We start from the raw sequence: 138,175 nt of genomic DNA, 5'->3' as shown, positions 1-138,175 counted from the left end.
AATGGATAGGGAAGTGTTTTTCTATTGTGTGTATTTCTTGCCCGCCGGGTGCAAGCTAAAATTAAAGGTAATGGCCCACCAGTTCTTGACTCTGTTGTTTCATTACCATCTGTTGGAATCAAATGCTAACCTGCATGGGCCAGACGGCTGTGATAGTGGCCGTGGCTACTGGCCTTTAAAGGGGCCAATGCTATTTTTAGCTCCTGAGGCCCATGCTTGGACAAACTGAGCTATCCTCAGCGTCCAGGGTCACCACTGGAACCAGTAGAGCCACTGGCTGTAGGAGGGGAGTAGTGTATAGCCAGTAGCCATTACCTTTAATCCTAGTTTGCACCTGGTGGGTGAGAAATACACACAGTGGGAAAACACTTCCCTTTCCATTCAGGGCTCCCAAAGCCACTGATTCATCCAAGTTTCCTAGAATCAAAGGTTTCTACCTCACCAGCCTTATTCACCTCTGTTCCCCATCTCCTTCTCTCTGCACAAACTGGCTTCTCCTTCAGCACTCTGCCATCTTGGCTGCCTCTCCTCTCCAATATTAATTTCAGGAACCCAGTGAGCAAGTCCCTGGTCTGTCTCGTTTTATAGTGTAGAAATCCAAACCTTTAATCCAATATACAAATAAGGAAGTCTCTGATACAAAGTCACTTATCTGAGGCATGATGGGATTCCTCATGAGAGTGCACCACTCCCTATCATGCAACAGTCAATCAAGGGTGTGGGGAGAAGCTTAGTTTTGAAAAGATCTTAGTATTAAAAGGGTGAGAAAGGCTTAGTCTTAAAACTAAGCCTTAGGCTACAAGGACCCTGCCTGCTTACAGCCTGTCCCCCACACCCAAAGCAAACTATAAGCGAGCAAACATATACATCATATTTGCAAACTTATTTGACCCACAAGTAGGGAAGGTGAGCAGATGGTCGTTTCTTCTGCGTGCCCTGACAGGGAATCAAACCTGGGACATCCATACGCCAGGCGGACACTTTATCCCAGGGGTCTCAAACTCGCGGCCCGCGGGCTGCATGCGGCCCGCCGAACAATTTTGTGCGGCCTGCAGACTAACCCACAAAGTTCAAAATATTTTGGATAAAATTAAGTAAGCCTAGGGGCCTACTTGTATTTTTCATTTCTCTAGCATCCTAGCTAGATATTAGCTTAGTTAACAGCAGTTGTGATGCGATCTACAGTTTCTGGTCGTTTTGTGACACAGAGTAAACTGCATGTACGATTGTGCTTGTTGTACTGATTTTTTTTTGTTTTCAACTGCAGTGAGAAAAGTGTTGTGTAACAGTTGTCTTTTGTAGACCTAGTGCGGCCCGCCAAACGGTTGTGATCTTGCTCTGCGGCCCACATGCTGAGTTGAGTTTGAGACCCCTGCTTTATCCACTGAGTCCCCGGCCAGGGACAGTTGTTTTCATTTTTAACCAGTTCTGCAACAACATCTTTTTGAAATTCTGCCTTTGCATGTTTTGTAAATAGACTCTAAGGTTTTTTTTGTTTTTTTTTAAAGGAATTAATTTTTTGCCTCATCAATTTGCACAAGTAATTGCACAAGAATGGGAGAGGGGTGAGAATGGATTTAGAAAAGTATCTGTAAAAGAAAAATACTTTATTTTGTCCTGTTCCTCAAACACTATTCAACATTTTTTAATAAACATGTCTGTACCCACATTTCAACATGAACACCTCTTGTATGGCCAGTGGCCGCGGCCAGGGCCACCATCACAGCTGCCGCCTGGCCCATGCAGGTTCGCGTTGAATTCGGACAGTCGGTAAAGAAACAACGGAGCCAAGAACTGGTGGGCCATTAGCTTTAATCCTAGCTTGCACCCGGCGGGCAAGTAAAAACACACACTGGGCTCCAAAACCCACTTAAAAAAATACACTTTTTTTTACACTCCCATTCCTGCCACCCACCTAGCCCCTACTAAACTCCAAGCCCTAGGTGTTGGACAGATAAAATATATTATGCTCACTTTGTTAAAGATAGCACTGCCCACATGGAAGCTGTTGCCCAGGTGATATTAATGTGTGTCTCTGTGGGCAGGCAGGATCATTGTAGTCTGGGGCTTGGTTTTAGGACTAAGCCTTTCCCACCCTTTTTGATGTGGGGTGGTACAATCCCATCATGCCTCAGAGAAGTGACTTTGTGTCAGAGACTTTCCTATTTTGTATATTGGATTAAGGGTTTTGATTTCTACACTATAAAATGGGGGCAGAACGGGAGCTTGCGCTCTTGGTTCCTGAGATTATCATTAGAGAGGAGAGCAGAGAAAGGCCATGTGGAGGAGGCCAGGAGAAGCAGCCAAGATGGTGGAGTATTGAGTGAGAAGCCAGTTTGTGCAGAGTTTGTGCAGAGAGAAAGAAGGAGATGGGGAACAGAGGTGAGTAGTCTGGTAAGCTAGAAACCTTTGATTCTAGGTAACTCGGATAAGGCTCTGTGAGCACTGAATGTGAGTGGGTTTTGGAGCCCAGTGTGTGTTTTTACTTGCCCGCTGGGTGCAAGCTAGGATTAAAGATAATGGCCCATCAGGTTTTGGTTCCGTTGTTTCTTTTTTTTTTTTTTTTTTTTTAAATAATTTTATTTTTTTAATGGGGTGACATCAATAAATCAGGATACATATATTCAAAGATAACAAGCCCAGGTTATCTTGTCGTTCAATTATGTTGCATACCCACCACCCAAAGTCAGATTGTCCTCTGTCACCTTCTATCTAGTTTTCTTTGTGCCCCTCCCCCTCCCCCTCCCCCTTTCCCTCTCCCTTTCCCCCCTCCCCCCCCATAACCACCACACTCTTATCAATGTCTCTTAGTTTCACTTTTATGTCCCACCTACGTATGGAATAATGCAGTTCCTAGTTTTTTCTGATTTACTTATTTCGCTTCGTATCATATTATCAAGATCCCACCATTTTGCTGTAAATGATCCGATGTCATCATTTCTTATGGCTGAGTAGTATTCCATAGTGTATATGTGCCACATCTTCTTTATCCAGTCATCTATTGACGGGCTTTTTGGTTGTTTCCATGTCCTGGCCACTTTGAACAATGCTGCAATAAACATGGGGCTGCATGTGTCTTTACGTATCAATGTTTCTGAGTTTTTGGGATATATACCCAGTAGAGGGATTGCTGGGTCATAAGGTAGTTCTATTTTCAGTTTTTTGAGGAACCACCATACTTTCTTCCATAATGGTTGTACTACTTTACATTCCCACCGACAGTGGATGAGGGTTCCTTTTTTTCCACAGCCTCTCCAACATTTGCTATTACCTGTCTTGCTAATAATAGCTAATCGAACAGGTGTGAGGTGGTATCTCATTGCCGTTTTGATTTGCATTTCTCTAATAGCTAAAGAAGATGAGCATCTTTTCATATATCTGTTGGCCATTTGTATTTCTTCCTGGGAGAAGTGTCTATTCATATCCTCTTCCCATTTTTTATTGGATTGTTTGTTTGTTTGTTGTTGAGTTTTATGAGTTCTTTGTATATTTTGGATATTAGGCCCTTATCTGAGCTGTTGTTTGAAAATATCATTTCCCATTTAGTTGGCTTTCTGTTTATTTTGTTATCAGTTTCTCTTGCTGAGCAAAAACTTCTTAGTCTGATGTAGTCCCATTCATTAATTTTTGCCTTCACTTCTCTTGCCTGTGAAGTCAAATTCATAAAATGCTCTTTAAAACCCAGGTCCATGAGTTGAGTACCTATGTCTTCTTCTATGTACTTAATTGTTTCAGGTCTTATGTTTAGATCTTTGATCCATTTTGAGTTAATTTTTGTACAGGGAGAGAGACTGTAGTCCAGTTTCATTCTTTTGCATGTGGCTTTCCAGTTTTCCCAGCACCATTTATTGAAGAGGCTTTCTTTTCTCCATTGTGTGTTGTTGGCCCCTTTATCAAAAATTATTTGACTATATATATGTGGTTTTATTTCTGGACTTTCTATTCTGTTCCATTGTTCGGAGTGTCTATTTTTCTGCCAATACCATGCTGTTTTGATTGTCGTGGCCCTATAATATAGTTTGAAGTCAGGTATTGTAATGCCCCCAGCTTCATTCTTTTTCTTTAGGATTGCTTTGGCTATTCGGGGTTTTTTATAGTTCCATATAAATCTGATGATTTTTTGCTCTATTTCTTTAAAAAACGTCATTGGAAGTTTGATGGGAATTGCATTAAATTTGTATATTGCTTTGGGTAATATAGCCATCTTGATTATATTTATTCTTCCTAGCCAAGAACAAGGTATATTCTTCCATCTCATTATATCTTTTTCGATTTCCCTTAACAATGGTTTATAGTTTTCATTATATAAGTCCTTTACATTCTTTGTTATGTTTATTCCTAAGTATTTTATTTTTTTTGTTGCAATCGTGAAGGGGATTATTCTTTTGAGTTCGTTCTCAATTGTTTCATTGTTGGCATATAGAAAGGCTATTGACCTCTGTCTGTTAATTTTGTATCCTGCGACCTTACTGTATTGGCTTATTGTTTCTAGTAGTCTTTTTGTGGATTCTTTGGGGTTTTCAATGTATAGGATCATATCATCTGCAAAAAGTGATACCTTTACTTCTTCTTTTCCGATATGGATGCCTTTTATTTCTTTGTCTTGTCTGATTGCTCTAGCTAGAACCTCTAGTACCACATTAAATAAGAGTGGAGAGAGTGGACAACCCTGTCTTGTTCCTGATTTAAGGGGGAAAGCCTTCAGTTTAGTGCCATTTAATATGATGTTAGCTGATGGTTTATCATATATGGCCTTTATCATGTTGAGATATTTTCCTTCTATACCCATTTTGTTGAGAGTCTTAAACATAAAATTGTGTTGTATTTTATCGAAAGCCTTTTCTGCGTCTATTGATAAGATCATGTGGTTTTTGTTCTTTGTTTTGTTGATATGGTGTATTACGTTAACCGTTTTACGTATGTTGAACCATCCTTGAGATTCTGGGATGAATCGCACTTGATCATGATGTATTATTTTTTTAATATGTTGTTGTATTCTATTTGCTAGTATTTTGTTTAGTATTTTAGCATCTGTATTCATTAGAGATATTGGTCTGTAGTTTTCTTTTTTTGTGCCATCCTTGCCTGGTTTTGGTATGAGGGTTATGTTGGCCTCATAAAATGTGTTTGGAAGTATTGCTTCTTCTTCAATTTTTTGGAAGACTTTGAGTAGAATAGGAACCAAGTCTTCTTTGAATGTTTGATAAAATTCGCTGGTATAGCCGTCAGGGCCTGGACTTTTATTTTGGGGGGAGGTTTTTAATGGTTTTTTCTATTTCTTCTCTACTGATAGGTCTGTTTAAGCTTTCTGCTTCTTCTTGACTCAGTCTAGGAAGGTTGTATTGTTATAGGAATTTATCCATTTCTTCTAGGTTGTTGAATTTAGTGGCATATAGTTTTTCATAGTATTCTACAATAATTCTTTGTATATCTACGGTGTCCGTAGTGATTTCTCCTCTTTCATTTTGGATTTTGTTTATATGAGTTCTTTCTCTTTTTTCCTTGGTGAGTCTTGCCAAGGGTTTGTCAATTTTGTTGATCTTTTCAAAGAACCAGCTCCTTGTTCTATTAATTTTTTCTATAGTTTTTCTGTTCTCTAATTCATTTATTTCTGCTCTGATTTTTATTATCTCCTTTCTTCGGCTGGTTTTGGGTTTTCTTTGTTCTTCTTTTTCTAGTTCCTTAAGGTGGGAAGTTAAGTGGTTCACTTGGGCTCTCTCTTGTTTGTTCATATATGCCTGAAGTGATATGAACTTCCCTCTTTTTTTTTTTTTTTTTTTTAATTTTATTTATTTATTTATTTATTTTTTACAGAGACAGAGAGTGAGTGAGAGAGAGGGATAGACAGGGACAGACAGACAGGAACGGAGAGAGATGAGAAGCATCAATCATTAGTTTTTTGTTGTGCATTGCGACACCTTAGTTGTTCATTGATTGCTTTCTCATATGTGCCTTGACTGTGGGCCTTCAGCAGACCGAGTAACCCCTTGCTGGAGCCAGCAACCTTGGGTTCAAGCTGGTGGGCTTTTCCTCAAACCAGATGAGCCCGCACTCAAGCTGGCGACCTCGGGGTCTCGAACCCGGGTCCTCTGCATCCCAGTCTGACGCTCTATCCACTGCGCCACCGCCTGGTCAGGCTGAACTTCCCTCTTTTCACTGCTTTTGCTGCATCCCATAGATTCTGATATGTTGTATTGTCATTTTCATTATCTGTATATATCTTTTGATCTCTGCACTTATTTCTTCTTTGACCCATTCATTTTTTAAAAGTATGTTGTTTAGTTTCCACATTTTTGTGTGATTTTTTTCCTCTTTTTTGCAGTTGAATTCTAGTTTCAAGGCTTTATGATCAGAAAATATGCTTGGTACAACTTCAATTTTTCTGAATTTGCTGATGTTGTTTTTGGGGCCCAACATATGGTCAATTCTTGAGAATAATCCATGTACACTGGAGAAAAATGTATACTCAGTCACTTTGGGGTGAAATGTCCTGTAGATGTCTATCATATCCAGGTGCTCTAGTGTTTTGTTTAAGGCCACTATGTCTTTGTTGATTCTCTGTTTGGATGACCAATCTAGAGCCGTCAGCGGTGTATTGAGGTCTCCAAGTATGATTGTATTTTTGTCAGTTTTTGTTTTAAGATCAATAAGTAGCTGTCTTATATATTTTGGTGCTCCTTGGTTTGGTGCATATATATTAAGAATTGTTATGTCTTCTTGATTCAGTGTCCCCTTGGCCATTATGAAATGGCCATTTTTGTCTCTGAGTACTTTTCCTGTCTTGTAGTCAGTATTATCCAATATGAGTATTGCTATACCTGCTTTTTTTTGGATGTTATTTGCTTGGAGTATTGTTTTCCAGCCTTTCACTTTGAATTTGTTTTTATCCTTGTTACTTAGATGAGTTTCCTGTAGGCAGCATACCGTTGGATTTTCTTTTTTAATCCATTCTGCTACTCTGTGCCTTTTTATTGGTGAGTTTAATCCGTTTACATTTAGTGTAATTATTGATACTTGTGAGTTCTCTATTGCCATTTTATATCTTGCTTTCTGTTAGTTTTGTGTCTTGTTTGATCCTTCTCTTTCGTTTTTCTATCTTTTGTTTTTATTTGGTTGTATTCCATATATCTTTCCTCTGTTGCTATCTTTTTTATCTCATGTGCTTCTGTGGTGGTTTTTTCAATGGTGGTTACCTTTGAGTAATGAAAAGGGTCCCTACCCTGTTCATTGTAGCAAACTATTTTGTGAGTACTTTTGCACTCCATCGTCCTTTGCTACTGTTAATCTCCATCTTCTCCCCCTCTTTCTTTTTGTTGTTGTCACAGTTTAAATTTGGTTTTATTGTGTTCTTCTTGGAGCTTTTACTTGTGGCTCTGTTTTTTTTTGTTCTTTGTATCTGATTGGAGAACCCCCTTTAGTAATTCCTGGAGTGGGGGTTTTCTGATGATAAATTACCTCATCTTTTCTGTATCTGTGAATGTTTTTATTTCTCCTTCATATTTGAAGGATAGCTTTGATGGGTATAGTATTCGTGGCTGAAAGTTCCTCTCTTTCAGGACTTTAAATATTGGGGTCCACTCTCTTCTAGCTTGTAGAGTTTCTGCTGAGAAATCTGATGATAATCTAATAGGCCTTCCTTTATATGTTGTATTCTTCTTTTCCCTGGCTGCCTTGAGAATTTTTTCTTTGCTGTTGGTTTGTGTCAATTTCATTATGATATGCCTTGGAGTAGGTTTGTTGGGGTTAAGAAAACTCGGAGTTCTGTTTGCTTCTTGAACTTGAGGCTTTAGTTCTTTCCACAGGCTTGTGAAGTTCTCATCTATTATTTGTTTGAGTATGTTATCCATTCCATTTTCTCTCTCTTCTCCCTCTGATATACCTATTATTCTTATGTTATTCTTTTTGATGGAGTCAGATAATTCTTGTAGGGCTATCTCATTTTTTTTTCATTTTTGAGTCTCTTTCGTCTTCTCTCTGTTGTGCCACAAGTTGCTTTTCTTCTATTTCACTAATCCTCTCTTCTATCTGACCTGTTCTATTAGCTAAGCTTGTTACTTCATTTTTCAGCTCGTGAATTGAGTTTTTCATCTCTGTTTGATTTGTTTTTATAGTTTCAATTTCCTTGGACATATATTCTTTGTGTTCATTGAGTTGTTTTCTGAGCTCCCTAAATTGCCTTTCTGTGTTTTCTTGTATATCTCAGAGGATTTTTAGGATTTCTATCTTGAATTCTCTGTCATTTAGCTCCAAGGTTTCCAATATATTAAATTTTTTCTCCATAGATTTTTCCTCATCTAGCTGTGTTACCTCTCTTTCTTTTGTATCCATGATATTTGATTTTCTCTTCCTTAATGGCATCTGAGGGTGGTTTTGTTGATAGTATTAATGAGATTTAATAAAGACTAAAAAGTTAAAAAAAATAAAAAAGATAATAAAAAAATCAAAAAGAGTTGTTTTTTTTAAAAAAAATTAATAATGAAATAAAGAAAAATAAAATAAAATAAAAATTTTAAAAAAAGGAAATTATTCCCCCCCTCCTTTTTTCCTCTCCTCTCCTCTCCCCTCTTTCTTGAGAAAATCTTGTGGTGAACTGTGAATTATTACAAACAATGCCTGTGATGGAGGGCCTGAATTGGGTAAAAGTAATAAAGGGGCAAAAAAAAAGAAAAAAAAAAGAAAAAAGAAAAAAAAAAGAGGGTATGGACCCACAAAAAGCAAATAAGGAAAAAATTTGGGTCAAGAATAAAATGATTTGCTTTTAGGTGTTGGTTGTCTAAGAGTTATGATGAGAGGAATAAGAGGAAAACAGAAAAATGGGGGGACAAATTAAAAAATTACTATTGTATTTAGTGGAACAAGAACTAGATAAAATGGAGAGCCAGGGATGGGAGCACTGCTAGTGAGTTAAAAAGGTGAAGTAAAAACCCCCCAAAATTCCACAAACATAAGTTTGAGTCCCAGATAAGATACTTTGTTATTGAGGTTTGAATGAGAGGAGATGTAAAGGAGAAAGGAAGAAACTAATATAGAGGGAGAAAAGAAAGAGAGAGAGAGAGAAAGAAAGAGGGAACCACTAAAAGAAGAAAAAAGAAAGGAGAGAGAGAGAGAGAGTTAAGGGTTTTGGAGTGCAACCCTCATAGAGAGAAAGGAAGAGGAGAGAAAAGATAATGGGAGATGTAACACTTATGGGTAGTGTAGTTCAAGGAGAGGAGAGAGTAAGACCGGCAGAGAGTTAATCGGCCGAATTGGAGGAGGAAAAAAAGTATCAAGAATGAAGATAAGAGAAACAAATGAACAAATATAATAAAATGGGATAGGTTATAAAGTCTGCAGATTATTCTTGATTTTGAGAGGTTATCTTCTTGCTTTTTCTTTTCTCTCCCTCTTCCTGGTCGGTGACTCTGTACCCCGGGTTCTGCCCCTTTGGCACTCTCAGGTAGAGGTTTGCAGTTGATAAGTCTCTATGGCAATGTCATGTATTGTGCTTTAGTCTCGTTGGTAGTCGAGGCTCATTAGCATTTATAGGCTCCGACAGTGAGAGAGTTCGTGTTCCTGGAGCCTTTCTCCTAGTCTTTCCTTCCTCAATTAGTAGCCTGATAATCCAGCTATGGGGTTGCTGCTGCCTCTGCCTGGATAGTAAGGCTCAAAGAGCTGGCAACTCCCCACTCTATTTCCACTCAGCACAGGGCTCTGGGTAAGGCTCAGTCAGTCAGAGCTGCTAGCATAATCAGGCGGGCTTTCCGCCCACTCAAAGACCTCTGGCTCTGACACTCTGTCTGGTAACCCAGGCGGGTGCCCACTTCCGGGGTGGTTGGAGGAAACGCTCATTCACTATCTGCATGCGCAGACCAGGATATCCGGCCAGCAGTCTCACGCTCTGAGTGAAACCCCCAACCGCAGGGAAAAGTTGCAGCGTTGGAATTGAGTCTCGCTCCGTCCCCATGCGCGGCTTTTGCAAGGCGCTGGGGCGGCCCAAGATTCCGCTTTGGCCCACACAAAGTCCCCTGACTCTGCCCCTCTTTGTGATAACACAGGCGCGCACTGCCGAGGCACTCGGAGGAATCTCTCATTCACTATCTGCGCGCGCAGACCAGGATATGAGGCCGGCCGCGTTTCCCTCTGAGTGAAACCCCCACCAGCACGGAAAATTTCCACCATTGGAATTAGTTCTCGCTCCCTCCCGTGCGCAGCTTTCCCAGGGCGCTGGGGCTGCCCAGAGATTCTGCTTTCGGCCCACAGAAAGGCTTCTGACTCTGCCTCTCTGTGGGGTAACATGGGCACCCACTTCCGGGGCTTAGGAAGAAATTTCACGCCCACTAACTGCGCACAGACCAGGAGAACGGGTAAAATGGCTGCCCCGCTTGTCTTTCTTTGTTTGGGTTTGGCGCGAGTGTTAGCTTGTATTGCCCGGGTTGCCACAGGATCAGTTTTACCTCGGCTTGGATATCCGTGCCACAGCCTGGTTCGGCCATTTGTGCCACGGCCTGGATCTATTCACCCCCTTTGCCCACCTCAGTTTCTATATTCACAGTTACCAGAGAAAGCCGCCCTGTTTAGGTTAGTGAGCTAGGTGGAGCATTTCTTACTCCCTATTTCCTTTGGGGTTTGGTTATATATTTAGCCAATTTTTCACTCGACCATACCTTTGGGTGTATTGCGAAGCATCTGGAGGCTCCAAGTATAGGTTTTTCTGTTTCTGGTTGAAGATCTTGTTGAGTTTTGGGGGAGATTTATCGGTATCGCTTCCTATCCCGCCATTACTCTGACGTCATCCTTCCCATTGTTTCTTTACCGACTGTCCGAATCCAATGCGAACCTGCATGGGCCAGGCGGCTGTGATGGCCGTGGCTACTGGCTTTACACTAGGCAACGACTACTTTATTTTGTGTTCCTACAGATTTGTATTTACTAGACTGTCAAAGTAAGAAACGTCCAAATCTGTATGAATTTTTATGAGTTTATTTGAGCCAAACTGATGATAGTTGTTGGGAATCAAACTCTCGATAAAGAAAACTCTGTGGAAAACGACAATTTACCACTTATTTTTAAAGAATATATCTTATTTTTATTTTATTTATTCATTTTAGAAAGGAGAGAGAGAGAGGGAGAGAGAGAGAGAGAGAGAGAGAGAGAGGAGAGAGAGACAGAGAGAGAGAAGGGGGAGGAGCAGAAAGCATCAACTCCCATATGTGCCTTGACCAGGCAAGCCCAGGGTTTCGAACGGCGACCTCAGCATTTCCAGGTCGACGCTTTATCCACTGCGCCACCACAGGTCAGGCTACCACTTATTTTTATGCATCAGAATCAGAGGAGAAGTTTTAAGGGTTTACGTGAAATTCATTGGTGATAGACAAAGGAGGCAGGAGAAAGCAAAGGGAGGACCTGCAGGACTGGATAAAAAGTAAAACAAGTGGACACAGACTTCTTTTGCATGGGCAGGTGCAGGGTTGTTAGCAGTTAAGAATTAACATGATAACAGCCAGGAGGAGATTTGTGGTCTCTGCTCTAGTGCAGTGGCTGTACCCTGAGGGTTCTGGAAGAGATTACTACCACATTTCAAAGGCATGTTACTCTTACATTTTAAAGGTATGTTATCAGATATGTTATGGTAGATGCAAAAAGACAAACAGACAGGGTCAGTTAAGGTAGGCGTTGACCTTTGCTATGGTGAAAAAAATATTGCTCTAGGACATGACTACCTGCCATGAACTGCTTTTAGTTACAAAGTTTTAATTTCAGGCCATCTTATGTGGTTACTTTAGGTCTCTGAGTTTGTAAGGCCACCATGTAGGCCTCCCCTGAACTTGTCAAGTTCAGCATGCAGCCCCTTTTTCGTCCACAGAAGCTTTTGTATAAATGTTATCATAGTAATTCTTCCTCTTCTTCTTCTTTTTTTTTTTTTGCATAGCCTCTTCTGACACCGAGTAGGTGCTTAAGAAATATTTGTTCAGAACATGAATGAATGGATGCAAGATTAAAAAGTTACACAGAAGGGTGGAACAGGGCAAAGAATACTGGACTGAAGCCAGAAAACCTGTCCTTCTGGCTCAGATTCTGTCATTTAGTTATGTGACTAGGAAAAAGTATTGAACTTTTCTGATACACAAGGCAATAATGTCTGTCCTCCCTATCTCAAAAGGTTATGTTGCATAAATATCAAGTGAGAAAACTCCCTTGGGAGTATTTTGTAATATCTGAGCATGCTGTACAGATAGATGTAAGAATAACTTGTGTTTGGCTTTACTTTCATCCTTCGACATGCCTGTTAAAAGAGAACAGGAAACGGCAGCATGCAAGTCCAAGGGGCCAGCCAACGATACCACCTCGCATCTCCGCTCCGGAGATAGTGGCGCTGATACAGGGGAGGGTTGACAAATGCCCAGGGCCCCCCGTCTATTACTACAAGAGCTTCCCAGCCAAACAGGAAGATAAAAATCTCTTTTTAGAGTAAAGATCAAAGTCAAATGGCTTGGAGAAATTGATGATGTCACTTTTTATTTCTTGGCTCTCAGGAAATCCTAATTAATATGCTCATCACTTCTCTCCTTCATGGCATTTCCATCAACCAGAAAGGGGAGGCATTCCAATGTAAGGGAGGCATTCCAATGTAAGAGTGAGCTCTTGATTCTTCCCCCAGAAGTGGCAAAGGACCCTTTTCCATCTGGGTTATCCCCTTTTCTCTATACCTTTAGGGGAATTTGTAGGGGATGTGGGTGGGAGCAGATTTAGTTCTCAAATGTAAAATTCCAGCTCTGTGGATAGATCCACATGACAGGTGGCATGAGATTATCAGAATAAAAGCCAAATCTGCCTGATCAGGCAGTGGTGCAGTGGATAAAGCATCAGACTGGGACGCAGAGGACCCAGGTTCAAAATCCTGAGGTCACTGGCTTGAGCAAGGGGTCACTCACTCTGCTGCAGCCTCCCAGTCAAGGCACATATGAGAAAGCAATCAGTGAACAACTAAGGAGCCACAAGAAAGAATTGATGCTTCTTATCTCTCCCTTCCTGTCTGTCTGTCCCTCTCTTTGTCTTTCTCTCTGTCTCTGTCACACACACACACATACACACACACACACACACACACACACACACACACAAAAGGAAGGAAGGAAGGAAGGAAGAAAGAAAGAATGAAAGAAAGAAAGAAAGAAAGAAAGAAAGAAAGAAAGAAAGAAAGAAAGAAAGAAAGAAAGAAAGAATAAAAGCCAAATCTAAGATCTAATAAGAGACCTTTTGGAAAAGAAAGTAGCCCTGTAAATAAAATATTATCCTCAGAGCTCCTTTCACTCATGCAATACTTTTTAAAGGAACATTTCCAAGTTCCGGAAAGCACAAAGATTGTAGAGATGAGAAGAGCTTCAGGTTTTATAGTCTGACCCAAGATGAAGTTTGGATAAAAACAGATGGATCTGGACAAAAAGGCCAGCGCCTCTCAAAGTCTGGACACAGAGGTTCCCTGGGGGTGAGCCGGGGCCAGGCCTCACCCATCCAGCCCCACTCAGGAATGTTTGAGCGCTGGCTTCCAAGTTGCCATCTTGTTTCTCCACTCCCCTGGCCATCTCATCAACCCACTGCTCATTTCCTTTCCTGATACAGTTCCCTTCTTACTCTTCTCTGTTCCTGTTCCAGCTCTTTCCCCTACAGCCACGACTTTCTTCTAGTCCAGGACCTCTTAGCCTCAACACTACTGACATCTGGGGCCACATAATTCTTGGTGGTGAGGAGCTGTCCTGTGTACTACGGGATCTTCAGCAGCATTTTTGGCCCATTCTACTACAGGTCTGTAGCATCTTCAGCCTTCCACACCACTTCCCAGGTATGACACCCAAAAATATTTCTAGACATTGTCAGAAGTCCCCTGGGAATGCACCATTTAGAGTCACCACTGTAGTCCTGATAGGGGGACCTCAAGAGTTAAAATTTTAGCTTGAGTAATGGTGGCTTTGGTTATGGTCAGTGGGCTTAACGGTTAATGCAGGTAGAGGCTTTGTTCCAGGAACTGGGGTACCTGATCGGGCCTACATGACTTAATAATGATGTCTATAAGTAGTTCACTTTTGTGTCCCAGGGGTCTGCCAGCAAAGCCTGCTATAATCCAATTCACTTTGATTATGATCTGATTAACTTTCCCTTGAAATTCCAAAACCCTTATTTTTTTCTTTCCCTTATAAAAAGATTGGCATGGGCCTGACCTGTGGTGGCGCAGTGAATGAAGTGTCAACCTGAAAACACTGAGGTCGCCGGTTTGAAACCCTGGGCTTGCCTGGTCAAGGCACATATGGGAGTTGATACTTTCTGCTCCTCTCCTCTTCTTTCTCTCTCTCTCCCCTTTCCCTTCTCTAAAATGAATAAATAAAAAATATTAAAAAAAAAAAAAAAAAAAAAGGTTGGTGTGGGATAGGGGGTTGAGATGGCTTTGGAACATAAACCCTGACTCCTCAGATCACTGGCCATCTGAATAAAGCCCCACAAAAAATCTAATCCCTGTCTTTACTTATTTGTCTGAAATGGTGCCAGGCAACACAAACTCTGATATTTCTGCTTTCAATCTTTTCCCCTTTCACCTGAAGCCCTCATTTATTAAACATTTATCGTGTGGAAGGCAGTAGGTTAAATCCTCCATTTGTTTTATGTAGATGTTTCTCAAATTTTGAGTTTTTTATTTTTTAATATATTTTTTAATATATTTTAGATGATGCTGAACTGACTGAACTAACTGGCCTGGGCCTCAAATTTTATTTTATTTTATTTTTTGTATTTTTCAGAAGCTGGAAACGGGGAGGCAGTCAGATAGACTCCCGCATGCGCCCGACCGGGATCCACCCGGCATGCCCACCAGGGGGCGATGCTCTGCCCATCTGGGGTGTTGCTCTGTTGCAACCAGAGCCATTCTAGTGCCTGAGGCAGAGGCCATGGAGCCATCCTCAGCACCCGGGCCAACTTTTGCTCCAATGGAGCCTTGGCTGCAGGAGGGGAAGAGAGAGACAGAGAGGAAGGAGAGGGGGAAGGGTGGAGAAGCAGATGGGCACTTCTCCTGTGTGCCCTGGCCAGGAATCGAACCCGGGACTCCTGCACACCAGGCCGACACTCTACCACTGAACCAACCGGCCAGGGCTTTGGGCCTCAAATTTTAATGTACATAAGAATCACCTGGGCTCTGGCCGGTTGGTTCAGTGTAAGAGCGTCAGCCTGGTGTATGAACATCCCAGGTTTGATTCCTGCTCTAGGCACACAAGAGAAGTAATTATCTGCTTCTTTCCCCCTCCCACTCCCCCTTCTCTCCCTCTTTCCTTCCCTCAGCCAATGGCTCAATTGTTTCAAGTGTTGACCCCAGGTTCTGAGGATAGCTCAGTTGGTCCAAGCGTGTCAGCCTCAAGAGCTAAAAATAGATCAATTGATTGGAGCATCAGCCCTAGACAGGTATTGCCAAGTAGATCTTGGTTGGGCACATGTGGGAGTCTGTCTCACTACCTCCCCTCCTCGCACTTAAAGAAAAAAAGAAAAAGAATCACCTGATTCAATAATAGTTTTAGGGAAGGATCTGAGATTCTGTGTTTCTCACAAGCTCCCAGGTAGAGCTGTTGCTGCTGATCCCTGGACCACACTGAGCAGCAAGGCTCTATGCCAGGGGTCCTTACCATCTGATGTGGACTTGATTTTTACAGATGAGAAGCTGAGGCTTGGAGAGCTTGCAGGGGCTCAGTCACACGCTGAACCCAGATCTGCCAGCACTCAGAGCTCGTCCTCATAACCGGCAGTCACAGTTGATGTTGGGCCAAGGTACTTGAGTTCTCTCCTTTCCCAAGAAACTATGTTTCCGTAAGCTCGGTGGAGACTGAGACTCAGGCACGGGTTTGCCTGGAATGTTCGTATTATGGTAATCCTTTCTTAGACAGAATGAGCTACTCATGATACCAGGTGGGTATCCTTGAGCCTAATGAGCTATATCTATGACCTCATGCCTCTGTTCTAACCTGCCCTGCTAGTAGCTCATTCCTCCTGCCTATCAGTAGACAGTTATCTAGGATTGCAGCTGCCCCAGGGGCTCGAATCCCTGTCAGCTTCCTGCCTTCACTGTCTAGTCTCTCCACCCTCTCCTGCCTCCCCCTCATCTATTGAAAAGAAGACTGTCTTCTTTTCTGTCTGTTCACTCCCTTTTGCCATCTTCTTCCTATAATAGTTGGGGATTTTTAGTAAAGCCTCAATCCTGAAGGGGAAAAAGAGGGTGTGATGTAGGGCCCCGCCTACAACTAGAGGACAAGACTCCCGTCCGCCTGGAGCAAAGGACTCAGGTGTAGGTGGTCCTTGTGGAGGCAGCGGCAGCAGGCCAGGCTACTGGCTGGGATTGCAGTTGCCTGCTTAGGGCATGAGCAACATTACGTGTGTGATGGAGGGAAGGATTGCTGGTGCTGGACAGACTGGGAAGGGTCTGCCTATTGGAGAGATTGAGAAAGGCTGTTCCTCCCTGTAAAGCCAGTAGCCGCGGCCATCATCACAGCCGCCATCATGGCCATTCACATGCAGGTTCGCATTGGATTCGGACAGTCGGTAAAGAAACAACGGAGCCACAAACTGGTGGGCCATAGTCTTTAATCCTAGCTTGCACCCGGCGGGCAAGTAAAAACACACACTGGGCTCCAAAACCCAGTCACATTCAGTGCTCACAAAGCCACTGACTTATCCAAGTTTCCTAGAATCAAAGGTTTCTAGCTCACCAGCCTTATTCTCCTCAGTTCCCCATCTCCTTCCTTATCCCAGATACAAACTCTGTACAAACTGGCGTCTCACTCAGCACTCCGCCATCTTGGCTGCTTTTCCTGGCCTCCTCCACGTGGCCTCCTTCTGCTGCTGGCTCTACTCTCTCCGCTCTCTCATGCTAACCTCAGGAACCAAGAGCCCAAGCTCCCGTTTTGTCCCCATTTTATAGTGTAGAAATCCAAACCCTTAATCCAATATACAAAATAGGGAAGTCTCTAATACAAAGTCACTTTCTGAGGCATGATTGGATTGTACCGCCCCACATCAAAAAGGGTGGGAAAGGCTTAATCCCAAAACCAAGCTCCAGGCTACAACGATCCCCAACACACATAATATCACCTGGGCGACGGCCTCCATCTTTAACAAAGTGAGCGTAATACATTTTATCTGCCCAACACTCCCAGTGTCTGCCTTCTGCTCTGCGCTGGACAAAGTTCTCCTGCTCCTCATAGCACATCCCTATTCCTGGACCCCGCTTGAAGGAGACTCAGAATGTTTGTGCAGGAAGGTAATTTAGAGCAGAGCTCAGCAACCTCTCCCTGTAAAGGGCCAGACAGTAGATATTTTAGGCGTTGTGGGCCACACAGTCTCAGCCACAACGACTCGTCTTTGTCATCGAAGCACAAAGCAGCACAGACAATATGTGAACAATGGGTAACTGTAACTGTTTCCCCACTCACTTTATTTATGGACACTGAAATTTGAATTTCACAAACTTTTCACATTTCACAGAATATTGTTCTTTTGAGTTTTAAAAAAATTATTTTCAAATGTAAAAACCATTCTTAGGTCATAGGGCTCTAATGTTTCCCCAAATGTCTCAGAGTGGTATGGTCGAACACTCATGGGAAATGCTGGGTTAAACAAAGCTAAACACACGTCCCTCCCCGGGCCTCACAGGACTTCTCCGTCTTCAGTATTCTCAGGAGTAGTGTGTGCCTCCCAGAGGGGCTGGCACAGGCCAGGCCAGGCTTCTCTAATTTACTGACAATGGATCTCTCGTTTTGTGGTGTGTCTTGCAGACAAGTATTCCTCAGGACTAGGTTCTGTGGAATATGCTTTGGGAAGCCTGCTGCAGTCTATCGCTCATTTACCCATGTGGAAGCTGAAGCCCCAGTGCCTTGCTAGCTGACATTCGGTCAGGCCCTCACAAGCCATGCTGCTGCATCCCCTGGGTGTGCCCAGGCAGAGCAGCACAGTCTGAGGCTAGCCCACAGGACACTGGTCCTCCAGCTTTCTAGATCTGGCCAAGCATATTTTGGTTTAGTATTTATAACCTTGCATGGCTGTATGTCAGGAAACATTCCTATTCCTGTCCCTAACCAATTATAAAAATACTATACTTAGCCTCTGGATTACTATCCCATCATTAAAGGGCATAATTATACTACAGAGCTACAGTAATCAAAACAGCATGGTAGGCCCTGGCTGGTTGGCTCAGTGGTAGAGCTTTGGCCTGGTGTGCAGGAGTCCCAGGTTCGATTCCCAACCAGGGCACACAGGAGAAGTGCCCATCTGCTTCTCCACCCCTCCCCCTCTCCTTCCTCTCTGTCCCCCCCCGTCCCCCCCCCCCCGCAGCCGAGGCTCCATTGGAGCAGAGTTGGCCCGGGCGCTGAGGATGGCTCTGTGGCCTCTGCCTCAGGTGCTAGGATGGCTCTGGATGCAACAGAGTGAAGCCCCAGAGGGGCAGAGCATCGCCCCCTGGTGGGTCCCAGTTGGGTGCATGCGGGAGTCTGTCTGACTGCCTCCCCGTTTCCAGCTTCGGAAAAATGCAAAAAGTGCAAAACAACAACAACAACAAAAAAAAACAACAAAAAAACCCAGCATGGTATTGGCAGAAAAACAGACATACAGACCAATGGAACAGAAGTGAGAGCCCAGAAATGAAATCACACGTATAATAATTTTTGACAAAGGAGCCAAAAATACACAGTGGGGAAATAAAAAAGCCTCTTTAATAAATGATGCTGGGAAAATTGGAAAACCATAGGCAAAAGAATGAAACTAGATTACAGTTTTTTCCCATGTACAAAAATTAATTCAAAATGGATCAAAGATCTAAATTGCATAGAAAAAAAGAACAGGTATTGAACTTATGGACCTTAGTCAAAGAAAATGTTTTATGAATTTGACCCCAAAGGCAAGGTAAGTAAAAGCAAAAATAAATGAATGGGAATATATCAATCTAAAACGCTTTCACACAGCAAAAGAAACTAACAACAAAACAAAAAAGGCAACCAACTGAATGAGAGATGATATTTGCAAATAATAGCTCCAACAAGATGTTAATATCCAAAATATAAAGGACTCATATAGCTCAACACCAAACAATCCAATTAAAAAATGGGCAGAGGACTCGAACAGACACCTCTCCCAAGCAGACATATAAATGGCCAACAGATTTTTAACATGTTCAACTTCACTAGTTATTAAGAAAATGCAGCCTGACCAGGCGGTGGCACAGTGGATAGAGCGTCTGACTGGGATGCGGAGGACCCAGGTTCGAGACCCCAAGGTCGCCAGCTTGAGCATGGGCTCATCTGGCTTGAGCAAAAGCTCACCAGGTTCAATCCAAGGTCTCTGGCTAGAGCAAGGGGTTACTCGGTCTGCTGAAGGCCCACGGTCAAGGCACATATGAGAAAGCAATCAATGAACAACTAAGGTGTCGCAACAAAAAACTAATGATTGATGCTTCTCATCTCTCTGTTCCTGTCTGTCCCTTTCTATCCCTCTCTCTGACTCTTTCTCTGTCTCTATAAAAAACAAAATAAAATAAAATAAGAATAAAACTGGAATTCTAGAAAGTAATTAATTAATATTAAAGTGTGTGGGGAAGGAGGAACTGGTAAAATAATAGACTGGATGAACATAAAATAAAATAAATTTTAAAAAAAAGAAAAAAAGAAAATGCAAATCCAAACTATAATGAGCTACTACCTCACACCTGTTAGATTGGCTATTATTAACAAGACAGGTAATAACAAGTGTTGGAGAGGCTGTGGAGATAAATGAACCCTCACTCACTTCTTGTGGGAATGTAAACTGGTACAATCACTATGAAAAATAATATGGTGGTTTCCCCCAAAATTAAGAATAAAGTTACCACGTTACCCAGCAATCTCTTTTCTGGGTATCTATTCAAAAAACTCAAAAACATTTATTCATAAAGATATGCACCCTTATGTTCATTGCAGCACTATTCATAGTGGCCAAGACATGAAGGCAACCAAAGTATTGGATAGAAAAGACATGGTACATATATACAACAGAATGCTACTCAGCCATAAAAAAGATGAAATACTGCCATTTGTGACAAGATGGATGGACCTTGAGAATGTTATGCTAAGTGAAATAAATCAGAAAGAGCTAAAAACCATATGATCTCACTCATAAGTGAGATATAAAGCTTAAACTCACAGACACAGACAACAGTATGGTGGTTACCAGAGGGAAAAGGGTGGGGTTAGTAAAGGGTGAAGGGGGCCAAATAGACGGTGATGGAAGTTGACTAACTTTGGGTCGTGGACACATGGTACAATGCATAGATCATGTGTTATAGAGAGGTACACTTGAAACCTATATGAGCTTATTAACCAATGTCACCAAAAAAATAATAAATGCTTATAAACTAAAAAAAAAAAAGGCATAAATATGGAATGATTTGGGCAGTGAGGAGGCTGGTGCACTCGGCACAGCAAAAATGTATTTACATGTTGTCTAGACTTTACAAAGCACCTCTGTGTTGTTTGCTCCTTACACCTGCCTCTGGGGGAGGTAGGACAGTTTCTTTTTCTTCTTCTTTTCTTTCTTTGTTTGTATCAATATTATAAATTCAAAAATTGAGGCTCAGATTACCTAGGAGACTTGCCTCCGGTCACACTGGCAGTGGCAAAGGCAGAACTCAGACCCAGGTCTCTTCTCACCTCAGGGGCGGCTTTCTCCATTGCCCATTGTCTGAAAGTGAAGGGTGACTAGGCAGTGAAGCAATTCTCTAGGAAAGCATGACCAATTTCCCTTCTCCACCCCCCTCTTCTTCCTTCGCCCCTCCCTCTGGCCCCCATATATATGGATCTCCACAGAGCCTTGCTGGCCTGCACACCTTTACTTTTGAAACCACTTTCACCACTGGGACAGGAACCTTCCACCCACAGTTATACCCTGATTGGTGAGTGGGGAGGGTGCCTGCCCAACTTCTCCCTCCACAGCAGAGCCGGCCACCTCCCCACAGCAAACCTCCAGCATCACTTCCTGGCTCTGAGGTGAGTGATGTGGGAATTCCTGAGCACTTGGCATCAAAGCATTAGACTGCTGCCTCATTGCAGATGGGGGTTGGGGATGGCAGACATCACCCTTCTCATTGTGTATGTAAGGATAAGATATAATGTGGGAGCAAGAGCAGGAGGATTACGAGTCTCAGAGATGAACTTTCAAGAGAGGCTTTGAAGCTGGTGGATTTTGCTAGAACAGAATGGAAAGACCTTGAGGGAGATGCTGAAGCTCAGACTTGCATGATGGAGGATACTGGGTTACTGGGTGCACCCCCCCCCATCTCTGTCTGTATGCTGGTGGTCATTCCAGAGACAGTCTTCTCCCATCTTCCTGCCCAGTCTCGGGGTGGAAGGCTGTGTCTTCGGTGTGAGACCAGTGCCTGGAATATGCAAGGTTCTTAGATGAGTGTAGAAGGATGTAAGAAAGAAAGGGAGAGAGGAAGAAAGAGAAGGGGGAAGAGGGGAAGGGAGGAAAGAGGAAGGGAGGAAAGAAAGCAGAAAAGCGAAGGGCAAAGAAGACAGGGAGAAAGGAAGGCTCGGCCTACAGTTATGATAAATAGATAATGGGTCACCTTCCTCTGGCCCGGGGCCTCTTTACACAGTCATTCCCAGTTGGCACACTTGTGGAAGTTTTTCAAGTGATTCATCCAGATATGTGATTCCTCCCTCTTGTTCAGTTATCAGAAAAGCTCATTCTTAGGGTTAAAAGTGAGTTATTGGTTGAGGTGGCAGAGTGAGCGTGTGCCCTGCACCTACTGTCTGTGCCCCTTCCTCTGGGCCAGGCCTGATCTCACAGATCCCTCGTGATGAGGAGTCAGAGATGGTCTAAAGACCTGCCCAGGTGTGCCTCGCGCCTTCAGGGCAGAACTCAGCCAAGCAGACGCCTAGTGAAGCTCTGTGCTCCCGAGTTTGGGCTCCCTGTACGTGTTCTTTGGCACATTGTAAACCCTTCTGCTCCCCCGTTGCTTCATTCTCCTTGGTCAAATTCTGACTAGCAGGTTGTTGGCTCGAGAGAGCTCTGTGGGGTAAGAAAGAAGGTGCCAAGTGTGTGCTGTGGAGTGGAGGGCCATGGTGGGGTGGCCAGATAGCGAGCTAGTGAGACCAGTGGACACGAGATGAGGGGCAGAAAGACCCTCGCCCCATGCACTGCACCACACATTTGCAGTAGTCTGTGAGAACCCGTCCTGGTCTCAGGTTTCCTGTCTGTGTGTCCAAGGCTGTCTGGGGCAAGGAGAATTAGTTCTGAATCCACTACTCCTGGGCCAGCGGACCTGCCTCAGTGGGCTCTTCCTTTCTTCCTGCAGGATCCTCCTGGGCCTTCCTTTGCTGCACATGGGCTCTCCAATGCAGAAGGCTGCCCTCCCCTGCCTGAGTCTCATCCTGTTTATCTGGAGCCAGGGTCCAGGGGTCCAAGGCCAAGAATTCCAGTTTGGGCCTTGCCGAGTGGAGGGGGTAGTTTTCCGGGAACTGTGGGAGGCCTTCCAGGCCGTGAAGGACATTGTGGTGAGTGAAATGCTGTTCTGGACCCAGCGGTGGGGCGTTACCGTGGGTGGAGGATAATATTTTATGATTATGGAGCCCTTTGTACCTTGCTAATCATTTCACTATAGAATAACTTTGTGAAGTTAGAGGCATCACAAGCCCACATTTCCTTTTGCACATGAGGAAACTGAGGCTCAGAAAGATGTGGTCAGTCTATAGGAAAATAAACACAGCCCAAGAGGCATAAAGAATGGAGCCTATTCATCTGGGCTTCAGCGGCATCCCAGGCGGACGATGGGGAGTCATGGGAGTCCTTTGAGTCCTGCCTACCGGAGTTTTCACCCACTGTTTAGCCAGCATCCTGCTAGTCTGTTATCACCTGCTCACACTTTGGCTACAGGTAGAAAGAATGGTTAATACTGAGGTGGATGGGGCAGCTTGTGTCCTGTGACTGGCTTTCTTCTGGGTCTGCAAGTGATCTCATATGTGCCCTCACAAATGCACTCAACTCCTTAGAGGACAATCTAGATCAGTGGCCCCCAACCATTTTTGGGCCAAGGACCAGTTTAATGTCAGATAATATTTTCACGGACCGGCCTTTAGGGTGGGATGGATAAATGCACAAAATAAAATTATGCAACCTGCGTAAAAACTGTGGTATTTTTAAATATAATTGTCGAATTTACAAGACAAGCATCAAAAGTGAGTCTTAGACGAATGTAACAGAGGGAATCTGGTCATTAAAAAAAAAATAAAACATCGTTCAGACTTAAATATAAATAAAATGGAAATAATGTAAGTTATTTATTCTTTCTCTGCGGACCGGTACCAAATGGCCCACGGACCGGTACCGGTCTGCGGCCTGGGAGTTGGGGACCACCGATCTAGATGCAAGGCAGGAAGCGGAGCTCCATGCGGCAGCCTAGGGAGGGAGAGTGCTGCCCTGGCTATAGCACATCTGTGTGTGATCTAGACATTGAAACCAACCCCTGCAGCATCCGCCCCCATCAGTTTCCTTATTTGCATAATGGGGAAGCAAGACAAAGGAACTGGAAAGCTCCTTCCTCTCAATGATTCTTTGACTCTAAATCCAAGAACTGAAATGAATGAGTGGCTGGGATGCCAAGGAAACTCCCTGGCTGAGAGAAGCAGCAGCCCCACCCTCAGGGAATAAGGAGGTGAAACCCTGCTGCTAGTGTTTCTTAAACCAAATAGGGTATTTCGCCCTGTGTCAAATAACCAAGGGAATCAAACATGTCCCTGATCAGAGGTGGATTTAAAAGCAGGCGCACTGGGTGCGCACCCTCACTTTTATCTAAAGACACTGTAAGGCCAGGGGCCACCACCATCGCGGCCATTCACATGCAGGTTCCAGTTAGATTCTGGCAGATGGTAAAGAAACAGTGGAGCCAAAAAATGGTGGGCCATTCCTTTATTCAAGTCTTATACCAGCTGACAAGCAAACACATAGGGAAAACACTTCCCTCTTCATTCATTCAGAGCTCATAAAGCTACTGACACATTATCTGGTTCCACAACCAGGAGAATTTTCTCTGGTTTTCCTAGAATCAAAGGCCCCACCAGTCTCAAAGCCCCTCACCTCTGGTTCCCCATCAGCCAACATGACTTCTTACTCAGCACCCTCTCTGCACAAAACTAGCTTCTTTCCCTTTTCCTGCCCTCTTGGCTTCTCTCCCTTTCTCTGCCATCCTGGCTTCCCACTCTTCAGCACTCTGTCTCCTCTCTCTTCTCACTCTGCAAAAATGGCTTCTCTCTGCTTCTCCTTCTTCTTCCTTTTAAAACTTTTCTGGAGCCAAAACCTCTCTTCTAGCACACATTAGCATAACACTGACTCTTCCCAAGCAGGAAGGTAATTAGCAATTTCACAGATCACATACCTGGTGCTGCCCAGTGCCATGTTTAGCAAAAAAAAAAAAAAAAAGTGAGCAAACTCAAAAAACACAAATTTTACAAACTCATTTGCCCAGCAGACATCAAGTTGGGTTTCATATGTGTTATTTTAACATTAATAGTACATAATATGTTTTATTTATTTAAAAATATGATTAACATATATTTTTATTTTCCCTGTCTCTCTCTTTTTTTAAGGGGCCCAATCTTTCCTTCTGTGCCTGGGACCTCAACGGACCTTAATCCGCCTCTGTCCCTGATCAAAGCTCTAAGAATTCTTAAGATTTCCATCTGTCCCTGGGGGCCAAGTTCAGTGATTTTCTGTGGTGGAAACCCGCACCTTCACCCCAAGGGCCAGCTCAGCCTAGCCCTCCTGGGTACCCCTCTGACCTCTGAGATCTCAGACTGGAGAGGTCTGGGGAAGCAGCATGTGTTTGCAAGGTTGCTTTCTATGCTGCCCCCCAACCTGAAGACATCTTTTCTTTCTGTTCCCCAAGCAAGCTCAGGATAACATCACGAGTGTCCAGCTGCTGCGGAGGGAGGTTCTGCAGAACGTCTCGGTAATCAGACCTCCTTGGGGAAGGATGATGGCTGGTCTTCTGTGGGTGGGGGTGAGGGCTCGTCTGGAGAGGCTGATGGCGACTTCACTTCTGTCCCGGGCTGGGCCCACACAGGACGGGGCTGAGCATGAACCAGAAAAGTTAATGCACGGGGCTCATCCAGGACCCGAGCTCTGTGGGCCTGTGTGTCGTGGCGTGGGGCGAGGCAGGGATTAAGGCTCGTAAACATCTGTCTCCATCTAGTCAGAGAGTTGCCATCAGTCTTTCTCTTTGGCATCTGCTTGGGTCTCTTCGCATTTCCATCCTTCTTTCTCCCCCATTTCTGCCTTCTCATTGCTCATCTAGTCAGTGAGCACACATCCTGCCCTGCTCCCTGGAGGCCCTGAGCTCTCCTCTGGGGCACCTGAGGAGCTGGCGTGCAATCCCTGTGCTCAAGGATGCTGTTCTTTTCCTCCTTAATCTTCTCCTTTCTGTCCTTTTCCTCGCCAACTCACACCAGGTTCCGGGTGCTTTGCTGGGTCTATTACTTCACAGGGCTATTAGGGAAGTCACAGGATGGAGAAGAAATATTAAGCAGGCCCGGGCCGGGGTGCTCAGTGGGTCAAGCATTGACCTGGCACGCCAGCAGTTGTGGGTTCGACCTTGGTCAGGGCATGTACAAGAAACAATCAATGAGTACACAACTGAATGAACAACTAAGTGAAACAACAAGTTTTTTTTTATTTTTTTTATATCAAATCACATTTTATTTATTTTTATTTATTCATTTTTAGAGAGGAGAGAGGGGGGGAGAGAGAGAAACAGAGAGAGAGAAGGGGGGAGGAGCTGGAAGCATCAACTCCCATATGTGCCTTGACCAGGCAGGCCCAGGGTTTCGAACCGGCAACCTCAGCATTTCCAGGTCAAAGCTTTATCCACTGCGCCACCACAGGTCAGGCGAGACAACAAGTTGATGCTTCTCTCTCTCATCTCTTTCTCAAATCAATAGAAAAATTAAAAAAAAAAGAGATAAGAATATTAAGCAGATGGGGAGTCCAGAGTCCTGGGAACTAGGCCTGTGTCTGCCACTGACTCACTGTGTGACCCTGGGCAAGTCCCTCTCTCCCTGGGACTGGCTTTGTGGTTCTTCCAGGAAACCAGAGGCACCACTCTCCTGGCCCCGAAGGCTCCTTCAGAGCTAATGTTTGTCAACACCTCCTAGAAGATCCTTGCCTCTTTTGTGTTTACCTTGCTTTGGCAACATGTGGGTTGTTTATCCAGGGCCGGGTGGGCAGAGACCTTGGCTCCGCCGTGACCCAGACCCTCCCCAGGACGCTGAAAGCTGTTACCTGGTCCGTGCCCTGCTGAACTTCTACTTGAATACTGTCTTCAAAAACTACTATCACCAGGCAGCCGAATTGAGGATCCTCAAGTCATACTCTACTCTGGCCAACAATTTTATTGTCATCCTGTCAAAACTGCAACCCAGGGTGAGTAGAACCAAGCTGGGACTGGGGCCCAGGGAAATGGTGTATTTTATGAGGATTCCCCTCCCTTTATCTGATTCTGGCTTTTAATCCACAACAGGGAGTCGTGGGAAAAGAGCACAGGCTTTGGACACCAGCAGTTCTGGGTTCAAGTCTAGCTCTGCTTCTAACCAGCTGGTTGACCCTTTGCAAGGTGCTCAACTTCTCTAGACTTTTGTTTTCTTACCTGTAAAGTGGGATGATCATCCTCACCTGGCAAGACTGCTGTGGGAATTAGTGGTGGCCCCGCCACATGGTGGTGTTCAGCACTGGCTCCTTGAATATGTGGATTTAATGCTACTATTCTCTTAGGCCTGGGGCGGGGAGGAGCTCTGGCTTAAGGAAGGAGTGGGAGGGGTCATGCCTCTGCTCCTACCTGGCCCTCACTCAACTCGAGGTTTTTTCTGTTATCCAGCAGGAAAACGAGATGTTTTCCACCAGGGAGAGTGCACGCAGGCGGTTTCTGGTGTTCAGGGGAGCGTTTAAACAGGTAATCAAGGCCAACCGCTCAGGGCGTGCCTATTGTCTCAGGAGGATGCCTTGGAGACCTAATGCAAAATGCAATACAGTAGTTAGCATTTCCTTTGCATAAGCACCTCAAATTACATACTACATTTTTCTGCCAGTTTTCAAATTAAAATGCTATCATATTTCCTACAAGATGATTTCAATACTGAGTTCTCTTCCTGTCAGAGAGCTTATGGGCACTTGAGCTGGGCAATTAGAGTCAGAAGTGAGGGAGAAAGAAGAAAGACTACCCCTGTAAACCCCCCCCCCCCAGAGTATTTCCATTAGGCTCAATGGTCTAGCTTGTGAGAAAAAAAAAATCATGGGAAACTATATTGCCTCTCCTAAATTAAAACAACAAATAAGACCCAAATCTCATCCCCAGCGCTTCCCCCCCTGTATAACATATATGATTTTGATCACTTTTTAATTTATTTTTATTTTATTTTATTGTTTTTAAATTTTTATTTATTTATTTTTTCAGAGACAGAGGGAGAGTCAGAGAGAGGGATAGATAGGGACAAACAGACAGGAACGAAGAGAGATGAGAAGCATCAATCATCAGTTTTTCGTTGCGACACCTTAGTTGTTCATTGATTGCTTTCTCATATGTGCCTTGACCACGGGCCTTCAGCAGACCGAGTAACCCCTTGCTTGAGCCAGCAACCTTGGGTCCAAGCTGGTGAGCTTTTTGCTCACACCAGATGAGCCCGCGCTCAAGCTGGCAACCTTGGGGTCTCGAACCTGGGTCTTCGGCATCCCAGTTTGATGCTCTATCCACTGCGCCACCGCCTGGTCAGGCCTTGATCGCTTTTTTAAAGGAAACAGATACATCAGCCTAAAAATAAAGAGCGAAACACACAAAGGAAAGGGGCCACGGGGCCTCAGCACCCCCATCCACACAGGGGGCTCAAGAGGTGGACCAGATCCACCCGCACTGGGGTTCTGTGGTTCTTGCGGTCACAGGCTCCAGATGCTTTTTCTTTGCTCCTGACCCGCTGCTACCCACTGGCCCATTGTCCTTCACCCTGAAGCAGGGGGACAAGTTCATCACAGGTCATTCCATGATGTGGGATCAGGCCAGCTCCGGGAGTGGTGGGTCGGAAGGAAGCCTACGCTTGTGGCTAACATGGCAGATCTTCAACTCTTCTTTCCCTTTAGTTGGACAGAGAAGCAGCTCAGACCAAAGCCTTTGGAGAAGTGGACATTCTATTGACCTGGATGCAGAAATTCTACCAGCTCTAAATGCCTAGACCAGAACACCCTCCTCGCTCTCCATTTCATTTCAAAAGTGTCCCTTCCTGTGATGTTCTCTGGGCACGTCACACCCTTGACCACGGGTCCCATTCTTGGCCCAAGTTTACCCTCAAAGACTTCATTCTTTAAATGGCCCCAACAACAGTCAGGGAAGTTTCCCTCAGATGCTGTGAACAATCTCTAAAGCCGATTCCTGTATTTATTACAACACTATTTAATTCTTGTCAGTGTTTTAACTGATGTCATATTTATTTGTGAGATTAAGTTCTGTGAAGACACCGGAGACAATGCCCCATGCTTCTCTTTTACCCTCCACGATCCTGGGAACCACGTGGGGCAGCGGACGGTGCTCAGTAAATGCCTAATAAACTGGATGTTTTGTCTGTCTTTGAATTGTTGGAGAACAATAAAGAATGCTGGGATATAAAGTTGATTGTTAGAGCGTGGAAATCACAATGTCATGACATTTTCAGGAACAGAGCAGTTTGGTGGGGAGGGGCAACAGCTTGAAATGTAACTGATAAAATATAATGTGTTAAATGCCCAACACAAAGCAGGCTTACTAAACATTTCATTTCTTGCCCTTTCTCCCCACCCTACTCCCCCCATCCCTTCCCCTTGGGTGCCCTCCTTTCTGATCCTGCTTGTTCTTCCCTTATCTGCCACTTGAGAGGGTGCCAGGGTCCAGCTGATGTTATTGGCTGCGCCAACATACCGGGATGAATTCTCCAACCTGCGATGACATTCCCTGCTAATGAAATGAAAGGCAGGGAGCTCAAGTCTGGCAGCCATTCCTTTCTATTTCTGGACAAGTGCCCCGCGAGGCTGAGTTGTGTGTCTGGGAAAGATCTTCTTCCTAACAGTGAGACTGGGCATTTTCTACTCTCAGGCTCTGGATGAGCTCTGTAGGTGACTTCAGTCTAAAGATACAACGTCTGCCTATGCCCTTGCTCAGAAAACTTAACTGTAAAAGTATAGGGAGGAGATGGGGCATCTTTTCCTCCATGACATAAGTGCCACTGCAGAGCAGTTGGCTTTCCGGGCATTCCAGGACACTTGGCTTCCCCACCTTGCTATAATTACTTGGAACTGGCAAAGAGGTAAGATTCATTTCTGAAAGTAGATAGATGTAATCGTTTGGATGGCTAAGATAGAGCAACATTAAGATAAGTGCTGGAGAATGGAAGAAGGATAAAGAGGTGACAAAAACAATTTCCAAATGAGGAGAAATGCTAGAGTTAGGGTCCTTATGTGCGTCAAGGAAGGGAGAGTTAAAGAGGATTTAGGGTCTTAGGGAGATATTGTGGTTCTGCAAATTTAGAATCCTTCGTCACATCAAAATAAATTGCTTTTACCATAGGACACAAGATGAGTAGAGCTCAGTAGTAAGTGCCACCCTTAAGATCAGGCGAAGATGTTGCCAGGGGCATTTCATATCAGACCCCGCCCTAACTCGCAGAGCTAAGGCATGCCCTCATGATGCAGTCCAGGGGCCTTCTATTGGTATGAGGCCCAGGACTGGGAAGGGTTCCAGAAACAATAGCTATGCCTATGCTCCAGCCCAATGTCAGATGGTCTAGAGTCAAGGCAGCAAAAACCCTGTGAGCAAAGAGAGACTGCAGAGCCCACAGCTTGTTGCATGGCTTGGAAAGGAAGGAGGTGGCATCGGGACAAATGCTCTGCATGGCCAGAGCCCACCTGAAAGTCACAGTGTTTGCAAAGGTGTGCAAGAAGAGCGGTGGGGAGTGAGCTATGCCCAGGGCAATCAGACAGGGACAAGACTCAGGATGGGATGTGGGAAGTAATGAGGACTCCAAAAACAGATGGAGCAGGTATCAGAAACCAGCAGACAAACAAGATTCGTTGGCATCAAGGTCTGGGCCCAGGGGGACAGTTGGGGGGAGCCAGGCAGGAGATATTGACGTAGTCATCTGAATCAGTGTCCTCCATCTTGGCAGCAGGCTGGTGGTAGATGCTCATGTATTCACAGCTGGTTTTCAGAGATGGCACATGGGGTAAGGGAGCTTCAGACACCTGGGAACAACCAAAGAAGCGTCACTGGATCCGGTTAGGGTGATTCTGGTATCTCTCCAGGCAGATTCGCACAGCGGGCAAGTGTATGGCTGCTGACTTCCGGAAGGCAAAGACACAGAGGTGGCCGAGCTCCACCAAGTGTCCCAGCCCCGGGGATTTTCAGGGTGGCATCTCATCTAAGATAACTGGAAAATACTTAGATCTATTAAGTATGGGCAGGAAATGCTTTAAATGGGGCTCAGACTAAAGTCAGGTGGCTAAGCGTCAGTCTGAAGGAGACCCAGCTGCCAGAGGATTTCCCCTCGGGGATTAGATGATGTGACTTGTAGAAGAAACAGATTCCTCCTTAGGGAGTTATTCCGAAGCAGCGTGAGTCAGCCCCTGCACCTCTGTAAGGGCTCGGAGAGGCAGTGACGTGGCCTGACAGTGTATTCCAGGAAGGGGCTGGGTGGTGACAGTGAGAAAGGCAGCAGGGGATGCGGGTACAGCAGCGCTCGCTGTACCTAGACAGAAACTTCAGAACCATCTACCTTCAGATGGGTCAGTTCTCGGGGACAGGGCTGAGTTGTGATCCCAACATGGCACGGTTATTGTAACTTCCACACAAGAAGCTGTGGTCATGATGGGTCACATGTTTAACCACAAGTGCCAAGAACTAGGAGTCCTGCCTCCTGAACACAGTAGCACTCAGTAAGTGCTCACAGAAAGGACGGACCTGTTACTTTTTGTAACTATCTCCCATTGCCTGTTACAGTTTGCCGTTTGAGATGAATTTATTTGGTTTAAAAAACTAAAATATTCCTTGTGAAGGCTAAAATATTCAGTCGTTAATCATATGTACCTTGTTGTGAACTTCTTTCATCAAGATTTTTGTCCTTATTAGTGAGAATGAGAGTTTCAAATATGAAGGAAGGGTAAATAAAATTTGAGCAAGCTACAGGCCCAGGTGAGGGCATGTGTGGGCACAACAGTTCAAGAGAAAAGGGTGTGTGTAAGGGTAGAGTGTGTAGAGTGAATGGCACAGCTGGACCTACCTAAGCTATAGTGAACCTTCTCTAGGGAGGGGGAGTGACAGCAGACTCAGGAAGCTGGAGGTGACTGTGGCAAGAGCTGTCTAGCCAAGGACTACACTTCTCAGCCAATGGATGCAAGAGGAAGTGATATGTGAAACTTCAGGATTATTCCTTAAAGAAGCAGCTTTTTTTTTTCCCTCTATGGGCTGGAATATGGCTATCGAGCATTGACCATGGACCAGGCAAGACTCCAGAGGATGGTGGAGCAAGACAGAAGGTATTTTAGTCCCTGGCCACCCAGCTCAGGCCACTTCTTTCTGGCCCCCTGCGATGACTTGGGAGGAAACAGGCTTCCACATTGTCAGCACTCTGGTTTTAGGGTCTGTTGCATTAGCTTAATAAGGGGACATTGGCTACACTTAGTTTTTCCTTGTTCCTACGAAAAGAGTGTTTTAGTTACTGTGGGCTACTTTAGAGAATAAAATATTTTTTCTTCTTCTTAATTTGGGAAAACAAAAATGAGTGGATAGTTTAAAAGCTTTTTACCCACGTGCCAATGGCCATGGATAGAAACATGATCTTCCTATGTCCATTCCTAGATTTCAAGAAGAACCCTCCTCACCTCAGGTGTTGAGTCCTCTCTCTACATCCTTACATCTGCCAGGTCTACTGCCTCCAGTGATGGGTAAACTAGCTCCTCTCAGAGAGTTACTGGAAAGTCCTCCCTCCCGTTAAGGTGAAAGTGTGTAGCTTCCACACCCTTAAAGCCTCTTAGAAATCGAATTTCTTCCACACCAAAGCCCTTCATGTATTGTAGAATTACCATCTATCAGCCTCTACTCAGCATCCATGAAAACGCTTGGTTAAAAGCTAGGTAAATAAGTCTACCACGTTGCTGAGGAGTCCGTCTGCTGACACTAAGAAAGGAGGAAACTAATACAACTTGTTCCCGGACTCCGCCCAGGAACTGCTGGGAAAGCCGGCGCCCTGGAGCGACGCGCGGCTGGAGGAACTGCGCTCCGGCCACGCCCGGCCCCGAGGCAGCCCGGGTTGGTCGCGGCGGCTGGTCAGGGACCGGGCGGAGCTTACCTGCTGCGGGGCGGGTGGCGCGGACGCTCCGGGGCTCGGGACTGGTGCTTCGCGGTGGCCTAGGGGAACCCGGGGCGGGGTGAGGGCGTGACAGAGTCCGTCCCCACCCCCGGCCGGGCACAGAGCCCTGGGCACGAGGAGCCGGCCCTGCGGCTCTGGCTTTCCTCCTTGCGCTGGGCGCTGGGCACCGAGCTTCGGGCTCTCCCTCGGCGTCGTGCTGCTTCTGCTGCTCCAGCTCGCCCGACTGACCGATTGGCCCTGCCACCCTCCACTGACCCGTTCCCACTCCCTCACCCTGTATCCACCCCCTGCTCCCCGGGACCGGCAGCCCTATCCTGCTCACCCGCACCCGTCCCTGCCCCTGCCCCTGCCCTTGTCCCTACCCCCGCTCACCCACTGGCTCACCCACCACCCCTGCTTACTCGCAGCGGGCGTCCCCCGATCGCGCCGAGGACAGACACTGTAGATGTTATTTTGGGAGCGTGGACGCTGTAACACCCGGGGCCGCTGCGACAAGGGCCGCTGGGAGGTCTCCAGCGCGCTCATCCTCACGGCCAGTCGACGGACCCGCCTGGAGAGAGCTTCTCCGCAGAAAGCCCCAGGGAAAGAGGAGAAAGGCTCGATGTGTCAGGCAGTCCTGCCCTCCACTGAACACCACCAAAGGGCTCAGACCGCTCTCCTTGTCGCCCACCCGCTCCCACCCTCCCCATTTCCAGACCATTTCTCCCAATCCCTCCTTACTCATACACCAGGCTGCACATCTAAAGCTCCTGCGCTTTCCCTGGGATCCACAGGGCTACAAATACTCTGCGCTCTTTGGGCGTCTCCCCCTAACCAGCCCCGAACTGCTCACCTTTCCTCCTTTGTATGACCCTTTTCAACACCAGCCCCAGAAATGTCAGCAGGATGAGGCCCAGGCCGGTGGGCAACAGGATGTGAAATCCGTGGTCTTCCATTCCGGACGCTGGGCCATGGTTGAAGGCCCTGAGAAGCAGGAGAGGAGAGAGTAGAAAAAGTTCAGCAAAGGAGGGAGGTTTAAGGAAGCACTCTTGAGTGTCGATTTTTTGGAGATGGAAGGAATTTGTCCCTTCGTTAACAAAATTTCGACCCCTCCCAACAAAAAGCCTTGTTTCTGGAGTCAGGAAAACTGGGTTCAAATGTTGATTCAGCTTTTTACTGGCTGTGGGATCTTGAGCCATTTTCCTAACTTCTCAGCCTCATTTCCATAAAGGTGAGTCTAGTAAAACCTATTTCACAGACCTATTTAAAGATGAACCAAATAGTGGATAAAAAAAACTTAATGTACCCAGATCCCCTTCTAGCTTTCTGCCCCTCAGTTTCCTCACAAGATTATTGCAAATATTAAGTGAGTTAGTTTCTTTTAATTGGAAAAGAGGAAGTTTTTCTCATGGTGACCTCTCTATCTAGAAGGTCTTCTCTCCATTCTCTCCACATATTCAAATCTTACTTTTCACCAAGGGGCAGTGAATAAGTCCTCTTTTCTTCCCTAATCATGGTAAACAAAAATCACTTTCCCCTCTCTATCCTCATTTCTTGTGTTCATAGCACTTACAACCCTTGTCACAGTCAGACTTTAGTTAATAAGATAAGACCTATATAGTGTATGTCTTTGTTTTCCTACATCTTTAGGACATAAACAATGCCTGGCCCATAGTAAGAAAATGTTGATTGAATTGACCTGAATTCCTCACTAGTAGGCTGTTGCAGTTTTCTGAACTAATAATCAGGAATCCTGGTTCTGTTTGAAATCACTTAGTTCTCATGGTCTCAGGTTCCTCATCTATAAAACTCAAATAATGTTGAAGGTTCCTTTTCTCACTAACATACTTATCTCTGTTTAGGTAAAAATAATTCCAATTATTGTAGTTTTTCTTCGGCGGTTTCTCTAATGCTGCCCCCTAGTGGTCCATTGCAGCACTTTCCTGGAGTGCATCCAGCCTTTACACTAAGTGCTGTCCAATAGAAATGAGTCACATATGTAATTTTAAATTTCCTAATAGCCACATTGGAAAAGTAAAAGGAAACACGTGAAAGTAATTATAATACTTAATAGTATAGTATTTAATTTTATTCTCATTTAGTTTTTCCCCATCAAAACAGATCTGAATGAATGCCAAGTGACGGAAAATTTTGGGGTCTGGCTTCTACTGTATCACCTGCTGGGGCATTGACAAGTATATTCATGTTAAGGGCACTAATGGGTTAATGTACTATAGTCACTGGTAGTTTATTTCATAGTGGCCTTCTAGAGACAAAGCCAAGAGGGTCTCGGTTGGTATACATTTCGGGAAGATTCAGCGGATCTCCTAACTCCAGATGATTTTGCCTGGTTTCTAGTCCATCCTGGGTGGTGAAGGCCTCTTACCTCTGCCTATGAAGCCTGGTTTGATGATTGTAGCTGGCTGTCTGGGGCCTGAGCAGCCCCTCGGGTGCTGAGGTCTTTGAGTCTGTGCTGGGTTGCACGAGGGGTGTGGGCTGGGCAGGTATTATTGAAGATGATCTGGAGACTCGAGGGCGGTGGGTGATTGGGGTGGTGGCAGAGGAGTGGTGGGCTGGAGGAGCCTCTGTCCTCGGAGTTGGCTCGATTACTGTAGGAGATGGCAGAAAAAAGGTGGCCTTCCATACATACCCTCTCATCTCCAGCAGATCTGGGCCATCATCTTTTTCCTGAACACGCTCCTGTCTTTCACCTAGACTACCTTTGTTTCTGCACTCCGCATGGCCTGAAATGCCTTCTTAGCATGCCATCTACACCTAGTAAATTCTACCCATATTGCTTCAAACACCGTGTTCTCCAGGAAGCCTTTCCCAACTTCCCAGGCAGAACAGCTTGCCCTCCTCTAAGCATGGAGAAAACCTTGTTTGTAGTTCAATTCCCCTCTGCCATCAGTTTGTCTATTATCCCCCATACCACACCTATCAGTCACAACCTGGGGTGCACGATGTGCCCAGTTACATTATCCCTCTTGGCACTCAGTAGGATCCTCTAGTGACACAATGTTCAATTAATATATCTACCTCACAGGGTATATGTGAGGATATAATGAGAATATTGCATGTCAAATTGTCTTTAAAACAGGAAAATGCTATAGAAATGTAAAGGTGTTGTTAGTATAATCATTATTTTTTTTTTTCACTGCAAAATGGAGTTGTTAAAATCACTGTATGCCAGCAAGTGGAAGACAGCCCTATGGACAGCAGGAATCATAATGAACTCCAGCTGGGAAACGTCTGCCCAATTTTGGTTTCCTCAGTCATTCATAAAAGAGTTAGATTTTATGAATGGAGCACAAATTTCATTACTTGTGGTGCCACCTAGTGGTGATGTAAGTTCCGCAACTAGCGCTGAGTGTCCAGGCTATGGGCTGGGCTTGAAGGACATACAAGAAATACACATCTGAGACTCAGCTCTGCTCTTCCAATCACTGTATGAACCGAACACAACCCCCCTCCATTTTCACAATGCCATATCACCCCCTCCGCCTCTCCTACCGTAGCTTTGGGGAACTGACCTTTGGATGTGAGTTCGAAGGAACTGGCATGAGCAAGGTTCTGGAACCAAGGGGGCATTTGCTTGTGTAGAAACCTCTGAAACCATGTTGGAAGCTCAGGTACTGGCTCCTCTTCCCAGAATGGCTCATACTCTACTGGAAGCAAGAGGAATACACTGGTGGGCTCGGGAGGAGATCGAGTCCTGGAGAAGGGACTGTGGCATGAGCTGAAGTTGACTCAGCCAGGGTGGATGGCAGTGAGGGGATGAGGAGAGGGTCCACTCAGAGAAGCAGAATGAGAACGGGGCTGAGGGCTTCCCTGAAACAAAAACTTGCCCTAAGCCAGTTCACAGGTCCTGTAAAGCCATCAGCGGCCACTAGGTTCCTAGGCTGTTAAATTAGTGCTGCATATGTGTGGGGAAGCTGGTGGAGGCAAGGAGAAAGGCTGGACTCCGCAGAAATACGGAAAGGGTCAGATCAGAAAGCAATAAGTTTGGCCTACAAATGTGGCTTGAGAAATGACTGTTTTTCCTTTATATTTATCCCTGCTATTTCTCATGGGACAATGAAGTCCCTTTGCTTCCAATTTTCTCCAGTCTCAGAACTTCTCCTTAATCTCACCCCTACCCCTCCTGCCCCCACACACCCCACCTGCCCTAGGTAGGATGGATACACTACAGCACAAGGAGAGCACCTAACCTCTTTGAATGGAAAATTCTGTGCATCATGAATTTAATTGACTCCAGTTATTATTGTTGAACAGGTTAGCATGGCAACAGCATAGGATTCTGGGGGACTGCCTTCCGGAGTGGAAATGTGTTCTGGGTGAGCTGAGCCTCACCAGGTTGGGTACCTACCACTGTGCACATCCAGGGTGACTTTCTGGGTCTTGCCGCGGTCTGTGTTCAGGCCTGTCCCACAGGCATAGACTCCGCGGTCACTCTCGGTCAGCTCTTTCACCTCCACTAGGAACAGATTCTGGTCTGGACACAGCTCCAAGGTGACTCGGCGCTTGTATTCATTCTTAATAAACTTCTTGTTGGACACCACGGTGATGCATGCTTCAGACCCGGCCATCTCCCGGCACAGATACACCCTCACGGACGTTTTAGGAAGTGGACACGCAATGGTAATAGATCCACCCAGCAGCCCCTCCAGCTTGACTTCTGGGAGCGTCCTCAGAGCTCCAGATACTGCAGGGAGAGGGGTTAATGTCTAGGAAGCCTGATCCCCTGCCATCCTCCCCTAACTCCAGCCCTCTTTCCAGTCCAGGCCCCAACGCAGCCGCATGCTCACCCCTCGAATACCCCACCCCCATTATCAGTCCAAGCCTGAGCCAGCCCCCAGCCTCAGTCCTATCCTGGTTTCTAGCCCTAGCCTCACCCCCAGCCTCTTCCCATGCCCACTCTTATTTCCATCCTCAGTCCAACCCTGTGTTCATTTCTGTGCCCAGACTGCATCTCAGCCACGCTTCTCCCTAGCCCCAGCCTGAGCATAACCCTCAGCCTCATCGGCAAACCCATACCCATGAGGGCCCAGATACCTTCCCTCCCCCCAAGAATATACTTAAAACTATTTTTCCCACTCCAAGGAGAGAGAATGTTCTGCGGTAACCCCGAAAAGCACATACCCTCTAGCTGACTTTAGTATGCTGTTGGAAGCTATGGTACAGTTTTGCTGCAATAGGGTGTTTTTTTTTTTTTAGTCTAGTTGTGTTTTGTTCAGATCCATTCAGCCAAAACAACCATTCACACCCAATTTTATTTGCTAAATCATTCAATAAGCATTTATTGAATGCCTTTCATGAGACAGTAAGATAGTTGGCATTCCTCCCCTCACAGAAGGAATCATTTAGTGGGTGAGGCAGATGGACAGCCACTACAGCACAGTGTCATAGATCCCTGGAAGAGACACAGAGACACACAGTATTCCTTGGAAGCTTCAGGCAGGGGCACCTAATCTAGGGGCACTTGTTGCAGAGGGATGGTGTAGTCTGCGGAAGGCTTTCTGGAAGAAGTGATATCTCAGGTTATGACCTGAAGGACTGGGTGTGGAGGAAACTGAGGAATAATGATTGCCTTCACTGCAGTAAGGACACAGAGGGAAAGCAAGGCTGTGTGTGTGCATGTGTGCACAGGTGTGTATTGTGTGTGCATTAGGGAAGTTGTGGAGCAGGGAGGGACAAAAGAAGTGGTTCGTGAATCTCTGACATCAAAAGCTGTGCTCTGGCCTGACCAGGCGGTGGTGCAGTAGATAGAGCTTCGGACTGGGAAGCGGAGGACCCAGGTTCGAGACCCTGAGGTCGCCAGCTGGAGCGCAGGCTCATCTGGTTTGAGCGAAAGCTCACCAGCTTGGACCCAAGGTCACTGGCTCAAGCAAGGGGTTACTCAGTCTGCTGAAGGCCCACGGTCAAGGCACATATGAGAAAGCAATCAATGAACAACTAAGGTGTCGCAACAAAAAACTAATGATTGATGCTTCTCATCTCTCCATTCCTGTCTGTCTGTCCCTGTCTATCCCTCTCTCTCTGTAAAAAAAGAAAAAAAAAAGCTGTGCTCTGGATGAAGAAAGCAGGCCCAACACGGTTGAGCCAGCTAGAGAGGAAGGCATGGCCAGGTGTGGTTAGTTGTCAACTAAGGGGGTACAATTAGTGCCTGCATATATTGGGACATGGGTCCCTAGGGTGACATGTGTGTGTTGAGGTGGGGCTGGAGACTTGAATAGAGGAGGAGAGATGCTTCAGCAATGAGAACAGCCCCCATAAAGGCTGGGATATGAGAGAAAACACATCATGTTCGTGGGGCTAAGAGAAGTTCACAAACTTCCTGAAAGCCATCCACAGACCACATGTTAAGAATAGCTCTTGGAAGTTTGGCAAAATGAGGAGACTCAAGGAAAGAAGTGGGGTGTGGGGCTTCTGGATGAGCAGAGAGACCCAAGGAGGACGTTCAAGGAGAGGGAAGGACACGGAAACGTGTAAAGAGGTAGAAACAGCCGTGGGGACGTGAGATGCGGGAGAGGAGCCTGGAGAGGGGCTGGAGGGGCACGTCCAAGAGCATGCCGCTGTCTAGAAGTACAGCCGTGGGGACGTGAGATGCGGGAGAGGAGCCTGGAGAGGGGCTGGAGGGGCACGTCCAAGAGCATGCCACTGTCTGAAGTACAGCTGTTGCAATGTGGCAAAGCCAGGCCGGACAGTCAGATCCATAAGCTCCGACCCTTACACAAGGAACCCAACACTACTACAAATCCCCTGGGAACTGAGACGTGTGCGGTAGTTCTGTGACTGGAATGTGGCAATGGAAGGGTGACCTATGCCAAGGACAAGGGGTGGGGACATCACCCTGTGTCCAGATGGCCTACATCCGCATGTAAATCTCAGAACCTGAGAGTAAGCATGTGAAAGTTTTTGGACCAACTCAGCCACAAATGGGTGTGAATATTGCTTTCTCAAGAGCAAGATGCTATAAAATGGTCAGGTGAGTGGCAGAGCAGGGAGGGCTCATCACCTAGGCAGACTCCCCCCGTCCCCATGGCCTCTCTCCACTCAGGGATGAGCTTCTGGTAAACCCCTGGCTTGTCCAGATCCTCTGCTACAGGCTACATGATTGTGTCCTTCCAAAACCCCCAACATGAGGCTGTTAGGTAGTGGGGCCTTTGGGAGGTGATTAGGATTAGATGACATCATGAAGGTGGAGCCCTCATAATGGGATTAGTATCCACATTCTTTCCATACATACAAAAAGAGGTCACATAAGCACGCAGGGAGATGGTAGCCGTGTGCCAGCCAGGAAGAGGGCGTCTGCTGGCACCTTGATCTTGGATACCTAGTTTCCTGAACTGTGAGAAAGAAACATCTGTTGTTTAAAGCGTGCATTCTATGGTATTTTATTATAGCAGCCTGAGCTGACAAAGACATCCTCATTGTGCAAATGCTGGATGGATAAAGCACAAGAAAAGCTGCTGGGTACACTGAACACTGGCCTCAAGGAAGCACTAGTTGGCAAGATGAAAATGACCGGGACCCAGCTCTCCTTAGAGTTCATAGTAGCTTCTAACGTACATCCCAGGCTTAGAAAAGCAGATTTCCCTAACAGAGGAAAGATAGGTATAACTTCCTGGTTTAGAACTTATGCCCAGCATGCTAAGATTCATGTGGGGGGAACTGGCTAGGATGCAGCTGACCTTGTCCTACCCTTAGGCATGGCGATTGCACTGGTCTGGGTTGGGGCCTCGGCGTCTGCATTGTAAATAAGCATTCCAGGTGCCCTTAAAATTTTGTAATTGTGGGCTATAACTACATTTTCAAATGATTCTGGGAAGAAAGGGAGGAATGAAAGAAGCGATATAAAGGAACCAAGGTGTTTAATGGTATTTTAGGGAAGGTTCTAGGTGACATTAATCTATCATTTGGTGAATTAATTTACAGTGGTGCTACAGGGGAGGAAGGGATATATGCAATTTCAAAAGTCACCAATAACATAATTAGCTATAAATAGATGTTTGAAACATAGAAAAAGTACAATTTCCACAATGCAAAATCAGGTAAAGAATCCCATGGCCTTGGCTGGTGACAGTTCTCGGGAGATAGGTTCTAGGTTCCATATGGCGATGATTTTCTAGGAGAGAGTGGTGATGACCCTCAACTCAAGTCATAGCAGAATCCCTGGAAGAAGGAGCTATTCTGAGACTTTTAATGTTTATCAGATGGAGCATGGATTTTTTTAAAAGGTGAGAAACATCCAACTTGAATTTCCTCTTCTGCATACACTAGCCTCTGTGTGTCCAGACCTATTGTCTGCCTTTTGTCTCTTTGTAACGAATTGAGGGTCCACGCCTTCCTCTCAGAAAGCCAGTGCCTTCACTGTATCCTGAGTTTGGCCTGCTCACCTTCTTTAGAAAATCTCTTCTGCAATGATCCCTTTCTTTCCTGCCTCATTGCTTTTTCCTCTCCCCTCACTGCCCTGGCTCACACGCATGTGCCACCGTGCCTGCAGGGAAAACCCCTTGGCTGGCTTCTGCCTCCCCTTCAGCCACCGCCCCTCTCTGTTCCCTTTCTCAAACGAGTCATCAAAATCACTGGATCTACTTCCATGCCTCCCATTTCCTCTTCTATGTTCACCTGTTAGAAGTTTGTCTACAACATTCCACTGAAACTGCGCTCATCGAGGCCACCCAGGTGTTCCTTGTTGCCATGTCACTTCTTGCCCTCATTTTGCTCACTCGCCCTCTTGGCAGCATGTGATGAAACAGCCCTTGAAACACTTTCTTCTCATGGCCTCCTGACATCACACACCCAGTGGATGTCCTCCTGACACCACACACCCAGTGGATGGCCTCCTGACACCACACACCCAGTGGATGGTCTCCTGACACCACACACCCAGTGGATGGCCTCCTGACACCACACACTCAGTGGATGGCCTCCTGACACCACACACCCAGTGGATGGCCTCCTGACACCACACACCCAGTGGATGGTCTCCTGACACCACACACCCAGTGGATGGCCTCCTGACACCACACACTCAGTGGATGGCCTCCTGACACCACACACTCAGTGGATGGCCTCCTGACACCACACACCCAGTGGATGGCCTCCTGACACCACACACTCAGTGGATGGTCTCCTGACACCACACACACACCCAGTGGATGTTCTCCTGACACCACACACCCAGTGGATGGCCTCCTGATATCACACACTCAGTGGATGGCCTCCTGACACCACACACTCAGTGGATGGCCTCCTGACACCACACACTCAGTGGATGGCCTCCTGACACCACACACTCAGTGGATGGCCTCCTGACACCACACACCCAGTGGATGTTCTCCTGACACCACACACTCAGTGGCTGTGCCTTGTCAGTCTCCTCGCTTGCTTCTCCTTCCCCATGTACCTCCCAGTGTTGGGCACCCGCAGGGCTTTGTGCTTGGGCCTGTTCCTCTCTGTCCCCCCTCACTCCCCCCACACTAGCTGATTTACTTCCATGGCTTTTAATGCGAACTCTATACAGAGTTTATCCAAACATGTAGCTCCAGCCTTGTCTTTACCTCTGAGCTCCAGACTTACTGATATCTACACCTGGACTCTATTTGAATATCTGATGTGTTTCAAACTTAAAATGGCAAAAAACAAAACAAAACGAAACAAAAACACCCCTTGGTTTCTCTTCTAAAACCCATTCCTTCACAAGCTCTTCCCATCCCCATCCCAGAAAATAGCACCAACATCCATCCAACTGCTGAAGCCCAAAACTCATTCCCATATGAAAGAATCAAGAACAAATTGTAGGCGTGTGTGTGTGTGTGTGTGTCTGTGTGTGTGTGTGTGGTCACAACATCTAGTTATGTAAGTATGTGTGTATTATTATTATTATGAGTCAAGGTAAAAAAGGTTTGACAGTCTACACCATATGAGACTGCCTTGTTCATTACACAGCACCACCTAAGGCTCCAGGCAGTGTGGGCTATAGCTTGGGTTTCACGCATTGGGCTCTGCGGACCAGAACCAGCCCAACATTTGCAGGAACTGGGGTGTGAATACAAATAAAGGCCCCGAAATCATATGTCTAACTATTTTAAAGCTATAGCTCAAGTTAATAAACTGTAAAATAAAGTATGTTCTATCCCCCATCTTAACAAATTCACATACTCCTTGGATGTTCATAGCTATGAAGGAGAGAAAGGCTCCGAGTTCCCTGCCCCAGCCTCTGGCTTTCCTCCCTTCTTTTCTCATTCCTGGCTCCTCCCAATGTCACAGGGTCCTGGTGTATACATGATGAATTCCCCAGCTTGCAGGTACAAGCTCCATCTATCTCCCTCCCAAACAGCCACCTGTGCTCAATAGGCCAATGGGTCGCCTTAGGATACAAGGCCCAGGGTAGAGGTTTACATAGTCATTGAAAGTGGGCCTGGAAACATTTGGCCAGAGACCTCAAGGTCTAGAAGAGGGGGTATGGGCATGGGCTGGGAGTGGCCACATCCCCTTGGGCCTGTGAGCTCCTCACCCTGTGAGCATAGGCACAGACTGAGAAGGACCAGGCTCAGAGCCTGGACTCCTGGCTTAGCTAGAATCATGGTACTGCTTAGGCCAGATGGCTGTGGTACCACTTAGGCACCCTTCACTTCTAGAGACTTCCACTGTCACCCACCCTTCTCCCCTCTGAGGCCTGAGTTTAATTGTACTCACGTTGTGCTCACATATGTCCTACTACCTCTCAACGAGCCTGCCACTTCAGTAAACTTTGTTCCCTTGGGCTTTTAGGGTTTTTTCATCTTTAATTTGACAAGCATTTGACTTTCTTCCATACTCAAGCCATCACAAAGAAAGCAAGTACAAATAAAAATCCACTTTGACCCTCAAGGCGATTACCACTTAATCAATAAAATGAGATAGACAACTCCCCAAATCAGAGTACAAGGCAGAATGGGACCAGCTATTGGGGTTCGGAAGAGGGGGCTCTGGAAAGTATATGAGAAGGAGATGATGGCCGAGATTAGCTTTGAAGGAGCCACAGAAAGGGGAGGTGAATGGAAGAATGTTCCTGGCAGAAGAAATGGCACGAGCAAGGGCTGGTGGCGGGAAGACTAGCGCATGTTCGAGGAGAAGCCCTGTTTAGCTGGAGGTTAGGGATGGGCAGGGGGATGTGATAAGCTCAGAGGTAAGAGAAGCACAGGGAGAGGTTTGTGTTTAATCACTAGGCAGTGGGAAGGCCCATTCTGTGATTAGGGTCAAGCTTTTTGAAAAATTAATCTGGAACTATAGGCAGGTCAAATTGGAGAAAGTGGGAAAGGTAGGTAAGGTATGACTATGAGGTTTTTTTCTTTTCCATTCCCTCTGTTTTCTCTCCAGTAGAGGCTGACATTGCTTCTCAGCCTGGAAAATGAAAATCAAGAAGTATATGAATTGGCCATTGATTAGATCAAAGTTATGGGGGGCATATGGTTCAGGTGGTGGCCAGTAGAAATTTGAAGTAAGGTGTTAGGCATGCTGTATTTCAGATCTGGGTGTGATATTGAAGTGTGCGTGCCCAGGGGACAGCTGTAAACTGGGACAGGGAGCCCGGGATGGACGAGAGCTACAGAAGGGATTGGGAGTCGTCATCTAGAGCTGAAAGTTGAAAATCAGGTGTGGAAAAGATCCAAAGAAAGAGAATGAAAAGGTAAGAAGAAAGAACTTTGGTGGCACTTGCTTTAAGAGACCCTATTAATAGGCTATATGTTTGGGAGAGGTGACACCTTCAGCCATTAGGGGTCAATCTGTGAGCCGAACAGGAGATGTGCTTGGAGTGGAGAGAGGGGCACTAGCAGGGAGTGGGGGGGGGGGTCTCCAGTGCCTCATGTGGCCTCTATCCATGTCCCATCCTAGGAACTAGTTGGCAACTAAATCTGTCCAGAAACATCAGAGCTGGAGATGCCAGCCATTCCCCTACCTGTGGCCAATTCAAACCGCATAAGACCTGTGAGCTCCTTCCCCACAGCACTTACCTGGCAGGAAGTAAAGTAGCCAAAGCCAGAGGTCCATGGCTCCTTCCAGAGCGAGGTCCCATCCAAGAGCCCCTGGAGAGGGGGACAGAGACCCACTGCTCACCCAGGAACCTGTCACAATCTGGAGTTTGAAAGAAATTTCCGGCCCATGTGAGGATCAAGGCTTGAAAATGAGGAAATGACAGCCCCTCATATGTGCTTGCTAGTTTTAGACCAAAAAAGAAAACCTCAGCAAACCACAGCGGAAGTCAGGAGTTGAGAAAACATGTTGTGTTGAACGAGGATGGAGCACTAGGGTACAGAGGGCTTCTAGGCAGATCCTACAGACTATTAGAAACTACCAGACGTGACATTTCTTTGTCCTGGGCACTTTTTCCTGGAGGGGCCGCCCATGCTTTATGTGTATTCATTGATGGCTTAGCCAGAGTCCTTTGACTTTTTTTCCTTGTCTTCAGGATAATAGAGCCTCATCACCATTTCTTTCTTTCTTTCTTTTTTTTTTTTTTTGCATCTGAGCAAGGCTGTGTGGACAGAAGCCTGGGCCTGAGTCAGAGTGCTCTTGAGTTCATTTAACAAATATATATATATATATGGAATTTGAGCCTGGATTTCTTGATCTAGGAATGAAGGTGGGACTAGGTGGTCCCTGGCATTCCCTCCTACAAAACATTGTTCCTACGACCTTCGCCTCAGATCAGCCTCCCTTCATCTCTCCTAACCACCTCCCTCAGGTGCTGCCCTCTGGCAGGGGCCAGCACCCCTGTGACCACAGGGACAATGCCAGGAGAGGGTGTGATAGGTCAGACAGAACTCTGCCTGAAGTCACAGCAGGTAGTACAGCTATCCCTTCAGGCCCTCAGGGGTCCAAGGGCACAGCTCAGTGACTGACGGAGAAGAGAGAGACTCTGTGGCAATCAGCCGTGAGGCTCATGGAAAGAGCTGTGGGTCCCATTCAGAAGTCCTGGGTTCAAGTTCCGTTTTGGCATGTTCTAGCTTTGAGCCTCAGTTTTCTCATCGATAAAATAGGGATGGTCCTGCCCTGACCACCTCACATGGCAGAAACCATGCTCATGGAAGAGCTTTAAGAGCCCTTTAGTATGGAGATGTGTGGGGCTGCCACTTATCAGAGAACCAGGGCTTCATTCCTGGATGTTACATCTTAGGTGTGTTCCCAGGGCCACACTCCCAAGCGTTGTTGCCTCCTGTGCCCACGGGGGACTCAGGCTTCTTCCCACCCCCTTCCGGGAGGATGTGGCTAACAGCCTGCAGGCTCCTCAGTGGTCCTGTGCACACCGCTCCCACTGGCCCCCAACACCAGATTTGTCACATGCTCTCCAGAACACAAAACAATGACATCCGCAGTGGAAGTCGAGTGTGAGGCTCAGCACAGGTGCAGAGGAAGCGCGCGGGGGCGGGCAGCCTGCCCTGCCCATCCTCTCCGTGTCTCCACTGACCCAGAGCAGCTGTCCGCATGACTCCCTCTGACCACGCTGGGCCAACGTGGCACTGAGCAGCCCCGGGCCCTGGGTAGAGTGAATGACTGCCAGAGGTCTTGGGTCCCCTCAGCCTCCACTCTTCCCGACTTCGAGGGCGCTGCCCCGTGCCCCCCAGCTGCCACACAGCTGGGCGCTAGGCCTGGGATTACCTTGGAGAGAGAAAACCAATGAATGAATGTATCCTGGGGGTGACTGTGGGCAAGGGAGCATGTGAGTGTGAATGCATAGTGTGTGACATGTGAGAGATGAGTGGTAAATAACAGGGATATGTGAGTGTGTGATATACGTCGTGTGTGACAGAGTGAAGAGTGGGGGGGAAATATGTTAGGTGTGAAAGGCTAGTGTGTAAACGTGTGATGTATGGCATAGTGATGTGTGTGCGTGGTGTGTGAGTATGTGACATGTGGCTGAGTGTGTGTGTGTGTTGTATGTCACATGAATGTGTGTTGTGTAATTTGTGAATATATGTTGTGTGGTTGTGAATGTGTGATGTGTGAACATGTGGTGTGTGAAAATGAGGGGTTGGCTTCGCGTGGCTAGGACTGGCCAGGAGGTGCTGGGGGTATGTGATCAGTGGGTGGAGGAAATGTTCACATCATGTGTGGTCCGAATAAAACCCTCAGAAACATCACACTGGGTTAGGGGCAAGAATTAGAGGACTGAGGGCTGCCGGGCAAGAAGTGAATGTTTGGAGTCTGAGTGTTCAAAACTGCCAGATGTTGGCCTGTCCACCCTCTGCCTCCAGATGCTGCCCCAGCGTCTCAGGGTCGGGTTCCCAAAGGAAGGCTGACCCCTGGCTAAATTGCAAAGTGGGAAAAGTTTACCGTTCTTATTCTCTCCCCTCTCTTATTTGTCCCCCATCTAAATTTCATTTCTCCTTCCCGACTCGAGGGCTGCTGTATTGCCCTGGTGCTGCTACTCTCAGGAGAAGTTCTGATAAGCTGAAGCTGATGGAAGGGGCTCAATGGCCAGACATCCTCTAAAAATGTTGCTTGTCAGAAGGGATGAACCCGATGGAACAATTCAGAGTCTGATGACAGGTAGGGGGAGGCAACAAATAATACCAAATACACTGGGAATTGTAATAAGGCCACTGGGCAGATTTAATCTTTGTAACAATTTGGGAGTTATAACCTCCCTGTGTTAAAGAAGGGATGAAGAGAATATTCCTCATAAGGTCATTGTGAAGATTGCATGAGGTCAGCATTGCAAAGGGCTTAGCACAGTGCCTAGAATATAGTCTGAGAGCAGTGGAGATTGGTCACGGTCATTAAGGTGGAGATCGTCACTATTGGTTCTGCTTGGCTACTGCACCACCTGACTTTGACCTTCCCTGTGGCCAGGGTCCCAAAGGCCATCTCCTGGGCCTTTCCAGATTGAGGGTGAGACCCTCAAGTGGTCCTCTCCATGACCCAACACTCCTCTCCCCAAAGACAGTCCATGAGAATCCCCCTGCCTACTAGAGCCCAGCCAGGTAGAGGCACCTGGCCCAGCAGCAGACAGCCCACTCCTTCCAAGAACTTGGATCATTGACCTGCCCATCCCAGAGCGAGCTGCTCCACTGGAACAGGGCTTTGGAAAGAGTAACTTTCACAGCAAGTGCACTATGGCTTTCCGCTACAACAAATGGTAGGATTTTGCTAAGTAAGATTTTCCTCCTGAATATGGTCATACTCCTGCTGGCATTCTAAGGTTAGAACCCAAATATGTGGAAATTTTGGATGATTTTTAATGTAATTTATCAACAAAACCCTGGATTTCAGAATATTCACCTTCACACATCTAAACAGACTTTTTGGCTCTAGTGAGGGTGGGTTGGCCATCCATTTCTTCATCAGCCTTAGGGTAGGCTTCTCAAGCTTCTGGTTCTAGACTCTTGCAGCTCGACATCCTTCCTTCCCTTCCTCAGTGACCGCCTCTGAGGCCAGCTGGGGACCACTAGCCTCAATCTTACATCTTCTGTCAGTGTGCCCCCTGTCTACTTAGCTATATCATCTTTCTGAGAAGTTTTCTTCTTATTTTTATTGTACAGTCTCCCTAATAGAGTTCACTGAGATTTCAGAGGACTCTTGGGGGTGAGAGGGTAGGGGGACCCCACTTTGTTTCTCTGCCTTGGGAACCAGCTTCACAGACTATCTCACCATAACCCACTCCTCTCTGCTGTCCACTGTTCTTAGGAGATGTTCTGTCCTGGGTCTTGGGAAAGTCTTGGACATGTGTATTTAGCTTTACAAACCACAATCAACTATTACTATAAAAAGATTCTCAACCACTGTTGGGCCTTAGTGATGCATAGTCATTATTACATAATGAAATTTTCAAATAAAAAAAAAATCAAGAACTTGAGGAAGGTTGTCTTGTCATTATAAATATTTAAGTAGTTCTCTGAATGGTTGCTCTACACTGATCATTACTGATTAGTTTATCATCATCAACCCCACAGATGATCTGTCACTGCCTTTTACTGGGCTAAATATTGTCCCTCCAATATTCATGTTCAGCTCAAATCTCAGCATATTGCCTTATTTAGAAACAAGAATTTTACAGATGAGGTCAGACTAGATGAGGGTGAGCCTTCAATCCAATGACTAGCATCCTTATAAGAAGGTCGTGTGAAGACAGAGGCGCAGAGGGAGAATGCCATATGGTGGTGAAGGTAGAGATTGGAGTGATGCATCTACAAGTCAAGGAATACCAAAGATTATTGGCAACCACCAAAAACTAGGAGAGAAACATGAACAGATGCTTCCTAAGAGCGTCCAGAAGGATCCAGCCCTGCTGACACCTTGATTTCAGACTTCTAGCCTCTAGAACAGTGAGACAACAAATCATTGCTGTTTTAAGCAACCCAGGGGTGACAGTAGCCTAGGATATTAGGACACTCCCCCAACTGGTGACTTTTTAACTTACTAGTATCCTGTGTTGGCTATAGACCAGCTTCCTTCTCCATAGGAGGGTTTCCCTGTCCAACATGCTGTGTAAGAAGCAGGTGGACTTTGGGCAGTACATCATTATACTTGCTATCACCTATTGACAATATCAGTCAAGAATAATATAAGATTGTCTGCAGCTCTAGTGATATTTCTTGGCCTTTGATTTTAAGGACTGAGATAGGCTGCAGGAGCTCAGCCTGGGCTTGCAAGTTATTGGCATTAACACAGAAGCTGCACCTTAATCCTCTGCCCCCGGTCAGAGAGCAGCTCCCAGGGTTAAAACTGCAATAGGCTAGGCTTTGTCACACCTTGTAGTTTTGGTGCTCCTGGAGTGATTTGTTCTAGTTCCAAAAGAAGCTAGATATTTATCCTCATTATAAAGAACAGAAAAATATTCCTGACTACCACTTCTCCTGGCCAGGGAGGAGCCTGAGGCTCAGGACTGGGCACTGCAGTTGGTGGCGCTGGTGGGGAGACTGAAGAGGACTGATGCTTGAGTCTGGTTGAGGGTAGCCTTAGGAAGCATGTGGCATTAGAAGCATTATGTTCAAGGCCTGGGTAGAAGCAATGGTTCTGCCCCACCTCAGGCAGGATAAAAGGCTGGGAAGAATTCTTTCCCAGAGAGAACTCTATGTATTGAGGCCCTGAGGAAGAGGCTGGGGTGGGGTGAGGGCTCATAGGACATGACAAGTTTCAGTGCCAGAACCTAAGAATGTCCTTAGTAGACAATGAGGTCCTTTACCTAATCACTGTCCCCCAAGAGACTTTGTAGCAACTATTCTAAAACCCAAGTTATACATATACTTAAATGATATTTCTATGGAGAAGGGATTTTATTCATTTGGTTAGTTGAGTTTTAATTAACAGCCTCTTGATCTTGGAAGATACCCTAGGAAGGTATGAAATTCAAGGTCAGTATTCTATGGATGGATATTTCATCAAGATTTTTTTTTAATGTTTAAGAGGAGCACTGGTTATACCTAATTTCAGTGTATTACATTACAAATAGTCTTAATTATGTTCTAAAACACAGAGTTTGGGGGTCTTGACCATTGATATAAACCCCAAACTATTTTTTCTTTTTCTTTTTTTGTGACAGAAACAGAGAGAGGGACAGATAGGGACAGACAGACAGGAAGGGAGAGAGATGAGAAGCATCAATTCTTCGTTGTGGCACCTTAGTTGTTCATTGATTGCTTTCTCATATGTGCCTTGACTGGGGCAGGGGCCTACAGCAGACCGAGTAACCCCTTGCTCAAGCCAGCAACCTTGGATTCAAGCTGATGAGCTGTACTCAAACCAGATGAGCCCGCGCTAAAGCTGGTGACCTTGGGGTTGCGAACCTGGATCCTTTGCACCCCAGTCTGACACTCTATCTACTGCACCACCTCCTGGTCAGGCTTCCCAAACTATTTTCTTATTGAAGATACTCTTGGTCCTACTTGCAGGGAGTTTCACAGCTCTGCTCAGCCCAGTGTTGGGGATGGAGGATACTTCGGTTTGGATACATGTCATGGGGTGCCTAAAGGCAGGACCCAAGCAAACTGCTCTGAAAGGGTTGTCTGGGAAACAGAAGGTATGGGGGACAAATGCAGTCTGAGCCTCCCTGGTGGCAATCATGGTCTTTAATTATTAAGTCACATTTTTGATTTGTTAGCAAGTGCCTGCTGATTGAGGTACAGCGCTCAGAGGAAAAAGACCTTAAACCTTACTTCTTTGGAGACCAGCCCTTCCTTTGCACCTTCAAATACCACCATATTTTCCCCTTCCACTCAGAACTCTTCAACTACGGGGGCTATGAGAGTTTGACCATTCCCTTATCCTCCTAGGTCCATGTGAGTGACAGATGGAAAACGGTTGTCTTCCCTGAGGTGGGGCCTGTGAAAGACTAGCCTCCATTTACTGTTTTCTCTTTCCCTTCCCCCTCCACCCCCTTGTTCTAGGACTCTGTTTTCACCAGGAGGGCAGAGGTTCTTGTAGAGACATCCCTGGCTAAGAAAACTAATTTTGACACTAGTGTATCTCACTTGGTGACCCTGAGCAATCCTTGTCACCTCTTAGGACTTCAGTTTTCTCACCTGTAAATTGTTAAGAATGTGCGTTTATGATGCATTGTATGTATACCCATGTTACATGATCCCTAATGCCTTAGGATTTCAGACATTTCTCCCACCATGGGCAAAGAGGTGAGTACACCTGATGAGGATTTCAGGTCGGAGTGAGCACAAACACGCTGTGAGGAGCTGTGGCTTCTAAGGACTTAGGGGTGTTTACAGGAAAGCTGCAGGCTCGGTGTGCAGCCTCTCTGGTCCTGTGTCGAGCAGAGTGCCTGGGTTCTAGTGAGGATTCATATATGCATGTTCAATGAAGGAAAGAAGAAGAGAGGATGGATGGAAGGGTGGGAATGAGAGATGGAGGGATGGAGTGAAGAGGAGAATCTGCTTGACATCCCATAATGAGGGTGCAGAGAAGCACTGAATGGCCCTCCTTTTGAAAAGTAGCTTCCCACCCACCCTGGGCTCTCCTTTTTTCAATGATGCCTCCCTAAAAATTCTATTCTCCTCCCACACCTTAGTTTTCCCATTAGAAGTCAGTTCCCTCAGGTGGGAACGCATCACGTCACCTCACCCCCACAGGAACAACGAGGCCAGGCTCAGTGGCCACCGAGGAGGGGCCAGCATGCTCTAGAGGACAGGCAGAGAAAGCCTAGGTGGGGTGTGAGTGCAGGCAGCGAAGCCCCCGAGCCGAGGGCCCTAATGATCAACGTGATTCTGAAGGTGATTGTCGAGGGCGGGAGGTGGAGGCAGCGGCCCTCCGTCTAGGCTTCGCTGTGGCCGCCCTGGATGCTGGTCGCCATGTTGTTGGCCTGGAGCAGGAAGGCACCGTAGGCCATGTCCGCTTCCTCCTTGGAGGACTAAGGAGGGAGGGGAGAGGAATCAGTGTTTGGAGCATTGGCTCGGCGGGTGGGGGTTGGAAGGAGGGGGTACACTAAATATCCTGAGTTCATAATTGTGGCCTGAGCAACCCAAGCCTGTGTCGACCCACTGTTCTTATTCCAACCCCCATGCTTACCAACAGGGACTAATTTTGAGAAACGGAAAGTTGCAGCTTCTAAAAATATCTCCCTCTGTCTCACTACCTCCTTCCGACACACAGAGTGGAACCCTGGGCCGGGCGCGGCGCCCGTCCCCGGAAGCTCTGCCCCCACAGTTCACTAGGGCGCGGGGCCTGGGCTGGGGTCAGCCACAGTGGTTCCTGCTTTTCTTCTCCACCTGCCCAGGGACACAACACAGGCTAGAGGGAAGGCTGTCTCCAGAACTAACTTGTTCCCCTAACTGTTCCAACTGCTGGCGTCTCTGCTTCTTCAGGGAGAGTAGATCTAATATGCGGTATCACCTTGGGATTAGAGAGGCGTGAGGAGAGGGTAATGCATGACCCAAAGGCAGGCATCACCTGTCATAGGATGTCATGTAAAGTAGCATTTGGTTGGGTGGCGAGGGGCATCTAGTGACTATCAAATTGCTCACCACCAGCAAATGTCTTCCCGGCCCTGGCAAAAGGCTGGTCCTGAGCAAACTCTCAAGGGAGGGCAGGTCACATGAAGCCCATGGGCCTCACAGCCCAGGAGGAGCACCCACCTCACCACCAGCCTCTGACACTGACCCTCCTACCCCGGGGGTGGAATCTTCCATGCCCTTGCCCTCCCTCCAGCCTCCCTCCCTCCTGCGTGTGTGCAGCCTATAAACATAGTCCGCTTCCTACATCTCACCCTCAGCTGCTTCTGCACACTGCTTATCCCACCTTGCCTGCTCTGATACCAGCCCCGCTTCGAGGTAGTTTTCCCCGATGTCTCCCTGCAGTGCCTAAGGCCATATGTCCTTGTCATCCAAGTGAGGCCTGTTTCCCTTCCTCGCCCTTACCCTCTTTGCCGTCTTGGGCTCTTTGATCTCCACAGTGTCTTCGGTGGTGGCCGTGATCTCTGTGTGAAGAGAAGGGGGGTGAATTAGCCCTCATTAGCCTCATACTCTCACCCAGGGTCAGGCATCCTCTCCAGGGAAGCACGTACCATCTTTTCCTCCCAGAGATGTCTCTTGGGTGACCGGAGTAGCTCCCATGTTGTCATTGGCTCCAAAATCCCTGGAGTTCTCAAAGTCCGACATGCTAATGTCTGTCCTGTAGCTTCCGATCGAAACCCGGTCTGTCCAGGACAAAGCGGAGTTGGTGCGGAGGCGACGCTGGGGATGTATGCGACAGGACGGGCCGCTTCTCTCCGAGGGAGCCCCACAGGACAGCTGGGGTGGGGGCAGGCTCTCTGCTTGCTCATCTCGACCAGGACCCAGGGCAGACTGGAAATGTTCTGAGTCTCCTCCCCAGTCCCTTTTCACGAATAATCAAGTCTCAAAAATCCCTGACCTGTTTGTCATTCTGCGACCTTTCAGTGCTAGCACCTCATTTGTCCTCACATCAGCCTGAGGTGGTATTATGATCTCTGTCTTGAGCCACGAGGCATGAAACGGGGTCACCCAACGCCACACACTCCGTTAGCTCTCACACTGGGCTGGAGGTGCAGACTCCCCGGCATCCTGCCTCCACTTCCTAGCAGCCCTGCCCCTGAGCTTAGACCTGAGCCACTGGGGATGGTCTCCCAGAGACAGCAGTACTTACTGAAAGTTTTGGGTACCTGTGGGTTTATCTTTCCCCACCCTGCTTTCCCAGAACCCTTTCTGGAGCTTATAAGAGATGAGGGACCGTGGCAGCCCAAGAGGTTGGAGGTGGGGCTCAGGGAGCATCCTGGGGCTTACCCACGTTCCTCCTGTGCCGGGCTCTAACCACCCCTATGGCCACGGCCCCCACTGCCAGCACCAGAGCCAGGGGCACGAGGGTGGAGACCAGCACTGTGGAGCTCCCTCCTTGTTGTGTGGAGCTGGAAGAAAGATTGAGCTCGTCACTGAAAAGGAAACCTGGCTGCTTTGCTCTGGCTACTTCTTCCTTCCAGGTTAACCCAGTCCCTCCTGAAACAGCCCCTTAGCTCTGTTTTTCTAAGAAATCTTCCCAGGCACAGCAAAGGCAAGGGTGGAGTTCTCCCTGTATCCCAGGCCTGGGAAACTGAACTGGACAGTCAACACTGCCTAGGCACAGGAGAAGGGCAGGGAGCACCATCAGCCTCTCCCAAGCACAGGCAGAGGCAGTAAGAGCTGCCCCCACCATCAGGAAGCTGACAGGCTCTCTTGTCCAGACCTGGTGGCCCAGCCTCAAGTCCCTGTTCTCAGGGATGTTTTCTGAGCAGGGAGTCCCCAGTTTTCCTCACCTGCTGGCATCTGCAGATACTTGGCTCCCGCCAGCTGGGTCTCCAGTATCCACTGCTTTTTCTTCTGCCCAAAGTTTGGGAACCTGAACGACTCTGTTCTCAGCCCCCCTGCCGCGTGGCTCTATCACCTCCTCTCCAGGGGCTGCGTGTCCCTGGCTGACATCTTGGGATGCTGGAGAGAGCAGAGTGGGGCAGAATTATGGCTTCTGGTCTGTGCTTTCACTCCTTGAGGTCAGTGAGTCTGAGGAGTGGGACTTGAATATGCTCACAGGGTCACAGTAATATTTCAAAGCTGCTAGGGTAAGGTCCAGAATGACACTAGACACAGAGGAATAATGGTCTTCTTTCATTTGTCACAGATGGTCTCTGTCCCATTAATACCAAATCCATTCTTATCTACAAGGCTCTGTATCATAGTTCCAGCTATGCATAAGGGTTGACTGACCCATCATTTAGAGACAGGGAGATTTTCACAGCTATAAATCCTTGCCCAAGCCTGACCGGGCGGTTGCGCAGTGGATAGAGCGTTGGACTGGGATGCAGAAGACCCAGGTTTGAGACCCTGAGGCCGCCAGCTTGAGTGAGGGCTCATCAGTTTGAGCAAAAGCTCACCAGCTTGAGCCCACTAGCTTGAGCCCAAGGTCGCTGGCTCGAGCAAGGGTTACTCGGTCTGCTGAAGGCCCGCGGTCAAGGCATGCATGAGAGGGCAGTCAATGAACAATTAAGGTGTTGCAACATGCAACAAAAAACTAATGATTGATGCTTCTCATCTCTCCATTCCTGTCTGTCTGTTCCTGTCTATCCCTCTCTCTGACTCTCTCTCTGTCTCTGTTAAAAAAACAACCTTGCCCAAGGCCTCCTGACTGCAGGGCTGGGTGAGATAGTGCTGCCCCCTGGTGGTAGCTTGGCACTGGGTCCCTCAGTGAGGCAGATTGGCAGGACCCAGGCACCATTGGATTTCTAGAGGGGACTAAAAATATCCTCATTAGAGATAAAACATTTCATATGACATTTTAAAAAGAGATGTAAAATGAAAACTTATTAGAAGAGATTGCCTTAGTCTTCTTTATCAGACCTTGCAGGAGAAGGTATTTGACTGTCTTTAGAGTAGTCAGCAGGCCTTGGCAGAGCTCATTGCATGTGACAGTGACTTGGAAATTTCTATTCAATATATAAGAAGAAGATCTCTACATGTAGAGAGGTTTGCAAATGACCTAAAGGGGAACTATGGGACTTGTCTTTTTTTTTTTTTTTTTTTTTTACAGAGACAGAGAGAGAGTCAGAGAGAGGGATAGACAGGGACAGACAGACAGGAACAGAGAGATGAGAAGCATCAATCATTAGTTTTTCATTGCGTGTTGCGACACCTTAGTTGTTCATTGATTGCTTTCTCATATGTGCCTTGACCGCAGGCCTTCAGCAGACTGAGTAACCCCTTACTTGAGCCAGCGACCTTGGGTCCAAGCTGGTGAGCTTTTGCTCAAACCAGATGAGCCCGCGCTCAAGCTGGCGACCTCAGGGTCTCAAACCTGGGTCCTTCGCTTCCCAGTCCGATGCTCTATCTACTGCACCACCGCCTGGTCAGGCCTATGGGGCTTGTCTTGAAGCTGAGGTTGAATGGCAAACCACAATTTTTCTTGTTTGTATGTTTATTTGGGATGCCTTTTTTGGAAGGCTGAAACTCTGTGGGGGCTACATCTCCCCTGCCCTAGCCTCTTAGAGCCAAACTTGGCCCTACCCCCACCCCGATGGAAGAGCTGTCAGGCAGGAGCCTTTCTCTGGGGTGCAGGGCGGAGCCGGTCTTGGCCTTGACGACTTACCCTTCGCCTTCTCCTTGACCTCCACGTGGACAGCCACGGTCTCTCCGAGTCGGAGGCCCTCCTTCACCCCACACCAGTACCAGCCCTCATCCTCCTTGGTGACTGGGTTCAGGATCAGGTTGATGATCTGTTTATTCTGCTCGCAGGTCACGGAGGCCTTCCTGGGGTCCTCATGCTGGCTGGGCAGGGCCTGGCAGCCCTCGGTGCTCCACTTGCACCAGTATTTCTCATAGGAGAAGAATTTGCACGGTGAGTGGCAGGGCAGCTTGAGAGTCTCTCCCACCCGAGCAACTGTATTCTCTGGCACCTTGAGGTCTGGCTCTCCTGGGGCAGGAAGGGAGGGAGAAATAGGCATAGAAATTAGCACTGGTAATGCTACCGTAGGGAAACAACTGTGGTGGGGACCTTGGTCCACAGAGCATTTCCTCTTTGGACAGCATTATGGACAATAACATTATACTGAATACACCAGAAATGTAATTAGGCACCTATGTAGTAATCGTTAGGAGTGACCACCATGAATCAATCAGTCGATCACAGAACACGGCTACACTGGCTTCAGTTTGCTTTCCCTGCTCTTCTTGTCTGGACTCACTACAAAGAGCTGTGGTCTGCTTCAGTGAGGACGTGCAGTGCGTGGTAGTTTGAAGAGTGAGGGCTGAGTGCAGGGAAGGGTGTGGCTGCAGGTATGAAAGTGTGGCCTCCGCACGGGTGTGCTCTCTCCTGAGGCCTGTCCCATCAGCGTGCAGGTGGGTAAAGCGGTAGGAAGGGTGGTCGGGTGCTGGCTGCAGGTATGAAAGTGTGGCCTCCGCACGGGTGCGCTCTCTCCTGAGGCCTGTCCCATCAGCGTGCAGGTGGGTAAAGCGGTAGGAAGGGTGGTCGGGCGCTGGCTGCAGGTATGAAAGTGTGGCCTCCGCACGGGTGTGCTCTCTCCTGAGGCCTGTCCCATCAGCGTGCAGGTGGGTAAAGCGGTAGGAAGGGTGGTCGGGTGCTGCTGCCGCCGACTGGAGGAGTCCTGGGCTGCCTCCCTCCCCTCTCGCCCCCGTTCAGCTCTCACCTTCGACGATCTGGAGCTCCACTGTGGACCACCAGCGAGCATCACCGTTGGTCAGACACCAGTAGAAGCCAGCGTCCTGGGTGGTGAGCTGGTTGAGCATGACTGTGTAGGTGCCATTGCCTGGCTCTTCGTACAGGGCGAGCCTGCCTTCGTACTCTTCCTTGTGGGTCACCAGCCTCTCATTGCTCACCAGTTGTGAGCAGGTGCCAGTTTGCTTATCCCAGCGACACCAGTACTTCAGGCTGTTTCTATCCTTAGGTTTGTAAGGGCAGAGCATGGTCACAGAGCCTCCTACCACACCTTTCACCACAGAGGGGCTACGGGGAAACGTCGTCTCTAGAAGGTTAGACAGAAATGGGATTGAAGAATGGCAGCATGCTCTCAGTCAGGGTGGGGAGTAAAGTTCAGACTAATCACCTCACCCTCCTCAGAAAATGAGCAAGACTTTCCTAATGTCCCAGAGCCTGTAGCTGGAGCCACCCCAAACAGCCTCCATAACCTTCACTACCAGCTGAGACGTCTTGCTCCCTTCCCCCATCTTATTCTGAGCAGAGACTGGAAGGAATTCAAGGGGTGACCACCAGCTCCTTTCTTCGGGATTTTTACAAAATCTTCCTCTATGTTTTTGTCTGTTTATTGGTTTGTCCCACAAAAAATAGCCTGATGGATATTATTCAAATTAAGAATATATATTTAGAATGGTATGATTTGCAGCCCAGAGAAGTTGAATTGTTGAGGACCCTGAGGGTCCTCTCAAAGAGGACAGCCTTTCTTCAGGAAGTTCACTTTGAGGCTCAGTGAGAATCCTGAGGGACTGAACTTGTTGAGGAATGTGGTTAGCACCCTGAGCTGGATAGAGAAATGATACCCAGGGAATGTGAGCCTCTAAAAAGGCACGAGGGCAGTGACATTGAACTGTAAGGACTGGTTTGTTGTTTCTTAAGAGGATAATTCTATGCAGAGTGCTCCAGGGTGAGAAGGAACAGGGACTTATGTATTTAACCACATCAGTGGCTTGCCAAAGTAGAGTTAAGTTGGCTAGATCTTGCTAAATAACAATGAACCTTAAGATTTGTTCGAGAGAAAAATTTAGAGGCAGGGAATTGCCTTTCTGGAAAAGCTTTCTTTCTTTCTTTCTTTCTTTCTTTCTTTCTTTCTTTCTTTCTTTCTTTCTTTCTTTCTTTCTTTCTTTCTTTCTTTCTTTCTTTCTTTCTTTCTTTCTTTCTTTCTTTCTTTCTTTCTTTCTTTTTTTTTAATTTAGAAATTTAATGAGGAGACATTGATCAATAAGAGGACATAGGTTTCAGGTAAACATTTTTGAAACCAAGATAAGCCCCTCCTTCTCCCGTCTCCGTGTAAGGCATGCTGTGCCATTATGCCAAGGGTCTGGGAGAAGGGGGAGACGGCCCCTGCAAGCCCTCCACGGCACTGGGACTTCATGTCACGTCCTCACTGTGGCTCTCTGCAACCCAGACAATCTGGAAGTCTTGCTTCAATCAAAAGCTTGACTTCTTCTCATTTCTATCAACCAGGGACGGCCATCAAAATGATGACCAAGAAGAAGAATGTAAAGGTAACACAAACAGAGGCTGTGTTTTCTAGCTGCCCTGTACAACTGCCCACATAGCATCTAGCTCAGGGCTCGTCCGTGAGCAGATATTGCTGACTGATGAGTATTGAATAGACTCACAGAGAGCGAGCTAGGCTCTCACCCGCCAGATTGCCCCACCTCTTCCCTCTCCCTCTCTCAAGTCTCACCTTCATTGACGAAGAGTTGCCAAGTCTGGACTGGGCCTCTCTGAGGCTCACCATCAGAGTCAGCTCCACACTGGTAGCTCCCTGCGTCCTCTTTCCTCAGGCCAGTAATATGTACACTAAATAAGCCATTGTTTTTGGAAATAAGCAGGATCCTTCCCTCATAGGCCTTAGCCCTCTTTCCCAGGCTGTTGATGACTACTTCACAGGTTTTCTCATTGTTCACCCGGCACAGAAATTTGGGCACCTTATTCATCTCAGGGCCCGCAGCACAGTCAAAGGTCACTGAACCCCTCAGGTCTCCATAAAGCAGCTCAGGCTGTTGTACCTGGAGGTCAACATCGTGTATGTCACCTTTAGGTTTCTCTCCAGTCTTGCAGGAATATATCCCAGCATCGCTGAGCTTGAGTTGCTTGATGACAACGCTGAACATCAGCTGGCTGTGCTGAACAATGAGGCTAATTCTGTCTTTGTCGTCAGGGTTCACAAAGCCAATGGAGTCGACGATTTGGACACAGAACTCCTTTTCGTTTACACGTAACTTTTTGCACAAGGACTTCCTCTCGTTGGCATTCGCAGATGTGAAAGGGCAGTTGATGGTCACTGTCCTGTCCAGGTCTCCTATGTAGACCTCAGCGTCATTTAAGGGCCCAGGATCTGCAGGATAAGGGGTAGGGGGCAAGTTATAATTTCACTTTCTTGAGACATAGGACTACTCAGTGTTCCCAGTGAGGGTCTGGGTATACCTAACGCCTGGAATGTCCTCCCCAAAAGGACACTGTCAGAATATGTCTTCCAAGGCCGGCTTTACTGCTATTTCCTCCAGGAAGCCCTCACCACGCTGGCACTAATTTGTCCCTCCCCTGTGTTCTCTTTATGCTTACCCCTGTATTACATACATCCAGTCTTGCATATAGTTAGTTACGTTCCCCATAGACTGGACTTCCCTAGAAGGCAAAGGTGCTCTACATGCAGTACCCAGCACAATGCCTACACACAGTTGGTATCCAAATTAACATGTGTTGAAATGAACAGAATGAATGCAAGTACCAGGGGGTAGATTTCAGTGCATTGTGAGAGAGTTTCTAAAATTTACAACCATCTAAATATGGAATTGTGATAGGTGCCAAGGAACTGCAAAACTGTTGACATTAGTATTTCAAAAGGAAGAGTCAGGCCCCCTTACCTCTCCTTTCTGAGGGAGCAAAAACAAGAAGAAGAACTTGCAGGGGCAACTGAGTCAGCTAGTTAGAGTCTAACTACTTCCTATAGTTCTCTGGAAAGACTGGCGCCACCTGCTACACAGAGCAAAGAAGATAGAACCTATCTGAAACCCCCTTCCTCTTCTCCTTTCTTAAAAGCCTTCGGGAAACAATGTTTACGTACCTTAATTAAAAATTCTTACACTAATCCTGACTCACCCTTCCATCCTGGAGTCATGAGAGTGACGTATACCTCTAGACAAAGGGATCATGAGCGCTCGCCCCCCCCCCCGCATGAAAAACCTATATTTGACAACATTTTATATGCTTGCTAATAATCATCATTTTGAAATTCTTTGTATGTGCAAAAGTTGTAAACTAAGCAAGCGGGGACTAGCTTTAGACTTCCTAATAAGCTAACCCCAACTCTCTTAGCAAAAGTAACTTCATTTAGCTTCTCTCCTTATCTTAAATTAAACATATCCCACTGTTGTGGAGGCAGGGATGGGTTATAAATCCCAGAATGTTTGGGAATGTCTTTGTCAGGTATGTAAAACATTTATCACGACTGTGTTATCTTATGGTCTTAGTGTGTAGAAATGTTTTTCCTCTCGATAGATCCTATAGGCAAACGTTGTAACAAGACAGTAAGTTCAATGAGTTTGTTAGTAAGATTAGTGATTTTTGTAGCATGCTCCCCCCACACCCCCAGCCAGTATGTGATTTGTCTTTAAAGGCAGCCTCAGAACTGTGTTCACGGCTACATGATTTGGGATTATGCCCCATGCTCCACTGGCTTGATAAACCTCTTCTTTGAAATTTTTCTGTAACTTTGGTGTCTTTGTGGAACTCGCTGTTCACTTTACAACAGAATGTACTTCTTTGTGAAGTAATGATTTTCTGCCTTTTACAGTGCTTGATCAGGGGCTGCATACCCATTGTCTCCAATGTTCTTCTGCACATCCTATAGAAGGTCAACTCTAACCTCTATTTAGCTCTTAAGATTCTTTGGTTTTATAAATCTCCACGGTCACCTGAATAAACTCTTTAGTTTGTCTGTAGATAATACTAAGCATATCCCAAAAGAGCAAAACGTATCTTTGGGAATCCCTCCAAATTTCCTTCCTTAAGATTTTTCTCTTTTAATTTCCCTTGATGCCTGACCTGTGGTGGCTCAGTGGATAAAGCGTAGACCTGGAAATGCTGAGGTCGCCGGTTCGAAACCTTGGGCTTGCCTGGTCAAGGCACATATGGGAGTTGATGCTTCCAGCTCCTCCCCACCTTCTCTCTCTCTCCCCCTCTCTGTCTCTCTGTCTCTCCCTTTCTCTCTCCTCTCTAAAATGAATAAATAAAATTAAAAAAAACCCCACAACTAATTTCCCTTGATTATCTTAAAACGCCTTTGTCATTGAAACCTTGTCATATAATCTTATTTTTTTCTCTTTTCTCAGAATAGGCTTGTTCAGAGGCCTGTCCCTTCAGAGCCCTTGTCTTTGGGCAAGAACTGGACATTTAGTTTGTGCTGAGAGTGTTAATGGATTAAGGGATCCTAGGTGGAAAAGCACTTTCAAAGAAGGCTTCTGGTGACCTGAGGTCCAGATCTAAAGGCTGCACTAGTGGCAGTAATTTAAGGAGTCCTCTAACCCTCTCCCTTCCTTTTCTATGTTCTTCAGTTCATAGACCTCCTGTCCCAGCTGCATCAAACACAAGAGAAGTTCTCTTCCTGTTGCTTTCTTAGCTTGGGCCTCAGTAAAACCCTGAATGTAGCAGACCCTGAAGACCTAGAAAGGTTCATTCACCACCCCCAAATAGATGCCTCTGTCTCATGTTCTATATATTATGAAACGTCCTTGTGTCTGGCAGGAGGAGGACCCCCATCCTTCCCTTTTAGGACTCTCTCCTCAAGCCCTCCCATTGACCTGCAGTGACTCCCTCTCACTTTCCCACAGAAATCCAAGGGTCCTCACCTGGCCTCACCTCCAGGTTCACATCAAAGAACAGGCCTTGGTTAATAATGCCCACACCACACTTGTAGAGCCCAGAGTCACTCTGGGTGAGATGGCCAATGTCTACCACAAACATGTTGCTCTCTGGGAAGTCGGTGATGTTGGCTCTGCCCTCATAGTCCTTGGAGATGAAGCTGTCCGAGATGAGGGTTGTGCAGCGGCCCCTGGCTCCCTGCCGGCACCAGAACTTGCGGGAATGCCGGTTGACCGAGGTGGCTGGGTAGTAGCATTTGATGGACGCTGAGCTGCCTTCTACTCTGCTCATCTCCTGAGGACCGAAGATGGGACTCCTCATAGAGACCACTGTGGGGACAGAGGAGAGAGGCTTTCTGAGGCGGTGGGAGGCAAAGCCTACTGAGAGGATCCCGAGAGCCCACCTTGAGGAGATGAATTTTCTTCCTCTCACATGGGCCTTCTGTGGATTATTTACCTGTACCACAGCTACACGACTGCTCTGCCGGCTAAAAGAATTGATTCCTCATTATTAAATCCTAACTGTAATTTGTTAATGATTACTGTTTGAAGGACAATGAAATGCAAACTTATTTTATGATATCTCTTGTTTATTTAAAAAAAAACCCATTTTTGTAGGCTGTTAACACTTTTACGTTTGCTGTCTGTTATTTCCTTGCTTATATTTCTAAAAACACTTTGTAGATTTTTTTTTTTCCAGATAAAAATATTGAGAGCCAGGAACAATAAATTATTTCCCCCCAACCCCATAGTAACTCATGGAGATGTTTGGTCAAGATCTTCTTTTGGGCCCTGGCCGGTTGGCTCAGTGGTAGAGCGTCAGCCTGGCGTGCGGGGGACCCGGGTTCGATTCCCGGCCAGGACACATAGGAGAAGCGCCCATTTGCCTCTCCACCCCCCCCCCCTCCTTCCTCTCTGTCTCTCTCTTCCCCTCCCGCAGCCAAGGCTCCATTGGAGCAAAGATGGCCCGGGTGCTGGGGATGGCTCCTTGGCCTCTGCCCCAGGCGCTAGAGTGGCTCTGGTGCGGCAGAGCGACCCCCCGCCCCTAGGGGCAGAGCATCGCCCCCTGGTGGGCGTGCCGGGTGGATCCCGGTCGGGAGCATGTGGGAGTCTGTCTGACTGTCTCTCCCCGTTTCCAGCTTCAGAAAAATACAAAAAAAAAAAAAAAAAAGATCTTTTTTTGTAATTCCCAGTGAAGAGCAGCCCCCGGCCTTGAAATGAGGTATGGCCACTCCTGTTCCTGATCCCCAACCCATTTTCAGATGTGGCCTTTCCGCATCATCTGTGTGATTCCTCCTCGAAGAAGTTAACATTTTGAGAGGGACATCCCTGGGGGTGGGCTTGATCTCAGTGTCCCCAGGGAACTGGGTCCTGCAGGGAGTGGGCCGGGACGTGGCAGACGCACCTGGGAGGACAGCCAGCAGGCAGGCGAGGAAGAGGGGTGTCATGCTGGAGGCTTCCTCCGGGCTGTGTGGCGCAGCCCGATTTCTTGCTTGGATGCTGAAAGACAATAGCATGAGGGAATGAAGCACTTACGTCTTCTAAGCCTACATGACCTTAGAGTTCCTGTAACACCTGTTTGGCTTAGTAGTGGCCACACACCTTATTGAAAGATTGAATAGCCCCACCTTTCCTCTTAGAGCCCAAAGTCTCATCACCCCACAGTACTTTCTGTGCCTCAGAAGTTAAAACGTGGATTTTTATCTTCTCAACTCATCTGCAAGTTCCTTTGGGATAGGGATACAAGTTCCATGTGTTCTGTATTCCTGCCTGGAAGGCACAGTCCTGAGTACGATCTGTAAGACTCAGGAACAGCTCACTGGATAGTTGGTTACTGTCAACAAGTGGCCCCTCTCTCCGTCTCAGCTGCCATCCCCGGGAGGGGAAGGGGAGCTGCTGTATTTTATGGTCTATTCATAGGAGTAAACCAAGACCCGCAGAGGAAGCCTAGTAAAGGGCAAAGTACAAGTGTAACAGTGATCTGCACAATCACCATCAGTTGCTCTCCTAGCATGCTCCAGGCACTGTGCGGAATAATGTAGGTGTATTATCTCATTTAAACTTGATATCACCCCCTATGAGGTACGTTTCCTTATCCAATTTTACATAGGGAGAAATAAAAGATTAAAGATTAAGTGCTTTTCTCAAGGTCATACAGTGTGTGGGTGAGTGGATGATGTGTGGGTGGGGGAGGTGGGCCAGATCTGAACCCAGCTTTGTTGGATTCCAAAACACACACTCTCACCCTCTCCCCTTGCACCGTATTACACCTCAAATACAGCAACATGCTTATCCTGTGCTTATTTCTGTTATTTCAGAGCCCCCATTGTTTAGCAAAGCATGGTCCTTTGTGCTATTTCACTGGAAATTTATAACTTTCCTTTAATTAAGACAGAACAGATATAATTATAACTGTTTGGTAGATTAAAAAAATCAAGATCTCGAGATGCTGAATGACATGCCCATGATTTCCCAGAGACTTGGTTCTGGGGTCAGGTGTGACGGCCTTTGCTATCCTGCCTGGTGAGGCTGGGCAGACAAAGATGGAGAACCCAAGACAAGGCCGCTCAGAGGCTCAATGTCTGCGGACACCACCCAGGGCTGGGAAGAGTTGAAGGTCGCAGGGCTCAGTTTGACCACAGCTGTTTTCAGGACACAAGATGTGGCCTACAGGAGGAGAGGGAAGTCCCCACTTTCCCACAGACTTTGGCAGGCTTTAGACTTTGGATTGAACTTGAAAACAAGAGTGTTAAAGGGGAGAACCATGTTAATTAACAAGCCTGGGCAGTAATGAGCCCCCATAAAGATAAGGAAGCTTGAAGCAGGCGCTCTGCTTACCACCTAGGCTTCCACTTGCCTTCCAGCGACTCCCTTCATCAGTTTGAGCCAAAGGCAATAGAGCTGTTTATCTTGGTTATTTCTTTTCCGTGGGGGAATTTCCCAGCAAAAGCCCTTTTTGTTTCCTTGTGGAGATAAAGGTATTCTGTTTCTCTCTAGTTCTTTGGAAGAGGAAGGGAGCAGGTTAGGGGAGGTGGGGACGATATGGGTGTCAGGTGGCAACTTGAGGCTCTTTTGATTCTGGTTAATTTCCCTGGACCTTTCATACCAGGCCAATGATTAACCTCTGGAGTGGGGCCTTAGCCAAATGCCAGCGTCAACTGCCAACCTGGATGTGCTCAGGGGACGCTGGCAGGGGGACCACCTGATTGAGCAACTTGAGTCACTGTGAGGGAGGCTCCCAGGTGGGAGCAGGTGTCAGAAGGATGAGCAGCCTGGAACACATGGGTTGGCTGCAGAGTCTCAGGGAATCTACCACCTGCCATTTGCGCTGGCCTTCGGTTCAATGGCAGATGGGAGGACAAGCTACCACACACTTTTTTAAGAGCCCAAATCAGCAGTGGTTCTCGTTGGTTCTGGTTCCTGTTTTCGCCTTTAGATAATCAAGCTTACAAATATTTTTGTGAGACAGGAGTGGGTCTTCCCACGGGCTGAGCTGGAGGATGCAGCCGTCCTCGGGACTGGTAAAGTGATCTGCCCTGGGTTACAGAGTCAGCTGTGAGGTTTCCTGATGGGGTTCCTGACTTCCAGCCCAGGCTTCCTCTCAAGGGTGACATGACATGGTGACATGTTCGGATGGCTGTGGGTGTCCATGTGCGGGGAGGACACATGTGTGTACCTGTTACTCTTTGCATAGCCTTGGGCCAGGGATAACAGCATCAGGCGTATACAGCTGGAAGGGCCAATCTGGCAAAGGATGATCTTGGTGAGAAAACACAATCTGGTCTCAGGAGAGATGATGGGAGGGGAAGGGCACCCATGATCTCAGGAACAGGAAATCTTTGCCCAAAACTAAACTAGAAGTACAGTTTCTCTGCTAACAGCTGAAAGAAAGAACCCTAGGTTTAGAGAATTACTAGGGAGCTTTTCCTCTGAAAACCAGACTTCCTTCCCAATATGGGAGCTTCCCATGGAGGTGCCAGCTCCTCAGTAGCTGGGGCTGGATTTAAAGATTTGCTTAAGGAAGAAAGGAAAGAGCGTACATTTATTGGGCACCTCCTGTGCATCTGGTGCATTTCTAGCTTTTCTTCTTATATGATCTCATCTGCATTGACAGCAACCCAACAGGAGGTAGATATTATCTTCATGTTACAGATGGGCAATCTAATGGTTACAGAGATTCTTGGTCCCAAGACCCATAGCAGAATTGGATCAGTACCCTATTATCAGTCCTTGGATGAACAGAGGGTCTATTCTTTTGGGATATACATAAGCTAATATATCATGCGCTGAGGTACCTTTTTTGGTCTTGAAAGCAGGAGTTGTTTTTCACTGGTGGGGCTGGCATGTTCTAGATTATTCTTTTTTTACCAAGTCACTGCCCCTGAAATATTCATAACATATGTCTACACAACTGTGCAATGAGGCAGGGGTATAGGCCATGCTGGAGAGTAGTATTTGTCTCCTTATAAAATTCATCTAGCTGGCTCCTCTTCAGTTGCAATCAATGACTGATCTTTAGGAATCATAGTTTGAGTCCAAACCATTGTCCATCTAATGTTAGGTTTCCTCCATTTTCACAGGGAGAGTGATCTTCTGTGATCTTGGCTTGGCTACTGATAAGCCACATGGCCCTCAGCAACTCTGGGCTCTTCATTTGTTTGGTGCAGAGCAGAGAGTCAGTAGGGGCCTCACAGCCCTCAGGGGCTTCAGAGGGGACAGAGAGCATGCACCATGGAGACTTGAAGTCAAATTGGCAGTTTCTGACAACTTGTGAATGTGAATTTGGAGGAGCGGGAATCTTAGAGCTCAGAGGAGCAAAGAGAGCTGGTCTGGCTGCAGAAGGGGCTTTCCTGGGCCTGTACTGAACAATCCCTTCCCCTATTTCCCCTAGACACTCCTGAGTCCCTTTAGAAATACACTTTCATCTCCCATGGGTGCAGGGGCCAAGTACAGACTAGACTGAGCCCAGAAACCACAGCACCAGTAGGGAAGGAGAGCAATCTGTGTGGTTGGAAGTGCCTTAAGATTGTGATGGCAGGCAGGAGCTTAGGAGAGTTTGTATAGTTTATGTAAGCCTTGGAGTGTGGGACAGTCTCCAAGTAAAGGCAATGTTGAGGGAAGTGAATTGCAACTTCAGAGAGCAGGTAGATGGAGGAGGAATAGCCGAGGGCTTTGAAGAGTGTATGAGCTAGAAAGACCCAAGACTTTCTGGTCCCACCCCTCTCTAAGTGACCTGCTATCAATGTGAGACTGAAGCAGAATTTAAGCATTTGAAATACCAGCTCCATGAAACTCTGAGAATAAGCCTTGTCGATTTTCCACTTTTCAACAAAGACTTTGAACCCTCCTTACTGACTCCATTTCACTCTACCTTGAGGTGTAGGTATTTATCTCATCCACTCAACCAGATAGCAGGCCCCTTGAAGGCAGGGGCCAATTAGATCAATCTCCCATCCCAGAGGGCCTTGCACAAGAATATCTGGCAAGCACAAGCTGCAAAGCAAGACCAATGGAATTGGGAATGGTTACATCCTCACATCTCCTCTCTGAGAAGGGCCAAGTCAGAACTGATTGCTCTCACTTTGTCAAATGCCCTCTTGGTTCTGGGCAGTAAAGGGACAGTAGCATAAGGAAGAGCTGAGAGGATGGAGGACAACCCAGAGTCCTGCTCTGTCACAGGCTACAGAAAACCTCTACCATTAGGCTCAACTTCCTCATTTGTAAAATGAGCCTCATAGTCCTTGACTCTTCTAGGTTGAAAGGCTACTGTGGGATGGGGAAATATGGAGGGGGATAATGGGACAATGTATATGGAGGCACTTTAAACAGTATAAAGTGCTCTTCAACTGTAAGAGGTTGCAATTACTTAAGCAGAGGAGGACTGGAATCCACGCACTCGACTTTCATGGTTGCTGTGCACTTGGAGAGGAGCACAGAGCTTGGACTCATCAGCCTGGCTATCAGCGCTCTCACTAGGGGCTGTGTGATTTAGGGGCAGGCTGTTTAAACTCTTTGAGCCTTAAGTCCTCATCTGTACACTGGAGATAACTATACCTAGTATGGAGAGTTGCGGTAAGGATGAAATGAAGTAGCATATGTAAAGTCTTTAGTAGTGTGTCAGGATTTAAAAGATGTTAGTTTCTGCTATGTACTTTTTTTTTTTTTTTTTACATTGACAGAGTCAGAGAGAGGGATAGACAGGGACAGACAGGAACGGAGAGAGATGAGAAGCATCAATCATTAGTTTTTCGTTGCAACACCTTAGTTGTTCATTGATTGCTCTCTCATATATGCCTTGACTGCAGGCCTTCAGTAGACTGAGTAACCCCTTGCTCGAGCCAGCGACCTTGGGTCCAAGCTGGTGAGCTTTTTGCTCAAACCAGATGAGCCCGCGCTCAAGTTGGTGACCTCGGGGTCTCGAACCTGGGTCCTCGGCATCCCAGTTTGATGCTCTATCCACTGTGCTACTGCCTGGACAGGCTGCTATGTACCCTTACTGATCAATGTCATCCTGTTAAATTTAATTTTCTAAATACAAAAAGGTTTGATACAAACAAACAAACAAACAAAAAAGATGTTAGTTTCACCTGACCGGTGGTGGTTCAGTGGATTGAGCACAGGCCTAGGACTGTGAGGGCCCTGGTTAGAAACCCTGAGGTCTCTAGCTTGAGAGCAGGATTATTGACATGACCCCAAGGTCACTGGCTTGCAGCCCAAAGGTTGTTGGTTTGAAGCCCAAAGTAGCTGGCTTGAGCCCAAGGTCTCTGGCTTGAGCAAGGGGTCACTGGCCCAGCTTGAGTCTCCCCCTCCCTGCCCCCACCCGTCAAGGCACATAAGAGAAGCAATCATTAAACAACTAAAGTGAAGCAGCTACAAGTTGTTGCTTCTCATCTCTCCTCCCCGCCTCTCTCTCAAAACACCAAACCAAACCAAACCAAAAACATAAACCAAATAAAAGATGTTAGTTTCTTTTTTATGTTCTCTGTAAAATCAACACAGTCTTATCTTTTTCTCATCTAAGAGTGAAAAGAGAATAGAGTTCTATTTTTTGGGCATCCTTTTTATTTTTGGCATCCTTTGAAGATGGAGAGGATGTGGAACTGCTCAGATTGGACCAGCATGGCCCGAAAGCAGAGGCACATGTCACGCACTAAGATAGAACGGGAGGCAGTAATTACAGCCAGCACATACTGAGTCATGTCCAAGTGCTTTACATGTGTTAACACAAGTGATCTTTGAAAATACCCTAAAAGATAGTATAAAATGGCAAACTTATTTCAAAGACGAGACAACTGAGGCTCAGAAGAGTAAAAACTTTTGCCCAAAATTACACAGGTGGTAAGTGACTGCAATGGGATTCCAATCCAGGTGCTCTAGATCAAAAGTAGAAGGTCTTTGTCAGTATACTATATACCACAGAGGGCCTTGGAGTTGAAGGGAAACAGTTGGGAGCGGAGGGAGAAGTAAACCCAATCTTAGAGAAGTTAGTTCAGTTCTCTGCTGGGAACTAATTCTTAGAAGAGTTATTCCCGTGAAGGAACACCTGAACCCAGAGATAGATGCCAATAAGAAATTTCTTCCTGAAAAATAATAATAGCTGCTATTTATTCAGCTCCTGCCATGTGTAGGGCATGTTACATTTGTTTGCTGTAACCAGACACACTGCCTCAAAAGCTTCTTTCTACTATGACATACTGTGTCAAAGCCAGCCTCGTGGGGATCCTTGCCTCAAGCCCACTCAGAAAGAAGGCAAGACATGGTTGTGGGGAGTCTCTGCTGAGCACATGCAGGAATAATATGACTTAAAAAAATTGGTTATTTTATTTTTTAGGTGATGTCAAAATGTCCCCATGACCAAATCAAAATGGCTGCACCAAAATGTCGTTTGTACTGGCTGGTGACCTTACACCACTCATACTACGTCATGAAGTCTTTGTTTCCTGGCTGTAAAATGGGGCTGTGATACCCATCCTGCCCACCTTCCAGGTGTGTTTCAGGAGGAAATGAGATTAAAGCTGAGGTAGATGAATTTACTATATGGCAGCTGCCACTGTCACAATCTTTATGAAATAAGGCCACCAAGATCAAGAGGTGCCTAGGGACAGGCAATGATCTCAGAGTTAAATGCTCTCCCGACTCCTGGTTCACTGCTTTTTCGGCTACAGCACTTCATCTGGGCCCAGAGAAGGATGGATAGAGTTCCAGAGTCAGTTTTGGGCAGACCAGATTGCCGCCTTTTAACCCACGAATCAACACATTCTCTCTCCAGATGTTAAGACCCTGTAACCCCCTAGTGAGGGGGAGAGTGATGGCGAAGGCTATGTCCAAAACAGTGGCAGGCTGGGTGGCCCCAGGCCTGAGACAGTTGCACAAAGGAACTGGGGCGGTGAGGGATGGAGTTTACAGATGCCCTGCTTGGGCGGCGGGTCCGTGCCGGCTCGGGGACACTGTCAGGATGGGCAAGCAGAGAGCACGGAGGGAGAGAGGCCTATGTCTGAAGCCTCCTCGCTGCAGAGCCAGCAGGAACATTAGGACTCCAGAGCTGGCTGTGCCTGGGAGGGGGTTCTGTCCACCTTACTCACTCACCTTGGGGGGACCTCATTTTTCCCACCTTAGCAACGGCAGGATGATACAGTGACGATAGACATTATGGAGCAAAGCTGGGTTGACATTGAAAAGGTTCTCAGAGCCTCTTTGCAGCCCAGAGAAGGGGGCTGCAGGAGCCCTCACTAGCAAGTGGAGGAGGACGAAAGCAGCGGAGGCTAGAAGGGTGGCCGCCATGTGCGAGGCGCTGGATCTACACTATCTCGTCCAGGTTTGTCTGATGCTCAACAAGTCCCTGTGCAATTGAACTAAATCGAAAACCACGAAACAATTGTCATTTTGCTCTAGAGTTTTTGAAGCAATTTCACATGTATTTGAAACTCACATTTCAACCTCACATCAGCCCTAAGTGGTAGGTGCTATTTTTTATCCACAGTTTACAGATTAAGACACTAAGGCTCAGAGAGCAATTAGGTGACTTGCCTAAGGTCACACAGTTAACTTATGCAGGAGTTAGTAGGGAATTCCAGGACCGAACTTACGAGAATAACTACACATGCTGACCACAGACATTTCTTCTTCCCACATTCTAAGGTTTTGCAGGAAAGGGGTGGGGGCTTCCACACTCGTCCGCCCGCACCCGCCCCTCTCGGGCATGCACTTCCACTCCCTAGGCATCTGCTCAGCCACCCAGGCTGCAGCCCTGTCCTCCTCACCGCACTCTGGGAGGCTGAGAGTTGTGAATGTAGGGGATTGCTGAAGCTACCATCCCAGGCCCTTCCAGATGGCATCCCATCCGGGGACCCCAGAGAAGCCACACTTACTTTAGACACTTCCTTCTCTCCCGTCGACTCAGTTTTGGGGAAACAGCCTGCTGGCTGGTCCACAACCTCGGCCTTTTTAAAAGCTGCCAGCAGGACACTGGATGCTGCTGCCAAAACTGAAACCATGTGCAGTGCTTGACCCACACCTGGGTTCTTAAAGGGACACTCTCCCATAGGCATGGCGGCCAGCCAGGGACACGTGACTCTCGCAGATCCCTCGCTTTCCTTTCCTTTGGGCTTTCCGGGCTGCCTCCATCTGCTTCCCCTTGACCTTGGGGAGACTGTTACTTAAGAATCCTCTACCATTGCAGCTACAGGATTCAAGATAGGGTACCCTGTCTTAGAGGCTTTTCTGTCACTTTTTAGCTGCAAGACCCTAGGCACGTCACCTTCATACTTCTTTTCATCTGGAAAATAGGGATAGTATGCTACAACCAAGCCTGCAGTTGAGGATATAACCAGGTAGTAGATGTAAAACACCTGGTCCAGGGCACGGTTTGCAATTGATATGCATTGGACGGGGCACAGGTGGCTGAAATTGGTCCTAGTTCCCACTCACTTAGGAGCACTGCCCTCCAGTCTCTAGGACGCTCAGTCTGGATTTAGCCCACTCTACACATCTTCCACAGAACCCCTTGACCAGCTCCAGTGCTTTCAGGGACCTGGGGGACAGTGGCTCTTCCCTTTCTACTTCCTAGAGGAATAAAAGATGCTGGCTGTCTTTGGGCTCCCCTGAAAATGGCAAACTTCCGGATCTTGTCTAGACCTGGGCTCCGAGCCACGTCAAAGAAGGCGCTGATCTGCCCAGCTGGGGTAGAAACTGTCTTCCCTACCTCAGCTAGTTCCTGGTCATCTAGTCATGGCCTCGTTAGGGCTCCCAGGTGTTCCCCAAAGGATCTTAGCTGTCCTGGGTTACACAGGGAAGCCCACTCCACAATACACATATATGTATGTCTCCACCCCTCAGCCCACCCTACGAAGAATCCTGCCCCTTCCTACCTGTGCAGGGCAGATCCAGGCTCTCCCCACAGCGTCCTACAGGCCAAACCCCAGAAGCAGAAGGCAGAAAGGAGAAATAGAGTCCCGGAAATCACAGGCAGCCAGAACCCGGGGTCTTATTTTAGCTCACCACTCCCTCACCAGTGGGTATCCACCCACAATCACGAATTTGGGTGGCAAGTAAAGAAAACATGTGTTCTATTATGGAGCTTAATTTCAGACCCTATACCCACAATTTGACTAATGTAAGAAATAAATGACCTCGTCACTTCCAGGCAAACTGATTTCAGTTCAGTGGTATCTCAGTCACTCTACCAATTTAAAACTCAGTCTCATTCTGGATTTTCTCCCTTTTGTCTCCCTTCTCTCCTCTGGAATTTATGTTAAATCTGGGGTAAGTGGGCCCACTGAATACTAGGACAGAAACTATACTGCTCACAAAAATTAGGGGATATTTCAAAACTAATATGAAGAGATTAAAAAAGCATTTGATTTTTTTATTAAACAATAATATCAGAAAAGCAAACAAGTCAAAGAAAGTTTAGTTATGCAAATGAGATGCAAACCCAACTTTTCTTTCATTGGTGAAAATGCACTATACAAAGGCTGAAAGTACTGGAGTATCTGCACATTCCCTGATCCCCTGATTTTTGTGAGCAGTGCAGGTGAGTGTGGGGAGGGAAGGAAGGAAAGGTGAGGGGAGGAAGCGCATCGTGAAACTGCCGCTTCTCATGCTGCCTCAGGGGCCCCGGACTGCCTTCCCTGTTCCCTTATTCTGTGCTGGTGGAAGTTTCCTGGATCATGTCCCGGTATGTGTTCCCAGGAGCCCCTGAAGCCGACCTGGCCTCTGACCCAGCTTAGGGAAAAGAGGAAATGAGAAATAGAGCCCAGGTTAGAACCAGGAAGTCAAAACCCTGCATCCTATTTTGGGCACAGCCACATGGTAGTGATGTGACTAGAGTGCCCCCTGCTTCCCTCTCTCCCTGTGGCTTTCCTATCTGGGACTTGGTGGTCCTAAATCAGAACCCCTGCATCACTGTCCTGGGGAAGGAGGTCAGACAGACCAAGACAGTCCAGCTGTCCAGCTTAATAGTAATAATGACAAATAGCAGTCATTATACCTTCCAAAACAACATACTTGATATGATTCAACACTCACCCCCTATTTTATCTTTTTTTTTTTTTTCGTATTTTTTTCTGAAGCTGGAAACGGGAAGAGACAGTCAGACAGACTCCCGCATGCTCCCGACCGGGATCCACCTGGCACGCCCACCAGGGGGTGATGCTCTGCCCCTCTGGGGTGTCACTCTGTTGCAACCAGAGCCACTCTAGCGCCTGGGGCAGAGGCCAAGGAGCCATCCCAAGCGCCCAGACCATCTTTGCTTCAATGGAGCCTTGGCTGCAGGAGGGGAAGAGAGAGACAGAGAGGAAGGAGAGGGGGAGGGGTGGAGAAGCAGATGGGTGCTTTTCCTGTGTGCCCTGGCCGGGAATCGAACCCGGGACTTCTGCACGCCAGGCCGATGCTCTACCACTGAGCCAACCGGCCAGGGCCGCACCCCCTATTTTAAAATAGTAACACGAGGAACATACAGCAGTAAGAATGGTTTCTCATTTGACTTTCTTGACTCTGGGACTTGGCATGAGTCTGTAGGGACATGCAGAGTACCAGCCTGGGGTAAGAACCCTGTGTCCTGGTTCTGGCTCTGCCTCTAATGTTCTGAGTGATGGCTGATGATTCTCTCCCTCCCTTAGGCCTGTAGTTTTCCATCTGTTAAATGGGAGAGCTGGGCCAAGTGGCTTCTAGGATTCTGTTTTGACGGAGCACTGCACTAATTGCATCGAGTTCTAACAAATAATCTTGATGGCTTCAAACAACAGAAATACGCTCTGTCTCAGTTCTGGAGGCCAAGAGTCAGAAACCACAGTGTGAACAGGGCTGTGCTCCCTCTGGAGGCCCTAAGGAGTATCCTGGCTTCTGGAGGCTACTGGCATTCCTTGGCATTCTTTGGCTTGTAGCTGCATCATTCCACCCTCTGCCCTTGTGTTCATTTGCCTTCTCTGTGTGTCTGAAATGTTTCTTTGCTTCTCTTGTATAAGGACTCTTGTGATGGTATTTAGGGTCCCCCTGGATAATCCAAAATGATCCCATCTCAAGGTCCTGCACTGAATTACATCTGAAAAGACTATTTTCCCAAATAAGGTCCCATTTATAGATTCCAGGTACTGTGAGGTGAACGTGGTTTTTTTGGGGGGCGGCATTTTTCAGCCTACCATGGCATCTACTAAGTCCATGACCAGTTCAAGGTCCAGGCAGATTTGAGACACGCAAGTGTGTGCATTCCTGTTTCCGAAGGGCATATGGTCTAGGAGAGGGTCACCACCACTGCCAAGGAGAACACCAGCCAGGCGGCGGCCAGCGTGGAGAGGGAGTGCAGGCTTGCAGAAAGCTCACAGGCTCCAGACCCCACATGCCCCGGGTTCACATCCAAGCCCAGCTGCCTGCTAGCCAGGGGACCCGTGGGGAGTTATCTAATGTCTCTAGACCTCAGTTTTCTCATTTATAAAATGAGGCTAATTATAACTGCCCTGTTGCATACATTATAAAAGATAAAGATTAAGTTTAATATGTACATTGGCTGGCATCTACTAGGTGCTCATCAGTCAGCTTCCGTAAGTGGGACAGCACAGGCTTTCAGAACAAAGAGTTATTCTCCACTGAACAATGAGGAACCAAAGGTAGGGAACTAAAATGACTTGCCCAAGTTTGCACAGTGAGGTTATGGCACCGATAGATCGAGAATCACGATCTCCAACATTGGGCATTTTTCTCTACTTCCTATAAAACTTTAACTGTCCAGATAAATCTTTTAAATTGTTTTTTTACAGGCAGCAAAAGACTCCCATTTGTACCTTTGATTGTTCTTGGGAAGGTTGCAGAGGACCAAGCACACAGGCCCCCACAGGTCCAACCTTTCAGGTCGGCACAATTAGCTTCATGCTCCAAGACCTTGGGTTGACCCAGCTCCCAACAGAAGGAGACCTAAGTCTACAGTTCTTGCCCAGGTCTCCACTGCCCTCCAGCAACCCTCCCTGTGGCTGGTTCCTATGAATGCGATGTTTGAATGAGGTAAGGGAGGGCAGGTGAAATGCCTAGCACTGTTATTTACTGCCGGTGCTCTGGTCCCGCAAGCAGATGTTTGGCTGAGTCAATGTTTAACCCCTGTCTGGAGTCAATGTTTAATCTCTGGCCAGCCAGCCCTGAAATCCAGCATTCTTCAATAAGCTAACAACATAGAGACATTTTAGTATCAATCACTGGAAAATAGAATTGTGACAGTGATTCTACCAAAGCTACCTAGCAAGCCTCCTCCTCCTCTTTTTTTTTTTTTAAAGGATATTGACTGTTTGGGATAATCCATATCCAAGTGGCCTCACCTTGCCATCAGCAGATAATGACCTCTTATCTCCTCACCCTTGGCGTCTCCATCAGGAGGAGGACAGGACCTACTCTTTCTATTCTCTCAACTCTTGGACTGGGAGAGGGCATGGAATGGGGACTGCTGCCCTTGTGCCTCAGCTCAGTGCTGCTGGCTGGCCTTGTGGTCCCTAATGGTCCCTAACCCTAACCCTAACCCTATCCCTAACCAAACCCTGCTATTTGGAATCCCACTAAGAGAGTAGGGACCAGAAAAGCACAGTTAGTAGTTAGTTGGCTGGTCTCAGGCAAGCTTTTGGGGATATCATGAGTCCAGGCTTATGCTCGAGGCTGGAGGCTTTTGTCAGGTGAGTTTCCCTGTTAGGGAATAAGTAGGAAGAAAATTAATCATAAATACTCCACATTTGCCTGGCTATTGGGTGACTTCATAAGGGTTCTGCAGGGCCCTTCTTCAGGAGCTTGGAGCATGGCATGTATGGTGGCATTGTGTCAGTGCCAAGAACAACCTTAGAGAGGGAGAAGTCAGGATACAGGCTGGTGGGAGGCATGTGGGGGGGTGTGTGTGAAAGAGGGGGCGAGGGCTGTGACCAGATTAGTAGTTCTAGTCATTGGATAGTGCTGGAGAGGGTGACATAGTGCCAGATGTATGCATGTGAGCCTCAAATCTTTTTTGTTTTCTTTAGTTCTACATGAACTCACTGAGTCACCTCTGCCCTGACTGCCCACCTCCCTGTGTCACTGCCCAGCCATCCAATCCCTCACCTGTCTTCCTAGCTCTGTTGACTCCCAATCAGAGAGTGAAAACAACATTGTTTCTGGGGTTTCCAGGATGGAGAGGTGTCTGTACTCTTTATCATTCTGGCTGGTGGAGGAATAAAGGCAGAGCCTGGCTGTGTCGCCTGAGGAGGCTGTCATTTGTGGAGAGCAAGGAGTGATGAGTGGAACCTGAGAGAGCCTTCCCGTGGAGAGCGGGTCTTGGTCCAAAGGCTCTCTCAACTCCCAGACCAGTCCTGGGGTCCCAGAGAGCGTTTAGGACTTTGGTTCATAGAGGCAGGAGCAGGTGAACCAAACTTTTCTTTTCTTTTTTTAAAATTAATTTTAATGGGGTGACATTGATAATCAGGGTACATATATTCAGAGAAAACATCTCCAGGTTATTTTGACATTTGATTATGCTGCATTCCCATCACCCAAAGTCCAATTGTCTTCTGTCACCTTCTAACTGGTTTTCATTGTGCCCCTCCCCTCCCCCACCGCCCTTCCTCTCCTCCCCCCCACCCCGAACCAAACTTTTCTGAGGTTTCCAAGCTACTCTCTTGCCTTCTCCTACTTCCATACCCTGGCCGGGGTGGGGCGGAAGGGGAAATATTTTTGGAGTAGGCATCCAAAGTCAACAAGTGGAGTGTCGGGTGACAAGGCCCAGCCTCTCTCACAAAACATGGATGTCTTCCTAAAGACTTGGTGTTTCCTTGTTCCTGGTCTGAGCCTGGCCTTTATCCCAAGGTTTGCCTGGCAGATAGACATTGAAAAATATCCCATGATCCCCGGCAGCCTGTGCCCATCTTAGCCTCAGCATTCCCATCTGTACAATGGTATATAATCTGCTTCTTTCTGGGGATGTGTACTGTAATTGATTTCTGGTTTTCTGCACCTGTCTCCACACAGGTGAAAGAGAGTGCTGGCAAAACGAAGAGTTTAGCCCCTTGCACTGAAAAACCAGTCTGTCCTTCACATGCCAGCCAGGCTCTGGAGAGACAAACTCCCTGATGCCCTTATCCTGCACTCTTGTGAGACCGGAAGTACATCCTTCTCAGATAAATTGTGGGGCAACTTAGAAGATGGATTTGGTCATGGGAGTCCTGGTTCTCTCCCTCCTCTCTGAGATGGGAGCCAGAAACTTGTGACATTAGAGAAAGCAGTGGCCCTTAATTGACCCTCTGTCCTCAGAGCAGAACTAGTAGGTCTAGATCAAGGCAGCAAATAAGCAAGGGGTGGGAACTTGGCAGAGGCTGGAAGAGGCAGGACACAAAGGATACTTGTGCTGATTAAAGCATGGAGGTGAGTCTGCAAAGAAATGGGAACTGGAGGTAAATGGTCCTACTGGCCAGAGCCTCAGTGCTCACGACCTTGGCATGCCTCCAGAAGCGTGGCCTAGGGTCCCCTCCCAGAGCTGGCAGCTCTCTGCTGCCTCTCTAGGTTTCAGCTGGTCCCTTGGAGAGCAGGCCTGTGTGACAGCTCATCCTCTTGCTGATAGTAAAGGGAACAGGTCGGCTGGGAGCGCCAGTGCATGTAAGACAAGCTGTGTCACTTTATGAGAAATAAAAGCTTGATGGCATGGACCCTGCATGCAGGGTCACCTACAGAGTTCGTTTTCTTTTGTGTAGAATCTTTATTCTCTATTTAATATCTGTCAGGCTCTTTGTCTTGGAGTACCTGTATCAATGAATAATAATCACATAACCTGTGTTTACTTGGCTGAAGTGCATTATAGGTCTTCCCATGGAAATACCTCCTCTTTGCATGTGACAGAGCAGCTATTAAAGTGATTCTGTATTTCCAGACTGCCCTGGTGCTGGAGGAGAGGGAGAAACCCCCAGAGTCTTAGAAGAGCTCGAGGAAAAATTGCTGAGATCAGGTATTGGCCCCGAATTACCTGAGAAGGATGGACAACCGCAGGTAATTAAGATCTGGGCTCCATTTGTGCAAATGCAGTAAGGACCTCACGGTGGTGACTGAATCTTTAGCTCTCAGTTCCAGCTCCCTGAGCTTTCACACTTCATTTAGCCAGGGCAGGAATAAGCCAGCTAGGTGACTGAAGAAAGCAAATTAATCCAAGCATAGAGGAAGGCACTGTGGCTATTTATTTTTTTTAACTTAAGCAGGTAAGTTTAATGATCAGAACAAAACAAAATCAATCAGAAAAAAAATATATACAGGAGATGCTTTATAGAGTAATATATCTTTTTCATGTTGTTATCCTAACAGTGTCACATGACTATTCTTCAGTCTTCTGAGTTAAAATTGGTCAGGTGGCCACAAGGCCTGGAAACATAAACAAATCACATAACAAGTGGTTTACTGATATTCTGTGAGATCTTCAATGTGCTGTTCCTCACTGGCAATCCACACTTCAATAATAAGCCGTGCAAAACTGCACTGAACAGCGTGCACTAAAGCAGCACTTCCATTAAACTTTGTATTCCCATCCAGTGCATTGCCGCAGATGGTTTGTTTCTAATTTTCATGGAATAAACTTGTGCCTACCGCATACCCTAGAAGTAATCAAGAGCTCAATCTATTAAGAAATATAGGCTGCCTAGGTTTTCAGACTTTGCAGTCACCCATATTTTAATTTTTAAAAGATTTACCTGTTGTAAGTCTCATAAACATTTCTGCCATTTATAGTATACCGGAAAAAAAATGAATACTAAAAATTATATAAAGAAAATAGATTGCTTCTGTTTTCAAACAGTTCTACACCAAAACATTCTGCTGAAATGAAGTGATTTTTAATTTATACGAAACAGTCTCTAAATGACACTCGGGATACATTACAAATCTGGTTTTAAAATGGATTTAAATTTAAAACAAGTTTTACTCACAATGAATGTCAATAAATCAGGCACCCCAGCACACAGTGTGGAGATACAATAATTATGTGATGAGTTAACAGTCCACAGAGATATTTTTCAAATATGGAAAGAAATTAAATCTTTCCATAGCATTAACCCATAAGCACTATTCTCCTTTACAGACTACAATAATACTTCTACTTTATAAAGAATTCCCTCAGGAAGAAGTTTCTGGAGGTTTCCCCAGATATTTACAGCTACATTTTCTGTCGTGCTCACAACATCTGCAAAGTAAGGTACATCTAGGTCCAGATTCTTATGATCCAGGGGCTTCATAATTGCCTCCTCCAGATACCCTTTGATGTCGGTCAAATTCATAACCATTCCTGTAACAGGATCAATCTTTATCATTGTGCCCATGACCATTTAGATTGTTGCATTTCCCAAACAATTTCAAGTTTTCTTCATTACTCAGAGATGTGCTGTGGAGTTGGTGGCTCGCGCTGAAAGCGACGAGGCGGGACACTCGCGCCCAGCGCTGACGGCAGGAGCCCACCGCGTTCATCGCCGTGCTGTCCACAGCACTGGGCTGTGACCTCTGTACTCTGCCTACGCCTGGTGGGGGCCCCCTGTAGCTTGTTAATCAAGGATTGAAGGTGTAGGGATCGATTGCTCACCTTGCAGTCGATTCCTAATTTGCCCTTTCCCTAGAAGTGTAACTATTCAATTACTCTAGCTTCAGTTTTCTCATCTGTAGAATGGGAATTATTATGCTTACCTTACGGAAATGTTGCATCATATGCAGTAAGGTATTGTAAAAATACCTAGTGTAGTGTCTGCTGGGTGGAGACATTTTAACAAGTGGTGGTGTCATTGATGATAGATGGGGAGAACTGAAGAACTGTGACCTGACCGGGAGAACCTGCTGGATCATAGGGAAGTCAGTGTTTCCCTGGATCTGGGATTAGAAATCTCCATGGACTTGTCCTGCCTCCAGCCTAGTGGTGGATATCTCCCTGCCCCACGTCCTGGTGATGCAAGTGTCACACTAGCTGAGGATATACAATAAAAAACAAACCACTGACAGTATCAAGTGGTGGAACTGGCCTGCTTGGCCTGGTCCTTTAAGTCAACCACTCCTGCCCCACTCCAGGCATCAAATACAATAGCCCATAAAAAAGGAGCTGTAAACTCTGGGGGCTGCCCCGCTTCCTTCCTGGCAAAGATTCACTCAGATCTTATCTTTGCCCAGTTCTAAACTTGCCCCTGAGACTCTGATCTTGGCTCTGCACTGGCTCTTTGAATCTGTACTGGCTCCTCCCACTGGTGGACCTCAGCGTTCCCTACAACGCCCTAACTTGGCCAGCCTTTTCTACTTCCGGAAGCTGCCCTACTTCAGCCACTTGGTCTACACCCTTGCTGGGCTGGTCTCCTCCTTCTTCATGAGATGGCTGGTCAGGCAGGATGTGCTAACTGCTGAACCCCAGGCAGAAAGTATGTAGAAAGGGGAGGCCCCTGTGGAGCTTTTCAGGAAGAGTGGGGTCTGATCTTACACATTCGAGTAGGGACAGGAAAGTCATGTTTGGCTTTATGGCTTAGTGCAGCGATTGGCAAGTTATGGCTCCAGAGCCAGAGCCAGCCTTTGACCTGTTTCTGTAAATAAAGTGCTGGAAGACAGACAAAGCCAGCCATTCATGTGTTGTCTCTGGCCACTTCTTATTCTACAATAGCAGAACTGAGTGGTTGTGAGAGAGGCTAACTGTCTACAAAGTCTAAAATATTTACTAGTTGGCCTTTGTTAAAAAACAAAATTCAACTTTTTTTTTTTTTAAAAAGTAAATTTTAAAGGTCTTCTTGGCTTTATGAATTGCCAACAATTCATGAGTTGGGCAGCATCCTATCCAACAGATAGAAGGGAACTGGACAGCCTTACCTGTGGTGACGCAGGGAATAGAGTATTGACCTGGGATGCTGAAAACCCAGGTTTGAAACCCTGAGGTCACTGGCTTGAGCACAGGCTCACATTGCTTGAGTGCAGGCTCGCCAGTTTGAGCATGGCATCATCAACATGATCCCAGGGTCACTGACTTGAGCCCAAGGTTGCTGGCTTGAACCCACGGTCACTGGCTTGAGCCCAGATGGCTGGCTTAAACAAGGAGTCACTGGCTTGGCTTAAGCCCCTTGGTCAAAGCATGTGTGAGCAAATCAATGAACAACTAAAGTGACACAACTATGAATTAATGCTTCTCATCCCCCTCCCCCCATAAAAGAAAAAGAAAGAAAAAGAAAGGAATTGTACAAAATGACAGACATTATATACAGAAGGGAGAGGGACAGATAACTCATACCAGCAAAAAGTGAATTGGCTATAGCAAGGTCATTTTCCTTCAGGGAATGTCAGGGATCCAGCAGGCAGACGACCTCACTAGTGCTGACTAGATGACTCCTGATTGGTTTAAAATTCCATTTCTGGGAGAGGTTGAAACTATAATTTTTGATAATGTGGGGCTTAGCATAAGTGACTCCATTATGGGCCTGTTGTGTTGTTTTTAAAACACTTTATTCTTTTTTTTTTTTCCTTTTAACGTTGAACGCAACTTTATTTATAATAACTAGAAACTGGAAACAATACAAATATCCATCAATAGGTGAATGAATAGGCCAATTGGAGTATATGTGTACAATTACATATTCTTCAACAATAAAAAAGAATGAACTATTGGGACACACAACAACATGGATGAGTCTCAAAAACACGTTAAGTAAAAGAAGTTGGGCACAAATATATACTATGTGAAGTCCAAGATAGGCATGATGGTAGAAATCTGACCAGCAGGAGGAGGAGTTGCTGTTTGTTGTTGACTGCCAAGGAGACGGGGTGAGGGAAGCGTTCTACTCCCATTTGTTTATTTATATACATCATCTGTATATTGTATTGTGTGTTCACCGCCCAAGTCAAGTCTTTGATCACCATTTATCCTCCCATGTTCTCTTCTGACTCCCCCACCCCCCTTTCCCTCTGGTCATCACCAGACTGTTGTCTTTACCTATGAGTTTTTTCCCCCACTTAATCCCTCCACTTTTTTCACCCAGCTCCCTAACTCCCTTCCCTTTTTCCCAGCGCCTGGGCCATCTTTGCTCCAATGGAGCCTCAGCTGCGGGAGGGGAAGAGAGACACAGAGAGGAAGGGGGGGGGGTGGAGAAGCAAATGGGCGCTTCTCCTATGTGCCCTGGCCGGGAATCGAACCCGGGTCCCCCGCACGCCATGCCGACGCTCTACCACTGAGCCAACCGGCCAGGGCCACCCCCTTCCATTTTGACAGCTGTACAAAAATAGTTAGTGCATCAAATTTCCTCCCAAGTCAGTGGTGGGATTCAGGTGGTTCGCACCAGTTTGGCAGAACCAATACCTAACTTTTGGTTGAGTTCAGTGAAATACTTGTTAAAATGACACTTGTAATCAGGGTTCCCTCTAAGGTAGGTAACTGGGCAGTCGCCCAATGTGGAAATCACAAATTTACATTCCTTACTCTTTTTTGATGTTCCTCTGTATAACAGCATATTCTAAGCGCCCATAGTAATGTTTATTCTGTCCAAAGGTGAAAAATATTGCAACGGAGCACATCAATCAGGAAGCAATGTAGAAATATCTTAAACGACAATTTTGTTGTTTTTTGTCAGTGTAAAGCCAGCAGGCAGGGCCGGGGCCACTATCACAGCAGCCCGGCCCATGCAGGTTCGCATTGGATTCGGACAGTCGGTAAAGAAACAGCAGAGCCAAAAACTGATGGACCATAGCCTTTAATCCTACCTTGCACCCGGCGGGCAAGTAAAAACATACACTGGGCTCCAAAACCCAGTCACACTCAGTGCTCACAAAGCCACTGACTTATCCGAGTTTCCTAGAATCAAAGGTTTCTAGCTCACCAGCCTTCTTCTCCTCAGTTCCCCATCTCCTTCCTTATCCCAGATACAAACTCTACACAAACTGGCATCTCACTCAGCACTCCGCCATCTTGGCTGCTTCTCCTGGCCTCCTCCACGTGGCCTCCTTTAGCTGCTGGCTCTACTCTCTCCGCTCTCTCATGCTAACCTCAGGAACCAAGAGCGCAAACTCTCGTTCCGTCCCCATTTTATAGTGTAGAAATCCAAACCCTTAATCCAATATACATAACAGGGAAGTCTCTAATACAAAGTCACTTCTCTGAGGCATGATAGGATTGTACCACCTCACACCAAAAAGGGTGGGACAGGCTTAATCCCAAAACCAAGGCTACAAGGATTCTGCTTGCCCCTAGCCCACCCCAACACACATTAATATCACCTGGGCGACTGCCTCCTCGTGTTATCTTTAACAAAGTGAGCATAATACATTTTATCCGCCCAACAGTCAGGTATTATTTAATATTTTTCCATTAATATTTTCAAACTCTTATAATGTAACCTAGTTTTGTATACCTCTTTTATTGTTCTTATTTAAGTATTAAATGCATGAAATAATAAACTACCTTTCAGTATATCTTTCTTTTTTTACTTAAAATGGTCATTAGGGCAGAAAACTGGTTGTTAAATATTTGAATCCCACCCCTGCCCCAAGGTGTGACCTGAGGAACCCAGTCTTGTACAATTGCTTCACCAACTACTATAGTCCAAAATACTGGGGAAACAGACTTAGTGTCCCCACCTCCTGGAGCTCTTCACAATCCACTTCAGTGTATTAAACGCTCTAAAAAAGCCTAAGCAGAAGAATCTGTTTATTGTTTAACTCTATTTGCCAAACTTCTTTGATCTACCAAACCTACTTTATCTCAGAATACCTCTTAACAATCCTGAGAAGCTAGCATTCTGTGGAAACACTAATTAGGTAAAATGATTTTATATAGCCTGGTTCTCGGCCCTTCCCTGCCCCTAATGAGCTCAGTGACCTTGGCTGAATTATATATCCCTCAGGCCTGCTTCCTCATTGGTTGGGTGGGTTAATGTTGGCTGCTCTATCTCTCTTACAGGTTTTTCAAGCAGGTCACTGAGATAGTGTGAGTGAAAATGGCCTGGAGCAAGACGACTTGGTGTAATTATTTTTTTGATTAATTTTTCTTTGATGTATTGTTAATAATGGTGATGTGGAGAAGGTACTAGGTCAAGGTCCTCAGTTCCCTGTTCTAGTCCTCACTGGTTAACCAAGTGACATTAAACAAGTTATTTCCCCCATGGGGCTTCAGTTACCTCCTACTAGGCTGAGGGTCTTTTTTTTTTTCTTTTTTTTCTTTTTTCTTTTTTTTTTTTTTTTTTACAGAGATGGAGAGTGAGTCAGAGAGAGGTAGATAGGGATAGACAGAAAGGAAGGGAGAGAGAGAAGAGAAGCATCATTTCTTTGTTGTGGCACTTTAGTTGTTTATTGATTGCTGTCTCATATGTGCCTTGACTAGGGGGCTACAGTAAACTGAGTGACCCCTTGCTCAAGCCAGCGACCTTGTGCTCAAGCTGGTGAGCTTTGTTCAAAGCAGATGAGCCAGCGCTCAAGCTGGCGACCTTGGGGTTTCAAACCTGGGTCTTCCGCTTCCCAGTCCGACGCTCTATCCACTTCACCACTGCAGGGTCAAGCTAGGGTGGTTAATCTTTAAGTATCTATTAGTTCTGAAATTCTGATACCCTTTGGTTAGATGCATACAATTACCCTACTTACCTAAATCAATGGGTTTCTCTCTCACAAACCATGAAGACAGCATAGCCTTGATTTTGTTGGGACAGTGTCTGTGTTCAGCACCAGCTATGAGAAGGTATTATTGATAAAGGGTTTCTGGCACCACAGACAGCTTAGGAAGCAGAGCAGAGGCTTCTGGGAATGTCTACACCACAATTCTCCATTCGGTATCAGAGCCTTTCTTTCCCTTTCCTTCCTTTGCTCTAAAGCTACTCTGCCCAGACATGAAGTTCAGGCAGCTGGTTAACAGATTGGGCAAAATAAAAAAGCAGAGGTCACCCCCGAGAAGACCATGGGACCAAGTGTGGAGCAAAAGTCCCCCAACACGCATGAGATGAAGTGATTATAAAGTAGAATCCACATAAAATTTCCTTTGGCCACTGTGAAGTCAGCGGGAGATGCAGGTTGTAAAAGAATTGACAAAGAGTAGAAATGTTAAAGGAAAAGAATTTTTTTTTCTTCCATTTTTCCGAAGCTGGAAACGGGGAGGCAGTCAGACAGACTCCTGCATGTGCCCGACCGGGATCCACCCAGCATGCCCACCAGGGGGCTATGTCCTGCCCCTCTGGGGCGTCGCTCTGTTGCATCCAGAGCCATTCTAGCGCCTGGGGCAGAGGCCAAGGAGCCATCTCCAGCGCCCGGGCCATCTTTGCTCCAATGGAGCCTCGGCTGCGGGAGGGGAAGAGAGAGACAGAGAGGAAGGAGAGGGGGAGGGGTGGAGAAGCAGATGGGCGCTTCCCCTGTGTGCCCTGGCCGGAAATCGAACCCAGAACTCCTGAACGCCAGGCCAATGCTCTACCGCTGAGCCAACCGGCCAGGGCTGGAAAAGAATTTATTACTTTCCAAGAAAGGAAAAGGCCAGGCACCAAGATGATAATGCAGGCCCTGCATGAGGTAGAAAATTGGTTTTTACTGTTTTTGTTTTTCTCTGCAGCATTAAAGCAAAGGAAGCAATTTATTAAGCAAAACTATACAGTTTGCACAAGGCACAAGTGGGCAAACTCTACTCTGTGTGCCCCGCCTGTTGGACTATTAAGGGTTGTATACTCTTAGCTTCAAGCTAATAGACAGGGCTTTCAGATTCCCCTTTCCTAAAGCTGGGACTGACACACAGGGTTTCAAGGCTGTTGGAACATCTGATGATTTTGTTTTGACAAATCTTAAGACTGCTGATTCCCTCGTTCAGTGGGTGAGATAACCCAAACTCCTTTTTTCTTCTACTTTTCCTGCCCTGATAACTGTCTGTCCTACCTAATACCTAAAAAGGATTGTGGCACTGAATTCTTTCAGTGAAAAGGAGTGTAGGTTCTCTTCAGTAGCTGCTTCCTACTGAAGAGGAGAGATGCTCTCCTTTGGAGCCAAGAGATCTTTGCCTCTGTTAGAGGGACGATGAGTCCTGGGCACGAAGGAGGCTGTCATGGTGTCTAGAGGTGGTGTTCCCTGAGTACGAATAGGGCTTGTAACCTGGTGGAGACAAACTGGTTACAAATCTTAGTATTACTGGGGCAAAAGCCAGAATGACAAAAATTATGATGAATTATTTGATGGAAGAAAAAAAAATTTTAATTCTCAATAATTTTAAGTCAAAGCATGGAAAAAAGGCAAAATATTAATTCAGAGGGTAGTAGTCAAAACACTCAAGAAAATTAGAAAAATTTAGAATTCAGTCTAGTTTTTGACATTTATAATTGTTATAGGTTTTATTGAAATATAATTTTCCCCCTAAAATTACCCTTATTTTTATTCAGGAGCCAAATCAAGTCTAACTTATTTATTGTTTTAAGTCTAGTTTCAGTTTGGCCTGATTATTTGCATAACATAACAAAAGTATTAATTGACTATATAGGCTTTTTAAAATTTGCTTAGTTGGAATCTTACAAGAAATCTCTAGATTGAGCCTTAATTAGCCCGTTTGGGAGAAGAAGTCAAGCCCTACCGTTGCCATCAGACTTTGCCTACGGTACCTATAAGTTTGGGTGCATACCTCAAGCCCTTGAGGGCCCCAAAATGTCTGGAAGTTCTTTACTTGCCATTTCGAAGAAAGCGACCTTCATGTCTTACCTAGAATGACTTGCCATGAACCATGTGAACAAGCAAGGTACCAGGCCATTTTTCTAAGGGACGTCATTGGCTTTTAAAAATCAATCTCAATTCCTTATGGCTTTCTGGTGACATTTAGAATCCAGGCATGTTTTTTTTTTCAGACATAAAATTCCAGTCTAAGTCTTGGTTAATAAAACCACAACTAGAAATTGGTTCTGTGTCTTATAAAGAGAACAGATTTTTATTGGATTTATGCAAACAGATATATTATTATTACAATAATACTTATTTAGAGTTGCCAGATTCAAAAGAGATCAAGTAGGAGAAAAATATATAAATGCCCTAATTTGCTTATAAAGATATGCTTTACTAAATTTCTGTTAATTAAGAAACAAGTTTTCTTGTATTTGGAAAACAAAAAAATTTAACCATTAACAATATTCTGAACAAAGTCAGAACAATAATAATCATTTTTAGTTTAGTTAGCCTTATAATTAATTTTTATTTATTCTGATTATTTACCAGTATTTTTTTTTTTTTATTTTTGTACCTTTCTGAAGCTGGAAACGGGGAGGCAGTCAGACAGACTCCCGCATGCGCCCAACCGGGATCCACCGGTATGCCCACCAGGGGGCGATGCTCTGCCCATCTGGGGCATCGCTCTGTCACCACCAGAGCCATTCTAGCGCCTGAGGCAGAGGTCATGGAGCCATCCTCAGCGTCCGGGCCAACTTTGCTCCAATGGAGCCTTGGCTGTGAGAGGGGAAGAGAGAGAGAGAGGAGGGAGAGGGGGAGGGGTGGAGAAGCAGATGGGCACCTCTCCTATGTGCCCTGGCCGGGAATCAAACCTAGGATTCCTGCATGCCAGGCCAATGCTCTACCACTGAGCCAACTGGCCAGGGCCTTTACCAGTATTTTTATAAATCTATTTCACAGAGTTCTATAAATCTTTATTTGGTTTAAAAGGATAATCTGATCATTTATTTTTGAAACTTATACCAAAATGTCTGTCTCTAAAAGACAAAAAGAAAAACTTAAAATGGCATGGTATAAACCTGATTATAATGAAACTGACAAAAGAATGTTTTTTTTGTAACTATTTTAAGATAACAATCAGAATTACAAACAAAAGTATATTAGGATCTTATAGACATTTTTACAAAAATTTCAGAACACTTATTTTTATAAAATATATTTATACAAACAGAATATAGTTATTGTTTATTATTATTTTACAAAGCTTTTATGTAATTTTAAGCATTCAAATAAGCCTGATTAGTTTAAATTTTTTCTTTTATTAGGAGAGAGAACAAAGTTTTTGAGATATTCTAGGGGCCTACTGGGATGAACTAAAGTCACTTTTGTCTCTCAAAATTTAAACGCTGGGAAGGCTGGAGGAAGGCTTTTTGTTGTGTCTGTTCAGTAACTTCTGTTACTGAGACAGTTGTCTGAATCCTCTTTTTTGTTTGTTTTAGAGAGAGACAGAAAGGGAGAGATGGGGAGGAGAGAAATGAGAAGCGTAAACATGTAGTTGCTTCACTTTAGTTGTTCACTGATTGCTTCGCATACGTGCCTTGACCAGAGGCTCACGCCAAGCCAGTGACCGCTTGCTCAAGCCAGGAACCATCGGCTTTGGGCTTCAAGCCAGCGACCTTCGGAATTGAGCCAGCGACCTTGAAATCATGTCGATGACCTCACTGTTGAGTCAGCAACCTTGCACTCTAGCTGGCAACCTCAGGGTTTTGAACCAGGAGCCTCAGCATCCTGAGCAGTCACTTGTCCACTGTGCCCCCATAGTCAGGTTGTCTGATTCCTTTAGACCAATTTTGTATCAGAACTGAATAAGTGGCTTTAATATTGGCTAAGAAATTAATTAATTTATTTCTCTGTTAATTGGAAATTAACAGTTTTAAAAAGTAAAGAGAGATCCTGGGTCTAATTAGTAGTTAAAGTTACTATTTAGCTTTATTATCTATTTATAAGCCTTTCTTTTCTTTTCTTTTTTTAAGATGTTTTAAAAATATTTTTTTCTTTTTGGTAATATGTATGTCCCTTTGCTTTATATCTCTCTTTATTTTAACGTTTTCTTTTGTATTTAATTTTTTCTTTTATCCCCTGTACAAAAAAAACTTTTGTGACTTTTACAAATCTTTTGCGACTTATTTAAAAATAACCATTTTTAGAACAATGTATTTTTAATCCTCTCCTTTAAAAATGTACCTTTATACCTTTTATTATTAAAATCAGAGTTTCTTTTTAACTGAATTAGAACTCCTAATTCTCAGAAACCTTAACCTTTAGTGACAACTAAAAGTAATTAGCATTCTTTAGATTCATACTTTTATGAATATATTTTATAACCTTTAGAAACAAGTTCTTTCATTGGCAAATATGCTTATATTTTTAAAAGACATAACAGAGATGACAGGAACCTTTTGTAACCCCAGGCAAAACAAATACATATTTTTTGTTAATAATTTTAAAAGACATTAATTAAACTTAAACCAGTAGTAATATCAAATGCTTTTATAGGCCACCTGATTCTAAAAAAAACCATTTGGAATAATTTATACTTTACTATACACACAGATAGTATTATTGATAGTTGTAGAGAAGGCAAGATTTTTCATTTGTTCTCAACAACTTTCCAAGGAGATTGAAGAGGAGGAAGGAGGCATATCAGGCATAGAATTGTTTTATTGATTGATTGATTGATTGATTTTTTAGAGAGAAGAAGAGAGAGAACTGGGGGAGAGAAGCAGGAAGCATCAACTCATAGTAGTTTCTCATATGTAACCTTGACCTGGCAGACCTGGCAAGCCCGGGGTTTCGAATTGGGGACCTCAGCATTCCAGGTCAATGCTTTATCCACTGTGCCACCACAGGTCAGGCAGACGTGGAATACTTTTGAGCTGCTTAGATTTTAAAAATGCCATTTACCCCCTTTTTTTATTTTATTTTACATTGAGGTCATGATATCACCCCTCCTGTTTCTATAGCCTGCACAAGATTTGGAGTGGTGTTAATTCTCCTGTTGGTCTCAGACCACAGCAGCCGGCAGACCTCCAGGAGGAAGCTCTGAGATGTTTAAAAGACTTTTCTTTTTCTTTTTCTTTTTGAGCTTTACTGTCTGAGAAGGGAGTGAGATCTTTCCTTCTTTTTTAAACAATTAATGTATTTCCTTTTTGAATGTAATTCTCATTGTGTAACAACATGAAAACTGGTGTATAAAACCATTTTGATTAGCCATTGACTTATAGCTGTCAGTTTTTCAGTCAGCTAGAATACAGCCTAATGGACTCTGGTGGAACTGAGATCAAGCTACCTATTTTAAAACCTACACAAAATCCAAAACAAAGACAAAGTTCAAACAAATAAGCATTTATAAATCAAATCCTCCAGAAGGAGGGACTGAGACACTAGTCTTATAATTTTATCTCACACCAACCGGTACTGCAAATGACCTTTATAAGGTCCAGATGACACAAGGCCCAAACGTCAGAGACAGAGAATTCGCAGTGTACCTAGAATAGCGAGAATTATGGACAGACAGCGAGACAGATAGACAGATGAGAGCTCTCAAACTGGAATCAACTTCTCCTATTTTACAGACCTGAGTACAACTTCACATAGAAATAAGACAGATACAGGACAGGGACATGTGTAATGAATGACGTAAATAAAATCGAACCAAGCCTAATAGCAGAGTTACTACTCGGCCCCCAACAGTGGAGAGAATGAACACAGAACATAACAATTACCATGGCAAGAGCTTACAGAATAAGAAAACAAGTTTAGGATCCAAAATTCTGTTTTATTTAAATTTAAATGAGCACTTCATAAACATTTTAATTTCAAGCAACAATGTTCAGAGCATTTAAATACAAGAATGAGACTATTTTATAGAGTATATACAATCAGTACAGCTAAATAGTTTTATTTTAGAGCTGGCGTTTTTTAACTTTGCATGCCAATAAAATTAGTGTAGGCATAAAAAGAGCTCCATTTTGGCTACCTTAAGTTGATATTACTTTTAGTTAAATCTTTCTATTTTTGTTAAGTATTTGCAAGTAAAGTCTCTATATTAAGATCTGTAAGAGTAGCCTGACCAGGTGGTGGCACAGTGGATAGAACGTTGGATTGGGATGCGGAGGACCCAGGTTCGAGACCTCAAGGTCACCAGCTTGAGCGTGGGCTCATCTGGTTTGAGCAGAGCTCTCTAGCTTGGACCCAAGGTCGCTGGCTTGAGCAAGGGGCTACTCGATCTGCTGAAGGCCCATGGTCAAGGCACATATGAGAAAGCAGTCAATGAAAAACTAAAGTGCCACAATGAAAAACTGATGATTGATGCTTCTCATCTCTCTGTGTTCCTGTCTGTCTGTCCCTATCTATCCCACTCTCTGTCTCTAGGAAAAAAAAAAGATCTGTAAGAGTAGAATGGGGGGCTGGGGATGAAGGAAGAAGGGAAGAGATGTTAGGAGAAGCACGTGGGCAAGGGAGCAAAGATCAGGATTACAAAAGTTTAAAGAATGCAAGGACATAAGGAATTTCAGGCAAAGAGATCTGTTCTCAGGCCAAACCTCCTGCTCCCCTACTTTATACTACGGTCAGCTCTTGTTGCAGTAGAAAATCAAGCACTTGGGCTTGAGGTCGGTAAGTCCCAGAGCCACCAGATTCTTCAAAAGACATCCCAAGGGGAGTCCTTAGGTGAGGCTGCCTGTGCGTTGCCCATGATGAGAACTAGGTAAAAATAGGAGGCTATCTCAGGGATGGGAACAATCCAAGGAGACGGAGAGTTTGAGCAGGACACTCCTGATTCACATGACCTAGAGGTCTGACCTTGGCTCAGGCATACATGAGGCACAGAACAGACCAACACTGGGAGACGCTGTCTTAGCGTCAGGGGTCCCTGAGCTTAGACGAGGTCGAGCCTAGAGGGGAAACAGTCAGGAAGTGTCCTCCATGAGTCCCGAACTGAAAGCAGTACCCCTTCTGACCTAGTGATGTTAACATCCCCGGATTCAGTGGGACTTACCAATTGTTGGTCACTGAAGGGACATCAGGGAGGCTGTCCGTGAGGTCAGAGGTAGAAAAATTGAAGGAAATCCTGACCTTCTGGGAGTAGGTCAGGGGTGGGGAGTAATCCTAGGACAAGCTGCTACTGCCCACTGCTCCCCAGGTTGGGAACTCCAGAAGGTAAGGGAAGAATTTAGCTCCCTGGGCCACCAAAATGTTAGGTAGCCAGAGAGGTGGGTTAGAAAAGAATTCACAAAGAGTGGAAATGCTAAAGCAAAAGAATTTATTACTTTCCAAGGGAGGAAAAGGGCCAGGCAACAAGATGATAATGCCAGTCCTGAGTGAGGTGAAAGGTTGGGTTTTATTGTTATTTTTCTTTTGTTTTGTTTTTTTTCCTGCAACATTCAAGCAACGAAAGCAGTTTATTAAGCAGAGCTATATACGTTGCACAAGGCACAAATGGGCCAACTCAGCTCATCTGAGGGCCCTGCCTGTTAGGGTTTTAGGAGTTATATACTCTCAGCTTCAAGGCTAATAGGCAGGGTTTTAAGGTTCCCCTTCCCTGATATGGGGACTGACACACAGAGTTTCAAGGCACTGGAACATCTGGCGATTTTGGTTTGGCAGATCTTCAGACTGCTGACTCCCTCATTCAGTGGGTGAGATACCCCCCTTTCTTTCCCTTTTCCTGCTCTGATAACTGTCTAGCCTGCCTACCAGGCACCATCTCTCTTATCGCCCACCACCCATTTTCTAGCTCCGTCAACATCCTTACTAGCAAGGGTTTATAAGCAGCTGAACAAGAGAAGCTTTGTGAAGAAGGTGAGAATCTACTGAAAAATACCCTCCACCTCCATGAATTTAGGAAAATCCCGGAAAATCTTGACTGGGTCAAAAGGACTATGGCACGATGAATATGGGCCAAATGATTTGAGGACTGGCTGTCTTTTTGGTTTCTATGTAAAACCACCTGCCTATGGAGTCATCCAGGGGACTCTGAATAAAGAGAGTCAGAGCACCTGTGTGAGCAGGGTCCCCAGAGGCCACTAAGCTCATGTCCTTTCTGTCAGCCATTCAGTCACAAATATTTATGGGAGGCCCTACTAGACTGGAAGTTCTCTGGGGACATAGTGAGATAAAACACAATTATTGCCCTAAAGGAGCTTAGGATCTACTTGAGAAGGCAAGACTAGTGTACCTGGATGTAACTCAATGTGTGCAGTGGCTGAATGCTAACAGACGTCAGAAAAGAGGGTCACAGAAAAGAGGGCTAGAAGTGATGGGTTGAAATTTGTAAATTTCCACACCAATTGGAAGCCTCTTAGGTTTTTGAACTTCCGGGAATGGCAATTTCACACTTTTTCTAGGTGACCTCCACTAGTGTTCAATAAATTCTTTCCTGAAGACTTCTTTGAGTCATACTGTCATCTTTGACCAGCAAATTCTTGACCATTGTAGGACCAAAGATGGTTGGCCTTTGCTTCACCTAATGCAGCCTCAACTCCATTAACTTCCTTTTGTACAGGCGGAGGAAGGGTGAGAGGGGTCGTGGTGTTCGGTCCTAGTTCTTCCTCCATGGTGACCTTCTGCTACTGAGCAGCTCATCCTTCTCTTCCTCAGGATCCAGGGTCCCTCTCCGGGATAGCCATGGTGTCATGCGAAGGAGGAGAGTCATCCCAGAGGATCTTCCTTTCCATGTGGGGCAGCTGGTCCGGCTGGAGGCTCAGCTCCCGGAAATGTGTCATCTGAACCAAGGTGACTCCTGCTGCCTTTTCTGTCTCCTGTGCTGCACAGACAGCACGCTGTGAGGGTATCGGATACTGGACTTGATTCCCCGAGACCCCTCCCTGCCACCTACCAAAAGCCTTCCAGAACTTTCTGACACAGAATTGCAACTGAGCCCTTTGATTTGGTCTAGGAATTTTAACTTCCTCAACTTGCTTCCAGAAAATCTCACTCTTTCTTCACCAGATTTAAAAGCCATGGAGTTTAAACTCATTTTAGGAACATTTAAACCTGGGCCACGTTGCTGTAAAAGACTTTCAGCTAAGCCATGCAGAGGGTGCAGATGGAGTTTGGTCCCACATCTGGGCCCTACACTCCTGCTGTCTGCTGCTGGGGGTGCTCATGTGGTTCATGAGCCTATGGCTAGCACAGGTCCTTCCCATCTTCAGAAGAGCTTCTCCTTAAGCTCTGGGATGCCACTGAGACATAAATTCAAAGATGATTTTCTCATTTGATAAGGAAACCAAGGATAAGAATAGCTAAATGGCTCAGACTAGAATTTAGCACTTCTCCATCTGGAAGTCCTGGCTCCAACTCTGACCCCACCCAGTCTTGAGGGTGTCAAATGGGAGCAAGCACTCCCCCCACCCCCACCCTCACCTTGGGGCTACTGAAACTCAACTCACAAGTCCTCTTTAGCCGCAGCTTCCTTTGCAATAGAACAAGAGTCATGAGTGTAAGCGGCAGCAGCACTGTAGAGACAGGAGTCAGGAGCCGGGTGATGTTTTTCTCTTTTGAAGAAGCTCTGTAGTGCAAGAAGCAGGAGTGGGGAGGGGAAACCAGCAGCGAGGGGAGGGGGAGCTGAGTGAGAGGCAGTAGACCTTTGGCCGTCCCCCTCATTTTACAGGTCAGAAGCTGAGGCCAAGGTGAGCTGGCTGCCCCCATTCCCACGGTGGGTTAGTGGCAGAACTGGGACCGGAAGCCCTGTTTTCAGGTTCCTGAGCCCTGACTCCCTTTCCCAACTCCCCCACCTGCTGTGGACCCCTCTACAGAGTCACAGTGGGAGAGAGGATTGGTGAAAGTCAGGGACTCTCCCCTTGGCATTTGGCTCTGCCACAATCTTTCTTTGTGGCTTCAGTGAGTCACTTCTCCTCTCTGGAGCTTTTGTTCCTCATTTTTGAAAAAAAAGTCCCAGAAGTTCCATTGTTTAGATTTTTTGCTTGAAAACCATGTGAAAATACTCAGATTTTTAGCATGAACCTCAAATTAGGAAGGGAGGCTGGGTTGATGCCCTTTGCCCTTCACTGTGCTGTGGTTACAAAGGTAGAGAAGTGAGTAGGTGGGGACGGCTGAGAGGTCAGCTCATTGAGGGGTGTGCCAGGGAAAAAGGGCAGATGTGGAACCCCACCCAGCAGAAGGGCCTGCGGGTTTACCTCTTCACGGAGGACCCCTTGCCTGGTGGCCTTAGGGGTCCTGCTTCCGGGGCCTGGCTTGGTGGTGATGGGAGCTCACTGTCTGCAGAACGGATGTCTAGGTCCCCTTCAGTGGTGCCTTCAGCAGGTGGCATCTCTGTGCTGGTGAGCTGCAAGGTCCACATACCTGCAGCTCCAGTAGTTTCTTCAGTGGAGCCGAGGGTTTGTGGCTTAGAAACCAATTGTGCTTCTTGGCGGGTTTCCCATGCCCATTTTTCTGAGGCCAAGGGTGATGGACTAATGGTCCCTAGGACTGTCCAGTCGGTATTCAGTGATGTTCTGACCTTTTCTGTTTCCTCTCTTGGCCTACTGGCCTCCATAGTTGTCTCTCTCTCTTCCCAGCTGGCCCTGGCTCTGTCTGCTACTGAGCTTCTGGTTTCCCCTACCCAGGCACCTTCTGTCGTATTGGACAAGCCTCTGATTGTTGAAGATGAACTCTCTGGAATAAGGATGGTCGGCAGGATGGCACTCTCTACCTGGCTAACAGTCCCTGCAGCTACTACCCCAAGGGTTTCCGGGCTTTGCATTCCCTTAGCTGAAGCTGTGTTTTTGCTGATTCCTGGTGTCAGAGCAACACTGTCTCGTTCTGTCCCCTGTTTTTCTATTGTCTGGGTGGTTGCTGGGGTCCATCTGTTGGCCGCTGGAGAGGCTGTTCCAAAGGGTCTCCTGACGAGCTCACTAGCAGCTGGGCTGGCTCTGGGGCTGGGGCTGGAGCCGGGGCCGGCAGGACCTGTGTGGACAGCAGAGGGAAACACGGGAAGGCTACCCCACTGCCCGCACGGTTGAGCAAAGGATGCCATGCTGAGAGTGCTTGCTGCGCGGAATGCAACCTCACTAAGTGGCACAGTCTTTGCCCAACATGTTGGATAAAATTAAAATTGGGGGGAACCAGATGTATTCTCTAGACTGTTACAATATAGACATTTATGGTGTTCTCTTCACTTTTATGTCCATATATTCTCTATCCAAGCTGTCCAGGGCCCTCAACTGCTCCCTGTCCCAGATGCCCACCACCCACCATGTTCTATCATTAACTAAGAAAGAAAGAGGTCCAGTCATAATACAGCAGCCTTTCTTAGCAGGTGGTTAGACAGCAAGCACCACCTAATAAAACAAGCCTGCTCTCAGGCACCCTCGCCCACCTGCTCCCTGACATGCTGTCTCTCCTGTAGACTGGCCTGTCACAGCCTTCCTCAGACTCTGGGTGTCCAACTCCGGATCAGTTCTCCGAAACCTGCCACTTAGGCATGGACCTGGTAAGCTGTCAGGTGTCTGCTGAGGCTCCGAGCCTTCTGCGGAGCCCAGTCTCAAAGCTGTCCTGCCCTGCCTGACTTGCTCTGCTTGTCTGAACAAAGACACCACAACCTTAAGCAGCCACGTTATCTGATTCATTAGCCTCTTGGACCTCTATTGAAATGTATACACCACACACTTGGGGGGAATGGGTGGGCTAAATGATGTGTATTCAGTTGGGAAGTTTTCCCTAATAATCTGCCTTCCTTCTGAAGGTAGTTTCTTAGATATGAAAGCCTTCTTCTTAAAGTCCTTGCCTTGCCCCCTCACCCCCCTCCTGCTGAAAGCCCTCTTGGACATCCTGTTCCTGGCATTCACTTCACCAACTCTGACCCACCACCCATAAGCTCATACCTGCAGAGACAGTCAGTTTTATGTTGGAGAAGAGTATGCTGTTCCTGTTTCCGATGCCACAGCGGTAGGAACCGGCATCGTCCGGGGACAGCTGGGACAGCCTCACCACAAACAAACCACCGTGTGGGAAGTCCAGTAGAGCCACGCGGCCACTGTAGCGAATGTGAGTGTAGTGGTTGGTGGACACAATGGTGTGACAGAGCCACGTCAGGGAGCTGAGGCGGCACCAGTACTTCCTCTGGTGCCTATTGATGGGCGAGGGGGTGTAATGGCACCGGATGGTGACAGTGCCCCCAGGCTCCCCAGACACCAGCCTTGGCCCCTTCAGAGCGTTTGCAGCTGCAAGCAGAGAAAAAAACGTCTAAGGAGGGGGAGTGTTGAGTGCAGTCACTGCATGGAGAAAGAGGGCATGTTGGGGTCTGTTTGGGGTCTGTTGCTTTGCTTTTCCCCCTTTTCTACTCCAAACTGCTGTTTTAGGCTCCTCTTGGATTGGGTATAGAGGAGAGAGAGAGGGGAGAGGCACAGGGGTGAGTTGGTCTTGGTGCCCGCCCGGCAGGGCAGATGACCAGGGCCACTTCCTTCTCTGTTGCCTGGCAGATCCTTCCGTGGCCTCTGGCTGCGCTTCCCTCCTCGTAAGAACTGCCCCTCCTCCTGCTGGCTTCCTGTGACTCCACCACCATCAAGCTTATGACTTCTGGCCATCTGGTGCATTTTGTGGCCACAATCCGCTCTGGGTGGCCCCCTTGGTGAAGGCCCCAAGCCAGATCCTTTCTGTAGGTCCCACATTTGGTCAAAGGAAGTATGCCCTTGTCCTGCTGTCAGAAGATAACGGGACCTACGGCACGCTTATTGAGTGGCTTTCTAGAAGCCCCTTCTTACAGGGCTTAACGCGGTTCCCACAGTGAGCTCTTCTACCCTCAGATGGTGACACGATGGACTACTTTGGGAACAGCCGGCTGTGCAATCTCTCTCCATACTCCTGCACAGTGGTTCAACGTTTATCAATTTGTTCTATGTCTTTAGTGCCTCTGAATCCAAGAAAGTTTAGTTTAATATTCCATTGCCAGGACTGGTTATATAATTTACAAGGCCCAGTGCAAAATAAAAATATAAGACCCAAATTTTACTGACCTTAACTCACTTGGTGGATTACTGGTCAGTAGCTCTTAGTTACATATAATTAAGATAGTTGGAATTTTTTTATTAGTCTTCTGTGAGAATTAAAGAAAGGGATAGTGAGTTAGGATGGATGGGGTGCCCACCTGGGGTCCCTGATGCAAATCATCTGCCCTTCAGTGGAGGAGGTGCCCCTGCTCCGCCTCACCCGCATTTCCCAGCAGTTACCCACTGCTCGGCTCCCGCTGGGGAGAGCAGGAAGGCTGCAGTTACCCATTGCTGGGCTCCCACCGGGGAGAGCAGTGGGGCTGCAGTTACCCACTGCTGGGCTCCCGCTGGGGAGAGCAGGGGGGCTGCAGTTACCCACTGCTCGGCTCCCGCCGGGGAGAGCAGGGGGGCTGCAGTTACCCACTGCTGGGCTCCCACCGGGGAGAGCAGGGGGGCTGCAGTTACCCACTGCTGGGCTCCCACCGGGGAGAGCAGGGGGGCTGCAGTTACCCACTGCTGGGCTCCCACCGGGGAGAGCAGGGGGGCTGCAGTTACCCACTGCTGGGCTCCCACCGGGGAGAGCAGGGGGGCTGCAGTTACCCACTGCTGGGCTCCCACCGGGGAGAGCAGGGGGGCTGCAGTTACCCACTGCTGGGCTCCCACCGGGGAGAGCAGGGGGGCTGCAGTTACCCACTGCTGGGCTCCCACCAGGGAGAGCAGGGGGGCTGCAGTTACCCACTGCTGGGCTCCCACCGGGGAGAGCAGGGGGGCTCCCACCGGGGAGAGCATGGGGGCTGCAGTTACCCACTGCTCAGCTCCCACTGGGGAGAGCAGGGGGGCTGCAGTTACCCACTGCTGGGCTCCCACCGGGGAGAGCAGGGGGGCTGCAGTTACCCACTGCAGTTACCCACTGCTGGGCTCCCACCGGGGAGAGCAGGGGGGCTGCAGTTACCCACTGCTGGGCTCCCGCCGGGGAGAGCAGGGGGGCTGCAGTTACCCACTGCTGGGCTCCCGCCGGGGAGAGCAGGGGGACTGCAGTTACCCACTGCTGGGCTCCCGCCGGGGAGAGCAGGGGGGCTGCAGTTACCCACTGCTGGGCTCCCACCGGGGAGAGCAGGGGGCTGCAGTTACCCACTGCTGGGCTCCCACCGGGGAGAGCAGGGGGCTGCAGTTACCCACTGCTGGGCTCCCGCCGGGGAGAGCAGGACCATGATTATTTAAGCCTGATATGTACCTGGCCAGCCTCACCTCAAAACACCACCAGGACCTTTAGGGTGGGGATCCAGTCTTTGTCCATCTGTCCTGGGGGTCTGGCACATGGTAGGCCCTCTGTAAATGTTGACTAATTAAGATTATGTATAGATAAAATTTTTATTTATTCATCTGGTTTCTGTGTAGACTCTGAATTCTGTTAGAGTAGCACAGGGTCTTCATCTGTATGTCCCTTGTACTGGGCCTGGCACTTGAGTGGTTTTAGAGGAAGTGGTCATGAGCCATGCTGGTCTTTTGCATACCCTGGAACTTTGATCTTGCAAATGTAGCTGACTTTCAGTCATTTACTTAAATGGAAGAGAGCAGAGAATAGGGAACAGCTAAAGAGGGAATGTTCTGGAAGTCATCAAGTCAGGCCCGTTCCTTCTCCTGTGAGCTCTCAGCTCTCTCATTCCCCCTGAGCTCAGGTCTGACCACTCCCTGGACCCGCTGCACGAGCTCGGATCCCCGGGGAGAACCACGGCTGCGCCTGGACGGCCGAGGGAGCGCCGCTGCGACCGAGGCGCTGCCGGGTCTTCGCAGCCGGAAGCTCCGGTCTGGTTTTGCAAACTCTGCATCTGGGCTTTTTAGGACTCACCTTGCAGCAGGCACAGCAGGAGGACGATGTGCATTTTCCATCCTTCCCTCTGGTTGGCGACCTGCAGAACGCACTGTAAATGGAGAGGCCTGAGTGTGAAGCAAGTGAGGAACAGCAAGGGCCTGAGGCGAGCAGCTTTGTGCTTGGGGGTCTCTGTCTGCTCTGCATTGGGGCTGGCTTGGGTATCTCTGAGGGCGAGACAGGGACCACCCTCTCTGACAGAGCAGGACTCTCCATACTCCTAAGCAAGCATGTTTAGCCTGGGTCACTGCCACCAAGGCTAACATGTCTCCTACCTTGGCGGTTTCTGTGTGCAGAAGTACAACACCCTCTGTGGGATTCCAGCCTCCGCACCCACTCACCGGTGTGGAGCTCTGAGTTGGGGGGCATCATGCTGTGGATAGACTACATGCTGGGGGTTTAAGCCTTAGCTGGCACTATGGGACCCAGGCAAGGCTGCCTTGTGGAGGGGGTTAGTTTCCTCCTCAGAGAAAGAGAGTCCATGCGGGGTTACTGACACCAGTGAGGCTGCGTCAGAAGAGCCACGTGTCATTGCTACAGAGCGGCTCCCTTCCCCTGCCCTCCTCACCCCTTCTTGTTTGAAAGGAAAAGGATTCCATCCAGGGAATTTTCTGTTTCACTGGGAATGTGCCTCTGGTCAGTAACAAGGAGTTAAAAATTAACTCTCAGCCCGAGCAGCCATCTGCATAAGGGTCCTATTCTTTTTTTCTCTCCATAGCTTCTAGAAAGCCCTTCCTGTCCCCCGGTTCACGCCTGTCTTTCCTGCTCTGGGGTCCCCCACTGGCCTGGGAGCTCCCTGAAGACAGGACTGTGTGTCTCCTGGCCCAGCTCCCGGCTCTGAAGCAGGACCCAGCGCAGTGCACTACTGTGAAAGAGACCCTGCCACTCTTAATAGACACCATACTGGTCACAAGTCAGTGGTCTCTTATTGCCTGCTGATAGAAAAGGCAGAGAATGCACATCGCACTTCTTTTGTATTCTCTGTAGGGTTTTTGTGGCTGCTCTTTATTGATTAAAAATCTGCTCTTTGAATCTACCTACTGCTTGCAGTTCCGGGACCTAGAGATGAAAAATTAGGCAAACTAAAGAGCCATTGTTTTCTCCTTCCTACTCGAACACAGACTGCACTAATGTTAAGAACACGTGGTGAGGGTCAGAGGTCTGGCCCATGGACCTGCCTCCTTCCACAACTAAGACTGAGACGCACAGGGCTACTGGCCAGTCTGGGACACAGGCTGAAGGAGAAGACAGGAGAATGGAAGGCAGGAAGGATGTCAGAGAAAGTAAGAGGAGGGAGAGAAGAAAGGAAGGGTGGGAGTTGAAAGACAAAAGAAGGGAAGAGAGAGGAGAGAACAAGAGGAAGGTAGAACCTGTGGGTATTTATTGTCAGTGCAGCTGGCTCTGTCCCGCCCTCTCCGCCAAGGCCTCTGCCTGCTCTGTCCAGGTAGAGCCCCGAGAGTAGTCAGATTTGGAAAAGTCCAGGGGCTCCCTCTGTGCCCTCCCCTCAGCCCCTTCCCTGTCTTGGCACTATGATTCCAGCCTTAGGCCGTCCCTGCCTTCCAGAGCTGCTGGCTTCCTGCCCTCCCCTGGCACCTCTCCCAGGTGTGCCTGTACCTAACTCATTGTTTAATTAATATTGACCAAGTTCAGGCTAATTATGAGGCTGGTGCCCAGGGCCCTGGGCTAGTTTTTCCGAAGAGCTAAGTGCTAATGCAGCACAAATCGGAGCCAGATCTCTGCCCCACATGGCCAACTTCCTCAGAAGTCCAGCAGGGTGCCATCTCTCTGCCTTAGAGCGCCAATGCGGAAGCCCAGGGTGTGAGATAAAATGTCCGGGGAGTTATCGGCCTTGATTGGAAGCCGCAGGATAACATGGAACACAATGTCTCCAAGTCTTTGACCCTGCAGTGACCTTCAGAAAACCTTTCTCCAAGGGGCAGAGAGCCCCAGCTCATAGCCTGGGGCCACAGGCCTCTGTTACTGTGCACAGCATTTTAGGGGATGAGGGCCACGTTCAGAACCTCTCTTGTCCTTCGGTCCTGCTGGGAAGAGCATCTACTTCAGGGTCAGCACAGGCTGGTGTAGAACCCCCAAATCCTTTCTGCCCTCCTGAGTGCCACTTGTATCCTCCCGCCCCGGAGACAGCAAACAGGAGAGGAAGGAGCCAGTGTGGCGCGGACATAAGCCAAGGGAACCAGGATTAAGGAAGTTCCACCTTCAGCCATGCCTCTCCTCTCCCCTACAACGGAAGAGCTTGACTACATGATCTTCATGTTTCCTTCACTTTCTAGTGTTTGTTGGTTCTTAATTACGCAGGGGCCACTAAGGAATCATGCCCTCGGTTGGTTGGGGAGAGGAAGGAGGTAGAAGGATGATGCTGTGCCCTCAATTCCAGACTCTCCCCTGGCCTGTTGTGGGGGAGCCCAGCCGCGCCGGGGAAAGCGCGTGAATGTACGCGTGGCAGCCTCTGCTGCGACCCGCCTCCCACCTCCCACAGGCGGAGACAAGACCCCAGCCTCTTGGCAGAAAGCCTCATCTCACCTTCTGCTCCTCAGGCTTAGCCGGGGCTCCTGCATCCATCTCAGTCTAGAAATAAAGTCCACCTGGACTTCCCTTTTTCTCTGTGTGAGATGCTGGTGGTTGGGCGTCTTTTGGTGTCTTCTCTTTGGACCTGGAGACTGGGAAGGCCGGAGGGGGTGTTGGAAGGCAGCTGGAGTCAGCTCCGAAGATGGAGTTGAAGGCGAAGCCCTGCCTCTCACCTCCCACAACTGCATCCAGTCCCTTCGCCCCAGGCCTTGGGTTTTATTTTATGTAGGAGGGGGCCAGACCTGGTCCCTTGTTGTTCTCACTGTCACTTATTCCTGCAGAACTCCTCCTGGGGCGGTGACAGTAGTTTATAAGGACACACACTGGTCCGCATCCTTCCACCTCCCTTACCCCTCCAGCCCAGGGTCGCAAACTTTTCAGGGTGCCCCAGCTGGCCCAGCCCCCTCAGGCCTCTCCTGGACAAGTGATGCAACGGCCTGGGCAGGAGACAGAATTCGGGAGAATTCCCCTGCTGACTGGCAGGCAGCCGGTGCCTTCCAGCTGACCTGGCCCCTTCCACCCCCGTGGAGGGCACTTGGGGTCACTGACTGCAGTCAACTGCTCGCCCGCTAGTTACTAATTCATGCCCTGGACAAAGCCCCAAACAGTAAATGATTTGATTTCCATGGAAAGACAACACTAAGTGTGATTTATCCTGCTGGATGACACACTTAAAAAATCCCCCAACATTTCTCTTTGGAAAATATTTTCATGGGTGGGCTTTCTCCTCATCTAAGATGTGATCTGCCTAGCTCTGCTGGTTTTAAATTGACCTTAGGATGCCTGGTACAGCCCAAGCACTCGGCGACTGAGGGGCTCCGGGGGATGCGGCTGTCACAGACTAGAGTTCAGGACTCTCACCGAGACCCCGCCAGACAGCGTAACACCCTGGGGCCAATCAGAAAGAACCCTTCTTCCTTAAGAAAAAGAAATTCAGTTGCTAGATTGTTTCAGGACTTGAATAACCATAGTGGCAGTATGAATTCTCCACGCTTTGCCCCTTCCAGGTTGGAAGACAGGTTGGGGGTGGGACTTGAGTCACTGAAAGCAAAAAGTGAGGGAGGAGCAACTGCTCAGGACACCTGGGCTGGGACAAGACAGCCTTGTGCATGTGTGTGGCCCGGTGACAGTGCTCGGCTGTGTGTGCTGCTGTCCCAGGACTCGGTCGGAAGCCAGTCCTGGAGCTCAGTATCCTCACAAGCACCTGTAGTCTCCCCTGGGAGTTAGAGCATGGCTACAACACGAACCCTTAGCGGTGGCATGCCTGAACAGCGCACACCCTGAAGAACTGCAAATGGTGGCCCTGCCTTCGGAGGTGTCTCTAGAATAGGATGAGCCCTGCACATGTGGTAGAAAGGGTTAATGCCTGGCTAGAGCCTCCCCTTCCAGCTCCCCAGGGAGCAGGATAGCCTTTCCAGTTGATCAGTTGATCACATAGACTTTGGAGTCAGACTCCCTCCCAGTTAATATCCCAACCCTACTTTTAACTGAGAAAGTGATATGAGCCAGATTACTTACCCTCTTTAAACATCGTTTTCCTAATCTGTGAATTGAGAGATAATAGCACTTACCTCATAAAGTTATTATGTGAATTAAATCTGATAATCTATGTAATTCAAAGTGAGTTGTGATTTCTCAGAAAACATTAGCTGATAATAGTAACAGCTTAGCTTTCAGCAACTGGGAGCTGGTGTCTTATAATGATCAAACCTTCAAAAAAAATAATCAATTTCAAACATATCTGAATTAATTTTGTATTTGAAAATAAATATGTATCAAATTTGTATTATTTTATAAACAATGCAGTCATTCTAGATCCTTAAGGATATATTTTCTATTTTGTTTCTTTTTGGACACTTTGAAGTCTTTCTGATTACTGAAAACATAAATTATAGGAAAATCCGGCTAGTTGTAAAGCACTGGCCAGCTTTCAGAGCTCCGCCCCAGAGTCCGGGCGGCCCCTCCAGCTTTCAGAGCTCCGTCCCAGAGCCCGGGCGGCCCCTCCAGCTTTCAGAGCTCCGTCCCAGAGCCCGGGCGGCCCCTCCAGCTTTCAGAGCTCCGTCCCAGAGCCCGGGCGGCCCCTCCAGCTTTCAGAGCTCCGTCCCAGAGCCCGGGCGGCCCCTCCAGCTTTCAGAGCTCCGTCCCAGAGTCCGGGCTTTTTTTTTTTTTTTTAATTTTTTTTTTTTTTATTTATTCATTTTAGAGAGGAGAGAGAGAGGGAGAGACAGACAGAGAGAGAGAGAGAGAGAGAGAGAGAGAGAGAGAGGAGAGAGAGACAGGGGGGAGGAGCTGGAAGCATCAACTCCCATATGTGCCTTGACCAGGCAAGCCCAGGGTTTCGAACCGGCGACCTCAGCATTTCCAGGTCGACGCTTTATCCACTGCGCCACCACAGGTCAGGCGGCCCCTCCAGCTTTCAGAGCTCCGTCGCAGAGCCCGGGCGGTCCCTCCAGCTTTCAGGGCTCTGTCCCAGAGCCCGGGCGGCCCCTCCAGCTTTCAGAGCTCCGTCTCAGAGCCCGGGCGGCCCCTCCAGCTTTCAGAGCTCCGTCCCAGAGCCCCAGGCGGCCCCTCGCTGGAGCTTCCTGGGGGATAGCAGCCTGTCTGGCTCCTTCGTGAACTGGACTCCCTTGCCCAGCACAGAGCCACAGGGGGCCTCGTACATAGCTTCGTGACACTGTGATCTTCTGATTTCGGGTCCCAGACTCCAAGAAAAGGCTAAATGTTACATAAACCAAATGTCAGATTTAGGAAGAACTTTAGTCACTCCCTCCACCCCCAGCATCTCAGTTTCAGCAAAGGATTTTATTTGGCAAATAGACACACAAGAGTCAAAATCAGCAAGCAAAAAACTAACCAATGCAAGGAAAGCCAGTTGTACTATAAAACAATTCGTATTGATCTCTTTTCTTTCCAAAACATGTTTTCTTTTTTAATTTTTTTAATTTTTATTTTTTTTTTGTATTTTTCTGAAGTGAGATGCGGGGAGGCAGAGAGACAGACTCACACATGCACCCAACTGGGAGCCACCTGGCTTGCCCACCAGGGGGTGATGCTCTGCCCATCTGGGGCATTGCTCCGTTGCAATTGGAACCATTGTAGCGCCTGAGGCGGAGGCCATTGAGCCAACCTCAGCGCCCAGGCCAACTTTGCTCCAATGGAGCCTTGGCTGCAGGAGGGGAAGAGAGAGATAGAGAGAAAGAAGAAGGGGAAGGGTGGAGCAGCAGATGGGTGCTTCTCCATGTGCCCTGGCCGGGAACTGAACCCGGGACTTCCACATGCCGAGCCGATGCTCTACCACTGAGCCAGCTGGCTAGGGCTTAATTTTATTTAGAAAATTAAATTTAACAGGGTGATATTGATCAATAAGAGTTCATAGGTTTCAGGTAAACATTTCTATAGCATTTGAATGGTTGATTATGTTGTATACCCATCACCCAAAGTCAAGTCATTTTCTGTCACCTTATATTTGTCCTTCTTTATACCCTTCCTCCATACCCCTCTTCCATACCTCCTCCCCCACATCTCCCTCCTCCTGGTAACCACTTCACTTTTATTTTTTATAAATGTGTTCTAGTGAGTAATTAAGAGCAATGGACAGAGATGTTTTGTGCATCCACGTGGCTGGTAGTCAAGGCTTACACTCCTCCTTAGACATCATTGCTGTTTTCTGCTTACACTGCCCACACATGTGAGCTTTTTCTATCCCTGTTGTATGTGGGAGAGACGCATCCCCTCTTTCTCTTCCTCACCACAGCTCTGGTCAGAATACTGAATGCTGAAGAAAACATTGTTTAAAAACACTTGGATTACTACAAGTCCTTGACCATTTACTTAGAAACTCTCCAAATGATAACAGAAGAAAGTATATATTTGTATAGCACAAATAATTATTTTACTGTAGTTCCCCCCCCCCACTCTACCCCCCATCTGCGATTTTACTTTCTGGGATTCAGTTATCTGTAGTCAACTATGGTCTGAAAATATTAAGTGGGAAATTTCAGAACTAGACAATTTATACATTTTATTTTGTGCACCATTCTGAGTAGTGCAATGAAATCTTGCACTGTCCTGCTCTGCCCCAGATGAGACATGAATCATCCCTTTGTCCAGCGTCACCATGCTGCCGACACTCCCGTCCCATCAGTCACTTAGGAGCGGCCATCTTGGTTATTAGATTGACTGTTGAGGTGTCAAAGTGCTTGTGTTCAAGGAACCCCCACAGAGCCTAATGCTGTCAGCATGCCTATGTCATTCACCTCACTTTATCTCCTCACATATGTATTATGTCATCTCACATTATGACAAAAAGAAGTAGGGTAAATGCTTTACAATAGAGACCACATTCACAAAACTCTTATTATAGTAATTTGTTCTAATTGTTCTATTTTATTATCAGTTATTACTGTTAATCTCTTCCTGTGCTTAATTTATAAATTAATATTTATCATAAATATATATATATATATATATATATATATATATATATATATATATATATATGGTTTGGTACTATACATGGTTTCAGGCATCCACTCAGGGTCTTGGAGTATATTCCTTTATGGATAAGAGAAGACTGCTATATAATGGCATTTAGAGGTTTTTACAACCTCAACCATCATGTGGCTGACAGCAAAGATTGCAATCCAGCAACATTAAACCCCTCCAAACACAGAAAACTTTCCAAAGGTGTCAGGGGAGTGTAAGATGGTTCATGTTCATGTCCATACTGCTGGCAAAGCACCAAGTAAAGAATCCCAGGGGATCATTTTCTAGAACATAGGAGTACATTGTCTAACACTGTAACTCAGCTTAGCATGTTGGCATGATTGCTATGGAAAAACATGGTCAAGAGCTCTTAGCGTAATCTCTGTGAAGTGGCTTGAGTCTGGGAAGGAAAGAAATGCATTTCTTACTGATTGGGATTATCTGGTTATTATGCTATTTAGAATAGACATTACCCTTGATAATAAGTCATTGGGTCTTGCAGGATAGAAGAGGCTCCAAATAATTTTCTAGCCACCAAGAGGGCAGTGAGTCTCCCTGAGTGATGGGAACATGTGGGGTACCTGGTGTTCCCTGTTGCGGACAAGTTGGATGTTCATTAACAACACGGCTAAAGCCAGACTGGGTTAGTGGGAGCTTGTGCTCTTTGCAGGAGCCCTGAGTAGCCCCATCCCTGTACCCGGTAACTGCGGCTGCTTCCCTCATGTGTCCATTGTGTCAGCGCCATAGTGCCCGATGGAGTGGGCTGATGTCAGATGGCCACGTCATTCTGTCTGCTTGGTAATTTAATGTCTCTTCCATGGAGTATACTCTCTAGTGGGCGTTAGCATATAATATGAAGAGTTTCACAGTTCCTGCCACTCACTCCCACGTCTGTCCACTTTCCTCTAACCAATTTCTGTCTTTCTCCATCCAGGCCTTCGTGTATGCGCAAATCAGGCCATTTTCCTTTTACACAAAGTGGATGACCAGGTGTGCTGCCCCAGATCCTGCCTATTGAAAGGCTTTTTCTTTTGCCACTGTTTTTCAAGGTCACTCCTTGTAACACACCTACTGTTCACTTTTAGCATGAACCCACAAATTAAACCAGCTCATCTGTAAACAAAGCTGGGTTTTGCCTTCTTCTGCTGTGTGGTTATAGGAGGCCCCTGCGTGGCCCTTGTGAGCTTGTGGCCCAGTGAGGGGCACTGGGGCAACTGTGGAGGTGACGTGGGGGGCTGGCCATGTGCTCACGTGGCTTGCTTGTGTCCTCAGGTCCTTCTCATGCTCGTCTCAGCTCTACCACCTCCAATTTATGACTGACTGCTGCTGGCCTACCTGGCCTTATGACTCAGTGGGTGTGACAGCTCTCAGCTCATGACGAACAGTTCTAGATGCCGACTCATCTGGTATCCTATGTTCTCCTCTGCCAGGGCTCAGTATCAGGCCCGGAGTTGTTTCTCAAAAGACGCATGACTCTCCCTTGCAGGTGACATGGCCCTGCAGAGGGACCACAGGGTGCTGTGTGACTAGGTTGGAATTCTTCCCCTGAAGCTTGCCATAGTACTACACAGCATCTTCCCCCAACACCCATGCCTGTGATACGAAGGGGCAGGCTGGCTGCTATGTCTCAGCCTGGGCCTGCGGCAGGGCTCCGGGCCCTGCTCAGAGGTACATGCCTCCCCTGCCACCTGCTGTGTGGACTAGAACAGTATTCCTAGGTGTGGACTATCTGCCTCCAGGACCAAAGAGGCCTATCAGGTGTGTTATTTCCTTCACTGTAGTGGGAGGTGTCATGTGTAATGGCTTGTCTTTGATTTGGGGTGAGATTTCCTGGTGGACCCCTGACCACTGGGCCTCTAACAATAAATATGGCTGATAGAGCAGTCCCTTGAATCTGCTCAAGGTTTCTCTCCCATCCTCTGAAGCAGGAGCGTCTTACTAAGGCCTCCAACGCGCTAGCCATGTCTTGCTCACAGGGCCGGATTAGCATAACATCATATTTAATGGATCAATGTGGCATTCTTCAGGATGTCCAGATGGTCCAGATCCCTTTGGGCTAATGTGACAGAAGGCAGGGGAGGTAACACAGCCCTGGGACAAAACTGTAACTATATGTTGTTATTCACCCGTATAAATGCAAATAAATGGTCTCTCATCTTCTCTGAGGGGAATAGCAAAGAATGAATTCACCAAATCGAGGGCATACTCTGTGCTCCAGGCCATGTCAATCTGCTGAGCGGTGGCCCTGTCCCCTGTCTGCAGGGGGGGCGGGTACATCCCAAGACCCCCAGTGGATGCCCCAAACCACGGACACTACCAAACCATACATATATACTAAGTTTTTCCCTATACATACACCGACAAAAAAAAATTTAATTTATAAATTAAGCATAGTAAGAGATTAACACCATAACAAGTAATAAACTTGGAGCAAGAATAACCATATACTGTAATAAGTGCTGCGTGAATGTGGTCATTCTCTCCCAAAATATCTTATCGTACTGTAAGCTCCTTTTTGCTTAAAGGAGGCACTTTACATCTTCCCTGTGGCAAATCTGTGATTGCCAGCATCACCGCTCTCGTCCTTGGAGGCCATTATAAAGTCAATAAAGGCTACCTGGACACAAGCCCTGTGAGACTGTGACAGTCCCTCTGGTGACCCACCAGCTTCCAAGTGACTTATGAGCAGGAACATGACGGTGTGGAGATGCCGGACAGAGGGATGATTCACTTCCTGGGCCGGAGGGCACGGGAAGGTCTGAGATCTCATCGCACTCCTTAGAATGAAGCGTAGTTTAAAACGTATAAATTATTCCTTTCTAGAATTTTCCATTTAATATTTTTGGACTGAGTTTGACTTTGGGTGACTGAAACTGTGGAAAGTGAAACCGCAGATGGGAGGGCTGACTGTAGTGGATAAAGAGATACAGTGGCTGGAATTACGGCTAATATTGGCTCGTTGGCACTCATCTGTTGTCACCCCCCCAAGGCGCCCTAGGTTTCTGCAGGAGCCAGCAATTGAACTGAACGGAGATATTATGGCAATCATCACTTTGCATCTTTCAGCTCCTCAAGGGTGGTACTAACATCAACGATTCCCCCACCATGCGATATTGTTTGTATTTATTATCTTGGCCGGGGTGAGGCAGTTTCAGTGGCTTCCTCCTGGCCTTCCCTTTCCATTATGATAGCTTTTAACCTACATGCCTGAAACCCAGTGATCCAACTAACAAGCATATTAGCCCCAATTACACATTTAGGAACTGGAGAAATGACCACTGGGTGTATCTGCAGACCCACTGGGCACATTATAAGCCAGACTTTGGTCAGGACTTTATTAGCTGGCCCCAGATGTCCCACTAGCCAGAAGAAAGGGCCATGATGATGATCTGGTTCTCTGAGTATCATATCAGCTTGGACCCTGTGTCTAACAGTCCTCGGTATACTTGGGAATTGCTTTTTCCCCCAGTGTACTGTTACCCAAATAAATGACCACGGCTTCCTCTCAGAAGGACTTATAGAATCATTAGTGTGTAAGTTTCCTGTGTGTGGCGGGGGGCTTTCTTCTGTGGATCTGGTGCAGTGAGTCTGAAAACTGGCTCAGGTCCATGCGGGCTCATCCGGCTTGAGCACGGGCTCACCAGCTTGAGTGTGGGGTCACTGGCTTGAGTATGGGATCATAGACATGACCCCAAGATTGCTGGCTTGAGCAAGGGGTCACTCGCTCTGCTGTAGCCCCCCAGTCAGAGCACCTATGAGAAAGCAATCAAGGAACAACTAAGGAGCCACAACGAAGAACTGATGCTTCTCATCTCTCTCCCTTCCTGTCTGTCTGTCCCTCTCTCAAAAACAAAACAAACAAACAAACAAACAAACAAAACCAAAGCTGGCTCAGGTTCAGAAAACAGTCAAGGAATCATGACATTTTATTGGGGCTACTGCCTTTCAACTCCTTGTCATTCATTCTTTACTTCTAAATACCTTATTGGTTGGTTGTCTATTTTGCCTCTAGAGACACCATGTTCTCTCAGTTATCGCCCTTTTGACTGCTACTCTAACCCTGATGTTAATCATAACTGTATCCACCTGGCTCCTTGGTTTTGGGACTGTCATCACCATTGGTGTCACTGAGCAAAGTCTCTACCCACCTTATCTACCACCAGCCCTGGCTCACGGAGGAGACCCCCAGCTGACCTTTCTGGTGAGGCTGGTGTCCACCTCTCTAGCTCACTTTCTTTAGCTTCTGTGAATGGTGCGTTTCCTGGGTAATTTCTATGGAGCAGAGTCACCTGGTAGGTCGCCCAGCCTCCCGGTAGGATGTCCACCCTGGCACACTCGCTTCCCAAGCCTTTCCATTTCTTCTCCATGGCCTGTTGGGGCCACACTGGTGTTTCAACTCACCTTTTTCCTATTTCTTGGAGCCATTTGAACAGCAAAGTCATCTTCTAGGGGGTTAAATCCTTGGAGAGTGCTCCCAAACCAATACACTCTCCCCTGTCCTGTCTTATGTGTCAGCCTGGTCCTGCAGGAGCTCCTCTGACCTGGGCTGGCACCTGCTCGCTACAACTCACAGCTCATTCAAGGTCTATTCTTTTTCCTCCATTATCAGGTCCAGAGCATCCCAGCTAAATTATGCTGGGACTTAGCCCTAGTTACCAGCCTAGTTATTAGGAGAGGAGATGGAGGGAGAAGTCTCTGTAATGTCTTCAAGCAAAGTGGAGGTGGGAGTTCCGGGAGAGAGAGGGGGGAGGGGGCTTTTAAAAGGGAAAGGTGAGCCCATTCTGTATGTCAGAGATTTTTAGAAGAATCTGAAAGTTAAAAATTTGGGGATGGGTCATCTATCCAGATGACAAATTCTAAGCTCTAAAGTCCCATTTACCCTCAAAATGTCTCCATTCTCTTTGGACTTAAGCCTTTATATGTGTGTGAAATAGGGCTGATTCAGCTTTTTTTTTTTTTTTTTTTTTTTTTTACAGATTGGTAATGACTTGCCCAGCTTGCCTGAAACCTCACAGGAGCTGAAAACGAGGGGTTCCTAAGGACTATTTTCCCACCAAATATTGAAACAAGCAGATGTATTCAGTCTCCAGATTTGCTACAACGTGACAGCCTCCGTAATGGTGAGGAAATTCATTTCCACTTAAGTTCTAAATACAGCCTGTGTTCACACTATCACCTTTTAAGCTCTATAATGACAAAATTACTTAATTTGGGGAGGCGAATTATCTGCAGAGAGCATTGCCCTTAATCTTTCATTCCTCACCCCACTCCCTTTCATGGCTTCTACATGGAGATGCCTAAGAAAATAAGGAGGCTTCACTGGGCATTTCACAGCTGATTTATAGACTCCCCAATGTTCCTAAGGTTATTTCCTCCTTAACTGCTCAATTTATGAAGCTGAGGTTAGCCCCAAGGAGAGAAGGGGAAGGAACCCCGCAGCCACACCTACTTAGCATAAAAAACATAGGCACTTCTCTCTCTAAAACAGAGACCTGGTTGGGCCCCCCTTCCCCCCTAATAACTCGGTATTGAGCACCCAGTGATCCCAGCACAATGCTGGGTGCACCAGGGAGAGAACAGCAAGGTAAAAGTACTACCTAATTGTGGAAGAAAACATGAAAACTCAAATATCAAATCAACACAAACTTACACACTCCAAAAAATAAGACCTCAAAAGAGTGAGAATATTCGAACGGGCCAAAGAAGTTAGGAAAAGATTCTCATGAAATCATAAATTCTCATAAAATCACAGAGTTTATGGGACCTTAGACGTGATCTAATTCAATATTTACTTGATGCAAGATGTCTTCCAAGACTTCTTTAAAAAGGTGCATTTCACCTCATTTGTGACAGTGAATTTACACAAAATCATTTTCATTTTCAAATATTTCTAATTTTAATTGCAGTACATCCAATGACGTCAAATTCTTACCTATTGGTAATGCTTACTATGCTTTCTAGAAAGAGACATATTAAATGCACTCTCGCCTCCCTCAGTGGCCTTTGCCAGTGGTTGGCAAACCGTGGCTCACGAGCCACCTGCGGCTCTTTGGCCCCTTGAGTGTGGCTCTCCCACAAAATACCACATGCGGACGCAAAGGCCAGCTTAGGAGTACCCTAATTAAGTTAATAACAATGTACCTACCTATACAGCAGGGGTCGGGAACTTATGGATCAGGAGCCAGATGTGGCTCTTTTGATGGCTGCATCTGGCTTGCAGACAAATCTTTAATAAAAAAAAAATAATAACGTTAAAAATACAAAACATTCTCATGTATTACAACCCATTCACTTCCTACCGCTCATGTTCATGGTTGCGGGTGGCTGGAGCCAATCACAGCTGTCCTCCGGGACAACATCAAATTTTTATTGGATAATGCTTAACGTACACGGGTCGTTGTATGGTGCTCACAGAATTACATTTTTAAAATAAGTGGCATTCATGGCTCTCTCAGCCGAAAAGCTTCCTGACCCCTGCTATATAGTTTAAGTTTAAAAAATTTGGCTCTTCAAAGAAATTTTAATCGTTGTACTGTTGATATTTGGCTCTGTTGACTAATGAGTTTGCCGACCACTGAACTAGTCCACTAGAGTCTTCTGTTTCTCACCTGAACAGTCCTCACTACTTTGGACTAAAATCATAGACTGTTACTGATGCAAACACGCGTCCTTTATCAAATGCCTATTTTCTGCCAGTCCACAATTTCATTTAAGCATCGTAATACCTTCTAAGTCAGTGTTACTATCTCCACTATATACAGATGAGGATGTTGGAACCACAGGGAAGTCCCTTCCCCTACCCCACCCTCTAAGTTGCTCCCTTCTAGATTAATTTGTTTGCTGTATGTCTTAAAAGCAGTTGGGAACGAAACCTGTGGCTAATGCTTTATTGAGCAAAGTAGTGGAGTGACAAAATGTATTGCAGAGCAAACATTTGGAAAAATCAAAACCAGTCAGGAAATTGTGACAATAATCAAAGATAGTGAGGAAGTTGAGATGGCAGTAATGAGTAGGACCAGGTCAGGTTGATGTCCGGGGCGGGGGGGTAGGTGTGTGGAAAGACGGTGTGAGAAGAAATGGAAGGATTAATTTAATGAATCCTTAGGCATTTACCAAGAACACATACACCAGACACTACGCAGAGTGCTGGAAATACATAGTGAACAAAACATGCATGCCCATCTTTCATGGAACTTATAGTCTGGTGGAGGGAGAGGTATATTAAACTGATCAGTATAGAAACAAGCATATAATTACAAATGTTTTTTATTAAGAAGGAAAAGAATAGATCTCTAAGGAAGTGGTCCAGGACAGGTCTGAATAGCAGACTATGCTAGCAACACTTAAGAGTGGTGGTTGTTCTGATGAACGAGCAGCCCACCTCCTTGTTCCAAGTGATACTCTCCGAGTTTAAGTTGGGCCACCTGCCTGGCCCCTGCCAGTTGCCCGCTGGACTGAGGGAAAATCTGCAAGGCGTTTTGTAGGGGTCCCCAAACTACGGCCCGCGGGCTGCATGCGGCCCCCTGAGGCCATTTATCTGGCCCCCGCCACACCTCCGGAGGGGGCACCTCTTTCATCGGCGGTCAGTAAGAGGAGCACATTGACCATCTCATTAGCCAAAAGCAGGCCCATAGTTTCCATTGCAATACTGGTCAGTTTGTTGATTTAAATTTACTTGTTCTTTATTTTTAAATATTGTATTTGTTCCTGTTTTGTTTTTTTACTTTAAAATAGGATATGTGCAGTGTGCATAGGGATTTGTTCATAGTTTTTTTTTATAGTCCGGCCCTCCAACAGTCTGAGGGACAGTGAACTGGCCCCCTGAGTAAAAAGTTTGGGGACCCTTGGCGTTTTGGATGGTGTCAATTGTGAAGCACCCTCTAGTGTTAAGAAAAGGAAGATAATAGCCTGAAAGAGGCGACAGTTGAAGAGGGAAGAATTTAAGGGGAGGATTTGTTTTGGAGAAAATGGGACTTCTCCTTTTCCTGGCTAAAAGAAGCCCCCAGGATCCTGTGCTGACAGGTTGAGGATAAGGTTCAAGTGAGTGCCTCCCAGTGCCCCAGAATGCATACCAACCAATAAAATGGATAACGAGGTAGGAACTGTTTCACTGCTTCTGTGTTCTACACATTAACTCTTCACAAAAACCATATGAGAAGGTACTAGTAGAACTCATTTTACAGGTATGGAAAGTGAGGCACAGAGGTTAACTGGTCTTCCCAAGGTCACTCAGCTTGTAAGTGACAGAGAAAAGAATCAGCAGTCAGTGGTACTAGCCGAGTGGCTATCTCTTGATCCCAGCACAGGGCCTGAAGACTTCACATATGCTTGGCTGGGTTTCTCTTGGCAACATTTGGCCTAGGGACCAATGAAAAAAACCAAACAAAGGTGACAGGGTAGGCTACTTATTGCCAGACTGATGCAACAGGCAAATTCAAAAATCTAAGTGGCTTTAATACAGAAGACTTTATTTTTCAAGGGGCGCTCTACATGGGGTAGGGTTAGAGCTCTGTCCCGAGAAGAGCCACCTCACAGGAACCAAGCTCGCTTTCCTTTGTGGCACTGCCCTCTTGACACGTGGCCTCCAAGTTTGCTGAGTTGGGAAGGAAGGGACAGAGGAGGCACCCTGGCTTTTAATTTCTTCATCCCGGAAGCGTCACACCAAACATACTTGGCTTCTCCTAGTCAGGTGGCCCTGGCCTTGCTGCAGAGGAAGATGGGACTGTCAGGAGGACACTTTGCTGCTCGAAAGAGGGGCTGACCCTGAGCCCAGCAGCAGGGGGAAGGAAAAGCCAGTGAGCTCATTCCTGCTCAAGGGGCGATGGTAGCCCTCAGACTGGGGAAGGGCACAGCTGGCCCTTGCCTGGGACCACCTGTTTGCAGCGTACACCCTCTGTCCTGCCCCAGGGTGGAAGGGCCTCCTTCTATGCCATGGTCCAACTGGCAGCAGGACAAAGGGGGACAGTTGGGGAGGGGGTCCCCTCATGAACCAGTGAGAAGATACTTCCAACCTAAGAATGGGGAGGAAGAATTACTGTTTTATCTTTTGGGTGTATGGGGAGGAAATGACTAGAAATTGCTGGGGAGACTGAGAGCCTGGAAATCTGGCCTGGAACCCTAATCCTCGGGGGATGTGTTGTCCCCTCCCCCCCTTATGGAGTGTGGCTCCTGTCGTTCACGCTTATTTCTCAGGTGTGGGTGCGATGTGTGACTTAGTCTTGCCCACTCAGTATGGTAAAGAGAATGAGAAGTCATGTCTGTGATTAAGAGGCAAAAGGTAGTCATGCCACCCTGCGGGGGACTCTGTCCCGTGCCGGCTTTGCTGAAGCCAGCTGTCATGTGAGTTGCTCTGTGGGGAGGACCGTGTAGCGAGGAAATGCAGGTCCTTTAGGCCTACAGCAAGGAGCCAAGGCTGCCAGGCCAGCAACCCATGAGGACCTGCGTCCTACCCGTAGTCATATAAACCTGGCAGGGGAGCCTTCCCGACTGCACTCTTGGGTGAGACCCCAGCCTGGCCGACACCTTGGCCGCAGCCTGGTGGAGAACACAGCTAAGCCGTGCTGGGGTTCTGGATCCAAAGAAATCATGAGATAAAAAATGTGGGTGCTCTGAGCTGGTAAACATGTGGTAGTCTTGTTATGCATCGAGAGGCACTAATACATCAGGACCTGTCACTGTTAGATGGAGGGCCTCAGTTTCCCGGGGCTGCTGTAAGGAAGAGCCACAAATCAGTGGCTGAAAACAATGGAAATTTACGTTCTCATAGTGCTGGAGGCGGGAAGGCCAAGATCAAAGTGTCAGCAGGGCTGTGATCCCTCTGAAGCCTCTAGATTTGTCTTTGCCTCTTTCAGCCCTTGTACCCCCAGGAATTCCCTGACCTGTGGCATCCTCCAGTCCACATCTCTTCTCTTCTTATCCAACACCAGTGATATGGGCTTAAAGACCCACTCTACTCTGTATAGCCTTGTCTTAAATAATTGCATCTTTAGTGACCCGATTTTCAGTAAGGCCATTCTGAGATGCTGGGGGTTAGGACTTCAACTATGTGTTTTGGGATAAAATTCAACCCAGCAACAAGGAATGAAAAAGAAAAGAGCTGACAAAGTACCATCTGGAAAAAAAACACACCTTTTTTGCGGATCGGTTAGACATACCTAAGCAGTCGGTACCTGCAGTGCAAGGACTAGTGTAGGTGAGGATCTCAGAAGCGGCTGGTGGACAGGACCCTTCCATGGGTGTCACACAGAAGATGCTTGAACCAGGTCTAATTTTACATGTTGAGAGAGGCCCCACCCTGAGGACAGCTTCTCTCAGCTGCCAGGTCTGGTTGTGCCATCTGCCTCACCGCAGGAGATGGACAAGGTGACCCCCTTCCAGATCCTTGCGTTCTCAGGCACCCTCACTTCGTTAGATCTGGTGCTTTATTTCCAGCCCTGTCCTGGTTAGTGAAGGGGCCCCTTTCTCTGTTGCAAAAACTGGAAGATCCCACAAGCTGCAGTCCTTTCTTCAACTGTGGGTAGATGCTGCCACCTTGTGGTAGAAAGACGCCATGGCTCAGCTAATCATACAATTTATTTCTCATTCTAGAACACTTGTCAAGTGAAAGAGGGTGCTTTAAATCATTCTGTTAGGACAGCAGGTGTAAATCAGGACTATCTCAGGCAAACAAGGACATGTGAACTATGAGGGAACAAGAGGATGCTCAAGGCTTCTCTAGAGACAAATCTGGCAGTTTTCCAAACTGTCTTTCTCCCCCACATCTACTCCTAGCTGAAGCTTCTGGTACAGCCCCCCTGGCCATCAGTGCCTCATAGGAGGATAACAAGAATACTGCATGAACGACTTTTGAGTTCCTCTGACACAAAGTATAAAGAAATCCCAACTATTCCTATTAAATGGGGGGGGGGGAGATCTTTCCACATAGTATGGACACAACATACCTCAAACACATTTAAAGTTTTGTTTTGGCTTAATGATACATTTTAAATCAATAAAGAAACAAAAATCCAGAAAGGGCCTCAAAAGAGAGAGAGAGAGTGTGTGTGTGTGTGTCTTTTCAAAATATATGTATTACTTAGAAACATAAAAGTAAACTTTTTGTTGAATAATTGCATTTTCTTCTGTATACTAAATTTGTTGATAGCAGTATGAGGTGACTTTGGCAAGATATTCAACCTGGTAATTAATGGTAACTTAACTTTTTATTCTCAGACTTTTAGGTAAAGCAGTTAATTCAAAGCTCAATCTCCTGGCAGCTTGAACAGGTCCCTCCTGTGTCTTTGCAGGATGAGGTGTGGGTACAGTGACCTTGCTCAGATATCCCCTGATCCTTCATAGCCTCTACTGAGATATGGTCCTGCTTGCCCATGAAGGTGTTGCTGGTTTGAGTTGGCCCATGCTTACCATAGTGGCATCTGCAGCCAACATCTTGGTCCTTGCCATTGCTTCTGGTGACTAGAGAGCCACACTCTGAGCTTCCTTACTTAGAACCCAGGTCTCTTCTGGTCTTTTGACTATTCTGCATCTTCCTGGACACCTGAAAACTACAGAGTGTTTTCTCTCCGACACGCTGCGGTGTGTGGCCCCAGCAGCTGGCCTCACACTCACCTCAGTCATGGCCATCCCTTCTCTGGTATCAGGTCAGACGTGGCATCCCACCAGTGAAGGGTTTCTCCATGAGATACCCTGTCATCTCCCTGGATTCTACCCAGGTTGTGCAAGCCACGAGCCCCTGAAGTTCTCAGAGTCCCCAAATCTACCTGGCTGGTCATTTTATCCACTTACCCCTGTCCAGCCCTGCGGTGGCTTCTGTCAGCGTCCCTCCCGGGTGAGGAAGGAAGTCAGAACATTTCCCCCTCTTCTCTCCTTGCACCCAGCTCCTATTCTCAACAGCAGGGGGAATATTCCTCTCCTATGCGGTGGCAACTTCATCACCATCTTGTTCCACGTTCCCCTCTGATCCATGACCTGTTCTATCATCAGTTTCCTTAGCTCTGGCTAGCTAAACCTCCTTCAGCTCTTTCTTTGTTCTCTTCACTTTCTTTACATAGCCTGGAAAACCAAATAGCAGCTCCCCTGATCTCAGTGGTTCTTCCGCACCCAGGAAGGTGCAGGCGCCATTGCTTCAATGTATGGGAGCCACAGGCTGACCAGTCAAGGCACAACCAGGGACAGTAGCCCCCATAATATTATCTCATGGCAGTGAATATTTTACATATGATAAGTGTAGCCAAATAATAAGTAAAGGAAGAGTAGTCTTAGCTAGAAATTTAAAGATGAGATTTCTCTGGTTAATTGCTAACACCAATTCCAAATGGATTAATTAATTGAACAATTGAAGAGAAACCAAATCATTTTTAAAACCAGCAGAAAATAAAAATGGGAGAGGATTAATGTTCTAAGCTTTAAAGTCATGGAAGAAATAAAACAGGTAAAATGAAATTCAAATGCTTCAAAAATATCCCCTCCCCAAACAATATAAATAAACTTTTTTTAAAAAAATCAAAAGATTTGGAAAACATTGCTAGCATATATAAGAATCAAGGGATAGTACGTGCGTTACAGAGCAGAAACTATCATTGCAGCATAAATCAATACCTTTTAGAAAGCAACCCGGGAATCTCACGTTTTGAAACTTCTCCTGAGAAAACTATTTAGAAGACAAGCCATACAGACCTTTTCTAGCCGTGTTCGCATTGCACTGTGCGGGTCATTCCGCACACCGGCCAGTCCCCGCGGACGCCCGCAGCTACGGCTCCCTCCGCGGTGAATTCCTGACGCTTAGCCCAGAGCCTGGCATACTGTAGGAGGCACATAAATGCTGCAGAATATCTACTTTTGTTGTATTTTTATTATATTTTTTAAAAAATCGAAACAATCTTAATTTTTCACAATAGGGGTATATATGTTTTTAAATTTATAAAACATAATTGAATGTGTGAAGTTTCCCGTCTTCGGAGCCTTCCGTGCCCTCCTGTGTAGCCGGCTGCCGCTCTTTTTCTCTTCCTTCCCGCATCCTCGCCCGCGGCCGGCTGTCCTGGCGGACCTCCCGGCTGGCTCCTGCAATTCCCGGTTGTGTGTGTGCACCAGCCTTTTCCTTTCCTGTCCCCCTTTCTGCTCCCCTGTTTGCTTCCAAACTCGAAAGCTTTGAGCAGCTGGGGTGATGAGCTTCCGCCGCGCAGACGGCTCTCCTGACACAGAGCGGTGGCCGCTAGAGGGCGCTTCTCTTCGTTTTGCATTTCTGTCCCTCTGCTCGGAAACAGCGGCCGGGGTCGCGGTGACTGCCGCGGGCCAGGCGCAGGTCAGGCGGGCTTAGGGAGGCCGCCGCGCAGAAGCCGGGCTTAGGGAGGCCGGCCACGCGTGGGAGGACAGCCCGCGCAGAAGCCGGGCTTAGAGAGGCCGGCCACGCGTGGGAGGACAGCCCCCGCAGAAGCCCGGCCCAGGGCTTCAGTCACCGGCAGGAGCAGGTGCAGGGCAGGCCCCCCCTCGGCCACGTGGCGTGTCCTCCTCCTCAGACACCAGGAGCAACTCCGAGTCCTCCCCCAGGGCTCTGAGAGGGTGCACTGAGTGGAACCTTGGCTTTGCTTATTTGAAATTCCTATGTTAAGAATCCCAAGAAGAAAATCAGCTCAGTGTCAAAACCTCTGAGACTATAGATTGCAGTCCAGGAACAGGCAGCTCATGAATAGACCCTCAGGCCTCTTGGAGACGCAGGACTCCTGAGCCGCTGGCTCCGAGCACCAGAGCAGGAGTCGGAAGTCAGGGGCTGAAAACAGCACCCCAGCAATGTTCAAATAAATGAGCATTTCCACCCCTGGAGATGTTTCCTGGGCTTTCGTCTCAACCACCCCTTCCATCTTGTACACGGCATCTCGGAGGACAAACTTTAGGAAACATCTGGCAAAAAGCATATAACTGCACAACCAACTTACCACTTACTCTGAGGTTTGGAGGGTCACCTGCTGCCAAACCTCCGATGTATTCCAAACACAAGCCCGCCAGCTCTCTGATGTTGCTTTGCTTCCCACTGCAAGATGTGGATGCTTGTGTCTCTGAATTTTCTCCACCAAAAGCTGCTCTTCCAGAGATTTTCCTGATAATAAAGATTTTAGCTCCTCGTCGGATTCAGGAGCTGCTAATGAATAGGGCAGTTCTGGCGGTGTCTTGAGCTTCCTGACCATCGCTGTCCACCTTTTCCCAGGAGTGTGCCGCTGCTCCTTCTGTGGCACCCCCGTTCCTCCTCGCTGTCTACATCGGGTTCCAGGTCCGGGGGTTATGTGAGCGGCCACTGGGCTATATATGTGTCGTCCTCCCTCCTCGCTCGAGTTCCCGCCCTCTTCCTCTGAGTTCTGTCCATCACTGGCTCCCTCACCTTGCTCCTCCTTCATGTCTGTCTTTCCATCTTTGTAAGAAAGCAAATGCCTGTCATCTTTATCCAATATGAAACCATCACTTAAGTCTTCTGCTGACATATGTTTTCTCAATATTTTCTCCCCCATCCTTTCCAAGAATTTTTCTGAGTCTTTCAGCCTCCAGGTTCTTGAGCCACCTCTGTTCCTCCCTTGCCGATTCCTCTGGTTTTCACCTGTTAGAGGGCTGGTTTTCCTCTCAAAGCCACGCTCACGAACCATTATGTCATATGCATCAGGCTTGGGTTTCTCCTTGTAGTCTCTGACGTGGGTGCTTTGTGTGCCGGGTGAGACTGACTTCTTTCCAGTCTTGGTCTAGCTTCTCTGTGAGCTCCAGGGCGTCTGCTCGCTGAGCTTGTCTCTCTCTTCTCTAGTTTTGACTTTGCTCTTCAATCAGATCTTGATGTGATTTTGGTTTCTCCCCCCTCCTCCCCTTGCTTTCTGCAAGGTCTGCTAGTGAAGGAGCCTGTCACCTCCAAAGTGGTCGCAATCAGCTTGACAGTGTCCTCATTCAGTACGGGAATGATTACATAAAACAGAGTACAATCACTTGATGGGGATATAGTCAGTTAAAATAATTATTGTAAGACACGAAAAAAAACAACAACTATGTATCATTGTAGCAAGTATGAATCTTAACTACATACTCAATTGTGCCAAAATAATAACTTGGTTAAATTTTCTGTAGTAAGACTTACTTTTCTGTTTCTCCAAGTGCCCGTTACCCTCAGTGTCATGTCCCTGGCAAGCTCCATTAAGCTGAGTCTGGGAAATTCAGGCAATTCAGCCTGCGGTCACCCCCTCCTCCCAGCTGCTTTCTTTCCCCTGGTGTTGTGGCTGGAACTCTGTCATTACCTGCTCTTGCTGGCATCCAGCACAATGTCCACTGACTCCTCTCTTCTTTGGTCATTAATCTATGCAGAGCCTAGCTCGTCCTCTGTTCCCTAACAGAGAATTTTCTAGTCTATACATCTCATTTATACAGTTGACCCTTGAACAACACAAGTTTAAACTGTGAGGTCCAATCATCCGTGGATTTTTTTCAATAAGTATACAACCCGCGGTCCATATCTGTGGGTTTCCCATCTGTGGATTGAATCAGCCTCAAATGGAAAACAGTGTTTTTGACCCGCGGTCGGGAATTCGTGGGTGCAGAGGGCTGACTGCACTGTTCTGCACCATTTTTAAGAGGGTCTTGAGCATCTGCCGATTTGGGTATCCATCACGGTCCCGGGACCAACCCCACACATATACTGAGGGCCAACTAAAGTTTTTTGGGATCAAACATATACGCAGGTTTCTGACTTTGTGGGGCCACTGACCCGAACCCCTGCATTGTTCAGTAGTCAGCGTATCATCAAATGCCTCTGGGCCTGTGGAAGGATGGTTGGGTCCTCATGGAGCTGGTCACCGCCGCTCCCACATGGTGCTAAGCGGAAGGACCTCTGCTGTCTCCAGACTCCTGTCAGGAAGACGGCTGGAGTCTTGCCCAGCAGGTCCTGGGGGAGCCGGTGGGCGGGAAGTCACACATCCTCCTTTGATTCTCAGCACACGTTATCATTTCTCAGGGGAGAAAAACTGGTCTGGCTGTTTCTTTACTTTCAAATGGGTTTGCCTTTGGCCTGGACCCCAACTTTGGAAATTTAAAACCCATTATTTGGTTCTGATAGAACAACCCTTAAGACATGGACTAAGATATAAAATACAACAGCCCAAGCCACAATAAAAATTCAGACTCATTCATTAATCTACCAAAAAGCCCACTCAATTCTAAAACAAGCAAATAAAACCCCAGAATGACATACATGGCTTCACTATAACTGTGTAAAAATGATCAATGCATACATACAAAACTGAAGGAAATATTAAACTAATTGATGGTTGTTGAAGAGAGAATATGGGTGATTTAAAAAAAACCATTTTCTTTATATTTGTTATATGTAAATACCAATCATGTTGTTTGTGAAAAAAAATTTTAGTTTATTTTCCCTCTAATAACACAGAATCTCCCTAGTTCCTATTTCCCACCTGGTCCCCTATCAGTCTCAATATGACTTCCGAACTCCAGTGAAGCCGGGCTCCTCACAACCTGCTCAGACCAGCCTCTCTGCCTTTGCTTAGCCCAGTGGTTCTCAAACTTTAGCTGCATCAGAATCACCTGGAAGCTGCCCCCTACCCCCACAGAGTTTCTGATTCCATAGGTTGGCTGGGTCTGAGAATTTGCATTTCTAACAAGTTCCCAGGTGATGCTGATGTTGCTGGTCTAAGGACCACACTGAGAACCACTGGCTTAGCCAAACCTCTCACCTGAACTATCTTTTTCCTCCCTCCCTCCCTCCCTCCCTCCCTCCCTCCCTCCCTCCCTCCCTCCCTCCCTCCCTCCCTTCCTTCATCAAACACTTAATAAGAACCTAATAGGCATGAGGCACTCCTTAAGGTGCTTGTTGGCTACAACCAATCTCTTCACTCAAATATTCCACCTATCTTTTCTCAACAAATTCTCAGAACTCTGATTATTTACTCTGCACCACTCTGACTACGTATGATCCAGCAAGCATAGAAAAATAATTCTATATTATTTTGAATGTGTTACTGCATAAGGTTATAATTGTTTCATACATTTTTTTTTCTCTCCTCAGCCAGCCTTCTGAAGCACAAACAGAACACCCCCTTTCCCCTCCTTCTGACACAGAAGCAGTGTTGGCTGCTGGGCCCCCTGAGGGACAGACATACCACCTATTAATAGAGCACGGCCGTAGGAACCTGTCTGATCCGCTCACCCGCCCTTCCTAGTCCTGATGTGGAGTTTCCCTCGCCCTGTCCTTGTTGGGCAATTTTCCATGTTCCTGCCCCCTCCTCCAGGGAGAGAGACCTGGGGCCACTCCTGACGGCTCCGCTTACACCGAAACCAATTCCCAAACACAGCTGTGCTGAGGAGATCAGAACAAACGGTTACTATTTTTAAAATGGACTTGATTGTCAAAGTTATAATGTAGTTTCCCAGTTTATTTTTAAAAACACAGAAAAGGCAAGAAAGAAAATTAAAATGTACCCATAATTTCACCACATAAAGATGCCCAATTTTAACATCTGAATGTTTATATTTCATATGCATTTTCTGACAAAATTAAAGTATTCTATAAATACTGTTTTTCCTGCCATGCTTTTTTCATTTGTCAATGTATCCAGACTTACTTACTGATATCACTTAATCTTCTGTGATATCACTTCAATTGGTTACAAAGCATTACCTCATATACAGAGACTATAAATTACTAAAAACCAATCCTTTATTGGTTAATAATCAATCACTATTGTTAATAAAAATAACGATTCAGTGAATATCTTTATTCATGCATCTTTGTACCCTTCCATGATTTCATCAAACATACTTTGAAAGACTGACGCATGTTGAAACAATGCCATCCCAGGCAGTTACATCCCCTCGCTGTATGGAGGGCCTGTGCAGTCCCGCACAGGGTGTCACCTAACTCTAGGCTCCAGCTCCACTCCTCCTTTAGAGGGCATCTTACATTCATTTAAATATATCTTATCACTTGGAGAATGAATTTTAAACGAGAGACTTTTGTGAATTGCTTTTTTTTTGTCCTCTGCCCAGTTTTCTTGTTGTTTTCATAACTTGGGTATTTCAAGTGGATCACCAAGATACAAGAGTGAGACGAGAGGCAGACCAGCAGAAAATTCCCTGAAGAGAACTGGCCCGGAGGCTCCTGTCCTGAGGGGGTGTGAGGGGTGGGGTGGAGGTTGGAAGACAGCCGGGCAGGTTTTTTTGCAGAGGGCTGCGCTGAGACCAACCTCCTGCCCCAGGGAAGCAGCGAGGTGGTGCTTGCCTGTGGCTCAACTGATGACTGGGCTTTGGCTGAACACTGTGTGCGTGTGTGTGTGTGTGTGTGTGTGTGTGTTCTCTTCAGTTAGAGCAAAGACTGACTCCTGCCCATGGAATCAGGGGCGAGGTGAGGCCAGCTTGGGGAGTGGAACAAGCCAAATTTACATTCTATCAGGCAAAAATAATGAGTTTTCTGTGGGCCAGAGGTAGAGGTGGCCCATTCAGAAAGGAGAAGTAGACTATTGAGCTTTGAGATCCCACCCAAAAGGGCCCCTGTAGGAAGCAGAATAATAATTCCCATGAAGATGCCCGCATCCTGATCCTCAGAACCTGTGAATATGTTACCTTACCTGGCAAAAAGAACTTTGCAGGTGTGATTAGATTAAAGATCATGATCTGGGGAATTATCCTGGATTATTTGGTAGTCCTCATGTAATCACAAGGGATCGTTTTAAATATAGATATATATTTATATATTTTTTAAAAATTATAGTTTACATTCAGGTGTATAGCGTTAGTGGTCAGTCACACACTTTACAAAGTGTTCTCGCTGGCGTTTCCAGCACCCACCTGGCACCATAGATGGTTGTTACACTGATGAGATGGAAGAGGGAGGTAAGAGGGGCAGAGCCAAATGAGTTTTCTATAACTTTATTGTACATATTTGTATTTATAAACTTCTGCCCTCGTATTGTTCTTTTACAAAAATATTCCCTTGTTTATTTAAAAATTTTTTTAAGTTAAATTTATTGGGGTGATATTGGTTAATAAAACTATACAGGTTTCAAGTGTACAATTCAGAATACATCATCTCTAAAATGCATTGTGTGTTAGTCAAAGCTCCTTCTATCACCATATATGTGAGTGAACCTCTTTTTCTCTTGTTTTCTTAATCCTTCTTTTTTTTTTTTTTTCCGAGACAGAGAGAGAGTCAGCGAGAGGGATAGACAGGGACAGACAGGAACAGAGAGATGAGAAGCATCAATCATTAGTTTTTCTTTTTTTTTTTTTTTTTTTATTGTATTTATTTTTAATGGGGTGAAATCAGTAAATCAAGATACATATATTCAAAGATAACATGTCCAGGTTATCTTAAAGTTCAATTATGTTGCATACCCATCACCCAAAGTCAGATTGTCCTGTCACCCTCTATCTAGTTCTCTTTGTGCCCCTCCCCCTCCCCCTTCCCTCTCCCTCTCCCCCCTCCCCCCGTAACCACCACACTCTTATCAATGTCTCTTGGTCTCATTTTTATGTCCCATCTACGTATGGAAAAATGCAGTTCCTGTTTTTTTCTGATTTACTTATTTCACTCTGTATAATGTTGTCAAGATCCCACCATTTTGCTATAAATGATCCGATGTCATCATTTCTTATGGCTGAGTAGTATTCCATAGTGTATATGTGCCACATCTTCTTTATCCAGTCATCTATTGATGGGCTTTTTGGTTGTTTCCATGTCCTGACCACTGTGAACAATGCTGCAATGAACATGGGGCTGCATGTGTCTTTACAAGTCAATGTTTCTGAGTTTTTGGGGTATATACCCAATAGAGGGATTGCTGGGTCATAAGGTAGTTCTATTTTCAGTTTTTTGAGGAACCACCATACTTTCTTCCATAATGGTTGTACTACTTTACATTCCCACCAACAGTGGATGAGGGTTCCTTTTTCTCCACAACCTCTCCAACATTTGCTATTACCTGTCTTGTTAATAATAGCTAATCTAACAGGTGTGAGGTGGTATCTCATTGCAGTTTTGATTTGCATTTCTCTAATAACTAAAGAAGATGAGCATCTTTTCATATATCTGTTGGCCATTTGTATTTCTTCCTGGGAGAAGTGTCTGTTCATATCCTCTTCCCATTTTTTTATTGGATTGTTTGTTTTATTTGTCATTGAGTTTTATCAGTTCTTTGCATATTTTGGATATTAGGCCCTTATCTGAGCCTAATATCATTAAAAATATCATTTCCCAATTAATTGGCGGTCTGTTTATCTTGTTATCAATTTCTCTTGCTGAACAAAAACTTCTTAGTCTGATGTAGTCCCATTCATTAATTTTTGCTTTCACTTCTCTTGCCTGTGGAGTCAAATTCATAAAATGCTCTTTAAAGCCCAGGTCCATGAGTTTGGTACCTATGTCTTCTTCTATGTACTTTATTGTTTCAGGTCTTATGTTTAGATCTTTGATCCATTTTGAGTTAATTTTAGTACAGGGGGACAATCTGTAGTCCAGCTTCATTCTTTTGCATGTGGTTTTCCAGTTTTCCCAGCACCATTTGTTGAAGAGGCTTTCTTTTCTCCATTGTGTGTTGTTGGCCCCTTTATCAAAAATTATTTGACTATATATATGTGGTTTTATTTCTGGGCTTTCTATTCTGTTCCATTGGTCTGAGTGTCTACTTTTCTGCCAATACCATGTTGTTTTGATTATCGTGGCCCTATAATATAGTTTGAAGTCAGGTATTGTAATGCCCCCAGCTTCATTCCTTTTCTTTAGGATTGCTTTGGCTATTCGGGGCTTTTTATAGTTCCATATAAATCTGATTATTTTTTGCTCCATTTCTTTAAAAAATGTCATTGGAATTTTGATGGGAATTGCATTAAATTTGTATATAGCTTTGGGTAATATAGCCATCTTGATTATATTTATTCTACCTAACCAAGAACAAGGAATATTCTTCCATCTCATAATGTCTTTTTCGATTTCCCTTAACAATGGTTTATAGTTTTCATTGTATAAGTCCTTTACCTTCTTTGTTATGTTTATTCCTAGGTATTTTATTTTTTTTGTTGCAATCGTGAAGGGGATTATTCTTTTGAGTTCATTCTCAAATGTTTCATTGTTGGCATATAGAAAGGCTATTGACTTCTGTATGTTAATTTTGTATCCTGCGACCTTACTGTATTGGCTTATTTTTTCTAGAAGTCTTTTTGTGGATTCTTTGGGGTTTTCGATGTATAGGATCATATCATCTGCAAAAAGTGATACCTTTACTTCTTCTTTTCCGATATGGATGCCTTTTATTTCTTTGTCTTGTCTGATTGCTGTGGCAAGAACCTCTAGTACCACATTAAATAAGAGTGGAGAGAGTGGACAACCCTGTCTTGTTCCTGATTTAAGGGGGAAAGCCTTCAGTTTTGTGCCATTTAGTATGATGTTAGCTGATGGTTTATCATATATGGCCTTTATCATGTTGAGATATTTTCCTTCTATACCCATTTTGTTGAGAGTCTTAAACATAAAATTGTGTTGTATTTTATCAAAAGCCTTTTCTGCATCTATTGATAAGATCATGTGGTTCTTGTTCTTTGTTTTGTTGATATGGTGTATTATGTTGACCGTTTTACGTATGTTGAACCATCCTTGAGATTCTGGGATAAATCCCACTTGATCATGATGTATTATTTTTTTAATATGTTGTTGTATTCGATTTGCTAGTATTTTGTTTAGTATTTTAGCATCTGTATTCATTAGAGATATTGGTCTGTAGTTTTCTTTTTTTGTGCCATCCTTGCCTGGTTTTGGTATGAGGGTTATGTTTGCCTCATAAAATGTGTTTGGAAGTATTGCTTCTTCAATTTTTTGGAAGACTTTCTGTAGAATAGGAACCAAGTCTTCTTTGAAGGTTTGATAAAATTCGCTGGTATAGCTGTCTGGGCCTGGACTTTTATTTTGGGGGAGGCTTTAAATGATTTTTTCTATTTCTTCTCTACTAATAGGTCTGTTTAGGCTTTCTGCTTCTTCTTGACTCAGTCTAGGAAGGTTGTATTGTTTTAGGGATTTATCCATTTCTTCTAGGTTGTTGAATTTAGTGGCATAAAGTTTTTCATAGTATTCTACAATAATTCTTTGTATATCTACGATGTCCGTGGTGATTTCTCCTCTTTCATTTTGGATTTTGTTTATATGAGTTCTTTCTCTTTTTTCCTTGGTAAGTCTTGCCAAGGGTTTGTCAATTTTGTTGATCTTTTCAAAGAACCAGCTCCTTGTTCTATTAATTTTTTCTATAGTTTTTCTGTTCTCTATTTCATTTATTTCTGCTCTGATTTTTATTATCTCCTTTCTTCGGCTGGTTTTGGGTTGTCTTTGTTCTTCATTTTCCAGTTCCTTCAGGTGTGAAGTTAAATGGTTCCCTTGGGCTCTCTCTTGTGTGTTCATATATGCCTGAAGTGATATGAACTTCTCTCTTATCACTGCTTTTGCTGCATCCCATAGATTCTGATATGTCATATTATCATTTTCATTTGTCTGTATATATCTTTTGATCTCTGAACTTATTTCTTCTTTGACCCATTCATTCTTTAAAAGTATGTTGTTTAGTTTCCACATTTTTGTGGGATTTTTACCCTCTTTTTTGCTGTTGAATTCTAGTTTCAAGGCTTTATGATCAGAAAATATGCTTGGTATAACTTCGATTTTTCTGAATTTGCTGATGTTGTTTTTGTGGCCCAACATATGGTCAATTCTTGAGAATGATCCATGTACACTGGAGAAAAATGTATACTCTGTCACTTTGGGATGAAATGTCCTGTAGATGTCTATCATATCCAGGTGCTCTAGTGTTTTGTTTAAGGCCACTATGTCTTTGTTGATTCTCTGTTTGGATGACCGATCTAGAGCCGTCAGCGGTGTATTGAGGTCTCCAAGTATGATTGTATTTTTGTCAGTTTTTGTTTTAAGGTCAATAAGTAGCTGTCTTATATATTTTGGTGCTCCTTGGTTTGGTGCATATATATTAAGAATTGTTATGTCTTCTTGATTCAGTGTCCCCTTAGCCATTATGAAATGGCCATTTTTGTCTCTGAGTACTTTTGCTGTCTTGTAGTCAGCATCATCAGATATGAGTATTGCTACGCCTGCTTTTTTGTGGATGTTATTTGCTTGGAGCATTGTTTTCCAGCCTTTCACTTTGAATTTGTTTTTATCCTTATTACTTAGATGAGTTTCTTGTAGGCAGCATACAGTTGGATTTTCTTTTTTGATCCATTCGGCTACTCTGTGCCTTTTTATTGGTGAGTTTAATCCGTTTACATTTAGTTTAATTATTGATACTTGTGAGTTCCTCATTGCCATTTTATAGATTGCTTTCTGTTAGTTTTGTGCCTTGTTTGATTCTTCTCTTTCGTTTTTCTATCTTTTGTTTTTATTTGGTTGTGTTCCATACATCTTTCCTCTGTTGCTATCTTTTTTAAATTATGTGCTTCTGTGGTGGTGTTTTCAATGATGGTTACCATTAAGTAATGAAAAGGGTTCCTACCCTGTTCATTGTAGTGCACTATTTTGTGAGTACTTTTGCCCTCCATTGCCCTTTGCTACTGTTAATCTTCATCCTTTCCCCCCCTTTCTTATTGTTGTCACAGTTTAAAGTTGGTTTTGTTATGTTCTTCTTGGAGCTTTTACTTGTGGCTCTGTTGTTGTTGTTTTTTTATTCTTTGTATCTGATTGGAGAACCCCCTTTAGTATTTCCTGGAGTGGGGGTTTTCTGGTGATAAATTCTCTCATCTTTTCTGTATCTGTGAATGTTTTTATTTCTCCTTCATAATTGAAGGATAGCTTTGATGGGTATAGTATTCGTGGCTGAAAGTTCCTCTCTTTCAAGACTTTAAATATTGGGGTCCACTCTCTTCTAGCTTGTAGAGTTTCTGTTGAGAAATCTGATGATAATCTAATGGGCCTTCCTTTATTTGTTGTATTCTTCTTTTTCCTGGCTGCCTTGAAAAATATGGAACGCTTCACGAATTTGCGTGTCATCCTTGCGCAGGGGCCATGCTAATCTTCTCTGTATCGTTCCAATTTTAGTATATGTGCTGCCGAAGCGAGCACAATCATTAGTTTTTCGTTGTGACACCTTAGTTGTTCATTGATTGCTTTCTCATATGTACCTTGATCGTGGGCCTTCAGCAGACCGAGTGACCCCTTGCTCGAGCCAGTGACCTTGGGTTCAAGCTGATAAACTTTGCTTAAACCAGATGAGCCCGCACTCAAGCTGGCAACCTTGGGGTCTTGAACCTGGGTCCTCGGCATCCCAGTCTGACGCTCTATCCACTGCGCCACCGCCTGGTCAGGCTCCAGATCCTTCTTATTCAATATGCAACATCATTTTCTCAATTTATGGTTGCCAGATCTCATGTTTCCAGGGATGTTAATTACTGTTTATTAAAAAGGATTATTTATATAGTTATCCTGCATTGTGTCTGTTCCCCCCAATTCCTTTTCTCTGTCTGTGTGGCCTCTGGCTCTGGTCTTCCAGGCTCTCCTCCCATGTTCAGTGGCCCCTGTATACCTAAGAGGCACCTAGACGTCGATCAGACTGCACGGACTCCTGCAGTTTGTCACCCACTTGTCACACTTCACTGTGGGCTTTCTGTTTCTTCTGTTTTGTTCTGTTTCATTTTGTTTTTCAGGCAGGGACCCTGCCATTTAATTAGCAGAAACCCTCAAAGTTAGTAGTAGCAGTGGTCATTTTCTCTTGGGCTGGAAAATTCTGGTTTCCCCACAGAATTTTCCAATTCCCTGCCTGGGGGTGGGCAGGGGCATAGCCTGTGCTGGCATTATTGAAACCAAGTGGAGAAAGGTTGGGCGTTTCTCTATTCAATGTAGATGACGGTCAGTCCCCCAGTTCTCCGCTGTGCCTGATGCTTCTGAAGTTAGAGGTTATCTGGAGTAAATTCTCTTATTTTTTAGCCAAATTCCTCCTGCTCACCGCCCCCTCCCCTTTTCTGAGTGCCACGTTCTTCTAATTCCAGAGGCTGAACTGGCTTTCTATTCCCTCTGCCCGCAGGGTCAGTTCTGCCTACCGTTCATCTTCCACCATCTCCTCTTCGGTTTGTTTAGTCTTTGCTGATTTTTACATTTAGAAAATTTTTTGACTGTCATTTTAATGGAATGTTGGGACAAAGTGGAGATAAAATATTGTATCTACTCCAGCGGACACAGGGTTCTTCTAGATAAGTACAGTTTGATTCTCACCCCGCTCTGTTGTGGCCAGTGCCCAGCCCCTTGCCCACGCTGCAGCTTGGGGGTTTGCTGCTCCGCCCCTTGCCCACGCTGCAACTGAGGGATTTGCTGCTCCGCCCCTTGCCCACGCTGCAGCTCAGGGCTTGCTGCTCCGCCCCTTGCCCACGCTGCAGCTGGGGGGGGTGGGGTGGGGGAGTTGCTGCTCAGCTCCCGGACTGTCAGGGAGGTTTCCTGAACATGCTCCCATGTTATCAATTTCTGGAGAAATGGTTCTTAGCTGCCATATTTTATAGTTTTAGGTGGTTTTATGATTAGATGACTGATATAATTCACATCCAATCATTTACTTCATCTTAGTAATACTAGCCTTTGTTTTGTAAGTTTTTTGATGAATTATCAATAGTAATATACTTGGGGTGATTTGAAAGAAGACTATAGGCCCTAGCCAGTTTGCTCAGGGGTAGAGCCTGGGCTACGTGTGCAGATGTCGTGGGTTCAATCCCCAGACAAGGCACACATGAGAAGCCACCATCTGCTTCTCTTCCCCTCCCTCTCCCCTTCCTCTCTCTCTTCCTTTCTTGTAGCCAGTGGCTCGATCGGTTCAAGTGTTGGCCCTGTGTGTTGAGGATAGCTCGGTTGATTCGAGCATCAACCCCAGATGGGGTGGTGCTGGGTGAATCCCAGTTGGGGCTCATGCAGGAGTCTGTATCTCTATCTCCCCTCTTCTCACTTAAAAAAAATTGTTTAAAAGAAGAAACAGGACTACAGAATTGTTGTCCAATAAGTCACTTGCACTTGAAGACACTGATGAGAAATTCAATTCCACTGGGTGTCAGAAAGACCTACAGTCGTCCTATGTGCTCCCTTCACGTTTACGCAGAACACTTCACTGCTGACACTGGTCACCAAACGTGCGGGGCATTTCCCATGCCAACCAGTTCTGTGACAGTAGCTGGATGTACTACAGCTTAACACAATTCTGATACTACATATGTATTTACTTGGAGATAGCATTTAATCTCACAGGTTAGGGCTCAGTCCTGCAAGTCTGCTCCGCTTCCTTTAGATGCCAATTGAAAGTTCAGGTTGTCACCTGTGCTTCTGATCAACTGACTATGAACCAGAGTTTCCAGAGACCCCCATCCTCAAGTTTGATTAACTTGATAGAGTGGCTCACAGGTCTCAGGGCAACAGTTTACTTAGCAGTTCATTATAAAAGGGTATGGTACCGGATGCAGATAATGGTGCAGATGGAGGAGTTGCACAGGGCAGGTGGGTGGGGAGGGGTGCTGAGCCCCACGTCCTCTGCAGGTGCACCACCCTCCCAGGACCTCCACGTGTTCACCAACCCGGAAGCTCTCCAAACCCCTTACTACTGGGATTTTATGGAGACTGGCCTCCAGTGGATACGATCTATTGTTAACTCCATTGACTCCATTCCCAGCCCCTCCCCTCTCTGGAGGATGGGGGGAGGGCTGAAAATTCCAAGCTTCTTATCTTGACTCGGTCTTTTTGGTGACTAGTCCCCACCCAGGAGCCCACTCTGAGTCACCTCGTTAGAGCAAAAGGTGCTCCTCTGCTCTCAGTATTTAGAGAGTTACAAGGGTTCCAGGAGCTCTGTGCCAGGAAGGGGAATGAAGACCAAATAAATATATGGTTCTTATTATAAGTCAAAATATCACACATTTCCTGCCCCAAACATTCCATTTAACCTCATCTAAAGTAAGTGAATGTTAATGGTGTATATGTTGCTAGGGCTGCTACAATGGAAAACCGCTGCATTAGGTCTGTTGGCTTGCAATTGGCATGATTGCTGCATGAGCACGTGGCAGAGCCATGTGTGTACAGCCTACATAGGCTACGGGTGCTTGCCCTCAGGGCAGATTGCGGCTTGCCAGCTTGCCACTGCGAGGGGCCCTTCTGCTGTTCGTTGGCCTGCTGCCATGAGAGGCCATTTTCCCCTGCCTGTTTGCTCATTCGCTGTTGCAAGACTCTAATAAACAGGAATGGCCCACTGCTTTTCAGCTCCACAGTTTCTCTACTGTCTGCCCGAATTCAGTGTGAACCTGCCTGGCCTTGGCCACCAGCATTACAGTTGAGTTCTGGACTTGTGGCTTTTTATGTGACTTGAAGCAAGTTGCTTAACTTTTCTGAGCCTCTGTTGTCTTACCTGTATAAGAAAAAAATAGTATTTATCTTGAAAGATTTTGAGGCTTAACTGAAAGAATCAGCAAAAAGCATCCGGCATAGCACTGGGCACACAATCACTGTACAGCTATTATTATAAGTCCGTCTGACTCTGGGAAGCTATCCAACTGCCTCTCTCTTACATAGCCGCTGTTTCTCAGGGCTCTCCAAGTGTTTACAATTCTCATCTAAAAATATCTGAGTATGCATGCACTCTGTGTGCGTTCGTGTGTACGTATACATATGTGCACATATATTCGTATACATTTCTAACTAATTTATTATGTACATTAGAAATTATACACACACAAAAGAAATAAAAAGAATGAGATAAATAGAAGTTTGAACCGTTTCTCCCATCACTCCCTGGAGCTTTCTGTACATCCCAGGTGCATTCACTTTAGAAGCTTAGAGACCACCCTTCCCTTGAGCTGGTTCGAGAATGCCAGCCTTTATCCAGTTACAGGCAATGACTGGATAGTCAGCTTCTCCTCGGCCTACAGGGTTTCCAGCTGCCCCCTCCTCAGAGGCAAACCCATGCAGCCTTGGCCATGTGCTCTGAATACCCTGATCAACTCCAAGTCTTTAACTCTAATGACTCTGGCTTAGGCATATCAGTGCACAGGGGTTGGTTCTGGGTCAGATGGCCCAGTCTTGAGGACAGACCTCGATCTCTTGTATTGTGATTGTTTTGCTGAAGGTCTCCCTCCTGGAGTCCTTGTTGTCCTGCTCCGCAGAGGGTATTGCTCGCTCATGAGACCTGCTGCACAGCTGTCATCCTGGGAGGCACTGTTTCCTGAGTCTTATGTTTTCCTCTGCTTTAGCCAACTTCCATATTTTCTAAAGCATATTTCCAATTGTTTACTAAGTAAGCAGGTTTTATAGGTAAATTTCTCCAGTCTTTGCATTTTTAAAAATACCATTATGAATAAAACAATTAACAAGATTGAACTAACAGACATATATTAATTACTATAGTTAATAATTAAAGAAAACACTCTTTTAAAATATATGTGCAAAAAAAACTTAAGGATTGATCACCACTGTAAATCATAAATCAACTTTCAACAAATTTTCAAAAGTGTCAAACAGAGCTTATTATTTGAACACAAAACAATTAGGCTAAAATTCCACAACAAAAACACACCTACTTTTTAAAAGCCATATCATTAAAAAAATTGGGAAAACTTAAAACAGCTAAATATCTAAAGGGTTCAAATAGAAACAATAATATTAATTTAAAATATTTAAATCTAAACAATAAAAATACTAAATTTCAAAATTAAGTAGAAATTTGAGGAAAATTTAAAACCTTAAATTGCTGTATTACAAGAGGAGGAAGACTCAACATTAAATAATTAAAGTGATTTAACTATCCAACTGAAGATGTTAGTAAAAGAACCATGGAAGAAAACCAAGTAAAGGTGAAGAGTTAAAATGTAAGACAAGGGCAACACTTAATGAATTAAAAAAGAAGCATAAAAGAGAGAGGGCTACTTGACCAGGTGGTGGCGCAGTGGATAGAGCATCAGACTGGGATGAGGAAGACCCAGGTTCGAGAGCCCGAGGTCACCAGCTTGAGCATGGGCTCATCTGGTTTGAGCAAAAGCTCACCAGCTTGGACCCAAGGTCACTGGCTTGAGCAAGGGGTTACTTGGTCTGCTGGAGCCCCACGGTCAAGGCACATGTGAGAAAGCAATCAATGAACAACTAAGATGTCACAATGAAAAACTGATAATTGATGCTTCTCATTTCTCTCCGTTCCCGTCTGTCTGTCCCTATCTATCCCTCTTTCTGACTCTCTCCCTGTCTCTGTAAAAAAAAAAAAAGAGAGAGAGAGCGCTAACATAGTCAAACTAATTAACAAAGCTCTGCAAAGGGGTTTCACATCAGGAAAGCAAAGGCAGTTCGACAATACCAAGAATGAAACCCAGGCAACTACAAGAGAAAAGATAAGAGGGGAATGTTGTAAATACCTTTAAGCCAATAAACTTACACTGTTAGGTGAAATGGACAAAGTCCTAGAAAATTTAACTGGTAACAATGACTTCAACGTGAAATAGAAAATTGAAACGGTTTTGTAACTGTTAATGGAATTGAATCAGAAAGAAAAGGACCCAAACAATTGTCCAGGTGAGTTCTATCATGTATTCAAGAGGTAGATAATTCAAAGGTATTCAAAATCATAGAGAAGGTAGAAGAAGCAATATTCCCAGATTCATTTTATGAGATGAATGGAACCTGGATCCCCAAACTAAACAAAGAGTATAAAAATTTTTTTCAAATCAGTCTTATTCATTAATACAGATGAAAAATTAAGTTAAATACCTGTATTCCCAATATAATCCAACTGTTTTTTTTAAGTTAATGATTCTATTCAGAGAAATTATATTGGAAAGTATCGTAACATCATTTATCCTGTTAGAGAATTAAAAAGGTATTCATTTCTTTAAGGTCTAGAAGAAATATTAGGTGATGCTCAACATCTAATTTTTTAAAATTATTAAATTTGACCCGTTGGACCTGGAGAGCATCATGCTAAATGAAATAAGCCAGTCAGAGAAAGACAAGTACCACTTATATGTAGAATCTAATAAACAAAATAAACTAACAAACAAAACAGAAACAGACTCATTGATAGAGAACAGACTGACAGCTGTCAGAGGGCAGGGGAGTTGTGGGGCTGGGTGAAAAAGGTGAAGGGATTAAGCAAATAAATAAATGCACGCAAATCTCAGACAACAGCATGGAAGTTACGAGAGGGAAAGGGTTGAGGGAGGTAGAGAGGATATGGGGATAAGTGGCGATGGAAGGAGACTTGACTTGGGGTGGTGAACACACAATCCAATATACAAATGGTATATTATAGAATTGTACACCTAAATCCTATATAATTTTATTAACCAATATCAACAAATTTAGTAAAAATCTAACCTCTTAATAAACTAGAAATGGAAGGTAATTTCTTTACCTAATCAATTAAAAAAAAAAACTACAGGTTAACATTATAAATTATTGGTAAAAAAAAATTGAAAGTATTGCTTTTAATTCAGAAAAAAAATAAAGATTGCAGTAAAGATTTTAGTCAGTTCCACAAAGCAAGAAAAAGAAGAGTAAAGGTATAAGAATACAAAAAGGATAAAATAAAACTCTCATTATTCAACAATGACATGAAAACCCACATGGGGAACTCAGAATAATCTAGATTCATTATTAGAATTATTAAAATAGTTCAGCAAAGTTGCCAAGTACAAATCAATATACAAAAGTTAACTTAAGTTTTTATATCAATAATAAACAGAAAAATATAATTTCAAAGTATAAAAACAGCAGAAAAGAAAACATATCTAAAAATGATAAAGAAGCCCTAGCCAGTTGCTCAGTGGATAGAGCATCAGCCCAGTGTATGGATGTTCTGGGATTGATTCCTATTCAGGGCACACAAGAGAAGTGCCCATCTGCTTCTTCTCTCCTCCCCCTTCTCTCCTTATTCCCCTCCTATAGCCAGTGGCTCCATTGGTTTGAGCATGGCCTCAGGTGTTAAGGATAGCTCAGCTGGTCTGAGAGCATCAGCTTCAGGTGCTAAAAATAGCTTGGTACTCAAGCATCAGCCCTAGTTGGGGGCTGCCATCTGGGCTCACTGTCAGGGTGCATGCAGCAGTCTGCCTCACTATCTCCCCTCTTCTCACCTAAAAAAAATGATAAAGAGTTGCATGTTCTTAATATAGAAAATAATAAGGATGTTTTAAAAGATATTAGAGAATACCTAAATAAATAGGAAGACACAATATATTTGTAGAAAAGAA

General features: G+C 46.2%; 4 protein-coding genes and 1 non-coding gene across 7 annotated transcripts; 1 reads left to right on the top strand and 4 right to left on the bottom strand.

Moving 5' to 3' along the window:
* The first annotated feature begins 22,361 nt into the window (after positions 1-22,361).
* IL24 (interleukin 24) lies at positions 22,362-28,239 on the top strand. Its single transcript, XM_066361886.1, has 5 exons — positions 22,362-22,536; positions 24,924-24,982; positions 26,293-26,451; positions 26,903-26,977; positions 28,156-28,239. The coding sequence occupies exons 1-5, from the start codon at positions 22,362-22,364 to the stop codon at positions 28,237-28,239; spliced, it is 552 nt and encodes a 183-aa protein (XP_066217983.1).
* Positions 27,554-44,556, bottom strand: FCMR (Fc mu receptor). Of its 3 annotated transcripts, none has more exons than XM_066361883.1 (8): positions 44,390-44,556; positions 36,757-37,092; positions 35,921-36,055; positions 34,774-34,996; positions 33,241-33,371; positions 32,810-32,968; positions 32,388-32,446; positions 27,554-30,285 (listed from the first exon to the last, which is right to left on the bottom strand). In XM_066361883.1, exons 1-8 carry the CDS (start codon positions 44,424-44,426, stop codon positions 30,121-30,123), a joined length of 1,245 nt encoding a protein of 414 aa, XP_066217980.1. In that variant the 5' UTR covers positions 44,427-44,556; the 3' UTR covers positions 27,554-30,120. The 3 variants fall into 3 exon arrangements, with proteins under 3 accessions (XP_066217980.1, XP_066217982.1, XP_066217981.1); XM_066361885.1 differs by having other exon boundaries at positions 27,554-28,149; XM_066361884.1 differs by having other exon boundaries at positions 35,921-36,052.
* Positions 44,557-50,425: 5,869 nt separating this feature from the next.
* PIGR (polymeric immunoglobulin receptor) lies at positions 50,426-71,466 on the bottom strand. The gene is made up of 11 exons (XM_066361887.1): positions 71,308-71,466; positions 63,345-63,439; positions 61,928-62,269; positions 58,762-59,415; positions 57,004-57,339; positions 55,947-56,270; positions 54,127-54,298; positions 53,621-53,742; positions 52,885-53,016; positions 52,739-52,797; positions 50,426-51,732 (listed from the first exon to the last, which is right to left on the bottom strand). The coding sequence occupies exons 2-11, from the start codon at positions 63,385-63,387 to the stop codon at positions 51,637-51,639; spliced, it is 2,280 nt and encodes a 759-aa protein (XP_066217984.1). The 5' UTR covers positions 63,388-63,439; positions 71,308-71,466; the 3' UTR covers positions 50,426-51,636.
* A 21,681-nt stretch (positions 71,467-93,147) lies between these two features.
* FCAMR (Fc alpha and mu receptor) lies at positions 93,148-102,834 on the bottom strand. The gene is made up of 6 exons (XM_066361880.1): positions 102,434-102,834; positions 99,872-99,944; positions 96,919-97,257; positions 95,233-96,001; positions 94,486-94,604; positions 93,148-93,860 (listed from the first exon to the last, which is right to left on the bottom strand). Exons 1-6 carry the CDS (start codon positions 102,470-102,472, stop codon positions 93,691-93,693), a joined length of 1,509 nt encoding a protein of 502 aa, XP_066217977.1. The 5' UTR covers positions 102,473-102,834; the 3' UTR covers positions 93,148-93,690.
* A 28,107-nt stretch (positions 102,835-130,941) lies between these two features.
* Positions 130,942-131,048, bottom strand: LOC136396402 (U6 spliceosomal RNA). Its single transcript, XR_010749690.1, has one exon. It is a non-coding gene; the product is annotated as a U6 spliceosomal RNA (small nuclear RNA).
* Positions 131,049-138,175: the final 7,127 nt, after the last annotated feature.

Source organism: Saccopteryx leptura, chromosome 2, assembly GCF_036850995.1.
Source record: "Saccopteryx leptura isolate mSacLep1 chromosome 2, mSacLep1_pri_phased_curated, whole genome shotgun sequence".
Classification (NCBI taxonomy): Eukaryota; Metazoa; Chordata; class Mammalia; order Chiroptera; family Emballonuridae; genus Saccopteryx; species Saccopteryx leptura.
Note: the sequence above shows the minus strand (reverse complement) of the source record. Positions and strands in the feature narration are given on the sequence as shown.

What these genes read in the sequence shown, in the direction of transcription:
- FCMR (XM_066361883.1), bottom strand. Translation starts at nt 44,426, where the DNA reads ATGGACCTCTGGCTTTGGCTACTTTACTTCCTGCCAG. An exon ending in CACCCTGGATGTGCACAGTG is followed by an intron (nt 36,056 to 36,756) that starts GTAGGTACCCAA and finishes TCTTGCTTCCAG; the next exon opens with TAGAGTATGAGCCATTCTGG. An exon ending in CTTCGAACTCACATCCAAAG is followed by an intron (nt 34,997 to 35,920) that starts GTCAGTTCCCCA and finishes CATCTCCTACAG; the next exon opens with TAATCGAGCCAACTCCGAGG.
- FCAMR (XM_066361880.1), bottom strand. Translation starts at nt 102,472, where the DNA reads ATGGATGCAGGAGCCCCGGCTAAGCCTGAGGAGCAGAAG. An exon ending in CTAAGCCTGAGGAGCAGAAG is followed by an intron (nt 99,945 to 102,433) that starts GTGAGATGAGGC and finishes CTCCATTTACAG; the next exon opens with TGCGTTCTGCAGGTCGCCAA. An exon ending in CCTGCTGTGCCTGCTGCAAG is followed by an intron (nt 97,258 to 99,871) that starts GTGAGTCCTAAA and finishes CTCTGCTTGCAG; the next exon opens with CTGCAAACGCTCTGAAGGGG.
- IL24 (XM_066361886.1), top strand. Translation starts at nt 22,362, where the DNA reads ATGGGCTCTCCAATGCAGAAGGCTGCCCTCCCCTGCCTGAGTCTCATC. An exon ending in AGGTTCTGCAGAACGTCTCG is followed by an intron (nt 24,983 to 26,292) that starts GTAATCAGACCT and finishes GACCCTCCCCAG; the next exon opens with GACGCTGAAAGCTGTTACCT. An exon ending in TGTCAAAACTGCAACCCAGG is followed by an intron (nt 26,452 to 26,902) that starts GTGAGTAGAACC and finishes TCTGTTATCCAG; the next exon opens with CAGGAAAACGAGATGTTTTC.
- PIGR (XM_066361887.1), bottom strand. Translation starts at nt 63,387, where the DNA reads ATGACACCCCTCTTCCTCGCCTGCCTGCTGGCTGTCCTCCCAG. An exon ending in CCTGCTGGCTGTCCTCCCAG is followed by an intron (nt 62,270 to 63,344) that starts GTGCGTCTGCCA and finishes CTGTCCCCACAG; the next exon opens with TGGTCTCTATGAGGAGTCCC. An exon ending in ATCTCTGGGAGGAAAAGATG is followed by an intron (nt 52,798 to 52,884) that starts GTACGTGCTTCC and finishes CTCTTCACACAG; the next exon opens with AGATCACGGCCACCACCGAA.